General features: G+C 33.5%; 10 protein-coding genes across 11 annotated transcripts; 3 read left to right on the forward strand and 7 right to left on the reverse strand.

Moving 5' to 3' along the window:
* The first annotated feature begins 17,151 nt into the window (after positions 1 to 17,151).
* LOC134250411 (uncharacterized) lies at positions 17,152 to 19,466 on the forward strand. Its single transcript, XM_062732770.1, has 3 exons — positions 17,152 to 17,513; positions 17,641 to 17,814; positions 19,114 to 19,466. Exons 1-3 carry the CDS (start codon positions 17,213 to 17,215, stop codon positions 19,215 to 19,217), a joined length of 579 nt encoding a protein of 192 aa, XP_062588754.1. The 5' UTR covers positions 17,152 to 17,212; the 3' UTR covers positions 19,218 to 19,466.
* A 5,974-nt stretch (positions 19,467 to 25,440) lies between these two features.
* Positions 25,441 to 56,403, forward strand: LOC134250413 (protein SFI1 homolog). The gene is made up of 29 exons (XM_062732773.1): positions 25,441 to 25,777; positions 30,149 to 30,445; positions 31,782 to 31,853; positions 32,367 to 32,477; positions 35,591 to 35,685; positions 38,092 to 38,209; positions 38,756 to 38,858; positions 39,958 to 40,114; positions 40,349 to 40,510; positions 40,932 to 41,002; positions 41,396 to 41,488; positions 42,876 to 42,973; positions 43,509 to 43,575; positions 44,006 to 44,136; positions 44,526 to 44,607; positions 47,828 to 47,920; positions 48,700 to 48,785; positions 48,986 to 49,061; positions 49,146 to 49,318; positions 49,604 to 49,706; positions 49,935 to 50,031; positions 52,613 to 52,773; positions 52,883 to 53,032; positions 53,275 to 53,451; positions 53,831 to 54,099; positions 54,531 to 54,611; positions 54,953 to 55,591; positions 55,731 to 55,833; positions 56,217 to 56,403. Exons 1-29 carry the CDS (start codon positions 25,524 to 25,526, stop codon positions 56,343 to 56,345), a joined length of 4,248 nt encoding a protein of 1,415 aa, XP_062588757.1. The 5' UTR covers positions 25,441 to 25,523; the 3' UTR covers positions 56,346 to 56,403.
* A 5,088-nt stretch (positions 56,404 to 61,491) lies between these two features.
* On the reverse strand, positions 61,492 to 67,544 carry LOC134250414 (protein-tyrosine sulfotransferase 1-like). The gene is made up of 2 exons (XM_062732774.1): positions 66,532 to 67,544; positions 61,492 to 62,173 (listed from the first exon to the last, which is right to left on the reverse strand). Exons 1-2 carry the CDS (start codon positions 67,350 to 67,352, stop codon positions 61,912 to 61,914), a joined length of 1,083 nt encoding a protein of 360 aa, XP_062588758.1. The 5' UTR covers positions 67,353 to 67,544; the 3' UTR covers positions 61,492 to 61,911.
* Positions 67,545 to 68,616: 1,072 nt separating this feature from the next.
* On the reverse strand, positions 68,617 to 72,051 carry LOC134250415 (mannose-P-dolichol utilization defect 1 protein-like). Its single transcript, XM_062732775.1, has 5 exons — positions 71,700 to 72,051; positions 71,509 to 71,574; positions 71,204 to 71,336; positions 70,831 to 71,035; positions 68,617 to 69,186 (listed from the first exon to the last, which is right to left on the reverse strand). Exons 1-5 carry the CDS (start codon positions 71,887 to 71,889, stop codon positions 68,956 to 68,958), a joined length of 825 nt encoding a protein of 274 aa, XP_062588759.1. The 5' UTR covers positions 71,890 to 72,051; the 3' UTR covers positions 68,617 to 68,955.
* Positions 72,052 to 77,067: 5,016 nt separating this feature from the next.
* LOC134250404 (uncharacterized) lies at positions 77,068 to 81,828 on the reverse strand. Of its 2 annotated transcripts, none has more exons than XM_062732757.1 (5): positions 81,473 to 81,828; positions 80,905 to 81,053; positions 79,959 to 80,119; positions 79,229 to 79,416; positions 77,068 to 77,193 (listed from the first exon to the last, which is right to left on the reverse strand). In XM_062732757.1, the coding sequence occupies exons 1-5, from the start codon at positions 81,780 to 81,782 to the stop codon at positions 77,147 to 77,149; spliced, it is 855 nt and encodes a 284-aa protein (XP_062588741.1). In that variant the 5' UTR covers positions 81,783 to 81,828; the 3' UTR covers positions 77,068 to 77,146. The 2 variants fall into 2 exon arrangements, with proteins under 2 accessions (XP_062588741.1, XP_062588740.1); XM_062732756.1 differs by having other exon boundaries at positions 80,905 to 81,089.
* Positions 81,829 to 83,128: 1,300 nt separating this feature from the next.
* Positions 83,129 to 86,000, reverse strand: LOC134250389 (uncharacterized). Its single transcript, XM_062732741.1, has 4 exons — positions 85,806 to 86,000; positions 84,527 to 84,687; positions 83,973 to 84,160; positions 83,129 to 83,363 (listed from the first exon to the last, which is right to left on the reverse strand). The coding sequence occupies exons 1-4, from the start codon at positions 85,971 to 85,973 to the stop codon at positions 83,314 to 83,316; spliced, it is 567 nt and encodes a 188-aa protein (XP_062588725.1). The 5' UTR covers positions 85,974 to 86,000; the 3' UTR covers positions 83,129 to 83,313.
* Positions 86,001 to 90,096: 4,096 nt separating this feature from the next.
* LOC134250390 (uncharacterized) lies at positions 90,097 to 93,587 on the reverse strand. The gene is made up of 4 exons (XM_062732742.1): positions 93,269 to 93,587; positions 91,859 to 92,043; positions 91,459 to 91,619; positions 90,097 to 90,334 (listed from the first exon to the last, which is right to left on the reverse strand). Exons 1-4 carry the CDS (start codon positions 93,582 to 93,584, stop codon positions 90,097 to 90,099), a joined length of 900 nt encoding a protein of 299 aa, XP_062588726.1. The 5' UTR covers positions 93,585 to 93,587.
* A 2,462-nt stretch (positions 93,588 to 96,049) lies between these two features.
* LOC134250383 (uncharacterized) lies at positions 96,050 to 98,397 on the reverse strand. Its single transcript, XM_062732736.1, has 3 exons — positions 98,022 to 98,397; positions 97,224 to 97,602; positions 96,050 to 96,774 (listed from the first exon to the last, which is right to left on the reverse strand). The coding sequence occupies exons 1-3, from the start codon at positions 98,190 to 98,192 to the stop codon at positions 96,104 to 96,106; spliced, it is 1,221 nt and encodes a 406-aa protein (XP_062588720.1). The 5' UTR covers positions 98,193 to 98,397; the 3' UTR covers positions 96,050 to 96,103.
* Positions 98,398 to 99,183: 786 nt separating this feature from the next.
* Positions 99,184 to 107,122, forward strand: LOC134250416 (sperm axonemal maintenance protein CFAP97D1-like). Its single transcript, XM_062732776.1, has 6 exons — positions 99,184 to 99,258; positions 99,498 to 99,617; positions 100,055 to 100,135; positions 103,822 to 103,940; positions 105,881 to 106,067; positions 106,433 to 107,122. Exons 2-6 carry the CDS (start codon positions 99,525 to 99,527, stop codon positions 106,715 to 106,717), a joined length of 765 nt encoding a protein of 254 aa, XP_062588760.1. The 5' UTR covers positions 99,184 to 99,258; positions 99,498 to 99,524; the 3' UTR covers positions 106,718 to 107,122.
* A 2,271-nt stretch (positions 107,123 to 109,393) lies between these two features.
* Positions 109,394 to 114,907, reverse strand: LOC134250392 (A-kinase anchor protein 14-like). The gene is made up of 4 exons (XM_062732743.1): positions 114,638 to 114,907; positions 111,294 to 111,419; positions 110,506 to 110,558; positions 109,394 to 109,983 (listed from the first exon to the last, which is right to left on the reverse strand). The coding sequence occupies exons 1-4, from the start codon at positions 114,893 to 114,895 to the stop codon at positions 109,899 to 109,901; spliced, it is 522 nt and encodes a 173-aa protein (XP_062588727.1). The 5' UTR covers positions 114,896 to 114,907; the 3' UTR covers positions 109,394 to 109,898.
* Positions 114,908 to 116,862: the final 1,955 nt, after the last annotated feature.

Below are 116,862 nucleotides of genomic sequence, written 5' to 3' on the forward strand. Positions count from 1 at the left end.
AAATTACAAATTACAGGCGATATCGGTTACCAAATAGTATGGATTGCAGTTAAGTGTGATGTTTTACATTACGTCACGATCTAGTTTGACAGCTGCATCCAGCGTAAACAATTCACGCCCCCGCTGTGTGATTAGTCAACTCATATTATCAACATTGACACGGAAATAGTCTGTCGCACGAGCAACCAATCAGGGATTAGAAGAAACCTCCAGTCGTAAAACTTGCGATTAGGAGGCGTGTACTATTTACCTTGAATGCAGCTGTCATCATAGGTTGTGACGTAATGCAAAACTGCACACTTAGCTGAAATTGATAATATTTCTTGAAAATGCAAATACATGTAGTAAAAAAACCTCTGGAAAATACATGTAGTAAAACTCGAGTAGTTACACATCGTTCTGATGAAAACCGGATTCTTACTGGACGACCAAGCCTTCCTGCTGCATCAAACCAGTTAACATTATGTAAAATCACGATAGTATTTAATTCTTTTCATGCTCACGCATTGCTTTGATGCTATATATTTATCTAGGGTAGACAAATCTCTAAACTGTATTGTATATTAATATAATAGAAGTGATTTTATGTATCTTTCTTGTTAGCACTCAGGTTTTAAAATTCGATATAACGAATTGTCGAATTTGTTATAAGTAATTTGATTCATTATAACAATTTCTTCGAATTCATATAACGATTTTAATCTTTTATAAGAAATTTGTTGAATGCATTATTATAACGAATTCTATAATTTTTTATAACGCATTTAATTCGTTTAAACGAATTAAAATTTTATTACAACAAATAAAATTCTTTTAATTAAATACTAATGTTTTTTTATAACAAATAAACAAGTTCTTAAATTTGTTATAACGAATAAAATTGGTTTAATCAAATTCAACAATCAGGGCCTATAGAAAAATATATTTGAATTCGATATAACGCTTTGTCGAATTCGTTCAAACGAATTTAATTCGTTATAACAAATTATAGAATTCGTTTAAACGAATACAATTCGGTATAACAAGTTTTAGAATCGTTAAAACAAGTTTAATTCGTATTACCAAATTTTGAATTCGTTATAATGAAATCAACAAATGTGCTATAACAGATTAAATTCATTATTTTAAATTAAATTCGTTACATCGAATTCCAAATTATTTTTGATAGGTTTCAAATTATGTAATCATCCCAATCTTTGCTACATTATTTAAATACCAGAAGTCTTTATCGAGACTGTAGCTCTACTGGTTTGTACTTATAACAAAGGAAGAGAAAAGAAACCATTGCCATATTTAGGAGGAGTAGCAATTTAAAGGAATTTCATAGAAATTCTATTTTTAGTAACCATGGCAACACCGTTCATCGAAATCAAAAACCGATGCATAAAATTATGTATCTTAATATTGTCTATTTGTGTGCCAAGTTACATTGAAATATTTCCATTTCTATTTTTTTCTCTGTGATAACTCTTTGAAAGTTGACGGAGTTTATTTCTTGATAATTCTGCCGGAATGTAAATTAGGCAGGTCGATAGGTCAGGAGCTAAGGAGGCCTAATACGCATGCAATTTTCGTGCGCATCTGTCTCTGTGTCTGACGCTAATGAGGCCAAATATGCATGTAAATCTCGTGCGGCTGCCTTTGTGTTTGACGTCAGTGGGCGAGGACTATTGAAATTGGCATGGAAGTCCTTGTGTGATTTAAGTCTATGTCTACATTTTTAAAGTTTAAATCTATAATTTTATTTCACAATGAAATGAAAATATAAGGAATCACTGTCTAGTTTTGAGAGTATGCCAGGGACATCAACAATAGTGGGAAACATGGGATAATTTTAGCATAACGGGCTTCGCCTGTTATGCAAATTATCCCATGTTTCCCACTATTGTTGATGCCCTGGCATACTCTCAAAACTAGACAGTGATTCCTTAAATCAGATCAAAACTGTAGGAGTAGCGTTTTTAAGGAATTTCATAGAAATTCTATTTTTTTGTAACCATACCAACACCATTCATTGAAATCAAAAACCGTACACTAAATTATGTGTCATAGTGTAGTCTACTTGTGTGCCAAGTTATATTGAAATCATACCAAATTTATAGGAGGAGTAGCGTTTTAAAGAAATTTCAAGGACATTTCTGTTTTCAATAACCATGGCAACACCGTTCCTTGAAATCAAAAACTGATGCACTCTATTACGTATCTTAGTGTATTCTACTTGTGTGCCAAGTTATATTGAAATCAGACCATAACTGTAGAAGGAATAGCGATTTAAAGGAAGTTCACCGAAATTTCTATTTTTAGTAACCATGGCCATCGAAATCAAAAACCAATGCACTAAATTATGTATCTTAGTGTAATCTACTTGTGTGACAAATTTTATTGAAATCAGACCAAAACTGTGGGAGGAGTAGCGTTTTAAAGGAATTTTCATAGAAGTTTCTAATTTTAGTAACCATGGAAACACTGTTCATCGAAATCAAAAACCGATGCAATAAATTATGTATCTCAGTGTAGTCTACTTGTGTGCCAAGTTATATTGAAATCAGACCAAAACTATAGGAGGAATAGCGTTTTAAAGAAATTTCTATTTTTAGCAACCATGGCAACACCGTTCATTGAAATCAAAAACTGATGCACTACATTATGTATCTTAGTGTAGTTTACTTGTGTGCCAAGTTATATTCAAATTAGACCAAAACTGTAGGAGTAGCATTTCGAAAAATTGTTTACAGACAGACGGGCAGAAAGACAGCTAGACAGACCGACGGACTGACGACGGACACTTTACTATCGCATAAGCTTTTCTGGTCCCTGACCAGTAGAGCTAAAATCATTTGAATGAATTCAGTTTTTTTTATTAGCTCTACTGGTCAGAGACCAGAAGAGCTTTGCGATAGTAATGCGTCCGGAGTCCGTCCGTATATCTGTCTGTCTGAAATTCTGTCTGTAAACACTTTTTCAAAACGCTACTCCTCCTACAATTTTAGTCTGATTTCAGTATTACTTGGCACACAAGTAGACTACACTAAGATACATAGAATAGTGCATCGGTTATTAATTTCTATGAACGGTGTTGCCATAGTGACTAAAAATAGAAATTTCTGTGAAATTCCTTAAAAACGCTACTCCTTCTACAGTTTTGGTTTGATTTCAATATAACTTGGCACACAAGTAGACTACACTAAGATACAAAGAATAGTGCATCGGTTTTTGATTTCGATGAACGGTGTTGCCATGGTTACTAAAAATAGAATTTTCTGTGAAATTCCTGAAAAATGCTACTCTTTCTACAGTTTTGGTCTGATTTCAATATAACATAGTACACAAGTAGACTACACTAAGATACATAGAATAGTGCATCGGTTTTTGATTTCGATGAACGGTGTTGCCATGGTTACTAAAAATAGAATTTTCTGTGAAATTCCTTTAAAACGCTACTCCTTCTACAGTTTTGGTCTGATTACAATATAACTTGGCACACATGTAGACTACACTAAGATACATAGAATAGTGCATCGGTTTTTGATTTCGATCAACGGTGTTGCCATGGTTTCTAAAAATAGAATTTTCTGTGAAATTCTTTTAAATCGCTACTCCTTCTACAGTTTTAGTTTGATTTCAAAATAAGTTGGCACACAAGTAGACTACACAAAGATACATAAAATAGTGCAATGCTTTTTGATAAGTACAAACCAGTAGAGCTACAGTCTTGACAGAGACTTCTGGTTGTTAATCGGATTGCTATACAATAAACCCAAAAGTCAAAGACTTGTGGTATAACTAGAGGTACTGTGAGCAATGAGCTCACTAAATGATACCCCCGCCCCCCATATGAATATAATGGCAGTGTCCATGTTTTGCTCTGGAAAATCCAAAATATATGTCAGATCAAAAAGTAAAATAGGAGGTGCACAATGGCAATACGTAATGAAGATTCTGTGAAAGTTTCATTAAATTTCCTTCAGTGGTATGAGAAGAGTTGCGGATAAGAGATGGGTACCCCAAAGCGTAACAGGCGGACGGACGGAAATACCGATTACTATATACCCTCCCACTTTTCAAGCGGGGGTATAAAAATAGTATAGTTATATTCATTACTCCAGCAAATGCAAAATTCGCCGGAACAAGTAACAATCGTCTTTCAATAAAGATGAGTAGAGGAATAATGTCGAAAGAAATATACAAGTGAGTGATTTCCAATTTTGAGCCTGATAAGGGCATATGAGAACAACATCAAACATAAAAAGACTAGAGGTACTGTGAGCGATGAGCTCACTAAATGATACCCCCCGCCTCCCATATGGTTATAACTGGTGAAAAAGTCCATGTTTTCCTGTGGCCGGGAAACCCAAAATATGTGTCGAATCAAAAAGTAAAATAGGAGGTGCACAATGGCAATATGTAATGAAGATTCTGTGAAAGTTTCATCAAATTTCATTCAGTGGTATGAGAGGAGTTGCGGATAAGAGATGGGTACCCCAAAGCGTAACAGACGGACGGACGGACGGAAGGACGTACAGACGGACGGACGGAATTAACGATTACTATATACCCTCCCGCTTTTCAAGCGGGGGGTATAAAAATACAGTGTAAACAAATTATACATGTAGGACAAGAGATCTAAAAGATTGATGCATGTAACAAAGTTTGAGACATCAATCATAACTAGAGGTACTGTGAGCAATGAGCTCACTAAATGATACCCCCCGCCTCCCATAATGTCCATGTGTTGCTATATATTGTTTTATAAAGAGGAATAACTCATCCTATCAAATGTTATCCAGAAGCTTCTATATGTGACACATAGGTAAATATATAATAGCAATGTCCATGTTTTGCTATGGGAAACTTAAAATACGTGTCGAATAAAATCAAAAAGTAAAATAGGAGGTGCACAATGGCAATATGTAATGAAGATTCTGTGAAAGTTTCATCAAATTTCATTCAGTGGTATGAGAGGAGTTGCGGATAAGAGATGGGTACCCCAAAGCGTAACAGACGGACGGACGGACGGACGGAAGGACGTACAGACGGACGGACGGAATTAACGATTACTATATACCCTCCCGCTTTTCAAGCGGGGGGTATAAAAAAATACAGTGTAAACAGATTATACATGTAGGACAAGAGATCTAAAAGATTGATGCATGTAACAAAGTTTGAGACATCAATCATAACTAGAGGTACTGTGAGCAATGAGCTCACTAAATGATACCCCCCGCCTCCCATAATGTCCATGTGTTGCTATATATTGTTTTATAAAGAGGAATAACTCATCCTATCAAATGTTATCCAGAAGCTTCTATATGTGACACATAGGTAAATATATAATAGCAATGTCCATGTTTTGCTATGGGAAACTTAAAATACGTGTCGAATAAAAAAGTAAAATAGGAGGTGCACAATGGCAATATGTAATCAAGATTCTGTGTAAGTTTCATTAAATTTCACTCAGTAGTATAAGAGGAGTTGCGGATAAGAGATAAAGCGTAACAGACGGACGGACGGACGGAAATACCGATTACTATATACCCTCCCACTTTTCAAGCGGGGGGTATAATGATATATATATTCTGCAAAACAATTTACTATTTTTATATTTCATGAGCCACACAAATTTATTTTTATTTGATAATGAGGATTAATTTAATTTACATTTTGAATGTAATCTTTAGTTCTTTTCTGTGCGATGCCAAGAACAATCAAATTTGAAATAATTTTGGTCTTCTATTTATTTTGAGGCAGAGGTGCAATTTCTACATTTTAGATCTACAATAGGAATATTATACATTTATTGCATGTCATGATGATAGTGAGTGAGACATTAAGATTTCTTCGCCCATGAAAAATCACATTCTTCGAGTGCAACGACCGAGGGGAATATGATTTTTCATAGGCGAGGGTAAGAAATCTTAATGTTTCCCGAACATTCATGCAACAATTTTTAGCCAGGCTTATTGCTCAAAGAGCAATTGCCGGCTTATGTGATCTTGTTCAAGACAGGATGTTAACCCCATAGTCGCCATTTTAAAGTTACGTGTAAAAATATAGTTCTTACTCTCAACCGCTTTTGAGATAATACAAACGCTAAATAAAGCAACAAAAATAAAACGAAGTTTTATCTAAATAAATAAACATATTTAGTACCTTTGAAAAGTTCAGTCTTAAGTCAAAGAACATAGTTTATTGGTATAAGGAGTTTTGATAATCAGTGTTACATGTATCTTAGTTCTCTACACATACGAAGAAAAGCAGGAGAGGGAACCAGACTCGCCTGTTTGTTTATTTTCAGTTGCGGTACCAGATTAATTCTGATTCTGACAAAATCGGACCGTGGTATTAGGATAGAAACTCACTGTCAGTGTCTTATCATTTATTGATAGATTTAAAATGATTTTTTCATCAGAATTTTAAATCTGATATTCTTTTTTTTTTATCTGTTAATTCAATATGATTCATGTAAGAAATTCATAATGATTCTACTCTGTAAATGAGCCCGGCTCTCTGTACTTCTAAGTACTTTGATTCTATTATACCGGATCAAGCACAATGCACGAAATATAAAGAAAATCCAAAATCCAATAAATAAAGTAAACATTAAAAAAATTTTATTAATCACGACAATATTTTACAACAAATGACTTATAGCATGACAATATTTTAAACTAATACACAATAAATTTGGTAATAACAACGTGATATTTGTTTTCTTTTCCTTTTTACTGAATGCTCGTAAAAATAATTATATGATGACATGCAACATTTTAAAAGAAAAAGCAAGAACTTAGAAGCCCCCGGACAAGCTCGCCTAACCTACTTGTTCTTGTGGATAAAGTTAAAGAAACAGATTTAAGCAATCCTTGTCAAAGAAAACTTTTATCCGATTTGCTCAAAATTGGTTTTCTGATAAAAAAGTGTACAAAATAATTCATAAAAATATGGGCTTATAGACGATACAATAGACAACATATCAAACAAGGATACAATTGACAACATATCAAACAAGAGGCCCACAGGCCTTATAGGAGTAGGTCACTTAAATCAGGTGACCTAAAAAGCTAATCTGACCCTTTTGTTCCACTTTTCAAAGTATAAATGCAGACTATCCAAAGTGAAAAAAGACCGCTTGCCACCTGATCCCACCTCTGATGTTTAAGAGTTTCGTGTTTGCTCCTTGATTGAACGCGGGCTTTTGAGCTTGAATACTTTTAGTTATCCCCATGTAACGTATTTCTTTTCTGTAGTGACTGTCCAAATTGAAAAGGTGGAGATAACGAAAATGTAATGTTAAAAAAAAATCTACCAGCTAGAAAAATCTATGAATAGATGTAAACTTGAAGCCGAGGAAATCCCACTTCAATCTAATAATAATTAGCATAATATCCAAAAAATAAAATTTACGATGTCAAAGTTAAATTATTCGTGAATCTCTTTTAATTACGATGTCATGTTTAGGATTCAAAGTTGATCCTTTTAATTATGTCAAAGTTAAATCATGGGATCTCTTTTCATCACGATGTCAAAGTTGAATTAGTCGTGGGATCTCTTTTAATCACAATGTCAAAGTTGAATTAGTCGTGGGATCTCTTTTCATCACGATGTCAAAGTTGAATTAGTCGTGGGATCTCTTTTAATCACAATGTCAAAGTTGAATTAGTCGTGGGATCGATGTCAAAGTTGATTTAGTCATCTCTCTTAATCACGATGTCATCTCGATGTCAAAGTTGATTTCACGATGTCAAAGTTGAATTAGTTGTGGGATCTCTTTTAATTACGATGTCAAAGTTGAGTAAGTCGTGGGATCCTTTTAATTACGATGTCAAAGTTGAATTAGTCGTGTGATTTCTTAATTACGATGTTAAAATTTGAATGAGTGGTGGGATCTCTTTTAATTACGATGTCAAAGTAGAATTAGCCGTGGGATCTCTTTTAATCACGGTGTCAAAGTTGAACTAGTCGTGGGATCTCTTTTAATCACGATGTCAAAGTTGATTTAGTCGTGGGATCTCTTTTAATCACGATGTCAAAGTTGATTTAGTCGTGGGATCTCTCTTAATCAAGATATCAAAGTTGAATTAGCCGTGGGATCTCTTTTAATCACGGTGTCAAAGTTGAACTAGTCGTGGGATCTCTTTTAATTACGAAGTTAAAATTGAATTGGTCGTGGGATCTCTTTTAAGGTCAGACGAAACGTTCCTAAAAAATATATAATTTTTCCTATGAATTTGTCATTGAGGAATAGGTAATTAAACAAGATTCTTTACAAAAATACGGGTACCTTACCAGGCATTTGGACAAGATACCACAGGGGCATATTTCTTATATAACCCTCGTGGGTAATCAACTGAATGGCCTTTATCAACATTTTTGGAGGACTTAAATTTAAAAACATTTTAAAACCAATTTAGAAATCAGAAGAGAATGACAAAATAAATATGAATAATTGAGATAATACCAAGAGATACAAAACATATATTTGAGGAATGTGTCATCTGACCTTGATTACGATGTCAAAGTTGAATTAGTCGAGGGATATCTTTTAATGGACTTCCTGGAAATCAATCTCACTCCGAAGGCTAAGAATATAAATAAACCTTGTGAACCAGTGATTAGGATCTGCAAGTAAGAGAACAACTGAATCTGGAAAAACTGATGCAGAAAACCAAAAACCCACGCCCCTCCCGTTAAGGTGGACAATCTGCAGAAAATCAAAAGCATCTGTCTGTCAGTGCCCTGCTTTAAAACAGGCGTGACCCTTTTGAGATTGATCTCACGGACTGTTAGAATAAACATGAAGACATTCAGAGTTACCATAACGGCTAATGGAATGGCGAAGGTGTAGATTATCATATCTGTTCTTGAAATATAGCAAGTAAACATCGAATAACCGTAACTGGAATCCTGATATACAAAAACACATATCAGTATATTCGAAGAAACCATCAAAGTTGGAATAAGAAAACTGCAAAATATATTGAGCATTAATCGACGTCCAACGCTCTGAGATTCCGCCTTCTTTGCTGTCAAGTATGTCAACGCACGGAAGATTGGAAGAGAGGAGACCGTCATCCACACCATAACAGACAGCCACAGGAAGTGAGAGAGCGCCCCCACCGTCACACACAGTGTGGGATAGAGAGAAGCGACCCTGGATAAGGTATAGACGGTGTTAGCCAAAAATAACGTGATGGACAAGCCTACCATATTGAATCCATGCAGGTGTTTGATTTCATCAAATATGACAAAGGTGACCACGGAGCCCAGACACCCAACAGAGGACAAGGACAGGCAAACTACAGATAAAATCCTTTCCTCTGTCAACGATGCTGCAGATATACTTGCTCTCTCAAGGTACTGACTTAGACAGACCTCTACTTGACTTCTGTCCGAGGACTCCTTAAAATATCGAGATTCCAAACAAAATCCGAAGTCAGCAAAACAAAGAGAGAAATTAGATACAACAATATTTGTTTGACTTTTATGTATAACTATTCTCGGACAAATGGTGACTGGAGCAATCGTCGTAATGACAGGCGAACCATTGTCTGTGCACTTTAGCGTTTTATTTTTACCTTTTAATTTGAAAAGGCCATATAGAGCGTCTTGAGACATGGGGTCCCGAAAGTACTCCGGGACGCTCTCCCCGTGTGTGAAATGTCCAGGCACGGAGGGACTATACGTGGATTTAAAGGATTTACTGATCGTTTCAATTTCAAAGTTATTGTGCAAACTTTTTGTAACTGTAATTTTTTCAATCATTTTTTTCACAAATTTCTTTAAATCGTGAAACTCACTTACACTAAGCTTTAATGTAGACCATAAGAGAAGAGATGTCTGACGTATTAAGTGCAACCCTTGGGAAAGAAGTCATAGTCTGAGCAAAACATAAATGTTTCAAGATCTCCTGATCTATTATTAAATTTAAAAAAGTTATCTGATAATCAAACAGCCGTACATTATTTGGAATTTTTTTTGCTTTCAGTATTAGATTAACCTCGTACATTTGTTGATTAATTTGTTTGTGAATTGGAACACATTCAGAGTTTTCATATTTCAGCCTGTCTCCACATACCACTTGATGACAGGTTTTCTGAAAATAATAAATGGAAAATTGAAAAGATATGAGTAATAATAACAGTAAATATTCTCAAGATTCTATACAATGTAAATTTTGCTTTAGGCAGGTGATACAAACAAACTTTTGTCAAAAAAATTGAAAATAACAACTTAGGTCATGTTTTGTTGAGTAAAATGAATAGGTTTCACGCATAGTTTTTTTAATTCAAAATTTCACTTAAATGGGATTTGAAGTGAAAAATATTTGTATAGATTGATAAGGCTGGTTTCAGGGAGGCAGACTTTTTAACATCAAAGAAGGTTTAACATTTATTTATAATCTTAATTTTTCATTTGCATCCCTATCAATGAAATTAGGCCTAAAAATATATACCAATCCATGCATCCATTTTTTGTTTGTTTCATTTGTCCTTAAAGCATGAATTTTTACTAATTATAGGTAGATGCCCCGTTAAAGTAAATTGCAACTTGTATTAAGCTACCATCGACAGATTTACTGTGAATGTGTAATGAGTGGACAGGGTAAATGTATATTATGTAATTCCGTTTTTGAAAGAAAATTAGATAGGCTAATAAAAGATACCTACAGACAATTCAAAATGTCAACAAGTACAGTTAATTACGTAGTATTTTCCTCATTATTGTATAGAAAACAAGGAGCTATCAAAATTAAAATTTTAATGAAAGGTTACATATTTTCAAATTTGTTTTGGTTGTTAGACACAAATTAAGATCCATTGAAAAAAAAAATCACATTTCAATAGCTTGTCACCATGACGAAAACAATGAACAGTGATATCGGATGATAGTAGAAGGTAAAAAATATCGTGAAAAGACAGACCTAATTTTGAGGATTTTCATAGCAAATAAATATTCACCAACCACGAAATGGGCACGAATATCACTTAATCAAATATGACTGTGTTTCTTATACAGATCTTGCGGATCTTAGATTTTATCATACAAAAGATTCGTCATTGCTATACTTACCAATAACGGGTCGTACATTGCGCATCTCTGGTTAGCCCCTTCCTCCTTATAGACCCCCCTAAAATCCAGTAAAGCTGAGAACGAGGCCAGATGGTCGGAGTCCAAATAAAATTCCTCAATACATTCTGTTACCAGCTCTGAAGTCCAGTTCTTAACATTGCACATGGCACAGAATATGTTTTTATATATTTCATGAATTCTAACCCGAATTTCTTTGCAATGAGTATACGGATCGACGTAATCCATGCTGCAGCCTTTTTCGATGCTAGCATTGTAGACTCCCCATTCCCCCGTATAATTGCATTGCTTAATGTATGAGGCCTCTTTAATACAGAAGTTAGTGCTGTCTTCGTGTACGAAGGATGGTGGATTGAAATATATATTACACGTTGATAATGGGGCAAATATCAGTTTCTGTAATTCTTCGACGGAGTTAAGTTGAAAAACGTCGGCTGGCGACTTGCAGTTCACCTGTGTCTCCCAGACGACCAAAGACTCTGGAAGCTCTGAATTACAAAGGGCACAGTCCAGATTCTTAAAAGTTTCGTTTGAATGTAACGAAGTCACGGGTTGAAACGCGCGAAAATCGTTTTTATGATCAAGTCCTTGACATTTTTTGATAAGTTCTTCATTGGTAGACTCAGTTGGGCATTTGGAAATCATGAAATAACCGTGTGTATCCTTACCATAGGAATTTATCGTGGGTTTTACGCATTCTAGAGAAATGTTGTTATAACGAGAAGGTGTGAAAAAGTTATGATCTTTGTAAGTTATAAAAGAAGGGGTGTTCGTCAGATTTTGGAGATACTGTCGCCAAGGACAACAGTTATTCTTCCGATGACATTCATCATTACAGCTACAATAGGAGCAGCTGCGTACTTTCAGTTTGTACGTGTAGTTTCGTTTGAACTGGTCTCCAAAACACATATCCTGGTTTGGACAGAAAAGAAGGTGCGCGGAAACATACGTCTTTATTGTCTTATTTTGTATCCATGTAGTCATGTTATCAACCAGATTTACTTCTGTATAAGAAACTTTTCTAGCTCTAGTCCCTACCCCAACCATGGGGAAAACTATCGCTTCAACCAAAGGGAGAAAAGTGACACTTGTCCACACAATGAAACGCTGTAAAATTAATATTTATAGATGTAAATACTCAGTAAATTATATTCATCAAGATTAACACTTCAAATCATGAAAAAATGTGCCTCCCTAGAAATATACTCTTCAAAAAAAGAAACACATAGTAGAATTTTAGAGACACATTGAACATAAAGATTATTTAGTTAAATGATGTATTGATAAAACAGAAATGTGGTTAACAACAGGAATACTATTTAAATGCCATAATTACTCAAGAATTTTAAAATCATTGTCAGTTTAAGGTCATTTAAGATCAATATCTGGTATGCTTCCCGCAGACACAAATGATAGCCACCAACGGCATCTAATGGAAGCAAATGTGTGTAATAAAACTGTATAGGAATACTTTGCCACTCCAAATGTAGAGCTTTGGTCAGCTGTTGCAGAGTCTGGGGATGCAATTGTCTTTGGCAAATCATGTCAATCCATTTTGTCCAATGCTGCTTAATTTGGTTTAAATCTGGCGATTTAGATGACTGTGGCAGAAACAGGTTGCTGTTGCTTTGCAAGAATGGGAGTGGCAAACGAGTCGTATGTGACTGTGTATTGTGATATTGAAATAAGGCTCTAGGATGCTGCAAAATTGAATAGGCATGTGTAGGTAGAACATGGTTAGAGTACCTTCTTCCATCAAAGTCCTTTGAAATCGAATCAAATCATATACTACCATTTTCCATATCATTACACTACCACCATCAACTTTTTTAACGTCATGGAGGCAGTTATCTGTCTAACGTTCATTACAAAGCATAAGCTCTCTAAAACTTATAAGAGGATTTCCAGTAAACATTCTGGACTAGTAGCTGAACCAAAATGTTCAGCAGTGATGCTGTGGTCACACTCAATTGATCTGATATCTTTGAAGTCGATATTAGGGATGTTGTAGGGTCGGAACAATGGCATGAATAATCATCTTGCAATAACTCGTAGTCAATTGAAACTGTCTTGTTAGATGATCTGTGCATTTCAGGGATAACTAATGCTTTAGATGACGTCATTGTGTTACATTCATGCAATTAACGTAATCCTCTGAAGTGATGCTGTGCTGCTGATGTCACACGTAGTCTTCCATATTTTTTGCGAACATTGGATGTTCAATGTTAATGGTTTATGTTTTATGGATTAGATATGGCGCTGTACGTAACATTAAAACCTCTTGCAATTGTAGGCTGCGGTACCCCTGCTTCCAATCGCCCATTTCCTTTTTGTGCTATGCAGCATTCAGGTGTAGCATTTTTAGAAAGCGTCAATTTTCAGATAAAACCAGATTCAAAATATCAAGAACCCCCGCTTTTGATAGCCCCTTTGTACCTGAATGAATTGCATCCGAAACCAACAAATGAAAATTGAGATAAAAAATGTTGGGGGAATTTTGCAAAATCAGGTCTTTTGTCTGCGAGACTTGTAGAGTAGCTGTAAAGTTAACAATTGCATTAAAAAAAATCACGCATTTCACTCGAATGCACCATATCCATCTAAAAATAAGGTATGGCAAAACTATCATACATTTTTCAGGGTATTGTTCCTACTATGCGTTTCTTTTTTTTGAAGAGTTTATGATTTAACTGCTAGTATACAAAATTCTTAGGCTCATCAATTTAAAAAAAAATACACTCACTTGTTCAAGACAAAATGTACATACCATTTTTGACATTGCTAAGAATATGGTCCGTATCTTTCAGGATAAATAATAATTCTGGTACCAACTGCCAATTATTTAACCTTTTTTTCCAGGTGCCCGTGTTCACGGGGTATTGGATAACCTGTCACACTTGTGAAATTTTGGCTTATATAGTGTTGATTAAACACTTAAGTTATTCTTATTGTACCCGCATTAATGAGAAAAAGTCACCAAGAAGCACGACTACTCTGAAGAAATTAATTATAAGATGATCTTTTTAAATAATCGTGGCTATATCGTTTATATAAAAAGCAGGTAAAATCATATTTTTCTATTTAACGCTTCATATGTGGATTTAGTTACCCGTTCTGATGAAAAAATCACCAACAAGCCATGTCCTCTCACCGAAGAATAAATTATTCCAGTATGGTGAAAAAAAAAACAATTATTGTAGACATTTGTAATTATGTGAAATTTGACTACGGATCATTTTGTCTACTTGATCAATACATAAGCCTCACAGTGGTTGTGACCGGTCAATAGGGGATGTTCACTCCTCCTGGCCACCTGATCCCGCCGCTGGAATATTACCAGGGTCCATATTATATGCCCTGTTCACATGCCCTAATTGTTTCGTATACGGGGTACCCCCTACTTAAATTTTACCACGTTGTAAAAATAAGTAGGGAAGAATTTGTGTTTTTTCAATTATTGACAATTTGTATCTACACCTTTTACATGAGTATGACGTAGAGATATACCATTACATTATAATGTGTCATCCAGTTTTGGTAGTATGGAACTGTGAGAGGGTTTGGCTGTTTCTGCAATGTATATATTTTTTGTATTTCTAAGTGTCAATATATACAGCTTATTGAATAATATACATGTGGAATATTGACTGGCACTGATTAAACACTCTCCGTATTATTAAAGTTACCAACAATCCACAATCTCTCGCTAAGGGATAATTATTTCAGCGAGAAGAAAAACAGTTACACAAACAGACATTTCTGAAATGACACGTAAACTTATTGCTTCTTCTTCATGATTATGATCCCCAGAATAAGTATTTTCGTGATTCAGAGTTTTTAAGCTCATTTGGAGATCTTAAGGTTCTCTAGATGGTCATCTTGTTTTTTTTTTTAACCTTTATAAACGCAAGATTTTTATTTTTGGATGAGCTAATTATTTTTGATATAATTATATAGGGAAAAAATAATAATAATATGGGGTACCCTATGGCTTTCTATACGTATCATTTGGTTTGTATCCGATTTCCTCACTTAAAAGTATTAACAGCAGTGAAGGCATCGTCGCAAACCACGGCCAAAATGTACGATTCCCTCCCAGGAAAGGGCTATATATGCGGACTCCGGACCGTGATTTTAGACGATGCAGTGAAGGAGAAACTGTCCAACAAATGTTTGAGAAGTACTGAAAATCGGGTGTGGATACTTTAAAACTCCAAGGAAATTCTAAAATATTTATATATGACTCCATACCTTATTACCGTATGTATGGGGTTATTTTCTTTTTATATCAGAAAATAAGCAAGGTGCTTGTGACTAAATTGTCCAATTTTTGTTTTCCCGTAATGACAAGGAACACACGGCGAGTTTGACCAGTCGACAGGGGGATGCTCTCTCCTCCATGACACCTGATCCCACCTCGATTTAAGTCCCGTGGTATCCCAGGGGTCCGTGTTTTGTTGATCTTTTAAGATCGACTACTGTTCTTTATATTCACATTTCTCATTTGCAAATAAATAATTTTTATCTCCCACGGTATATCGAAACTGTGGCAGAAGTTTTACTAGTATTTTTTTTAAAAATTACTTCTTAAATAAAAATGATGTCAAAAAAATGTTAAGAGAAGGTATTTAAAAAATATATGTTTTTGTTCGTATTTAGTAAGGAAAAGTGTCTAAAACTATTTTTTTGATCTTCATGCACTATGCTCACTGGATGTGCAAACACGCACATTTAAAATACGTTTAAAAATACTAGTATTCGTTTTTCAAGTATATCAAGAAAAGACGAAAGAGTTACATTATTGATAACATATAGTGCATATTAGAACAGAACAAGCAAAGAATTGTGGTCCCCCGCTTTCGGTGTCTTTGTGGGTGGGATGTCATTTTTTTATAACGTATTGTGTCAAATCTTGTCAAAGGTAATGCACATGTCAGATATGAAAGCCCTTTCTCTTCTCAATCAAAAGTTATAAGGAAGTGAACCTGAAGGCCCCGTATGACAAAATAGATTAATATATATATTGGTAGTTTCTTAAGAAAAGTCTTGCCACAAGTATTACATACGTGAAGTATGAAAGCCCTGGCCCGAACTGTTCAAAAGTTATGGCCAAGATTAAAGTTTTTTTTTTTAAAAAGTAGGTCAAACTCCAAGGTCAAGGTCAAAGGGTCAAAGTTCTTGGTATCCAATGAAAGGTCTCCTCACAGTGATTACATATGTGAAGTATGAAAGCCCTAGCCCTTACCATTCAAAAGTTATGGCCAAGGTTAAAGTTTTTTCATAAGTATGGAAATCTCCAAGGTCAAGGTCAAAAGGTCAAAGTTGTTGGTATTCATTGAGAGGTCTTGCCACAAAGAATAGATATGCGAAATATGAAAGCCCTAGTATCTACCGTTCAAAAGTTATGGCCAAAGTAAAAGTTTGGAATTTTTGTGTAAAAGTAGGTCAAACTCCAAGGTCAAGTCAAAAGGTCAAATTTGGTGGTACCCAAAGAAAGGTCTTGTCACTAGGAATACACATGTGAAATATGAAAGTCATAGCTCCACTAAATCAAAAGTTATAAGCAAGGTTAAAGTTTTTGTGACGGACAGACAGACAGACTGACTGACAGACTGACAGACGAATGAGATTTAATGTCCCCTCGCTTTCGCGAAAGCGAGGGACAAAAATAGGAAAAAGGTGAGAAAAAAATGGAAAGGGGGGTCAATACCCCAAGTGCCCGTGCTCTATAGCTGCAAATACGAAAAAAAATCAATTTGATGTATTTCGCTTTTTAAGTAATCCAATATTTTTTTAACAGAAGAAGCATATGTTAACAGCTTGTACATCATCCTAAAGACCAAAAGTCAATTTAGAAATGTCAGACAATAGTCTGGGCTCTCTTCTCTTGTTTGCTGACAGACTGATTTAAGTGCTTTAATAAAGCACAGAAGGATTTAGCACCAAGGGATTTCTTCTGAAACTTTTGTCTCTTTTTTGCAAGGGTTATATAGCATTGATTTTAAATCGATCTTAAATCAAACGTTGTCTTTTCAGATATTTTTCTGATAAATGAAATTTAAAAGAACTTTAAATTGGTGAATTTAATCCATTCCTCATATAATTTTTAGCGTTACTCGTGAGGATGGTGTTGTCGAGACTTTTTACTTGTGTTGCTATTCTGCTGATAATGAATAATCCGAGTGTAAAGTCGTTACTTGTAGAGCAGGCGGTCATAAAAAAGAACATCCCGCCAGGCAATGCTTGCTCTAAGCTTCAAAATATGCCCGGGAATGCCGAATGCTTCATACTTTGCTTGACAGAAATGTCGAACTTGCACGCTTTCAGTCGCCGAGTGGACACCGGAGAATGCCGATTTTGTAAGACTCCTGAACAAACCTCATCTGCTCCCATAGATAACTCTACCTGGGAGACCTTTTATCCAGGTGTGTCAAAATATTAAAAAAAAACAAAACAGTTTTGATATGTTTTTCAAGATGTGGTACTTATGATTTCTGCTTTGTTTTTAAATATCAAATTTTATAATAACAATAGTTTTATGGATTTCCCAAGGTATGTGTGGAGATGGTTTTACTTATACGGTGTACAAGGACGAGCCACTTTGTCTCTCTTATATCGTAAGTAAAGTGGATAAAGTAGATGCAAAGCAACATTGTATGAGCCATTCCAGTGATTTAGTATCCATTGGGTCCACGGAGAAACAGAAGATGGTCGTGGGTTTTATTGGTTTGTAGTTTATTTCATTACATCTAAACAAGTCAACTGAGCTGAAAAATGAAGATGTGAATCAATGTTCAAATATTTTAATTGGTGTTTTGCAATCAATTAATTTTTCTCTTTCTTTTGATTTTGATGAACGGTGTTGTCATGTTACTAAAAATAGAAATTTCTGTGAAATTCCTTTAAAACGCTACTCCTCCAATAGTTTGGGTCTGATTTCAATATAACTTGGCACACAAGAAGCCTACACTAAGATGCATAATTTTATTTATTGCTGCCTGTTGCAAAGTTCAAATCCAAGTGCTACTATTCTTTGTTACAGACCAGTAGAGCTACAGTCTCATCATTCATCAGAGATTTCTGGTTGTTTAACTCGAATGTCAACTTCCTGCTTATCCGCGCGTCTGTCGATCTGTACCATTCATAAATTTTCGTTGCGGTTTTCTCAGCAACTACTCATTAAGGATATTTGAAATTTTACCATAGATCTGTCCTTAGCTGAGGCATGTCATGTGATATTCATTTTTGTTCAAATCCACTGTCAACTTCTATCTGTATGTCTGTCCGTACCATACATAACAATTTTTTCGCAGTTTTTTCAGCAATTTCTCATTGCAGATGCTTGAAATCTTAGCACATACTGTAGTAGTACTTTGTTGAAGCATGCCATATGGTTGGATTTTTTGAAATATGAATCTGAGGTCAACTTCCTATTTATCTGTGCATCTGCCCGTCACTAAACTTATGCATATTAACATGATAGTGTATATTCACATCAGAGTGGGGGCATTACTAGTGAGCATTGGCTTACACAGACTTCTTGTTATAAAATATACATGTATATTAATCACTGTTGGATCGTTATCTTCACCTTCTCATTGCGTACTGCTCCAGCTTTAATATGAAACCTGAAAAATGTACATTTAAAACAGATTTTATTTTTGAAGAATATTTAATACAATTTTTAATAGATTCAAGAATCTATGTAAATATGATTTTTAAAATTTTATCTGATCTTTAACCCCCCCCCCCCCCCCCCCCAATCGAGTGTCAAGTTCAACAAAGAAATCATTCAATTTATTGACCAGTATATTACTTTCAACAATAAAAATAAATTATTTTGAAAAATGTTGAAAATTTATTATTCAAGTTCTAATATAACATAGACTGAATTCAACAGCTGAAAGTGTCCGGTAAAATTCCAAGTATAACCCGTTTCAATTTTCTTTTAGCTTTTTGTGAACAGGGTAAATATACTAGTAAATGCATAAACGTACATTAACAAATCTCATTCTTTTCTTCTAGGAGGCACAAGTATTCTAGACATTTGGTTTGAGGGGAATACAGCTGCTGGGTTATTGCCCTTTGTCTGCGAAGCACCTCCAGTGTTCACAACATGGAGAAAATAAAATACGGTGTTCTTGGATTGTTGTTGATGCTGCTGAGTTTGAACTCGTCTTGGTGTTCGTATTCTGTGTTACTTGGAAGAATGATTTATCAATATATGTATTTATCATTGAATTTTGTAGTAAAAGGTAAAACAAGTAACTGTAGATGATAATGTCAGTCTCTGTTATAAGTTGTTTTATCATTTAGATGTCACACACACTGCAGATTGCTGTCATACAATAGACTGAATTTCAACATCCTTTAAAAGCAAAAACTACTTGTAAATAAAAAAAATTCTTGCCCGCATCGTAGCTTTTTGTATACTTTTAAGTTTAATCTAAGACAGACCTCCCTTAGTTCTTGGGGAAAAATGTGACAAGAAAAGGAAAAAATGTCCAGTTATGCAAATCCCAAGTTTTTTCATGCTTAGCTTCCGAGTGCGCCTTGGTTAGGGACACCCTATATCAGAAAAAAACTAAAATCAGGATACCTAAAATTAATTATGCTGGTCAAAATCTTTAAATTTTGTCAATTTCTTAAATAAGATGTCTACCTTATATGATATTATTTTGCTGAAGAGTATATCTTTCTACGAGAAAGAAAGATTAATGAAATTAATTCCTTTAAATGATGTCATTAATCTGAATAAATAAAAAGGCTCTGTGTGTGGGGTTTTTTTTTTAATTTATTACTTTTTTGCGAATAAGTAGGTAGGTTGTTTGAAAGATTAGTGCGATGTAGAGGGAATGTCAATGTAAGTGCCCCCTCTATAGGAGTACAGAAAACTCATTTTCATGCTTAAAATACATAAAAGAATAGGCAAGAGACGTTTTCCAGTGGAGGACTTTGTTATACAAACAAAATTAAACAAAGGATGACTGCACTTAACGCTGTGTTTTGGGTCTTTTTCGATCGCTTCTGTTGCTTTTAAATGTTAACTTCATTTCACTTTTATATATTTACTACAGAAGTATGTCCATTGACACCTAATTAAAATGTTAAAAATAATTTTAGACTGTAATACAATAATTAATTTCATGTTTTTGTCCTTTCGGTTTTTCGAATACAGAGAATTAACACTTATCTGCCCTTGATTAAACATTGTGTAAGTATAAGGGGAGGGGCTAACATCGTAAGAATGGATCTAAAATTAGACTGGATGCATAACAATGACGTTTTTTATGAAATACGAGATCTTTATTTTCCATCTTGCTATTTATTCTGTAATTACAAAGATTTAAAACGTATGAGCCCATCCATGTAAGTAAAAAATACTTTAAATCGATGGCTGACTATTCAACGTGTTCGAAAACAGTGTCTTAGTTATCACAGAACATGCTATCAATAAGTCACGTGACGATATCACGTGGTGAATTATAATATTCAACGTGTCACAGCCCTTGGTTACAACAGGGAGAGCTGGTATAAGAAGAAGCAGTTTTTTTCTCTTTTTAACCATGAGCGCATGTTTGTCTATTAATCTCCTTTTAATACAACATTACTTATGCAAATATACGAGGGCCGTTCAAAAATTACGCGGATTTGTTGCACAGAAAAAATATTTGACCACATATAATCGAGCAAAATGTCACACATAATAAAAAAGAATCTTTACTTATATGGTTTTCAAAATTTCATATCAAAATGTTGTAAATTAGTATCAATTTTAAGTGATTTTTCATGACATATCTTTAAGTCACGGAGCAGCAAAATCTTCGACGTCACGGGCATTATAAAAAAATATGTGATTAAGCTTTCATTTTCTCAACATTTTCCCAAGAGTATCTGTACAGTTTGAGTTGCCTTATCTACTCAACATCCAAACACCATTTCCTGTCAAGCTTAAAATCTATTAAACAAGTAAATAATATTCTTTTTTGTTTTAAAACCAAAAACTGCAGGTATTTATGAGATATAGTGTGGTATTGGTGACTCTCAATCACGTTCTTTACAGTCCGGATAAAGTTTTTCGTCGATAATCTTCTTCCCGTCCTCCCGTATAGCCTTTTTACAGAGGTCTAACGGTCTAAAATTTCAATTTGCTATTTGTGGACGAATGTCACAAATACCCTAGTTTACTACATGTTATATTATGCATATTTTGGATCTATGTTGGCCATATCTCGAGCATAACATAATTTAACAAAAGTGTGTTGCGCCATCAATTCAGGAGACGTCATTTTCACAGTCGTTTTCACGGGAATCGCATCAGAGAAAAATCACTATATTTCTGTTAGTACTTCAAATATCACGTCAGAAATCTAAATGCATAATAATAGAACAATTTAAAGATACATTTGAGAAAATTGTCGAAAAATATCGCGAATTATAGAAAATTAATGAGTCAAATTTTGGATTCCGCATGCTTTTGCTTCAATTTTTTTGTCTTGCTCCGTACCTCTCCATCAGCGATATCAATATACCGATAATTTTAGTAGAATTACTTTAAAATACAGAAATTTGGGCCAAAATTCATTGGAATTTTTAAGATACATATTTCTGTGAAGTTTCATAACTACATGACGCCCGTAAGAGTAAATAATAGCACAGTCCGCGTAATTTTTGAACGGCCCTCGTACAGCTACTGTTAAAAGGAGAACAAACATGCGCTGACTATGTATAAAGTCAGTAAAGAAAGTGGGCCTCCTCATTATCGTACGAAGATAAAAGAAATGGTGTTGACCCCAACCTCATGAAACAGATTCCTACATTGTAAATACATACTTCTATTTATTGTAATTAAGTAAAGTTATAGATTAGATGTTGATCATTTCTGCAATTGAAAGAAAAATGTCTGTTTTGAAAATTTATTTTGACCCAAATTTCGCATATCCTTAAAGGTACTTGGACACAGATTTGAAGTTATCACGAATTATATATTTTAAAAGCATTTCACACAAAAATTAATGAAAAATCTTTTTTCATTTAAAAGTTATTAAAACTTCAAAGTTTTTGGCGGGTTTGATTGACACATCCTTGCACTTTCACAAATTTTAACTTTATTCTTAACCCTTCGGAAAAGTGGCAATCTTTTTGTGTATTAATGAGAAATATTAAAATTTTAATCCAGAAAAACAATTTTATTCAGAGTAGAAATGTTACAAAGCAAAATTCCTTCACATGTACCGTCATTCCGAACTAAGTCTTGTGTGCAAATCGATCACACTCGTGTTATGTACACAGTTTTTGTAAACAGGGCAAGAGCTCTGTTATTGTTGATTGTTAACGATTCACCGGGTGCGTTCAAACGTCAAAGTCTGCTCACCACAACTGCACGGACTGACAATATCTTGTGTGTTTGTTTTGCTTTCGAACATGTCTACTCTGATTTTTCTGGATTATAGTATTAATATTTTTCATTTATACACAACAAGATTGCCACTTTTTAATATTAAGAGTAAACTTAAAAAAAGTGCAAGGATATCATTTGCAAACCCGAGAAAAATTTGAAGTTTTAATAACTTTTAAACGAAGTAAGATTTTTTTTATTAATTTTTGTGTAAAATGCTACTAAAATATACTAGAGGTACTGTGAGCAATGAGCTCACTAAATAAAACCCCCTGCACCTCATATAAATATAATGGCAGAATCCATGTTTTGTTCTGGAAAATCCAAAATATATGTCAGATCAAAAAATAAAATAGGAGGTGCACAATGACAATATGTAATAAAGATTCTGTGAAAGTTTCATTAAATTTCCTTCAGTGGTATGAGAGGAGTTGCGGATAAGAGATGGGTACCCTTAAAAGCGTAACAGACGGACGGACGGACAGACGGAAGGACGGTGGAGTTTTTGTATATACACGGATATTCCGATCTACATATATACCCTCCCGCTTTTCAAGCGGAAAATTCATAATAATGCTTTTAATATTATACAGAAAAAATTACCTTCAAATCTGTGTCCAAGTACCGTTAAGTGCAGTCATCCTTTTAAAACTTGTACCCACAACAATCCAGTCGAAACTGACACAAGTAGACGGACTTTTCAGAATATGTCCTTTATTTAATGAAATCTTTGGGTGATGTACTCCAAAGTTTAATAGAATATTTTTTTTCTTCTTCATTAATGTGAATAATGTGAACCATTATATTCATTTACGCAAGTAAAGACGAATACAATACAATGTTATGTTCTTATTTCTACTATTAATTACTTTTTTCTCAAGTACGCAAATCTACAAGGTCAAGGTCAAAGGGTCAAAGTTCTTGGTTTCCGATGAAAGGTCTTTCAACAAATAATATATATGTGAAGTATAAATGCCATAGTATCTACTGTTCAAAAGACATGGCCAAAGTAAAAGTTTAAAATTTTCATGTAAAAGTGGGTCAAACTCCAAGGTCAAGATCAAAAGGTCAAATTTGGTGGTACGGTACCCAAAGAAAGGTCTTGTCACAAGAAATACACGTGTGAAATATGAAAGTCATGGCTCCACTAAATCAAAAGTTATGGGCAAGGTTAAAGTTTTTGCGGACAAACAGACAAACAGAAAGACAAACGGACAGAGAGGCAGACAGACAGACAGACAGACAGACAATTTATCATTGAGTCAAATGCTGAAACTTGACGTTTACGGGGGCATAAAAATGTGTCAAGATCAAGACATTAAAATTATTCTGGATAGAATATTAATTTAGTTGAACAAGCAAATTCAAAGAATTGTGGTCTCCCGCTTTCGGTGCCTTTGTGGATGGGATGTTATTTTTTATGACATATTGTGTCAAATCTTGCAACAGGTAATGCACATGTCAAATACGAAAGCCCTATCTCTTCTCGATCAAAAGTTATAAGGAAGTGAAACACGGATGACCTCGTATGGCAAAATAGCGAAGATTAAACTTTTCTTAAATGCAAATTAAATATAAAATATTAAATATAAATTAAATTTGGTACCAAAAGTAGGGTAATCTCAGAGGAAATACGATTTTGAAATATGAAAACCCTAGCACCACTTGTTCAAAAGTTATGGTCAAGGATACGTTTTTGAAAGGTAGGTCAAAATCAAAGGTCAAAGGGTAAAGTTTTTAGTTTCTTTAGTTAAGAAAGTTCTTGCCACAAGTATTACATGTAAATAGGTGAAGTATGAGAGCCCTTACCCGAACCGTTCAAAAGTTATAGCCAAGGTTAAAGTTTATAAAACTAGGTCAGACTCCAAGGTCAAAGGATCAAATTTTTTATATCCAATAAAAGGTCTTGCTACAAGTATTACATTTGTGAAGTATGAAAGCCCTTGCCCGAACCGTTCAAATGTTATGGCCAGGGTTAAAGTTTTTTAAAAAGTAAGTCAAACTCCAAGTACAAGGTCAAAGTTGTTGGTATCCAATGAAAGGTTTTCTCACAAGGATTACATTTGTGAAGTATGAAAGCCCTAGCCTTTACCGTTTAAAAGCTATGGCTTAGGTTAATTTTTTTACATTAGTACGGAAATCTTCAAGGTCAAAAGGTCAAAGTTGTTGGTATCTAATGAGAGCTTTTGTTACAAGGATTACATATTTGAAATATGAAAACCCTAGTTTTCATCGTTCAAAAGTTATGGCCGAAGTAAAAGTTTGGATTTTTTTAGTAAAAGTGGGTCAAACTCGAAAGACAAGGTCAAAAGGTCAAATTTGGTGGTACCCAATGAAAGGTCTTGTCACAAGGAATACACATGTGAAATATGAAAATCATAGCTCCACTAAATCAAAAGTTGTGAGCAAGGTTTTTCTGTGACGGACAGACTGACAGACGGACAAACGAATGAGATTTATATTGTCCCCTAGATTTCGCGAAAGCGGGGGACAAAAAGTTATATCTTTATGAGAAACTTTAAATTTTCAGAATATGAAAAATACTGGAAAGTATTTTGATATCATGATATAATTTATTTATTTTCCCAAGTTTATTTGCCCGGTTTCATACTCTTTTTCTTTTCTTTTTATTTTCCTTCACGATGGAGATTCCTTTTAATGAACAACATAAATAAGGTCGGAGCATTGTGTAAATAATCAGTTTGAAATCTTTGAAATGCAACGATTTACATGTATTTACTATAGAAAGAAAATGAATTGTAATAAGAACAAGTTGACTGAAATGAAATTAATAGGCCTATATTGAATATTAATTAAATATATTATACAGTCTGTATATGTGAAAACACATGTATCTATGAATAAAAGAAAAACATTTGTGAGAAAACGTGTACAGTTTTTTCGGAATAAAGCTAGGATTGCATTGTCTAAAACCTCACGAAACACTTTGCAGTCGAGTTAACAATTTAATTTGTTTACAAACATGGCGGGCAAAATTTGTACCGTCGAAACTTGTTCAACAGAGATAATTTAAGAAATGGATGAAAGAAAGCAATATTTCCCCCTTACAATATCATCCCTACAGAGAAAAACCGTATCTGTCGATGTTCATAAACCAGATGTTTCTCAAAAGTCACCATCGAAAGCAGAAATTTTACAAGACTTAAACGAACACTTGGCCGTTCATGCTGAGCGAATGCGGTTACTCAATCGTGCCGAAGAGGGGCTTGTCAGTGACAGCTTTAGTCCGTACTCAGGTCGTAATTCTAGTCCTGGAGAAAACAAGGAAGTGTATGTAATTTTAGTATTTTTCCCTGCAACAGTATTTCAGAAAATGTGTAGTTTTAGCTGGCAATGGCATGTGCCAGTTTATTTACACTGTGTAATGCCGGCATATTGTAGTAATCTAACTAATGAATGTCAGACACATCAGCCCAACAACTCCTAGGCCTATTGATGTCTACGCCCAATGACACATTGGCACAAAAAGGTCAGCCCAAGATTTAAGCTTGGTTGGCCCAGTTTATAAGACACCGCCGCGGCTCTGCCCAAGCAAAATGTAACACAATGAGTGTTTAAATTATAAGTTTAATTGATAAATTAATTTGTACAGTACATTTATCTATGTTTAGATATTGTGTTATGAATCATAATTGATACTATCAATGTGTAGACCGACGGTCAATAATATCTTTAGGGGGAGTGACCTGGGACCTATGTCCGAAAAGTCTTTGTGTGAAATTTTCAAAACTTTGATATTTCTCTCCTGGCCACTTGCTTTAAATTTTAAGGCATTAAAATAAATACCTTTATATGCTTATTTTACACAAGAGCACGTGCAAAAACAGTGTGAAATGCTAAAAAATAGATTATTTACAGACATTATTTTTCTACAGAATAATCATGATAATGCGCAAAAAAAAAAAAAAAATGTCAAATCACATTCAAAATAACCTGAATTTAAAATAGCTGACTTGTATCTTTGAAATGAAGGCAAATTCATTGCAATTCATTCATATTGCATGAAAAATTATAATGGAGCACAATTTAAGTATCACCCCATTTTTCTACCGTATTTTTGACAATGCCTTCATGCATAATAGGCAATATCTTAGAAAGTCTTTGTGTGAAAATAGTGTAATTCATAAGTTTTATAGAAATAGATTAACTTTTTATTTTAGTAAAGAAAAAAGTATAGTATACCTTCGTGATAAAATAAACAAGAAATTTGAAGTTTTCTTTAATTTTCATACTCTTTTGTCATAAATATTGACCTTTCTGCACTAAGACAGAGGTATGTAAGCACTGACGAACATCTGAATATTAAACTATTTTGCGGAAAACAAGTATTCTACTTTGATTAGTAACAATTTACACTGATATAATCTTTTATTCTTGATTCCGATTGTTCTGTACATGCCCCCTTTCCCCGTCAACAACTAATACTTATCTATTAGTACAATTAAATCTGCTGATAAATATTAAAGCAGTATAGGTACACATACATTTTTAAAAAAATCTTATTTCAATTTTCAAAAACAGTTAATGTAATGATTAAATTACTTATAAACATATTTTCCTGTTTTAAACCGCTTTCTTTGCTGAATTTTATATTTTCTTTTTGCGCTTATATCAGCATATTATTGATGTATCTTTTCAAAACTTAAATAGCTATATGAACTATCAACCAACGGAAGAGAATTCTAATATTAACAAACTCATTAATATTATCATTAACTAGGGCTGTCACGGTTCCAAAATTTTTCGGGTCGGGTCGGTTCTGGTTTTTTTAGGTTCGGGTTTCTCGGGTCGGGTAGGTAATGGAAGAAAAGCTCATATTTTCAACCATAAAAAGAATATTTTCATTTAATCTTAGAAATAGCAACATTATAACTAGTTTAAAGTAGCCTTCTGACTAGACAACAATTGTACCAAATTATTTAAATCACCTTATAATTACAATGTACTAACAAGTCTCTCGTTTTTGACGCCATTTTTGTAGTAAAATCTACTCTATTTTACAAATCGGATAGTCAAAGAATTGAAAAAAAATTCTAATGCGTACCCGACCCAAATTAATTGTTCCGGGTCATTTCGGGTACCCGTGACAGCCCTATCATTAACAATTATTAGTAATGAATAAATTTTCTTTTTGAAACTTGTGTATGTTATTGACTATTTACAATGTTAGGCCTAAATCACAGAACTTAGCGAAAGTCAACAGGTATAAAAAGAAACATTGCTATTGTGACATCAAATAACGCTGTTATGAGTTTGACGTAGAACGACATAGGTCCCCCCTTAATTAAGAAACTCTGGGAGATTGGATACAATAAGAGAGCATCTTCAATCATTTGACGGACAATTAGTTTTTACAATGTGCTGTTCTCGAATATTGACACTTTCCAATCAGACTTTGTGCAAAGCTGCAGCCATCTAATTAACTGAAGAATGTGCAAGGTACACACTGTAAACAGTGGACATTGTTGTATCCTATAAGGAGATGTGAGACAGAGCCTCAGTGAGGGGCGGACTATACATGTATTAATATAAAATGAAGTGACTCTCTAACTAACTAATTGCTACATGTTTCACCATATACATGATCCCTATGATGCAGCATCTTGTACAAAAGATGTGCGCACTGAGTATCAATAGTTTTTAACATCCTAGCTCTTAGACGAACTATGAGAGCTTTTTACCATCTTAGCTCCGAGACGAACTATGAGAGTGTTTACAAACTTAGCTCTGAGACCTTTGTGAAGCAATGACTATGTGAGATTTCACCATCCTGGCTCCGAGATCTTTGTAATTGAACTTTTCATGTACTATTGTTTTTGCTGCGACTTTTACAATAAAACCATAAACTTAACAGAAGTCCTCTTAATCCAAACACATTGGCTAATTGTGTTATAAAAATTTCATTGCGAAAATATATTACATTTCCTTTTTCAGAATTTGCGAATTAAGTGAAATATTTATTGAAAAAAGTAAACGAATAAACTTGTTTTTCTTACTTATATAAAAATAATCTCCCAAGGGCTTATAAATTTATAAATTGAAATTTATGATAGTCAAAGAATGAGAAGACGTAATTAAGGTGCTAAATGCCATGTGCAAAACTATGAAAGAAGAATGAAATAGCCCATTGGAAAATCTCATTTTAAAGTGCCCAAGTGGGAAAGACCATAGACAAATTGGGACTGTCCAAAGCAAAACACAAAAAAAGTACCGGTAAACACGAAAAAAAAATGCACCTGTTTTTATTCATATTTATTTATTTGTTCGTATATATATATAAGTATATGTATCTGTTACATTTTCATTATTACCTCGTGAAAATAAAGTATAAATTCAGTGTCCCTGCTTAATGCTTTTCACAAAAATCTGTACCCTGTTTATATTCAGATACTTTGTATACGTAAACTTCATTCTGCAGACCAGTTTATGTCAGTCTGTGAAGGACACAAACTCAAAAATCATCTTTGTAGCTTTTCAGTTATATATTATACAATTATAGACTCTTTTGGTGTTGAATATGGTTTGTTATTCACCAGAAAAATATTCATATTGACCGAGGCAAATGCTGACACCCTTTTCATTAACAAATTTCCATTGCTGAAAGAAATGTCCAGATAACAGTTTGTCACCTCTGTGTTTTCCTCTCCGAGTTTCGCTGTATAAGACGTCCAAATGTTTAAAAATAATCCTGCAATAGGTTTGTATAATATTTTTGCTGCTGACAGATACATAGCTCGCTGTGGTCATTGCAACCATTGATTACAAAGTTGTTTGAGGTATTGATTATGTCATCACAATGCTGCTGTACGCGCATTGACCCTCCGGTAAATACGACCTCAAATCCTGTGAATATGTAGTGTTATGTTTGCGCTTATATAGGGAATATAAATAGACTATATAATAATTTATTCAGTTCTGCTGTATTAAGAATTTGAATCTGTATAATACACAAGTACTTATGTTAATTGCAAAATTAATCTTCTGCATTTTATATATTTAGTGCCTATTTTATACAAATTGTTACCGATTCGATTATTATCCATTGATTAGAGTAAACTGATGCTGCCAAGTAATCAATTATGATTTTCAACCAATTTGACAACACTACGGCGGCATTAATCCCTCAAGCCAAAAATAAAAGAAAAAGAAAAGTTCAAATGTAGTCCATTAAATTCCTCTCCATCGATAATTGACCTACATATGTATATGTATCTCTGATGTATTTATGAAGAGAAAATTTCTACTATGTTAAAATATAGTATTACTTAGCATTATATCTCACATTTCCACAAGAGAAAGATGCAAAGGACTATATGGCTAACTTTTATTAAGTTATAGAAAGCCGAGGTGTTGTTGGGCTGAGATGTTGTCTACAGTAGTACCGTAAATCTGGAAATTTTTGCTGTAGATAAATTTTTAGCAAATTTGCGAGTTTATTGCATTCGCAAAAATATTTTTCTTAAAAATAAATTACCAATAAGAAAATGTAAACAAAGCAGTGGTCATTCGCAAAATTTTGAAACGTAAAAATTAATCAACAGCATTTTGACCCGAATTCGCAAAATAAAATTGACGTAAAAATTTCCAGATTGACGGTAATAGATTCCATTGTTATACATAACTTTACTTTTAAACTTACAGATCTTCCAAGAATGTAAATGATGATAAAGAAACAAATATATCTAAAATCCCAGTGCTTTCCAAAAGACAGAAAAGAAGGGAAAAAGAAAATCTCTCAAAGACATCAATGAAACCTGACCTGATGAAAACTACCACACTGGAGATTCACTGTGTGCCTGAGAGAGCTGCTCAGAAAACTGACAAGCAACAGAGGAGGAAAGGGGTTCCACGGGGAAAGAAGAGCGGGGTCCAGATAAAGAATTACAGGGCAGACTACACATGGAATAGAGGAGGAAGGTTAAAGGAACTCAGGATTAGGTAAAGTCCTACACCTAACATTTAACCCAGGATTAGGTAAAGACCTACACCTAACATTTAACCCAGGATTAGGTAAAGACCTACTCCTAACATTTAACTCAGGATTAGGTAAAGTCCTACTCCTAACATTTAACTCAGGATTAGGTAAAGTCCTAACCTAACATTTAACTCAGGATAAGGTAAAAACCTACACCTAATATTTAACTCAGGATAAGGTAAAATCCTACACCTAACATTTAACTCAGGATAAGGTAAAAACCTACACCTAACATTTAACTCAGGATAAGGTGAAGACCTACGTCTAACATTTAACTCAGGATTGGGTAAAGACCTACACCTAACATTTACCTCAGAATTAGGTAAAGTCCTACACCTAACATATAACTCGGGATAAGGTAAAATCCTACACCTAACATTTAACTCAGGATAAGATAAAAGACCTACACCTAACATTTAACTCAGGATGAGGTAAAGTCCTACTCCTAACATTTAACTAAGGTTAAGGTAAAGACTTACACTTAACATTTAATCAGGATAAGATAAAAGACCTACACCTAACATTTAACTCAGGATAAGGTAAAGACTTACACCTAACATTTACCTCAGAATTAGGGAAAGTCCTACTCCTAACATTTAACTCAGGATGAGGTAAAGTCCTACTCCTAACATTTAACTAAGGTTAAGGTAAAGACTTACACTTAACATTTAATCAGGATAAGATAAAAGACCTACACCTAACATTTTAGTCAGAATTAAATAAAGATGCCCTACACCTAATATTTTGCTCCGGATTAAGCAAAAACCTATACCTAACATTTTCACTTAGGATAGAGTAAATTCCTAGACCTAGCATTTAGCCCAGGTTTAAGTAAAGATGCCCGACACCTAATATTTCACTCAGAATTAGGTAAAGACTTACACCTATAATTTCACTCAGGATTAAGTAAAGACCAAAACCTAACATTTCACTAAGGATTAGGTAAGAGCTACAACATTTTACTCAGGATTAAGTAGAGAATTACAACATTTAACTCAGTATAAGTAATGACCTACACATAATATTTCACTCAGGATTAAGGTAAGTGTTACAACATATGACTCAGGATTAAGTAAAGGCAACAGGGGTGGAAATACCAGTTCATTAAAATATTTACATTACACATGTTTTTTTTGCATTTAAAGTGATTAGTGAATGGAAATCTATGGCATTAAAAAACATAAAACAGAGAGGGGTCAAAAGGTTACCGGTAAAGCATGCACTCTTTATTTTGTTTTATTAGGATCATATTATAAAGATTAACATTTATGAAACATATTATTTACAAAATATTTACAGGCATTTAGCAAGGAAATTTTCCAACATTTGGAAAACTAAAGCTTTTGGGAGAGTGCTTCCATCTGTAGCAAGGTCAGTATTTCATACACGGTATAAGATTCAGCTCTTGCTTTTTATATGTTTTTATTTATAATTTTAAATTTCATTTTCTAAGATAAAGCTACAAATATTGAAATTTTTTTATTTCTACATAAAGCTACTGGTTGATTGATTGGTTACGTAAAAAAAAAAATCACATGTGGGGCAGGACAGCAAGAGATGGAAGTGGGCTTGGTTTGTAGCACCTGAATTTAGGATATCAGGAAAATGTAAAGAATAACTGTCTGATATTTTGTAATGATGATCAAGCAATTGGCTTGCATAATAATTATGGTGGAAGCCAATTGCTGGATCTCATCTTTAAACCAAATATTAGACAGTTTAATTTTTAGGAATTTGTTTGCCACTTTTGATTTCTCTCTTGCTGTATCTGAGGATCCCTATATAAATCTGCTAACTTGGTCACTGTTCAGTGCAATCAATCATCACTGGTGTAGATGGACAACACTGAGACAGGTGTACAACTAATGTGTTTTGAATTAACAGGCGACATTATGAGACACACTTGGTCAGACAAGTATACAGGGAGTGGCATGCCATGTGGTGGGAAGTCAGAAAAGAATGGAGGTTGATGGTGCGAGCAGAATGTCATCACAGGTAAATATAGCACAAGGCCAGAGGTCATATCATCCAAAAAAAAAAAAAACAGATTACAGGCTGGACTAGTAGGCCTCTCAACTAATTTTTCAAGTTACACATATGGTAAAAACCATTTGATACATAAATCTGTAGGTACATGAAATTCTCAATAAAGATTATAAACTATACAAAAATTTAATTAAATCCTAAAAAAGTAAACTGTTATACTCCCCTCAAACGAACTTAAGGGGGGGTATATCGGAATCACCATGTCCATCTGTCTGTAGACGAGATTTTGTGCGGACATTTTCTCAGAAACTATTGGAAGGATTTGTCTGTAAATTTGTACACATATTATTCACCATATGAAGGTGTTCACATGGTATTATCATCTTGATTGGATGATTATTTTGTATTTTTCAGGTGTTTTTTTTATTTTTATTTTGTTTTGTGCAGACCATTTCTCGGAAACTATTGCAAGGATTTATCTTAAAATTTGTACACTTATTATTCACCATATGAAGGTGTGCACCTGAAATTTTCAACTTTATTTTTTTATTTTTCTGCATTTTACTGGTTTTATTTTTTATTTTAATTGACTCATTCATTTTGGGTTCACGTGTAAAGATTCAGACATAGTATCTAGAATATCTGTACAAAAATGTGAACTACAGCTAAAAACTACTCATTAAAACTAATAAGTAGAAACATCATCAAGTGTTAAAAACAGTTTTTACATTACACAGAAGATAATGTACATTCATTTGTCTCTTGGGAGTAATGTCTGGATTTTGTTTAATATAATTTTTTTCTCAGCAATCAGTTTGCAGAGTGTCATGACACATAGTTGCAATTTATTTTTTTTATTGCCTGACGTCACGGCATCAGGCTGTATAAGGATTGATATTTCCAAGATCCGAAACTGTGCGATCATATCTAGAGAGCTAGATTTTGTGCAAGCTGATTTACACTGGAATTCTTTACCTGCATTTTAAAAGAAAAAAGTTTTCAGAAAAAAGAATGATATAACTGATGCAAAAAAATGCAGTGTTTACTTCCTTTACTCTTTTTGCATGGAACAGATTATTCCATGTGATTCGCCGTTTGAAAAATGTCTAAAATGTGTATCCTTTTTTCTGACATTTTATGGCTTTACTGGATCAGTCCATTTATATTCTACATCAAACTTTGGGGTGAAATGCATCTTTTCGCGCCAAATGTCACTAGAAAGCTATCTTCGCGCCTTTTCCTTGGATTGTTCTATTGTATGCAACTTTGGGTGTGCTAACTTCCATGGAATTAAATAAAGTTTGTCCTTTTAACATTTTATGGCTATAATTAATAATCTCAGAAATTCTGGAATCTACAAAGTTTTATATCATTCTTTAAAACAACATATCGTATACATCAGTATATGGACATGCAACACTAAGAAATGATTTTTCGACGTTTTTTTCTAAACGTTTACAGTTTGAGTAAACGTTTATTCCATAAATGGACTAGTCTAATAATAATAAAAACAAATTTGTTTTAGTGCATGATCTATTATATGTCTCTGTTCAGATGCACACAATTAAATAAGAAACAGAATGAAAACTCACGGGCTAACTTTTCTTTCCACAAAGGACCTAAATATAAAATTTACATATTTTGATTAAATAATATATAATACATTTTTTTACAAGTCCCCCCCCCTTTGAAAAAAAAAATAATGAACAGGTCTTGTTTTACTTTTACTTCAGAGGAGAAATTACATCTTTACAAAATTTCTTTAATTATAAACAAACCAATCTTTAGGTAAAATGTGTACAATGCATGATTTGATAACAGATTTTAAATAATAATGACCAACAAACATTTGTAATAACAACTCATACTTATATTAAATGAAAGAATTGAAATCAATTTAGATCCAAGGGCAGAGCCATCACTCCACTTGAATATCCCCCTCCTCAGAATAACAACTCTTTAAACGTTTACAAAATTCGTAAACGTTTCACCCTTATCTCACATACTTATTGGCTTAGAATCTTCAATCTTTGTCATTACCTTTACTATTGAAAATTTCCACTGAAAGGTAGGTCATTGTGACCCCCTTATGTTTTTTTCCTACTTTATTAAAATGATATTCAGTTATAATTGGCTAGTATTCATCAAACTTTGGAAGTTGATGGAAGTTGGCCTTGGGAAAAGGGTTAGAGGCTTCAAATAGAAGTGATAGGTTGTACAATTTATCGAAATAGGCGATTCAAGGCCCTTGGGCCTCTTGTTTATTTTTCTGCATTTTATTTTTTATTTTTATTGACTCATTCATTTTGGGTTCATGTGTAAAGTTTCAGACATAGAATCCAGCTTAAAACTACTCATTAAAACTAACAAAAAGAAACATCATCAAGTGTTAAAAACAGTTTTTACATTACACAGAAGATAATGTACATTCATTTTTTTTTTCTCATGGGACTAATGTCTGGACATGCATCCAGTTAAAGATAAATTAATGAGTTTGGTGTACAAGTTAAATAAAATCAAAGTTTTAATTATACAAGGTTCTCAAAATAAAAAGTTAGGATATGTTTCAAACCCACAAAAGTACCTTCCTCTCAAAAATTTATCAAAGCACTTAATTCTGGATGCAGATAAATTGATTGATTATCAAAATTAATTTGATTTTGTTTAATATGATTTTTTTTTTAAAAAGCTGTTGCACTTTATTTTTTTGTGAAATAAAAATGTTACAATGGAATTTACAATGTGTTAGTATTGGTGTTTTATCTGGTTGCACCTTTGTTTCATTCATTAAAAGATATAATGAGCAATTATTTTCACTGTTAATTTTTGTTAGAAAATTGAACACCTCTTAGATCCATAAAATATTTGTGAATTGGCACCTTCTCTGAAAAACCTGGTGGGGTTATTTGTCCCTTTTGGACAGCTGTAGTTAATATTTGATCTGTAAAAAGTAACTCAAGAGTAAAAACGATCAACAAAGTGCCAATTTATGAGTTATTGTTTATAGAAAAGACATATAGGCTGCTTCTTTGTTAGATAAATTAAATTTTTGGCTAATTTCTTGCAATATATTTTTAAACATAATGTTTTCAATTTCAATTTTCTCTTTTAACATGTTTAAGATATGTGGTTTGGAGTAAAGTGTTTGAAGCTTGGAGGCTCTATGTACTCTATCAGAAGGCTACTGCAGAAAAAATGGAGCTTGCTACAACCATTAGTAAGTGGTGAACTATCTATTACAATTACAATATTTTAAAATCATGAATCTCTCCACCCCCTAACAATTAGATTCAGTTGACTTATACGGTGAAGTGTAGATTACAATGTGTGCTGTAGAGTACATTTACAATGTGTTTGAATTTCTGCAACTTCTCCCTCTAAAATTATAAAGAATTTTGCTTTGAGTTGATAAATTATGTTGTAGTGTAAATTAAAATACATTAAAACACACTTATAGTGAAGTGCCAAGGAGAGGCAATTTTGCTTTTATATAAATGTAATTTGTTATATCTGTCAGTAAGTTCATAATATATTTTGAAGCCACGGGGAAATAAAAATCACTTCGATTAAAGCATCAATTTGTTATAAGTATGTATGCTACAAGCATGTTTTACTATATGTGATAAAGGGTAGATTTAAGAGGGCATGGTGGTTGTGGCTATTTTTAGAAGTTGTTTTTGATCTCTTTGAGAAGAAGTGCTCCATATAAAGATAAACAAAAGTAATTAAATTGTAAAACTATTATGTACATGTATAAAATTTTTCTTTGCCAAGTGATGGTTGACAGGCAGAAGATTTTTTTTACATAGAAATATAAAAAAATAAGTTATATCAAATTGGTTATTTGTTAAGAATAACAAAGTCATAAGTGATCATATTTATATGGAAGCATCCTCAGCCGAAGGCTCAAGTCAAGCTTTTCTGATCAAAATTTGTCCGTTGTCTGTCGTCGTTGTAGTCGTTGTCGTTGTCGTCGTCGTAAACTTTTCACATTTTCAATGGCCAACCAAAGTGGGCCAATTTAATCAAAATATGGCACAAATTCTTGGGTGAAAAAATTTGTTCAAAAAAGGGCAAGCCCTTTTTAACTGGAGATAAGGTTTACTTTTGAGAAAAATTAATGGCATTTTTTAAAAATTTCTTTTTATCCTAGCCACTGGGCCAGGAAAGATGGAACTCATATGGAATCATGGGCCTCTTGTAGTATAAATGTAAGTTTGTTATATCATGTCAGTAAGTTCATAATATATTTTGGCCACCCCAAGTAAAAACATAGGAATATATAGCAAAAATTTTTAAAAATCTTCTGCAAGCATGTTTTACCACTGTGATAAAGGAAAGATGAAACTCATGTGGTTGTGGCTATTTTTAGAAGTTTGTTTTTGATCTCTTTGAGAAGAAGTGCTCCATATAAAGATAAACAAAAGTAATTAAATTGTAAAACTATTATGTACATGTATAAAATTTTTCTTTGCCAACCACAGGGCCAGGAAAGATGAAACTAAAAAATGTAAGTTATATCTGATGGTTAGTGTAGATTCAATTTTGTTCATAATTTTACATTATTTCCTTGTCTAGGGTGGGGCCACAAATGGCAAATCTCAAGTTTTACATAGGAATATATAGGAAAAATCTTTAAAAGTCTTCTTAACAGAACCACTGGGCCAGGAAAGATGAAACTCATGTGGAATCATCCTCAGGTAGTGTAGATTCAATTTTGTTCAAATCATGACTTTTGGGCTAGGGTGGGGATAATGGCCGCACCCAAGTTTTACATAGGAATAAATAGGAAAAATCTTTAAAAATCTTCTTCTCCAGAACCACAGGGCCAGGAAAGATGAAACTCATGTTGAATCATGCTCAGGTAGTGTAGATTCAAGTTTGTTCAAATCATGACCCCCGGGGCTAGGGTGGGGCCAAAATGGCCAACCGAAGTTTAACATAGGAATATATAGGAAAAATATTTAAAAATCTTTTTCTCCAGAACCACTGGGCCAGGAAAGATGAAACTCATGTGGAATCATGCTCAGGTAGTGTAGATTCAAGTTTGTTTAAATCATGACCCCCCGGGGCTAGGGTGGGGCCAAAATGGCCGACCCAAGTTTTACATAGGGATATATAGGGAAACCTTTAAAAAAATTTCAAGTACTTCAAAACTATGATTAGTGATATTTATACGGAATCATCCTCAGGCAGTGTAGATTCTAGTTTGTTCAAATGATGAATGCCTGGAGGGGGGGGGGGGGGTAAATTCAAGCCCGATGTGCTCAGGTGAGCGCTGTGGCCCCTAGGCCTCTTGTTCATAATTTTACATTATTTCCTTGTCATGAACACTAGGGCCACAGTTTGTCAAATGTCAAAGATTCTTGTTTAAAAATTCTTTCATTGAAAGTGGCTATGCATAACATGATTTTCTGGGATGAGAAAAAATTGTAAGTTGTCATGCATTGATTATAATTACGGTCAAACCTCATAATCTTGAATTGATGGGGCAAAGGAAATACTTTTGGGATATGGAATTTTAGATATTGGTTTTCATGACACTGAAGTTCAACTGTATATTGTATAAATTCCCTTGACAGTTTGTTTTTTTCTTTTTACCATTCATTTCCTTTCTTTGCAGGTAACAAAGCAATTCTAGGCAGGAGTCTTAAACACTGGAAGGATTTTGTTAATATCCAGAGAGGAAAGAAGAAAATTAAAGCAGAGGCAGACAGCCATTATCACCACGTGTTAACTAGGTAAAATATCTGCTAATTTAAATTTGTAAACTAGGTAAAAAAAAAACTGCCAAAGTGTTAGCTAGGAAAAAAAATCTGCTAAAATGTTAATTGGTTAATATTTTAATGAAGTACAAAATATTCTCTTCTCATTCAACTATGGCCTGAATGGGAGAGGATCGTACGTACCTTGTTTGTAAATTTCATACCTGGCATGGCTTCACCTAGCCAGGTCCAAAATTTACTATCCAAGTATCATCCCATACCCTGTCACTACAAAATTATATAATTTATAATACCAAATTCAATCCAGATTCATAAAATTTTATCCCACTCTTTGCGATATGGTGGGATTCATTTTTGTACAAATCTGATTTCAACTTCCTATTTATCTTGGCATTTGTCCATACCAAATTTCTTTCGAAACTTAATTAGTGTTTATTCATATGAGAGTGTTTATTCACATTAGAGCGATGGTATAACAAGTGAGCATAACCGCACAGCCTTCTTATGATAATTTTGTTGGTGTACTTATGATATTTAATTAATGTTTATTTCTGTTGATAGGTTAGTGTGGATTAAATGGAAGGAGCAGTACAGTCTTCAGCAAGAGAGACATGAAATGGAAGTAGTGGCTTTACAGTTCTGGGCCTACAGAATTCAGGCACAGGTAATTACAGGCATACAGAATTCAGGCACAGGTGAGTACAGGCATACAGAATTCAGGCAAAGGTAAGTACAGGTATACAGAATTCAGGCAAAGGTAAGTACAGGTATACAGAATTCAGGCAAAGGTTTATACAGGCATACAGAATTCAGGCACAGGTAAATACAGGCCTACAGAATTCAGGCACAGGTTGGTACAGGCCTACAGAATTCAGGCACAGATTGGTACAGGCCTACAGAATTCAGGCATAGGTAAGTACATGCATACAGAATTCAGGCACAGGTAAGTACAGCCATACAGAATTCAGGCACAGGTAAGTACAGGCATACAGAATTCAGGCACAGGTAAGTACAGGCATACAGAATTCAGGCACAGGTTAATACAGGCATACAGAATTCAGACACAGGTAAGTACAGGCATACAGAATTCAGGCACAGGTAAGTACAGGCATACAGAATTCAGACACAGGTAAGTACAGGCATACAGAATTCAGGCACAGGTATTAGTACAGGCCTACAGAATTCAGACACAGGTAAGTACAGGCCTACAGAATTCAGGCACAGGTATTAGTACAGGCATACAGAATTCAGGCACAGGTAAGTACAGGCATACAGAATTCAGGCACAGGTAAATACAGGCATACAGAATTCAGGCACAGATTGGTACAGGCATACAGAATTCAGGCACAGGTAAGTACAGCCATACAGAATTCAGGCACAGATTGGTACAGGCCTACAGAATTCAGGCACAGGTATTAGTACAGGCATACAGAATTCAGGCACAGATTGGTACAGGCCTACAGAATTCAGGCACAGTATTAGTACAGGCCTACAGAATTCAGGCACAGATTGGTACAGGCCTACAGAATTCAGGCACAAGTATTAGTACAGGCCTACAGAATTCAGGCACAGATTGGTACAGGCCTACAGAATTCAGGCACAAGTTAATACAGGCATACAGAATTCAAACTTAGGTAATGATATCATCTGACAGGTACAAGTAATTATTCTTACGGTCAGATTTTACTTACTTTATGTGATTATGTTTAGAAAAAATTATCCTAATGCAATAAACAAATTCAGAAGTAATTTTTTTTTATCAGCACTGGTTGATTTGGTCAGACAGACTTAAAAAGAAGCGCCAGATTTACCACAGACATGCTCTGTCTCTCAGACACTACCAACAAACCGTTAAGAGGAGGTGTTTTATTGCTTGGACTCAGTATTGGCTGCAGAAACGAGACAGGAAAAGACAGAAAGGTATTGATACTGAAGAAACAAGTCAGAAAAATATGGAATCTTACTTAAATAAAAAAAGCTTTTTGTTCATTCAAAGATTTGAGTTTTTATACAGAATCTATGTTTTATAGATTATGCAGATAAAGACTATGCCCAGAGCTTGAGATATCAGATAGTATATCCTGTTTTATAGATTATGCAGATAAATACTATGCCCAGAGCTTGAGATATCGGATATTTTATCCTGTTTTATAGATTATGCAGATAAATACTATGGCCAGAGCCTGAGATATCAGACGTTTTATACCTGGCGGAGGCAGTATGAGCTCCATCAGTCCATTAAATCCCACCAGCACCACATTGAAGTCCTGGCCGCGCGGTTCCAGAGGAGGCGGTACTTCCAGATCTGGAAACTTTGTATCCTTGTCTGTCTGTATCAGAAATGATGTCCTTGTGCTCATAATTTCTCTTGTGTTATGTGTTGTGTGGTATATGTGTGTTTAATAAATTGTATGATAAGGTTTACATTACGAACACTAATTTCATCCAAATGTTAGGTTATTATGACAGAGTTTACAGTGTGATTACCTTAAACCTGCTGTTTGGTACATTTTGATTTTCTGATAAGACTCGGTGCAAATGAAGGTCTCCTTTTTATTGAAGTACAGTAATGTTTGATGAAGTTAAGGCTCTCTTGTAAATATTTATATCTACAAAGATATTTAAGCCATCATAATCAGATTTTTTTTTTAATCTTAAAGTTTGAAATCTCTACATGGAAATGAAATTAAAATTTTCTACAAAGTATGAAAATTTTCCTTGACCAAGTGGTTTCTAGACATGTTGATACAAGAACAAGAGAAAGAGAAGATGCTTAAAGCAGAGGTGCATTACAGGAAAAAATTGATGGTATGTTTTTTTTAAAATTAGTACTTAATTATCAGTGCAAGCTATAATAGTTTTAATATAATAAAGATTTAGTGGACAGATTATTTCTCTGGTCTTTCGATTAGAGGGAAAATGGAAATATACAATTGCTAGCTTTAAGTATGTACACATAATCTCAGGATATTCTCAAAAACGTGTCACTTGTTTAGACATTATTACATATAAAATCAGAATTATTTTATCTTTAAGTTTGTAATCTTTACATGCAAGCAAAATCAAAATTTTGTATAAAGTTTGGAACTTACTTGTCCCTGACAAAACTGTTGTTATCTATCTTCTATAATTTTAAAGTAAAGAATCTATTCAATAATGTTTTATCATGCTGTCTTCAAATTTTTTAACATTTTCTCGCAGCTGATGGGATTTAATGCCTTTCGACTCAATGTGGTGCAGCTGAGGGTGAAAGAGATGAGAAATGAGTTAGCTGTTCAACATTACTTTAAAACAGTATGTCAGTTTTATAGTGTATATGTCTATCATTATACCCCCCGCAAACGAAGTTTAGGGGGGGGTATATTGGAATCACCATGTCCGTCTGTCTGTCTGTAGACGAGATTTTGTCCGGATCATTACTCAGAAACTATTGGAAGGATTTGTCTGAAAATTTGTACACATATTATTCACCATATAAAGTTGTGCACCTGATATTTTCATCTTGATTCGAATATTATTTTGAATTTTACAGGTGTTTTTTCATTTTTATTTTGTGGTTTTGTCCGGACCGTTTCTCAGAAACTATTGCAAGGATTAATCTGAAAATTTGTACACTTATTATTCACCATATGAAGGTGTGCACCTGGAATTTTCAACTCTTTTTGTTTATTTTTTTGCATTTTACAGGTTTTATTTTTTATTTTAATTGACTAGTTCATTTTGGGCTCATGTATAAGGTTTGAGATATAGAATCTAGAATATCTGTTCAAAAATACTACAGCTTAAAACTACTCATAAAAATTTAAAAAAAAGAAACATCATCAAGTGTTTAAAACAGTTTTTACATTGCACAGAAGATAATGTAATTTCATTTGTCTCTTGGGAATAATGACTGGACATGCATCCAGTTAAAGATAAATTAATGAGTTTGGTGTTGGAAGTTGTTAAGGCATATCTCTTATGAAGCATGTGTGTGTTATCTAATCTCCAGGGAATAAGGCACAAGAATTAAAGATCTCTCTTCTCTTATTCTCTTAATTGTAATTTATTGTCTGTCAAAGCACTTCATTACTGGATGACCAGCTCTTTATTTTCAAAATGCATTTCAAATTGATATATCAAGATTAATTTGATTTTGTATAATGGTTTTTTTTTAACAATCAGTTTGCAGAATGACATAACACATAATTGCAATTTATTTTTTTAATGCAGAAATAAAAAAAAATAAAATGAAAAAATAAAAAAAATTGTTACAATGGAATTACAATGTATTAGTATTGATGTTTCATTTGGTTGCACCTTTGTTTCATTCATTAAGAAACATGATGAGCAATTATATTTCACTGCAAATTTTTGTAAGTAAATTGTGAACACCTCTAGATCCATAAAGTATTTTTGAATTGGCACCTTCTCTGAAAAACCCAGCGGGGGGGGGGGGGGGGGGGGGGGGGTAGTATTTTATTTGTAACTATTGGACAGTTCTAGTTTAGTTTCATTCTGCTAAGTTTATTACTAGGTGTGGTCTTTGATTTAGGAAAAATGTGTTTATCAGTTTCTAAATGCTATATTCTACTTTTAATTTCATATCAAAATAAATATGCACCTTTTTTCCTGTTATAAAGTTTAGTAAGTTAAACTGCAGAGTCATGTACTTTTATATTAGTTCTTCTTCTCTTTACAGCTTTTGAGCCGACACTGGCAGATTTGGTTACAGAAATGTGAGAACAATGAAGAGCTACAGATAAGTCATCTTACCAAGCAAGCACATGCTCATTATCAGTAAGTTTTCAGTAAATCTTCTTACCAAGCAAGCAGATGCTCATTATCAGTAAGTTATCAGTAAATCTTACCAAGCAAGCACAATCTCATTATCAGTAAGTTATCAGTAAATCTTACCAAGCAAGCACATGCTCATTATCAGTAAGTTATCAGTTAATCTTCTTACCAAGCAGGTACATGCTCATTATTAGTAGGTCATCTTACTAAACAGGCACACATTAACAGTAAGTTATCAGTAAATTACATGTATCTTACCATGCAGGCACTCACATGTAATCTATAAATTATCTCTAAATCATCTTACCAAACATTATCAGTGAATCATCTTACCAAACATTATCAGTGAATAATACTCGTTATCAGTTTGTTGCCTTACCAAGTATACACACACGAATGGTATGTGATCTTACCAAGTGGACATAAGTTTATTGTCAGGCAGTTGTCAAATCAAATTATGATTCTAATAAAGAGAGAAAACAGGTGAAGTTTTCATTTTTGTTTTATTTCACAACAAAACTTATTAACTTTCCTTCAGGAGTGTCCTCAAAAGAAAGTGCTTGGATGCTCTGATGTTGTATACCAGATACAGAGAACAGAGAAAAGTAAGTACCAGATGACAGAACCAAATATTTATCAGCTTTAGCATCATTATATGTTGTGTAAACGTCATTATTCTCTGAAAACCACCAAAGAATCTTTTTTTCCATTTGTTTTGTATATCAAAGTAGAAATTGATTATAGACTACCTCTCCCAACATGCTTTTAACCGTAGATCGTGTATATAGCAACAATATGTACATGATTGTATAATTTGGTAGCATATGGCAAGATGTAAAAAATGACCATCATATTTAACACCAAATTGTAATCACTAGGACATGGCCTACCAAATTCTTTTCTTAATCTTTTCACCTCCTTTTTTTAAAACACAAATATCCTGAGGACAGACAGACATACAGACACTGATGAAATATAATCCCTAACCAACAGCTTATTATTGTTTTATATATCAGTATGTGATGTGTTTTGTAGATGTTGAAGGTTCAGGCAGATGCTTTCTTTTTCGTTCACTCCATGCCCAGGATTATCTTCCAGTGGAGGATTTATGTTGAAATGGAGAAAATTAAGAGAGAAAATCTGGAAAAATACACAAGTTTTAGAAGGTACTGCTTATTGTAGTAAAATGTTAAAAATTACAGAAATATGATGAAATCTCAGTTTATAGATATACACTAAAAGAATGTAATTAATCAGAATTATAAACAAATGTTACTTTTGAAGCACATGGGTACTATACATGTACAAGATTTTACCTTTCACCTTTATATACAAACATACAGTGTATAGTGATCACACAAAATCAGTTACAGGCCCCTGTGTTTAAACAAGTGTAAGTTTTTTTCCTCCTTTTTATTCAGAGAGAATTTGCTTGCCCGTTTCTTCTACCAGTGGTTTAATTCCTTCTACTTTTACTTTCTTTTTCAGAGAGAATTTGCTTGCCCGGTTCTTCTACCAGTGGTTTAATTCCGTCTACTTTTACTTTCTTTTTCAGAGAGAATTTGCTTGCCCGGTTCTTCTACCAGTGGTTTAATTCCTATGAAGAACACAGAGATTTCAGAATGAACTGGAGAATGGTAATTTTAATATTTTAGTTCTAATTTAATTCTATAATAGATTTTCTCACTGCCTAATAAACTTACTTACTTAATCCTCTTCGTGCTGGATAGCACATAAGGCCGTCACCAGAGACTTCCATGCTGGCCTGTCCTGTGTCCATTTCTGTATCTGTCCCCATGTCCAGCGGTTCTTTCCCATCTCTTTCTCTACAGATCTTCTCCATGTTTCTTTTGGTCTTCCTCTCTTTCTCTTGCCAGGTGGTGTCCATTTCAAAGCAACCCTTGGGATGGAAGTTGGGTGCATTCTACATACATGCCCTATCCACAGCCATTTTCTTCTCTTTATAACTTGAGATAGAGGGGTGGTGTTGGTCTTTTTGTATAGCTCCTCATTTGAGATGGTATTTGGCCAGAAGATGCGAAGTATTCTGCGAAGGCAGCGTGTCTGGAAGGTATCTAGCTTGTTTGAGATGGTTTTAGTAACTTTCCATGCTTCAGCACCATATAGGAGGACCCCAAGCACGTTGCTCTTGAAGATCCTTATTTTGGTGTTTGTGCTGATCTTTGCTGACCTCCAGATGTTTCTTAGTGCAACATACGCTCCTGTGGCTTTTGAAATTCGAGCTAGTACATCTACCTCTGAGTTCCCATCTGTGGTGATCTTGCTTCCTAGATAGCCAAATTCTGAGACTTCTTCTATTTCTTCGTTATTTAAGGTGATGGGCTCCTCTGATTTAGTATTGACCTTCATGATCTTGGTCTTGGTGTTGTTGATATTAAGGCCAATCTTCCTTGCTGTTTCTGCTAGTTGTTTTGTTTTTTCTTGCATGTCACGATGGCGGTGTGATAGCAGTGCTATGTCGTCTGCAAAATCCAGGTCTTCTAACATCTCTGTCATGGCCCAAGTAATTCCCGTCCGCTTATTCTTGATGGTTTCTTGCATAATCCAGTCAATGCAGAATGTAAAGAGAAGAGGGGAGAGCAGACATCCTTGTTTTACTCCAGTCTGTAATTCGAACTCCTCTGATAAGCTTGATCCACAGATAACTCTGGCATTTAGGTCTGTATACAACATCTTAATGCTGGAGATAATTTTATCTGGGATCCCATAATGACTGAGAATTTTTTCTAAGGCTAGGCGATTAACACTGTCAAAAGCTTTTGTAAAGTCGATGAAGTTGATGTAAAGCGGAGAGTTCCATTCATTGCTCTGCTCTAGTATTTGTCTTAGAGTGAATATCTGGTCAGCACATGATCTCCCCTTTCTAAATCCTGCCTGTTCTTTCCGCAGTAGAGGGTCTGCTATGTCTGTGATTCTGTTCAATATCACTCTGCTTAGCACTTTCATCGATACTGAGAGCAGCATTATCCCTCTATAGTTATTGCAGTTGGAAAGGTCTCCTTTTTTTGGAAGTTTTACAATAAGGCCTGTTCTCCAGAAGGTTGGTGTCTCTTCTGATTCCCAGATGTTCTGTAGAATATTTGTCAAGATGGTAGGTGTCCAGTACTCTTCGGCCTTGAGGAGCTCTGCATTTATCTGGTCAATGCCAGCAGCCTTTCCATTTTTTAATCTCTTTATTGCCTTTTTTACCTCTTCTATACTGGGTGGATCTGTATTAATGTCCAGTATGTTAATGGCTGGTGTTATCAGGACCTCATTTCCTGTATCATTTATATTGAACACTTCCTCAAAATGTTCTTTCCATCGTTTCTGTATATCTTCTTCTTTGGATAAGACATTCCCTCTTTTATCTTTTACTGGTAAATCTGCTGTCTGAAGTTCCATGTTGTCTTATGGATATCTTTGTGCATAAATATAGTTCCACCAATTATCAAGTTGTTTTCTTGGCAGAAAGTGCACAGTCTCTCTCCATTGCTGTTACATTCTCCTAAGCCTTGCTTACCCATGATGCTTTCTCTTCCTTGATTGCTTTTCCCAACTTTTGCATTTAAGTCTCCCAAGATAAGTAGGACATCGTGAGATGGTGTATTGTCTACTATTTCTTGTAAGCTGTCGTAAAAGGAGACTTTTTCGTCGTCTTCTGCATCATCTGTTGGTGCATAGCATACCACTACTGTAAGTTTGGCAAAGGCTGAGTTGAATCTTGCTGTTATGATTCGTTCATTCACTGGCTTCCATTCTAACAGACTTCTATAAACTTCTTTTGTTGTGATTATTGCTACTCCTCTGCTATGATGTTCATCAGTTCTTCCAGAGTAGAGTATTTGATGTCCTGACACTAGTTGTTTTGATCCCTTGCCTGTCCATCTAGTTTCACTTACTCCAAGAAGCTCGATCTTGTAATGCTCCATTTCTCTCACCACTTGTGCTAGTTTTCCTGTTTGGTAGAGGGTCCGCACGTTCCAGCAGCCCACTCTACGTGTTATTTTTGGTCGAAGGACATCTCCTATCAGGGTGGGGGATTCACCCGTCATACTATCAGTATCCTGAGTGGTTTCAATCCTTCTTCCATCATTTTGTTCTCTGGTTAAGGTTTCTGTAGCTGCATTGTTTGACATGTTAGGGTTGCTGGCCCTAAGCATAACCCCCTGGACTCGGAGGGCCAGTGGTTTTTCTTTCAGGGTTGTCCTTCCCTTAGATGATTGCGTTCCCTTGCTTTCGTGCTCATCTACACGGATTTTCTGTCTGGATTATCTTCCATAGCCTTTGACTTTCCCAAGCCTTCTCACAAGGCAGTGATGTTATTTGACCCATAGCTGGGGACTAGGATTGCAGGCATCAGGGCATATCCACACGCCGGTGGGCCATGCATGCCGTGCATTTAGGGGCCTAGTCTCCTCCAAGACCCTGTGGTTCTGCTTGGGGCCGCAAGGTACCCAATTTCCATCTGCTACCTCGAGGAGGATCCCATATCTGGGCCACATAGGTCTAACTGCGGAGAGGCTATACCTGGCAGAGAAGACTTACATATTTTGCTAACTCTTTTGCAGCGAACTGCTAGCCAGGGGTGGAGCTGAAAGCGAGAGTGACAAGCACAGACACAGACAGACACACACACTGTACGCATCACACAGCCATTAAGCAGACACTGCCTAATAAAATTATATTATTATTGGCTATTTATCCATTACTGAAACTCTTACCTATTATATGAATTTTTCATAACTATATATTTGACTGTTATGAATAGTCACGGTTGTAATGGGTAATAAGACGATGAATGTAATGGTTTCTGGTGAGAATACTGCTGACACATGTCTCTTTATTAATACACAGGCTGTTCTACATCACGAGGATAGTACAAGAAAACATTTCCTGGCCAGATGGAGAAATAGACTACAGTCATGTCTGCAAGAACGGGACCAACAGGTTAGATAGTACTGAATAAAGGGACAAACAGGTTAGCTAATCCTATATAAAGGGACAAACAGGTTAGCTAATCCTATATAAAGGGACAAACAGGTTAGATAATACTGAATAAAGGGACAAACAGGTTAGCTAATCCTATATAAAGGGACAAACAGGTTAGCTAATCCTATATAAAGGAACAAACAGGTTAGCTAATCCTATATAAAGGGACAAACAGGTTAGATAATACTGAATAAAGGGACAAACAGGTTAGCTAATCCTATATAAAGGGACAAACAGGGTAGCTAATCCTATATAAAGGGACAAACAGGTTAGCTAATCCTATATAAAGGGACAAACAGGTTAGCTAATCCTATATAAAGGGACAAACAGGTTAGATTATACTGAATAAAGGGACAAACAGATTAGCTAATCCTATATAAAGGGACAAACAGGTTAGCTAATCCTATATAAAGGGACAAACAGGTTAGCTAATCCTATATAAAGGGACAAACAGGTTAGCTAATCCTATATAAAGGGACAAACAGGTTAGCTAATCCTATATAAAAACATGCTCTTAGTTATGATTTCTCATGACTTCCAAATATGAAGTAAGTAATTGATACATGCCAGGAAGTCATCCACTGTTTATGCTGCTCAAACTAATTTTGTGACATTGGAGTGAATGACTGAATGTCTTATTAGATGTACAATGTTGAACTCGCTTAACATTTGTTTGTGAGATATTTTGTAAGGATAATGATAGTCAGTGTGTTTTGACAATTTTGATTGACTTTCAGAGTCTGGCAGAGAACCATTACCACTCCTCTATATGTAGGAAGCACCTGCTAGCGTGGCTACAGTATGTCAGGGATCTTAGAAAAATGTAAGCAATATGTCCTTAATTAAAATACATGTGATTTGATTATTTCTGAATCAATAAAGGCATGATGAGTAGAGAAAGCATTAAGACTTCACATGATGAAAGTAAGTATTTTTTACAATCTGTACAATTGCAGTTCTGTTGTTCCCTTGTTATTCATTTGCTTAAATAATGTCTTTTTATATAAAATCCTTACATCATAGGGAGAGTTTAGAAACAAAAGCAATGGCTCATCATTACAAATCCTCACTGAAGAGGGCCCTACAAACATGGAGAGAGGTGAGGGAATTTTTTGTTACTTTTTTTTTGGTAAAACAATGTTTTAAGATAAAATTCTACAATTCTCTTTCTATCCACTTTCAGTACACAAAAGAAATTAAACAGGAGAAGTCACAGTGGCTAAGAGCCACAAAACTTTATCAAATGAATTTGTGTAGAAAAGTTCTGAGGGTTTGGATTGCTCAGAGAATTCAAGGAAGACAATTCCAGATGCTGGGAGAGGAGCGATACAGACAGAAGTGTAAAGACTGTAAAAGGTATAATATTTCGCATCATTGAAAACATTAAAGGTATAAAATGTCATATCATTAAAAGCATTAAAGGTATAGAATATCACATCATTGAAAATATCACATCATTGAAAGCATTAAAGGTATAAAATATCACATCATTGAAAGCATTAAAGGTATAAAATGTCATATCATTAGAAGCATACTATAAAGCGGGTTTTTAAATTTTACAAGTTTTTGATATCATTTCTAAAACCACTATAAAATACCTCACTATTATTTTGTTGATATGGCTTTACCTGTACAATTAAGGTGGGCATTTCACACATGGAGAGACAATGTTCTGGAGAATGTTAGAGAGAGGCAGGAAGACAGAGCTGCCATAATCCACTACAACAGACAACTTCTACACAAGGTAACTCACAATCTGTCTGTCTCTTATTAGATTGTACTCAGACTGAATATTCCACTGCATCAAAAGTGTAAGTTGAAAAGGATATTTTTATGGATTTTGTCAGAGACTGATCTTACAAAGAATAAAAATGTAGATATTTTGAACCCCCAAAGAGTCCTAAGATCACTGCACCTCAAGACTGTGTGGCTAAAATACATACCTGTATACTCATATTGTTGATATTGACAGCTGCTGCTGACTTGGCATAGATATGCTGCTATTCACGCCTACAAGAAGTCAGAGACCAGGCAATGGGTGGAGTCTACAAAACAGGCCCTAGATAGAAGTAAGACAAATAGTTATATAGACCTAAAAAGTTATCACAAAACAGGCCCTAGACAGAAGTAAGACAAATAATTATATAGACCTAAAAAGTTATCACAAAACAGGCCCTAGATAGAAGTGTGTCAAATACTGTTGTACTGAAATTCCTTTGATCGAGTTAATAATTATAAAATCAGGGTTTAAATTAGTCTTAGCAATCAAAAGTTATCTCTTATGTCCAGTCAATGTTTCAAACATTCAGAAGAAAGATCTACTCAGCAGATCTTGGAAAAGTAATAACGGGCTCATTCAAGATTGAGAAGCCGTAGAAGAGGAAGGACGTCAGGTATTTGTGTTATCTCATTTGTGGTGTCTCAAAGTTCTGCAGACGGACCATTTGATTAACATAAATCCTTACAGGTTAATAAAATACTATTATATAAACGGGTGTTTGAAACCCGGTGTTGAAACTTAGGTCTGGGAGCTAGTGCTCAAACATAGGGTCGCAGGGGCTTAGTACTTTGACTGGGAGATAACAATAAGGAAAATTATAATTATATAGAAGATCATTTTAAATCACTGTGTTGTTGATTTATTTTTGATTTTGTTTGTTCTTATATTTAACCCAATCAGCTAAATACGTCAAGTAACGTAAAGGAAAATTCTTTATCTATACTTCAGCGAACCCACAAAACACATTTGCGAGAAAATTTGTTGTCATATTTTTGCAAACACAAGTGGGAATATATAAATGTAAAATATATAAATGTGATATTTTGTTGTTTTTTTAAATCCACACCTGTATTTGACTTTTTGGTTAGTCAAACACGGAAACACAACAGCACTCCTGTATATAAGTAAACATTCATCAACTTTACCGTGGTGTTCCTATCACATGGACATGGTACAATGTTAAATTTTATTTTTTTTCTATTTTCAATAAAAAGAAATGGAGTATTTATGCATTTAATTCATTTTAAAACAATGCATGCATCGAAAGAAAGTTACTTAGATAAATGGTAATTATAATCAGGTATTGTCTGCAAGCTCAATCACCATGCCTGATTGCATTGTTTACCTTGAGGCGATAGATGATTGAAATGCCAAGAAGCCAAACTTTGAAGGTGCTAGTGATAATAATTGGGAAACAACTACAGGGGTAACAATAGTTTAATAAAATTATAATTTGGCAGAATTTTGTGTCTTCCGAACATATGCAGTGCTAGTGTGTATATAAAATCCAATGACCCTTCGACATTACGGACATTATGTAATCGCACGTTCCGGCTTACATGTTCTTATGTAAAAGCTTTGAACACACACAAAAAACGATATTTAGAAATCTGTTAGCGCACAATAAATTTTAGCGTTCAGGGGCTCTTGTGCCAAAGGCGCTAAAATTAGTAGTGTGCCAAATATTCTCGTTTTACAGTATATAGACTTGAAAGTTATCACAAAACAGACACTAGAAAGAAGTAAGACAAATATAAAGACCTAGAAAGTTATTTTATCCCAACTTTTATTTTCCAAAACCACAGAAATTGTAAAAATTAGGGATGTCAATTTTGTCGTAAAGCATGTAAAGGCAGACAAGGTACATGCTTTAGTCGAACGATAGTCGAATATTCATTTAATTTTAATTATTTTTTCATCATTTTCACTGTTTGACTTTTAAGACTAGTTTACAATATTTAACCTACGCTATCACCATTATAAAACGAACTTCTGAATTGTAAACATGTACGTAGTACAATAAAAACTGTACATCAATGTGTATCCTATGCATTTAATTTTAAAAATAATATATTAGGTGCACATTTTATCTAAATGCAGGATAACAAATGCTCGAAATTGTCCTTTCTTTACTTTACGGTAGAACATGTACCCCAGAATTGAAGCCAATTTCTACGTTTCCGTCAATGCATGATCTTTGACAGGTAAACAATTAAAGCGTATTTATATAAAAACATAAAGAGAATGAGACTTGAATAAATTTCAATTATGAAATTTTGTGCAAACAATCAATGATTGCTTGAAATTAATAACAGAAAAGAAAACAGGATTTAATTACCTACTCTCATAACTGACCCCAACTTACGTGTATTTACAGTTTTGTAATAGCTGTTTAATTAGTATTCTTAAGTTTCTGAATAGTTTGAATCTACAAAACTTAACAATTGCCCTCTCCATTTAAAACAGTAAGAGGATACAATCATTAATAAACATGTTTGAACACACACAAAAAATGATGTTTTTGAAGACATGTTTGCACACATACATCGACGTTCAAATAATTTCCTTTGAACAGTTATACCATACCCTTAATTTTACATACCCAGTATGAAAATTTTGATCTGTAAATAATGAAATGGGCAAATCTAAGTTAATTACCTTAAAAACATTACTTTGAGAAAAAGTTTTTAAGAATAATACAAAGAAATTTTAGTCAAATTGGTATTATCCAACGATGTTATTTCTCAAAACGTTGACATCCCTAGTAAAAATCCTTATTTTGGCATGCTAAAATTGCATACAGTGTAGAACTCTAAAGAAAACTTGAAGTGATGGGTTTCTTACCAAACTAAAATTCTTTTTTTAAACAGACAAGTTGCAAAGATATTTCTGGCAATGGCAGAAAGCAAGAGATGACAGAATCTTACAGAAGTTCAAACGAGAACAGGCTGTTAATCATCATGATACTGTGATCCAGCAGAGGGCGCTACAGCAATGGAAAGAGTTCACAGTCCTAGCAGTCAAGAAAAATGCAAGAACAATATATTGATTTTTTTATATAAAAAACATACTGGTATCCAGTGCTCATTTAGCCACATTTTATTTTTTCCAACATTCATTGCTTGTCTTGATTTTTTCAGCTTCTAATGAAACAGTGTGTGTGGTTTAACAATATCAGATTGATGAGTAATTTTCTGTCCGTGTGGAAGTGGAGGTACCAGTTAAAACAAGAGGAGAACCAGAAAACTGACATCGCTTTGTGGCATTGGAGTCTGGTTCTCCAGAAGAAGGTATAAAAGATAGACACAGAACATAAAGAAAGAGAGAGGCTGTAGAAATGTCTGTAGTTTTACCTCCATTATCATTGTAGCTTAACTTTATTTACACTAAATTAGAGTTTTTAGACATGAACATGCATTCTGTATGATTTAGTTTCAAAATTTCAGATAAATGTTGGAAAACATTGGGTGGGCACTAAATTAGTTTTACTGAGCACAGTAAGATATTGAGGACAGTATTGACATATTCACAGATTTTGGTGGCCTGGTTTGGCTTCACTGCAGACAGGAAGAGAAAGAAGGATCGAATCACTCAGGCCTTGGAGAGACGACGCACGCGACAGATACGTCAGGGCATCACCCAGTGGATCGCTGTGGCAACAGACCTGTCAAATATGAGGGCTAAAATTGCAGCCCAGCAAAATGCTAAGGTTAGTATTGTAACAGTAGTCACAAAGACTAGCAAGGGTTCATTGAAAACAAATAAGAGTGGCACATCTTTCTCTCTTTTGATGTCCTGTACACAATGCTAATACATGTATGTGCGCACTAGACATAGACTTTTATATTTACTGTAAAATTGCATTTGTCTGCATGATTTGCTTCAGATGCAATCATTTGCTAAATGTGGGACTAAGCCTTTGCCTCAATTGTATATGTAAAATATATTTTTTGAAGTGATTTTTTTTAAAGTTTGATTTCTTGTATTGATGTAAAGTTTGGTAACTTTGGTTACTTGTACTGTTGATATTTCTCAGGATGCCTTATTAAGTTTGATTACTTGTATTGATGTCTGATGATATTTTTCAGGATGCCTTTGCCAAACATCAATTAGTTCAGCGTTGTGCGTTACACTGGCGATACATAGCAGCTAAGAGGAAATCAAGGGGAGATCACTCTAACAGAAAAAATCAGGACTTGCTTCAATTTGAGAAGAAAAATGTAGACTATGTTCCAAAATTAAAACCTAAGGACTTCCATAGAGAGGAAATTCTCTGTAAACCCTTCCCATACAACCCAGTGGAGTCTGTGTCTCCTCAGAGACTTCCAGACAAGGGACAGAACCTCTCCTCTCTACAGTAGGTTTCTTATTACTGGAGGTTAGGCTCCACAAAAAAGCTGGAGTTGTTGCCCCCTGATTTACAGCTGATGCAGATTTTCATCTGTTTAGATAATTTTTCACACCAGTTCAGACTGTCAGGAAGCTTTTTTTGCAACATCTATTTGTTAAATTTTTACTTGTAAAGTAAGCTTAGAATTTGTTTTGACAGTTGTTTGTATTTTTTTACATCTCTAAAATTGATTTACCGTGTACAACTGTAGGTACATGTGGGTCTCTCTTTCTGTAAGGAGAATATTACATTCTGTTAAAAGAGGTTTTCACCTCAGTTGTTGGGTTTTGCTTATCTAAGACAGATTTTTACATTTGATAGGAAGGGTCGGTACATTCTGATTATGTTCTATTTGTCTTTGTGTCCTGAATATTTTCTAAAAATGTTCTACTTATCAGATTGCCTGGAAGAAGAAAGCCCAGGCATCCTTCATTCCTGGAAGAATCTCTAAAGAGAGCTGGCCTGTTTTCTGGGGAAAGGTAATAAAGATGGGGCTTTGTTTACTGGAAATGTATAAAATTAAAATGTTTTAATTTTTTTTTGTGTTAAGTGTTTTGCAAAATCCTCTATATTGGAATCATTTGAATTCATTGTGGTCAATGTTTGTGGGCAGTCAAAATTTTATTGAATTCATGAGTCTCTTTATACCACAAATGCAATGAAATTAACCTCCAACATAAATTAGTGCTTTCTCAGTAATCAAGATACTAAAATCTCAGATTTAATATCATTGATATAAAAGATATTCATTTTGCATATGTGTTTAAACAAATAGTAAAGTACTTTTTTTAAAAATACTATTGATTAAATTTTTTTACAGGCCAGTTTCTGATGGAAATCAAAATATACAGAGCAAACCTAGTCATCCTCCTTCTAGAATGTTAGAGGAAAGAAAACCTATCCAGTCTGTGCCTGTGATGTCAGAGGAGGAAGTTCCCAGTCCCCCCGTCCCTCCCCATATACCTACCTCAGACCTGCCCGGACCTGGAGATTGTCCTGTCATTCCTCAGGGTGAGAACAGCCGGGTTCCTCCACTTGACATACATGGAGTGGACAATATACCCTACCTTCAGGAAAACATTGAGGTTTATCAGGGACAAATATCAGTGCTGCCTTCAGCTGCTGCAGTAACTCAGCACCATGTTCACTTGGATCACATTCAGTCCATACAACCCACAACTGGAGAAGAATTCCAGCTCTTAACTCCAGATCATTTTCTCTCTCATCCAGATTACACGATTCCAACTTTTCAAAGTGACATTTCCCCTCTAAGTACCCCAAGAACAGTTGACTCTACATCATTAGCTGTCAGATCAATGATACGAACTATAGATAGTACTGCAGGGATTCCAGAGGCCCCAGGCAGGGTTAATGATCAAGAAACCCTCCCTTTGACTGAACAAATAGTGAGGATAAGAAATCAGCTGAAAAGTTTTGAACAACAAAAGAAAAAACTCAGGTGAGTCCAAACAAATATTTAATATGGGATACTGACTGAAAATTGAAATGATAAACGTGAAAAAAATTTTGAAAACAGAAGTTCAAAGGTCATAGGTTTAAGTGTTCTTATTGTTAAATTTCATTTTTTAAAAAAACAGGAAGTTACAAAAACAGCACAAACAGCTGACTTCCTGGCTTGATGATGAAGAGGGGACTGTCTCAGAATCTGAAATTAAGGAGGTGAAAGAAGAAGTAAGGGAGGTAAGGGGCATGTCCCTTTGAAAAATTATTTTTAATCAAATTTAATTTTATTAATCAGGTTTACTCTTTTTGTGTGTGTAATGGGAAATAAAGGAAAGTTTCATGATTGAATGTGGCAAAAAAAACAGACTTAGTTTTAAAAAAAACTGCTTTACTCAAAATAAGCACATAAAGCAGTCAAATCACCATTACTGGCATGATTATAATAGGCAATAGGTCCTTTACAAAAATTGTTAAATACACGACCCCTATGTCCAGATAAAGCCAATTTGATCTCAACAAGAAAAAGACATGATGCTCGTATAACTGTCAAGGCCTAAGGGCTGAGAATTTTAATGTATTATAGGAAGATGGTATTAATTGTTGATACTTTTATATTTTAGATGGAGAAGGAAATTAAAACATACCAAGCTGAGATAGAGAGGCAAAAACCAGAATGTGCCCAGTTAGTAGAAAAGGTCAATCAGCTCATTCAAATGATGTCAGAAAGGTCAATCAGCTCATTCAGATGATGTCAGAAAGGTCAATCAGCTCATTCAGATGATGTCAGAAAGGTCAATCAGCTCATTCAAATGAATGAAAGGTCAATCAGAAAGGTCAGAAATCAGCTCATTCAAATGATGTCATCCAGCTCATTCAAATGGTCATCCAGCTCATTTAAATGATGTCAGAGAGGTCATCCAGCTCATTTAAATGATGTCAGAGAGGTCATCCAGCTCATTTAAATGATGTCAGAGAGGTCATCCAGCTCATTTAAATGATGTCCTAGCAGAATTATATATCTACGATAGAACCAAGCCATGAATAAACTGCCAGAAAAAGTAGATTCAGAGATTAGATTTTCTTGTACATAATGATATTAAAGATTTAGTTCTAGAGAAACTTTCCCTGAGCAGGTAGATTTATTGTTTGGTCAGTTTGAATTTTCATAAACATTTTGAAATCATGAAAGAAAAAAGAATAATTTACATATCTGGATAAAATGTTTGAAAAAAAAATGTTATTGCCACAGGATTACTTTTTTGCTCTTGATGTCATATATTTTCCTGTGTTGTTCTTAACATCTAAGCTTATGTCAGTTTTGTTGTAATTTTTAAAAGTAAGCACATACACATGTATTATTGAACATTAACTCATCAAGTAATTAAAAATAGTTCTTGCTTAGTTAGGATATTTTCATGTTAGAAAGGTGGTATGGTAAATGGGTGGCATGTCTACAAAAAATATAATGCAACTTATCTAATCCAGATGTGTATTCCAAGATCTTGCCAAATACAATGTCAACTCCATTTCAGTAAATTCAATTTTTAAAAATATATATCTGGTCAACTTCTATGGAGGCAATGGTGTTCAAATTTACACAAGTTTGAATGTATGTTGAATGTAAGTTAAAACTTGATGTTCAATCTTTTAAGTCACTCAGTACATGTTAAGAATTAAGTTTCCAGTTCATAAAACAATCTTCAAAGCTGGAATGACCCTACGAAATGATCGAGTGCATGTACTACACAGGGAAAAGTGACTCACATGATATTCATGTAATTATTTTTTTTTTATTTCAAAATTATATGAGAATCATGTAAATATTATATAATATTTTTCCATGCGAATTTTATCTGAAAAAAATTATATGATGTTCACATAACATTTTTTTAGAACTTTATGTGAATTTTTTTTGCATGATATTCAGGCGATATGCTCTTCATGTAAAAGTTTTCATATAGATTTCAAATATCTCATTTTCTGTCTCTTTTTCATGCAAAGAATTCATATGAAATTCATGAGAATTTCAAAATAATTTTATATGAGCCACTTTTGCCTGTGTAGTTTCAAAGAATTTATCAATTTTTTATATAAAAAATGAAAGTTTGTTATCTACATTTCTTTTATCTTAATGGTAGTTTTGAATTTATGAAATGAATGTTGTATCAAAGAATCTTATATAAAAATAGTGCCAAATTAAAAATCTTTCAAAGTAAGCAGTTCTTATTTATTTGTTCTCAGAAAATGGGAATTCAGTAAAGTTTTATGTCAGTTTGAATATTTCTGTTATATTCCTACATTAGTATATATGAAATTGTCCACAGTTATACCGAATTCATGAATTTCATAAAATCCTTACAAAGATGCATAGCTAGCTGGTTCCAGTAAATATATATACCATGGCTACTTTATTCAAAATCTTATAAACAAGAAGGGGGGGCTAAGTCTTGCTGTTGAATTTGACAAGGTTATTAAATTTATATACACAACACATGAAACAAATCTTTATGTTAAAAGTGCAAAACGTCATGATGACTTTAACTTTTTAATCACCAACTTCTCTAATTTGTGTAACAAATTACCCTTATCACTCGCATGTAGGATTTATATCTCAGTTGATTCGATATGCAAGAGCATGCTCTACGAACAAACAACTTCTAAAACGAGGTAAATTATTGACAAACAAGTTGATGAACAGGAATATCAATATACTCGTTTAAAGTTATAATTTTACAGTTCAATGGTTGGAACAACGACTTCGTTAGTAAATACAGTATACATGAATTATCAAATCACCTGCTGACAGGAGTTTTCTTATCAATTGTTAGGCCATTTTTCACACACTGGATTTTCTACGGTCCTTTTGGTAACCCGTTTATGGCCAGATCTTGGTCTATCATATATGTTCCTAGCTGCTAGAGACGTATGTTTAACCGCTGCAAAACCGATTGATGTACACCAAATGAAATTTAATAGGCCCATGTGGGCTCTGCTCCCATTTAATTTGGTATTGTTTAAATGGATTTTTTAGTTTGATTAATGTTCGTTATCTCTTTTTTTATGTCAAACTTTACTTCCAATAAAAATGGAACACGAAATTTTACTTACATTGTCATTGGTCATTTGTAAATTATTTTAATTGATAAAACTTCGTTAATATATCAAAAATAAAATAAAAGTTCACAAAGAGAGATTTCTTGTTTCCTGTAGAATTTTTTTTGTATTCAACTAATAATTTCCAACAAGCCTGTGGGATATTCCATCGGTTTTTAGCAAATTTGTTTTAAATTTTAAAAAAAAAAACTTCTAGATGAAATAAAGAATTCTTTGCTATGGCCTTTACTCCAACAAGAATAAAACTTAAGAAAAATCAACTCTCTGCAATCGACAATATTTAGAAAAAGCCTTGTAAAAGACTTTTATTTCAAAAATGTTTCAAATCTGGATAATTTGGTAAAAAACTTGACATTAATGGGTGATAATTAGTTTGATGAAACAAAAGATTCATGGTGGCTTTAGCTTTTCATAAATGTTTCGGACTTATAGTGTTTGTGTGGCAAAAATATATTGTCAAATTTTAAAGTATGTGTAATCGGTTATTCAATGTGCATACATTGTTTTAAACGAGGCATGTTTCAGAGAAACAAGTTGATCACAAATGGATATCCGGTACAAACTTTGCCAAGTTATTTTCTTAAAAATGAAAGTGGTGAAAACAGAGAAAATCATGCTTTTTAAATAATTGAAATTCAATGCAGAAATATCATACAAATTATTTTTCTCACATGTGTTTTTAAATCTGTATACAAACTAATGAAGGATATAGAGATAAAGAGCAGTATTCAATATCAAAGTCCAAACACATACAAAATAGGAGCAGAATTTAAAACATAAGAGATAACATTGTCCATGAACAGTGCATCGCCCACAAAGATCCAGATATGTGATTTGTTATTGAATTTTGCACAAAATATCAAAAAATTAACGTGGTCAATTCAGTGTGTAAATAACAGACTAAAACTAGGAAAAACATCTGTCAGCATTTGACTCAAATGTGAACTGTATTTGAAGGTCATTATATCTGTTGGAAATAGAGAAATGCATCACATTAATGACGCATATTCCCACAAATGTTACCTTAATGCCATATTCTTTCTTGATTTATCAGAGTCATTTATTTAACTAATTTGAAAGCCAGTTTCAAAACTTTTTGATGTCATTACATTTTTAGGGCGGAATAAAGCTAAAACCATACCTTCTTCGTTGATGGTCCAGATTAGTTCAAGATATGTGAACACAAGTTTTATTATGCTCTAAGCAGTGTTCATTGGAATATAAGGCTTCTGAAATAGGTTCAAAGAGTTTCATTTGAAAATTACATGCCATCTACAAATAAGAATCAATCTGAGCAGTGTCTTTGAGAGATCCGAATAATGGTTTGCCAAACCATAAAAAAAATGTAGTGTATGTAAGGCCAATCAAGATTCAGATAAAGCATGAGACCTACATTTCAAAACTGGGGTTAAAGTTATGAATTATATTTGCTGTTTTTAACCATCTTAAATCTTCTTGTCAGAAATATGATAATGTAATAAGAATAAACTTTTCAAAAAGAATACACCATAAGCTCTTACCTATCAATTACTTGCTAATATCTTGTCAAAGAAGTGCTCACATTGCTGTATGTATTATCAATGGTCTTAATGAATTTCATGTAATAACAAAATGCATTTAACAGGTTTGCATAACAATTTAAGTGCAAGTCACAAGGAAAGTGGACTTGAATTAGACAAGATAAGAAATTTCTACACATAGCTTTTTCCAACTTAATTTAATTAGCGTACTTATACAACCATAAATTAAAGAAAGAAAAAACGCGTGATGTGACAATGTTTTATTATCTAATAATGATAATAATAATAAAGTCACAGTTCATATATACATGTATAAATATATTTCAGTATGAAATAAATATGTTTTCATCCTTTTATTTTCAATACAATTGATCTTTTAAACAACATTTATGTTTTAGATATGAAAAATGTACATGTACGTTAATTCATGCTTTTATTTCACAATAATTGACATCTGCATAAAAGGGAAAAAGGTTAACAAAAAGTACCTTTTCAATATGAAAAGCTTGTATACCATATTATCATCATGTCAGCACAAGACATAAAAAAGAAAATGAATCAAAATAAAAATGTTCAAAACATATAGTATGTTGCAATGATAGTTGTAGAACCTACTATAGTATTTTCCCCATTTGCAATTTTTTTTTTGGGGGGGGGGGAGATTATATTGATTAATGGGCTTCAAATTATGGAGCCATTAAAACAAAGATAAAATATACTGTCAAGTCTAAACCATTATCCTATAAAAGAGAAAGAAAAAAAAATTAACAACAATTATACAAAAATAAACTCAATATGTTTCCCCCTTATTTGAAAGGTACCATACTTCGTTGTTCACAAAACAAATATATCATAAAATGAAACTCATTATTTATTCGGCTTTCTTTTACGTTTCACATAAATTAGCTTTTCACTACTATGTTAACTGAGAATTAACATTGTTTTCAAAATTAATCTAAAGATATTTACATTTTTTGTATAAGTGGAATGAAGCAAGGAATCTAAATTATAATCTATGGAATGAAGCAAAAAACGCTTAGATGCACCATAGCAGATTGATAGCCTATTTTTGGTGACCTTCATTTCATTGATTGTCTATATATAAATTAGATCAGTGTTTGACAATGCTCCCTGTCATCTTTTATAACATACATCATAATACATAATATAGAACGTACGTAGTACATAATATTGGACTGTACCAATGATTCAGATACTAAATCTTGAAAGTAAAAAACCCTAATGATATTAACAATATAATTATAAATTACATCAGGAAAGCTTGTTAGTATACCTCCGTTAAAAATTATAACGTGAATGTGTATCTTCAGTTCATTCAATATTATCCTGAGAAATTGTAAACGTGTTGTCCTTAGGGCAAGAAGCTCATCAGAATTCATAATCAGCGCATTAATTATTAAATAGCTTCCAAGTCTTCCTTAACCCTTTTCCTTGTTTTAATGGTTTTATGTGGTTAATATGAACAAAGGTTGCGTAGAGTTTGACAAAAATACTTTTTTGCCATTTTAAAATTGATACCGCAACGTTATTCAAACAAACAATTACGTCTAAAAATTTGCATTTCTAAACGACTCTTTCTCAGACTTGAATATGGACGTTCTTATTGATACTTTTACAGATGATCTATCTAACCTTTGACCTGACCCTTGTTCCTGTTAACCTATAACCTTTGATCTGTGACCTCTACCCCTTTATTCCTCCAGTATTTCTTGTGCTGTTGTAGATGTAGAGTGTTGTCGGCAATCCTCGGGTCCGGATGGTCGTACTGAGGGGGGTTGAGTTCCGGATCGTACCCCAGCCGCCGTAACATCGGGGCGATCTTCCCCATGTTCCTGACTACGCTGGTAGGGTACGTCCCCACCCATTTACTGAGGGCTTCAAGGTTGACTGGTTTTACCACCTGGTCTGTCGATCTCTCTGACCTGTACAAAAACAAAAACTTAAGACATATACCGAGTACCGAAAGAGTCTTCCTACTTCTATGCCGAGCAGATCATGAAACAGCTGCTATGGTACTGAATCATGGCTCAGAGGGTCCCTCACTTTATTCTTTGCAATCTTATGAATAGAAACGAATGTTACATTGACATATTTTGGAGTACAGATAAAGCTATAGTATATCTTTTTATAGAATCTGGGTAAGGTAATTCTATTATACAATTTCAATCAATATTACAGTTGTATACATGAAGAAAAAACCATGTAATCGAATGAAAAATATAGAGATAACGAAAAGTATTGAAGCTCAAAAATAAAGTCCATTCAAACAAAATTACAAATCAGGAGCAGAGCAATCCAGGACCTTTAAAGCGTCAGAGGTGGGATCAGGTGCCATGGAGGAATGTGCATTCCCTGCCGAGCGGTCACACCCGTCGTGTGCTCATTGTCATGATCGGGAAATAGCGGTAAACAATACAATTAATGGTGTTACATGTACGAGGGCCGTTCAAAAATTACGCGGACTTGTTGCACAGAAAAAATATTTGACGGCATAATCGGAAAAAATGTCACACATAATATAAAAGAATCTTTACTTATATGGTCTTCAACATTTCATAACAAAATGTTGTAAATTGGTATCAATTTTGAGTGATTTATCAGGACATATCATTAAGTCACGGAGCAGCAAAATTTTCGACGTCACAGGCATTATAAAAAAATATGTGATTGAGCTTTCATTTTCTCAACATTTTCCTAAGAGTACCTGTAAAGTTTGAGTTGCCTTATCTACTCAACATCAAAACACCATTTCTTGTCAAGCTTAAAATATATTAAACAAGTAAAGAATATTATTTTTTATTTTAAAAACAAAAACTGCAGGTATTTATGAGATATAGGGTGACATTGGTCACTCTAAATAACGTTCTTTACAGTCCGAATACACGTACAGTTTTCGCCGATAATCTTCCCGTCCACCCATATTGGCTTTTTACAGAGGTCTAAAATTTCATTTTGCTATTTGTGGACGAATGTCACGAATACCCTAGTTTACTACATCTTTTATTATGCATATTTTGGATCTATGTTGGCGAAGCATTACACGTAATTTAACAAAAGTGTATTGCGCCGTCAATTCAGGAGACGTCATTTTCACAGTCGTTTTCACGGGAATCGCATCGGAGAAAAATCAACATATTTCCGTAAGTACTTCAAATATCATGTCAGAAATCTAAATACATAATAATAGAACAATTTACAGATATATTTGAGAAAATCGTCAAAAAATATCGCGAATTATAGAAAATAAATGAGTTAACATGCTTTTGCTTCAAATTTTTTGTGGTGCTCCGTACCTCTCCATCAGCGATATCAACATACCGGTAATTTTAGTAGAACTTCATTAAAATATATAAATTTTGCCCCAAATTTATTGGAATCTTTAAGATACATGTTTCTATGAAATTTCATAACGATATGACGTCTGTAAGAGTAAACAAGCTAATTCAGAGAATTCGTGTCCCCCGCTTAGGGAAAAAGTCGGCTCCCCCTGACTGAATTTGTAGAGTTATTAAATGTATACATGTATACTGAAGGAAATAAAATACATGTATGTCAATATACATATAAAGATTTGATTGCTTATTCTTTATTATGTGTATAGAAGATTTTTTTTATATGGAATATTTATCACACTGAATGATGATTTTATAACCTCATAAATTTTTCATTTCACATGCTGAATACTATCATTAAGTAAAAAAAAAGTATTAAAAAAAAAAAAAAAATGGTTCGACCGAGATTCGATCCCGGGACTTCTCACATTTGAAGCGAGAGACATAACCACTAGACCACGGAGTCGCTTTACATGCTGTCAAGTATATGCAGAACTGAAGTCACATACATGTATATATTCATGTTTTCATGTTTGGTATTCTCAAAATTTTACACAATCCATGGTGTTTGATTTATTTAGCCTTTATTAAACAGTTCTAATAGATGTAATAAGAACATAAAGTCCGCCGAGAACCTGTTTTATACGCAATAACTCTCCTCATGCCCCTGCGCTAAAAATAGCGACATGTAATATTATAAATATTAATAAAACAAACGGGGCAGGGCACTTTGAGAGGGGCGAGAGACGTCCTAGGGAGTTTTGGTATAAAATTACATTGCATAAGCTCAAAATCTTCTTGAAATATCGCCCGGAAATGATAGTGTTACACACAGACAGAATGTATAAATTTACGACCTTGAACTTTGACCTTTTGACCTCAAAATCAATAGGGGTCTTCTTTAGGCTACAGGGAGTTGTTATGTAAAATTTCATTGCAATAGCTCAAATGGTTCTAGAGATATCGTGTGGAAACGAAAGTGTTTTAACAGACAGAATTTGCTTATTTATGACCTTGACCTTTGACCTTTTGACCTCAAAATCAATAGGGGTCTTCTTTAGTCCATAGGGAGTTGCTATACTAAATTTCATTGCAAAAGCTCAAAGGGTTCTCGAGATATCGTGTGGAAACGAAAGCGTTACAGACAGACAGAAAGACGGACGGACGGACGGACGGACGGACAGCTAGACGGACGGACGGACGGACGGACAAACCCAAATTAATATCCCCCACTTTTCAAGCGGGGGACAATAATAGCACAGTCCGCGTAATTTTTGAACGGCCCTCGTAGTATGAAAAACGTCAATCAGCAGTTGACTTTATGAAAGATTGTATTTCCTGACAATGTCATTCATTTTTTAATCGACCGTAGAACTTTCGAAATGATGACATGAAACGAGAATATTAATATTCTTTTTTAATCAAATTGTTGGTCAATACCTTACTTACAGAGATATTATATATGACTTTTAAACATTACTACATTGTTACTTTTTGTAAATTATAATTGTGCTCTTTTTGCCTATCTACATTAGACATGAGGAGGAATGCAACCTTTATTCATCTAGAATTCATACATTTCCTGAAGCACCGTCCCTTGATGTCTTTTGTAGACTGGCAACCATTAATAGACCTTCATCTTATAATATATTTACAATATATGCACACCACCATGGTAAAATTGGTTTAATCTTTTTATTATGTAGTACATTGTCTCTATTTTATGTGAGATTATACTTGTATCTGCGTTATGCCCTCAGTGGGACCATGATTGGAAATAAATTCTATTCTATTCTATAAAACCCCATAAGCAGGTGATGAGGGTATATTGCTAAATAAGTAAGGGAAATTGACGATAGAAAAAGTTAAAGTCATCACGTTTATCATAGAGCTTTGTAACAAAATTACCAGTACCATCTATTTCCAATACCCAAATATGAAACAGAAGAGTCATAAAATTTGAAAATGCTTATATATAATTTTCAAAATATAGCATAATGATTTGAAAAAAGTCAGCCATGGAATATTCATAAAAAACATGAGGTCTGACATTTCTGTTTCATATTTGGATGTTTTGCTCGAAAAAGACGTTAATGGCAACCTAACAACTAAACGTGACGACTTTAACGTCTCTTTCTATATAACTTCTCTTACTGATGTCACAATAAAACACTTATCACATGCATTAGGTGTTCAGGTCTTCTAACTGTTTCGATACGCACGAGCTTTCTAAAACAATTTCTAAAACGAAGCAAACTATCAACAATTACGTTGATAAAAAAAAATGTCGACAGTCTCGTTTAAAAGTCATCAATTCGTAAGTTCTATGGTCGATACAATGACCTTGTTAGCATAATACAACGTAATATTGAGCTGAATGCTGACTGAAGTACGGCATATACTTCATGTACCTTTGAAAATTAAAGACCATTATTTACACATCTATGTCTCCAAATGTTTTCGTTTTCCAGATCACCTCAAGGAACACAAGGGACAGGGGATGCTTACTCCACCATTGCACCTGATCCCATCTCTATAATGTTCTTTTTAGAGTTTTTGGTTGCTGATCTGCTCCCAGTATGTATTGTTTCAATATATCCATCTTTCATATGACTGATTGTACTTTGTTTAACGTCCTGTTCAAAAAATTTTCACTCATATAAAGACGTCACTGTATGAGCGTATGGCTTGAAATTTAGACCTTTACTCGGCACTTAGGGCCATTGAGCAGTGAGCACTTCTGATACCATGTTATGCCTACTGTGACAAGGGGCCTCTGTTTTTTAGGTTTTATCCGAAAGACCCACAACTTTCAGTTCAAAGTTTCGAGCGTTTGGTGAAGAAACAATTGCTACCTTTCTTACCGACTTTGGTATGTCGAAAAAATGATTCGAACACACGACCTCTCCATCGTATTTAGGTGTTGTATTTATATATTGGTTACTTACTGTGACAAAGAAGCACCTCCTTTTTTTCCTATGAAGTCCTGGTGATGCAGCACATTGTTACTCCAAGGAATCTCCAGGAATTTTAATATTCGCCGCATCCAGAGTTCCGGATGGAGGCTGAGCTGTTCGTAATACACCGGCATACATCGACGAGGTCCGATGTGAAGACACTGACTATACATGTTCTCTATAATTGCATTCCATTTTTCCAGACAATTCTTAGGATCTTTTAGATCGAAATTGGATACTGTAACCTTTCTGGAAATTATTGAATGAACACTTGCTCGTCCATCTCTAACCATTAATAGGAACTTGGCTTTGGGGAATAATTTACTGAGATAAATACTGTGTTTCAATGTAAAGGGATCTTTGTTACACAGCCACGGAGCCGGGTCGCCGTGGTTCTGAATGATGTCCATAATAAAGGCCCCGACTGCTGAGTCTAACACACGATTGTTAAGCCCGGCCTCGGCCAGCCTCTTTCTCTCCCGCTCTGACTTGGTCCAGTCAGTCCTGGCTCTCAATATCCTCGGAATAACACGTGTTTCCTCGCCACATCTCACGTCCTGATGGGCATCTAACATCACGCGCATCAACGTCGTCCCACTGCGAGGGACTCCCCCAATAAAAATCAGCGGGGCACTATACTGTCCCTGTATTCCACCTTCCAGTATTTTCGGCCTGTCGTTTTCATTTTGCTGAAAACTGATGTATACCGTCAGTGCTCCAATCCAGAAAAGAATGAGAAGAGTGGAATATTTTGTCAGACCTCGCATTCGGACAATAAAGCTTGTTGTCAGAGGTTCACGAACTTCCTTCATCTGATCTGTACATGTAACATCAAAATCCTCGAATGAAAAAACAAAACAAATCCTTTAAAGATTTAACATTAATGATTGATCCGTCATAAGTTTCTATATTTTAAATCCTTGGATGTTTTAACCACTCTTGTAGACTATTTCGTTCTTTCATAAATTCATATAATACTAATCCAGGAAATTTTGAATTATTAATCGATGCGTAAACGGCCTAAGAGTCGTGTTAATTTTTAATTACGAGACCGACATTATGAATTATTTACAAAATCTCTGCCCAGGTATCTGTCAGGTAGAGTTATGAATAAACGGCGATTAATTTTTATATTTTATATTTTAAGAATACAATTTCAGTGAAAAGAAAACGTCATCGGGAACGTTAAAACAAACGAAACAGGTGAATATAACAAACAGTGACCGATCGATCTCATAAAAATTAAAGACAACACAAATCTGTGTACAGGGAACAGAAGGCGGATCTCCGGAAATTCCAGAGGTGGGATCAGGTGCCTAGGAGGAGTGTATGTGCATAAAGTGTGCTCATTTTAAAATCTTTGAATTTTCTTTTTAGCCATTGAAGTCGTTGGCAATATATCCAACATTTCTTATATATATCATACTGAACTTTTTTAGTTCTTTATAAAAAAAAAGTCAGTATTAAATATTTTTTACTGGTTCTCTATATACCTGGTGCTCTGCACACGGGGTTTACATCTCTCAGTTGATTGAACGCAAGAGCAAGCTCTAGGTATGAACAATTTTAAAACGAGGTAAATTATTGAAAAACAAGTTGCTGAAATAAGAATATCAGCAGTCTCGTTTAAAGTCATTTCGTAGGTTCTTTGGTCGATGCAATGACCTTGTCAGTTAATACAATTTATCATTTAGTCGAATGCTGTCGTTTTTCATACTTTTTGTTAAGCCATTATTTACACTGATTTGTCGACGGATTTTCCCGTTACTTCCCAATCATGACTGACAAGGAACACACAGTGGACGTGACCGTTCGGCAGGGGATGCTCACTCCTCCATGACACCTGATTCCACTTCTGATCTTTAGGAGGTTCGTGTTTGCTCTGCTCCTATTTCGTATTATTTAATGGATTTTTTAACTTAAATATTGTTCGTTATCTCCATATATTTCATACAGTAATCCTAATATATTTAACTGCCTACTGATCTTTTTTTCATAAATTTGAGAGATTAATGACTAAGACAATATTTGCTTTTCCTAGTTCTTTTTAATAAAACCAACTTAAACAACAATTAGTCAGGTTGCATGAAAGCATCCAATTTTATTTTACACATCGTTGTATGCAGTTAAAAAGAGAGACAAACAGACATAAGTCAAAGTCATAAACAATTCTTGAATTTGGTCTTTGAGATTTTTTCCTGCATATGGGCGGATTCAATTCCCCTTAAAACAACATAGCCTCTTTTCTTTTTTAAATTCTCATAGATTTTTCAGTTCTGTTCACATATCTATGGACTTTGTCATGCTCTATACTTGGGGAGGATTATGCAGTGCTCACATTTGGCACACGGAGGGTCTTAACCCTGATCTGTTCTGTTACTGTCGGGACACGGTAATTCCTGTCGTGTTCCCTCATCACGTCACTCTCTTCGCTTTCTTCTCCTTCCTCCTATAATACACGATCTGCCCGGTGATTATGATATTCAGCAGACTAGCCTGGACGAAGGTGAAGATCATGATTTTGTCCATGGTCAGAAGGAGGGAGGATGTGAACCTCCCAAAACTCTGGAAGGTGCTGAGGAAGGCGGAGGCCGCGGACAGCTGACCAGTTCCGTGGTTCTTATAGTTCGTGTAGATCTGTATCACCTAGACAAGAGGAAATACCAGATAATGAAGATACGAGTACAAGTGATTTAATGATTTTATCTATATTTTCTTATATCAATAACTCAGTATTTTTATACCATTTACAAATATTTTGATATAAAAACCCTGTAGTAATATGAGAAAATATCTTTTAACAATACACTATTATGGCGACCCATTTGCATTGGCATGCTGTATAAAATTTAAGATAATCATAATTCGACAAGGTGTCAGCATATCTGTAAACTGATAAATTGATAAATTTAAAAGTTCATTTAGTGTAACACCTGGCCGAATAAATGGACATCCATAACAACTGACCACGGAGTAAAGCATCATCTGTGTATTACACACGTGATACTACATGTACTGTTTACTATTATCATTCATCATTATCAAGTGACAATTATTATGTGTGTGTCGTAATTGTGCTTTCATTTATATCTCCGGTAGATAACAGAAATATCTAACAATAGTGCCAGCATGAAATGTTTTTATTTATTTGTCACTGTATAAAATATGCTTACCTAATTTGCATTTTAGCTGAATAATTAGGGATTCTGAATATATAACTAATTTATGCTATATGTAATTTAAAATTATTCTCTGTAATTCTCCCCGAAAAGTTTTGTACTGGGGCGTATATTAAAAAAGAAGGTATGACAGTCTTCATTTTAATCATCAGTGAGTGTTGTATCTTTAAACGTATTTAAGGATTTAATAACTATTTTTACCTATCTAAGTGTTTTTTTTTATTATTTCCATGATGATTCATAGTAAAATCTGACAAGGTTTTTATATCTTTTCTTTCAGTCGAAGAGGTAGCCATGAAGTTATGATCAATCGGGAACTATTGACTTCATATTCTTTTTTAATAAAAAATAGAAATTTTATATTCAGTTTCGTAGCCTGATTTTGAAAGATATATATATTTTGTAGTAGGAAAAAAATAGCAGTTTATTGCTAAAATTCCTTCAGGAAAAGATATTAATAAGATTTCCTACGAAAAGTAGACGCAAAAAAAATATAAAATGTTTAATACAAGAATTATTTATTTTAATAAATATGAAATCATGGGGGTTGGGGAGAGTGTGCCATTGCGGTGTACTCTGAATTGTAAATACATAAGGTATATAATGATAGGAATTAAGTACGTCAATATTTGTCAAACAGTGATATTTCAGCATCAGAGGAAGGTGTTAGCCGGTTACCACAATATTACAGAACAGGGTAACCAATGGAGACTCACCGAAATAACACAGAATGTCAAAACCTATAAGAGAAGACAAAGGCTTGCATAGCCTGTGTCAACTACAAAGAGAAGACAAAGGCTTGCATTGTCCGTGTCAACATCAAAGAGAAGACAAAGGCTTGCATAACCTGTGTCAACTACAAAGAGAAGACAAAGGCTTGTTTTGCCTGCGTCACCATCAAAGAGATGACAAAGGCTTGTTTTGCCTGCGTCACCATCAAAGAGATGACAAAGGTTTGCATTGCCCGTGTCACATCAAAGAGATAACAAAGGTTTGCATTGCCTCGTGTCAACATAAAAAAAAGATTTACCCGGCTAACAATGAGAATGTCTGTATCAAATCGAAGACAAAGGCTTGCATTGCCCGTGTCAACATCAAAGGGAAGACTTACCCGACTAACACTTAGAGCAGGCATGCTTAGGATGTTGAGTGATATGAGGAAAGTGGTAGGCAGCAGAGGAAGCAGGAGCGCCAGCATAACTACAGTATAGAGCAGCATGAACAGCAGAGCCGACAGAGGGCGTCTGTTGTACTGTAGTAACAGGCAAACCAGGATAACATTCTCCACCATAAACACGAGATTCTCGCCCCAAGTACTGAAAAATATAGAAAAAATATAGAAAGTTTCATAATGGATGGTTTTAAACAGTGACATAGAAGTTGGAACACAATGATTCTATGCATATTGACAGGTTGAAAAATACACTTTATCATGGATGTATTACATAAATTTCTACAAGTATTAGGTATTTTTAATGACCTACTTTATTGGAAACTGCTTCCAAACGGAGTATGCTACTATTGACGATGAAGCTTCCAACATGAGAAGAGTGCTCATGACATTGATTCCAGACCCATTCCGTCTTTTGAGAACTTTGAAAATTTGAGGAATTTGGCCTACAATAGGAATATTATTGGATTAAACATATGTGCTTTTCTGGTACCTGTTCTTGGTCAATGACTCTAAGTGAATACTTCCGAATAATTAAGTGACACTAATCACGAGGAACTGTCTGAAGTGAAAGTACGGATCGGAAAAGTTATTTTTAGATGAACAGAGTGTTCGTACCAAGAATCATGGATCCAATCAACACGTAGCCGTAGATCTTCACCACAAAAGTTAGCAGACATTGTCCTGTCAACAGAAAATGGTAGAGGTAAAATCTAACTTCAACATTTAAAATGAAGGTACAGGTATGCCATTAAAATTGAGAAATCTACACGCCGGTGAAGGATGGTACATGTATTTGTATTTCATACCGTAAAAGAGGTACCGCCTCTGAAATAGCTCCGTGTAGCAGACGTCGGGGATGCCGACACCACCGATAGCTTTAGCCGTGGTTGTAGAGTCAAACATATTCCAAGCACTGAGTAGGAGTTCAAACAATTCATATACACCGAGTACCACGCTGTCAAAGGGCTTATATAGCCAGCTCTGGGTATCATTCATAGTCCACCCCGTCTGACTCCGCGATAACAAATAACACAAGGCGAAATAACAAGCTGATAACTGAAAATATCATACGATATAATATCCTACATATAAGATGGCCTTAGTCTGTCCAGACATACTATAAACACTACTTAACAGTTTATCGGCGAGCGACGGTGGTGCGTTTTGAAAGATGAAGAGTACCAAAGTCCACATCTCTTGTGTATACAACAACAACAATGCTGACTAATACGTGGTATTTGTAAGCTACTTTATTACAACGCAGCTGATGATGTGATGTTTTTGTTGTGTAACAAAATGTACGAATTTTAGATTTGGTCGAATAACTGTCTCTATTTAGGATTTTTATGTTGGTGTGAATTTTGAGACATGTAACAAAGCAAAATGAGCTACACTTTTGAAAATTTTATTTTTATATATAATGATTATTATTATAATATATTAATATTATATATAAAATATATTATAAATTATTATATTATTTTTGTAAAAATGTGTTATTATGATAAAGTATGTATCTTAATCCTTTACGATCAATTAGACTAAAATAAAGAAGAAGAAAGACTTCTACATGCATCCACAATCCAATATACAATTTTTATAAGAAATCATTATTGTACAGGAAGACAGTAATGCAATGTTGCAACCATTATTGAAATAACGACCACTATTGAAATAATTATTTCAACAGTGGTTGAAAGTGCATTTCAATAATATATATTAAGGACAGATGATACAAACAAAAAATGGATGCCTGGATTGGTATATATATTTTTTTGCCTAATTTCATTGCAAATGATGCAAATAATAAATTTCTAGAAAATAAAGAAATTGTAAACCTCTTTTGAAACCATCCTTATTAATCTATACAAATATTTTTCACTTCAAATTCCATTTTTGTGCAAATTTGAATAAAAAATTAAAAACTACGCGGTGAAAGTTATTCATTTTACTCATTTAAACATGACCCAACTTGTTATTTTCAAATTCTTTGACAAAAGTTTATTTGTATCATCTGTCCTTAATTGCAACCACAATTGAAATACGTCCACTATTGAAATAATTATTGAGAGTGCATTACAATAACACACATTGGCTACAACCACTATTGAAATAATGTTCTCTTTTGAAATAAAGATTTCAGTAGTGATTAAAATATAGATTTCAAAAGTGATTGAAATATTGATTTCAATAGTGCTTTAAACAATGATTCCAATAGATATTAAATTATTCTAATAGTTGCTGACAATACCAAAACCACATTGCAAGCTTTCTAGGTGTATCCCAACTATTAAAACAAATAGAAGGATGAATTACACATTCTGTTTTCTTACACAAGAAACTAATTTATTGAGTTAAAATATGATGACTTCAGTTGTTTTATGTTTTCTTTTTAGTAGAAATTTCAATTAATACACAGACACTTTTTTAAACTGACCTACATGTACCTATAATGCAAAATTGTATGCAAAAGTTATAAGCAAGCTCTCGCTGAATCTGGTCAAATCGGCGAAAACCAAAAGAAATCAATTAATATCTGCAATTCTGAAATAATTTGTTATATAAAGTTCATTTTTTTTCATTGATTTGGAAAAGAAAGGATCATAAATACATCTGGGTGTAGAAATTAGAATATCTAGCCCAAAATGAAAAACAAGAAGGAAGACTGATAATTTTTTTACTAACTTTCTGATGAAAATATGCTTATTTTCAATAAAAAGAATACAGAAGAGAACGAAATTGTCGCTCATATTCATGGGATTACCTGCACCACAAATATGAATAGTAAAGTCAAAGTCTACTCGTCAAGATATTAAAAAGCAAAATTTCTAGGGAAGTTAGTATTCGGTTTATAAAAATGTTAGGTGTTATTTCAATAGTAATTAAAATGTGGTGGTGTTTTGAAATGTATTTTCAACTTCTTTTGATATAATAATTTGCAAGTAGTCGTAATTTTAATAGTTAACTCAATTAATGAATTAAAAATGTTTGAAAACATAATGAACAATTAATCCTTATATTTTTTATTAGTTAAGTTGTTTCAATAAGCCTTGCAATGTGGTTTTTGTACTGGATTAATTATCAGCAACTATAAAATCATTATTTGAAACACTTTTGAAATCATTATTTCAATTATTATTTAAAAAAAAGTTTATTTCAAAAGTGAACATTATTTCAATAGTGGTTGCAGCCAATGTTTGTTATTGAAATGCACTCTCAAACACTACTGAAATAATTATTTCAATAGTGGTCGTATTTCAATACTGGTTGCAATCAATGTTTTGTTTTGAAATGCACTCTCAACCACTATTGAAATAATTATAATAATGGTCGTTATTTCAATGGTGATTCAGTCGCAGCTTATATATAGTTCTTCCATCGCAAATATGAACAACAGGAAGTTTATTGACGCTATTTTTTCTGTCATTGAAATAGCTGTTTACTCTTTTGCAACAAAATATTCCGACATCATAGTTGCAGCTCATACTAGTATTTGTTTTAGCAAACTACAAAGGTGGTATGGAGGTATGGAACCATTCAATACACTAAACACTACACATTTAACATTAGAATATAGGGATACCAAACGTAATGAAGCTCAAAATCAACTGTAAACAATACAAATCAGGAGCAAGGCAAACGAGGACCGTGAAAACATGAGGTGGGATCAGGTGCCATGGAAGAGTAAGCATTCCCTGGTGGCGGGACCTACCCGCCGTGTCTTCCTTGTCATGACTGGTCAAACAGAAAAATCCTTGGACAATTCAGCACATGTAAAAATGGCCTGATGATTCGTGTGCCCAAAAAACGTCAGTCAGTGTTCGACTTAATGATAAATTGTATTTGCTGATAAGACATTGCTTACCACAATACTTTCAAATTTAAAAGCATTTGACCGAAAACAAATAATAAAAATATTAAATTAAATTTAAACAATATTTCATTATGTATAACAGATGATAGCTTGAAGATCTTCTTTTAACTGATAATAATTAGAACATTTTCCACAAGGACATCTTTTGACTGATGATAGCTAGAAGGCCTTCTACCTGTTAAAAGCTAGGTATTCTAACTGATGATGGATAGAACGTCTTCTGACTGTTATAGCTAGAAAATCTTCTAACTGATGATTGTTAGATCATCTTCTAATTGATAAAAGCTAGTTCTTCAAAGTGAAACCAGCAAGAACAACTTCTGACTGATAATAACGGCAGCATCTGACTGACGATTGCTAAAACGTCTTTTAGCTCAGCTTACACCAAACAATGACTTGATTTGTAGATATAGGTACACATACACGTAAAATGCTGTTATGTCTCTTTATCTGATTTACAAAATAACACAACACAAAAATACTGATAACTTAGATAAAATGAATTTTGATGTGTTTTAGTGAATAATCGGATATTGACATTACATTACTGCGCCTGATTATTTTCTCAACATGTCATCTCGAACAAAGACGAGTGGCACAATTACACTATTAGTATTTATCCTGATCAGCATCGTTTGTTTGTTTGTCTGTCTGTTGTCTAACGTCTCTTTCGATAACATTTCACTCATATTGAGACGCCACCACTTGCCAGTGAAGAGCTGGTGTAGAGCTGCAAATTTTGTCTTAAATAATCGACACTCATGGCCATTGCATTGAACAGTGAGGGATCTTTTTCGTGCCAACTGCGACACGGGTGCTTGGTTTAACCGGTCTCATCCGAAAGACCGGTCTCCACGTTCAACAGTGGTATAACCGGCAACGTTAAGGATCAAGTCCTGCTCCCTTTAATTTGCAAGTTCTTCTTAAATCTAAAAGCAAATTTAATCTTAACAATCCTGGTGGGATCAGCTGCCTTTGAGGAGAAAACATGCGTTCGATTGTCCTTATCAAGGCTACCATCCCACCCGCCAAGGTCAGACAAAGAGTACATTTTGATAACATGTGGTACATGTATATATAACACAGTCCTTTGATGAAGAACACTAAACTCGTTCATATACAAGATAAAGTGAACAATATGCAAATAAAACTGATAACTGCGATTTATTATATTTGAGGTACTCTTGCAAAACCAGGTGAATATTTACAATACGCTACAATGTTATTTCAAATGTACAATATATGTGAATTCATTTTTTGTTTTGGTATACTATAAATCAAAAACAGTTTCCTTTATTTTTATGATAACCTTATAAAAGCATTTTAAATTTGAACATATAAGATTCGGCAATGAACGACCTCGAAAAAAAAGAGTGATCTAAGAATTAATAAACAGATGAAATGTAGGGAGATAAAATAGTTTTGTAAAGAGTGCATAAAATAGGGACCCGTGGAAACTCCAGTGACGATATAAAGTGCCTAGGAGGAGTAAGCAGCCGTGTAGATCATACGCATTATCAAATAACAGAACAATTTATAATAGTCAAATTCAGTATGAAAACAAAGGTTTTTACAATTCGTATGAAACAAGTCAGCAAAAATACGACCTGATGAAAAGCTAAAGTTTGCTAACATGGTCATTATATCGACCATAGAATCAACTATATGCCGATTTTATTTTTTTTTTCAATCCATGTATTATCAATTCTTTTGTCAGTAGCCTGCCTCTGTTTAAATTGATTGTACTCGGAGCATGCGCTTTAGTCATGAATAAGATGGAAGATTTAAACACCATATGCAGCGGGATATTTCAACATAAATGTGAAAAGTTAACGATGAAAAATGTAAAAATGTTTCACATCTGAAATTCACAATGTTTTACCAAATCAACACAAAAACTTTCCAAAAATTCAACTTTATACAAAACCATTCCCTGCGATGAATTTATGTCCAGACGTTTTTGTTATCATTGACAGCTGCTTTTTCAATAAAATTGGAATTCGTATTTAATTACTTTGTCATTGGTCGTTTGCAAAATTATTTTGTAAAAAAAAATAATTGTACACACAACTAATTTGAAGTTAATATTGTTTCTCATTGACAATGTGTAATCATCTATGTGATGTTTGGAGACCAGGTCTTCCACATTCTATTGGAAATCCCAATGGTACCATTTGCGCCCCTTTATAAACATACCTATTTTTGTATTTATAAGAAAAAAATCACGAAGCACAAGTTCTTCTCAAATGAAACTTTAATCCAAGATGATTTTTAACATTGCATGTTCATAAAAGAGGTGTTATAGCCAATCAGATGCCCTCTGACAAAAGAAAAACTAGTCATTGTGTTCTGTTTTTAATAGTAGCAACCATATATCCTTTAACTGTATTTCACGAATATGGCCATTACATCAGCAATACCAACACCTAAAAAAAAATGCAAGACATATTATGGATATTATCGAATCAGCGAATCCAAGAGTAGCAACATGTGTTGTTATGCTTTAATCTATACGAAAAAGGTCATAACATTTCTAATGTTTTTTCTGATCGGGCATAAAAAAATCGATGTTGGACCGCTGAGTGAGATGTTGAGTCGATCAATGAGATGTTGGACCGCTTTCGTCACAGAATGGGCGGAGCTTAATAAACTCGTTTTTATCCGTTGAAGTTCAACAGTGAGGGGCTCCGTTAATGTAGCCCTTTCCTTTGGGGGGGGGGGGGCTAAACAAAACATCAGATTAAAAAATCGGACAGGGCTACATTATTGCAGCTAGTGAGGGGCCTGAGTTTACATCGCGGAAGGAAGTACAAAATACACGTATGTCAAAAAACAATAATAATATGAAAAGTATAACAAAAATTTTATTGACAATGTTCGTGCGTTTTGTAGACCCTCGAACCAAACTGTCTCCCTTTGGCCTAACGGCCTTAGGCAAACGGTTTGGTTCTTGGGTTCGACAAGACGCATGTTCCCCTCGAACTCAGTCAATAAATGTATAATGAAGATTAGTTAATGTCAACCAATTAGCGAAATAAATGTCAGCTTATTTTAAAAGTTAAATAATTAAGATGTAAACGGCATTGGTCAAACTAATACCAAAGGTATAAATCAACTATGTGTAAATGCCATCATATCATGAAGAGTTACCCCTAGCGGTTGTGATACAGGTGTTTACTTGTTCACGACACCTAATCCTTAATTGGACGACTTCAGAAACCATGAGGTTTCTCTGCTTCTCTTGAAATACGAGTATTTAATTGACTCGTAACATTTCATCACTTAATGAAATACCTGCACAAATAATTGCTAATAGAACACATCAAAAAAACACATTTCTGAAGATTTTAACAGTAGTACTGTCGCGTAATTGTATTGGCATTGATAAAAATATTCAAGTTATAAAGTAAACCACATCATTCATAACAGTATCTCTAGTAGATGTTTATTAAAATCTAATGCCTGTAAAGTAGCAGACAAAATACGATATACTAGAATTTTTAGTAATAACACATCAGCATAACAATACCAGAGTATTACATTTATTTAGTAAATGTATTGATATACATGTATTAATTATTATTAAAACAATATTTTTAGAGGAGACCCTTTTTATTTCATCAAAATATAAGGCTAAATGTTTAATGCTTCATTGTACTTATTTGACAATTTACAAAACTTTTTTACCCCTTGCAAAAATTATTAATAAAAGAAAAACATTATCAGTATCATTACATCATCAAAATCATTTAAATAGTGTAATACATGTACATGTAAATCATCATGTCAATTGATAAAATATTTCTTTTTTCTTATTTACTAGTATTGTTCAGGTATTTCCATCCTCCTATGATGCAAAAACTGTTATTAATTTAAATTCCTACCCAGTAGAACAATTTTTTTGAAAGAATGCTTTTCAACAGGTGTAATAATAAATAATGTTAAGTAAAAGAACATAAAAATGTATATTTTCATTATTTAATCAATTATTCAATCTTTGAAAAATTGTGACAAGGGCAATAACTCCCTCTCTTATATCTTCATTCAGACCTTTTCTTTATTGTCCTTTTAATGTAAAATAGTTTCCTTGATACAGTATATTCACATTTCTAAATCATCTTATAAGTAGCAAGTATTTTGGAACTCTTAGTATCAGTATTATGCATTTGAACCAGTTTTTACATAATATTTACAATACTATTTTAAAATAATCTACGATTTTTTCATGTTGACATACTTTTCTGTTTATTTATGTCTCCCATCTTAAATAATAAGGCAATCTATAATTTTTGCGATAGTTGGTAAATTTAAACTATAATAAATGAAAATAAATGCAGTTTTTGTACTTTGAGCGATTAAAATTGTGACGATGGAAAAACCTTAAATTCCAAAGTCACAAAATATGCTACTTTTTGGATGACTGATTTGTAATGTATTTTTAAAGAGTTTTAAACAACTCACCTGATCCATTTTGATAGACAACAGCATCATTTACAGTAGAGTACATAAAAGTAGGTTTGTTTGAGAGGTCATCCCATGATCCAGCACAGCAGACACCAGGTGGGTCAAGGGTCACAAACCACCCGGCGTCATTTTCGCATCCGCCATAATTCCTCTGAATAAAAAAATTCCGCGCGCATGAGCCATGCCTGAAATGCACGCAACAAGATCAATCAGAAGCATACTTCGTAATAACAGAAGGGATAATTACCTAAGACTTTTCAAAAAGTAGTATTATAGCTTTTAACGAACAGAGAAATTTGAGTAATCGAGTAAGGAGTCGTGGGGGGAGGGGGGGGGGTCAACAAATAAACCATCAGTTATAACTTTATTTTTTAAAGATATGATATCTTAACGACAACGGTCTTCCATACATACCTATATACGTCTCATTGGAAAAATAGCACTATCAGACAAACCCATACCGACCATACCATGCCAGATATACCTATACTAGCCTAAGAGGACATTGTACTACCAAACATTACACTGCCAATCTCTTGAGACAAAGATATACCAAATAAATTCATTCCAAACATCCCATACTGACCATACCCATACCAAAAATACCTGTATTTATACCGATGTCAGGGGACATAGCACTATAAAACATCTATCAAACAAACCCGTACCGACCTAGGGGGGACATAATTCCTACTGGCTTAGGTAGACAAAGTTCTACTACACATACCCGTCCACTGAGAAGTAGAAGTACGTCATAGAGGAGTTCAATGTCGTCCAGGAACTGGACAGTAGACGCTCGGGTGACATCCAGCTTTTTATGTTTGATCCTTTCCCACTGAATGTTACAAAGGCCACTCTAGATCCGCCAGTGTACAATTCTAAATGTACCTTCAATAAAAATGACATTTCACAGGCTATACCACATCGTGGGTATTTTCAGAAACTATAGGTACTGGTGCAATATAATCTTGGAAAGAATATCATTACCGTCTTCCTTGGAAGACGGTATTATATAGTTGAAGTTTTTTACAGTTCTTCGGACTATGCACTTCCTCTTTTGTGATTGGTAGAAATTGCATGATGTGAAAATTTTCAATTATTTCATTGGTTGAAATGCTGTTCAGGGCAAGGGAGATAACTTTCTGATGATCTAATTTTCGTACGACTTAACAATTTTGCAAGATTTTCAATCTTAAAAAAATGACAAAACGAAGAACAAAATCAGCAGCAATTAATTCTAAATGACATGCTATTTTTTTAATAGCAATAATCAAAAAGGTCTCATATTTCATTATAAGTAAAATATGATTTTTATTGCTTGCAGGGTTTACAATTTGTTATTATTCTTTTTCCCTTTCTTGTTTGAAGAAGGTAACGGAATCAGCCGAGGTGAACCGAAAGCTCTCGGCCAGTCAAAGTTTACGGAGATGACCGAGCGACAACCGCGGTAGGGCAAATGCCAGTAAAAAGCTAATTTAGAAATACAAAATCAAGAAAAAAATGACAAGGCCTGATAGGTAGATCAGTTTACTGTTTAAGATTGTTGCTAAAGACGGTAAGCTTTTTTTTAAAAAGCTCTACTTGTACAGTGTAGACCATTTGACACGATACCAAGGTAGAGCATAAACACCAAATAAAATACACATGATTAAAGGTTATGTATTACACCTCACTTCTAAAATGGACAATCTCTCCCAGAAGTCCACCTTTGGGTTCCGGTAGTGTGTTGCACATGCTCTAGATGTCATGGAGTTACAGGTATCTTGGGAGGGTGTTGAGGTGTTTGTTCCTAACCACGTGTCTTTGACGCCCACTCCGTTCCCTGCTGTACCACGAAGCATTAACTCTCTGTCCAAGACTTAAAAAAAGTTAATGATTGATGTCATCTTAATTAAGTGTTGGTCGAATTCAAGTTTCTTGGTAAAAAATTAGTTGATAAATGAAACAAAACTATTCAATAATTCTTTCAGACTATTTGAGGTGTTCATAGAAATTTCTAGGAGGTGACTTTAACTTACTAACATTCTATACGCCAAAAAGTGATTTGACTTTTATTGATTTAAAGATGTAATAAGTGTAAACCCTTTCATTTTAAAGGAGATTTTATTGTGTGTAATGTACTTAAAATCAAATCAGGTGAACAAAAACTTTCTGAGCTTAGTTGAATACTTCGTTAATTAAAAGCAAATGAAATTTCTAAATAAAATGTCTAAATTCACCCAATCATTTCCAAGCACATACCATTTGGTCTGAAGTAAAGTGTCCATGTTTCGTTCCGATCTATAATCTGACCGATTCCTTGTGGTCCAGGGGTATTTATCTCACAAACTCGGTCATTCTCGTGATAATTCGCGCCGTAACAATCCTCATACGCTACACAACTGATACAACACTCAGTACTATCAGTGCTTTGATCCTGGGACAAAATCACGGTGGGATTTCGTATCCTAAGTCCGTGAAATGTCTTAAATAGACCGGCGTTTTGTGGGATACTGATAGGTATAAGTATAAATATGCATACTGTAAACACCCCCAAGTGATCCTTTCTCATTATATCCAATATAAACCTTTCATAACAGGTTTAAAAGAATACGCTCTCAGGGAACACTCAATGACATTCGCCTGGATTTGTTTTCCAGTGGAATTATGTCATAACCTATAACTGTTAATTCTTACTGTGTGTTTCCAAACTAAAAATTTACTCGAATATCTGTACAAAAGGCTGGTAATTCCTATATTTGTCTGAGTCTGAAACCAAATGTAAGATAAATATTGACTCTGGGACATTCAACGCCTCATCATAGAGAATATTAACCATACAATCTACTTTGGTTTATTGTCTTCACATCAAAGATTTTCGATTTATTGATATTATTATCATGCATTCTGGGTTCTATTTGAAAGCTGTTTAAAATGAGAGATAAATTTTCATAGTTTTGACATTACTGTACTGGATTAAACCGAACTTAGATACAGTTGAATTTTGGTATGTCGAACGCTGACATCTCGAATACCATGGATATATATGTCAAAATAATCTAGAAGTCCCAAACACTTATTCTTCAAGTATTTTAATCTTGAGAATTATATCCTGAATTATCGGATAATTCTATCTATGTATTTATAATAATATAATTTTTTTTCTCGAACCCCATCGAAACAAATTTCTATTTTACATGATTTTTAGTCACTGTCTCGGTTTACAAATTGGCTTTTTATATAAAAATCTTACGTCAAGACACAGGCACCTAACGTTACTTATTTTTCTTTTAAGGTAATTCCACCCTCCTATGATGTCATAGGTTTTTGCAAAAACTGTAATTAGTTACTTATTTTTCTTTTAATAAAAAAATATACACCTAACTCATAATAAACATTAGATAGATGTATATTTTTATTAAAAGAAAAATAAGTAACGTCAGGTGCCTGTGGGTCAAGATTATATTTCAGAGTTCAATGTCAATAGAGGAAGAGAAGACTAAAGTGAATCAAGCTAGAAATTTCCGTACATTCGACTTGGATGAATTTGAACCAAAGCAATCTATATCTCAGTCTGATAGTTCTAATATGTGTGATGATCTTATAAATACATAATACAAGGCTGATGTCAAAGCTTACTGACATTTTAAAATCATGTGGTGGAATGTTTTTTATTAACATTTTAGTTGTTAGATAAATTTGCCAGGCCTTTTGTTAGCTCATCTGATATAAAAATTATTTTATATTTGTGCTATGTCACTTAGTTAAATAAATCAGCCTGGTCGAGGAATGAAAATTACAAAGTGAGGAATATTCCCCTTTTTGGTAAACAAAGAAAACCATTTTAATATGACAAATCAATTGATTTTTTTTTAAATTTCAGTGATACTTGGATGAGGCAATGACATGCTATATAGACCGGTCACCAACAATAACACTTACTGTCTTTTACAGTTAATCAATACCCACCAAAGCAAATCAGGAAATGTATACTTTTACATTGGTAAATATGTTTAACGAATCTGTACATGTTTCCGTTCAATCTTCTCTTTCATTCAAAATCTTGATGGATATCCATTGCGATGACGTCCCAGACTCTAGGTTTATGAATTCTTTTTAATGAAGATTGCCATAACATCAGCAAAATCAACGTCTGTAGAACAAACAAAAAAAAAGTGGAAATAGGTAAATGCAAAATAAAAGAAAAGCAAAGGTCAACAATATATTATATAGATATCGGTATTTTTAATTAATTTATTGACAGTCTCGGTGCTTTTAAGGATATAAAATGCTACGAAATTACTTTTTTTTTTACAGCTTTTTTTTCGTGGAATGAAGAGACAGATAAATTCGTGTTCTTGTCAAAATATTTTACACACTTCGACTACGAGACCATATTTTCTACGAAACATCCTTTATCCTTTACTTTGTCCTTTATACTTTATCCGAAAAAAAAAATTCCAGAGATTAAGGGTCTCTTTTCAGGATTTTGCATTTATATAGAGACAATACCCCGATCAAGGGTTAAATCTAGTCCTGAACTCCTTATTGAGGGTCATTGAGCAGGGAGGGATCTCTATATGCCAATTCCTGCCGTGACACTTCAAATTCCCGAGCGCTTGGCGAAAGAACAGTTGCTACCAATTTTTCGACCAATGTTTCTTTAACCAACACGGAGTGAGCACTCTACCGACCTAGCTATCGTGTCGGTCTATGAAAAGGAGGAAAAGTTACATTATAAGTACGAAGAATATCATTGTACCTGAGCTCTGAAATGTGGCTAGGTCATCCAGTGTGGAATACAGGAATCGAGGTTTGTTTATGAGGTCATCCCATGAGGCTGGGCAGCATCCAGAGCTTCTGGGGTCTAGTACTGTAAACCACCCTGCATCAGAAGGGCACCCTCCCAAGTTATTCAGAATAAAAAAAACCCTCGAACATGGCGCTTCCCTAGATGAGGAATTAAATGTTCAAGATTTCAGTCTTAATTAAAATTTATTAAAATGAATTAGCATTGATTCTAGAATTTAGAAGCGGAAAATGGCCTTAGCTCTTGGCAACTCTTGGTGAACATCAAATAATCAAAGTTGCAATTTATTTTATAGTGATATAATTAACTTAATCCTTATAACATTGCATTGTAAAATATTGAAAAATGGGATGCTTTTGCTTCAATTGTTAATACATTTGTATGAGCATGTATATAAATTTATTGTTGCAGACAAAAAATAAAGATAAGATTTGTCATATTTTAATCCTCTCATTTTTCTTCTTGTGCGAAACTTGGTTTTAATGAGCACGTGACATTTTACCCACCCCTCTAATGAGAATATCAGATATTGTCTGTCTGGGGTGAGAGACTTCCATATGCTGGACAGAACCCGAGAGGGCGACATCCAACTCTCACGATCCGAATGTGTCCCGTTGAATGTGACAAATGCCACCCTAGATCCACTTTTGTATAGTTCTATTGTCACCTTTTCAGATAAAAAAAAAAAAGTGTGTAAGTGTTTTTAACATTTCTCCCTAATTCAGCATCTTTTTAGTGATTGCGAGGGGCTTGAAATAGATTATAGTTTACACAGCTGCAGACGTTTAGAAATGTACAGGTTCACCTCTAGAAACACCCCAAAAGCATGAAATATATAGAGAGAGTATTCAAAATCAAAAGTCCATTGAACAATACAAGTTATTGAGCAGAGCAAACACCGACCTCTGAAACATCAGAGGTGAGATCAGGTGCCATGGAGGAGTGAGCATCCCCTGCCGATCGGTCACACCTGCCTTGTGCTTCCTGTCGTAAGCTGAAATTAACTTGAAGGGAAAAATCCGTCGAAAATTCTGTGTGTACAAAATTGGCTTATCAATAAACTTAAGTATAAAAATGTGTTTTTAACTATGCAGCAACATCGAAAAATTGCATATAGGTCACAGTCAAGGACAAGGTCATGACCTTGGTGAAATTTGAAAGAACTTAATTAGTTAGCCGAGTCTCTCTCATAAAAGATGGTGAAGGTTAAAGACAACAGACAATGCAGTGACAGGACAAAAACAATATCGATCTACAGGGCGCATAAAAATGTCAGTCACTTTTTGCTGACAAGGTCTCTTCTTGATCAGACAATGGTGTGACAAATAGTTTTGATTTGATTAAATGGTTCGTTTGGATATGCTTACAGTTTGGATTATTCAAATGGACTTTGAGCATAATCATTTTTTTCTTCAAATTACATTTCAGACAAAATGATATTTTTCTTCTACTTTGTCTGAACTCAGTCTTCTTTGAACAAGCATACATGTAAACACTAAAAGATACATGTTTAAAAGGCATTGCAAACACAATCGATTCAGACAGAAAACCATTCAGTCAATGTTTACTTTAAAAAGAAATTATTTTTTATAACGACCAAATCAAAGTTGTTTTTATCATTATGAAATTCTATTGTTTGAATTTTTTCCAATAACTATGGTCCTAAATTGGCAAAAATTTACTCTGTGAGTGGATCGAACATACATTCAGTTCTATATAGAAAGCAAATTATTTTCAAAATCACTGAATATCAATATCCTTGCTTTGTGATATCCTCTTGTTTACCTCTGATATTGAGAGTGCACTCCAAACATCGATTCTAGAATTGCGGTAGTGAGTGCTGCATACTCCGGTTGCCATGGAGATACATGTGTCCTGTACCGGTGCAGGGGGGACTGTTCCCAGCCATGTATCTCTGACACTTACTCCAATCCCGGAAGTCGCCCGGAGCATCAATTCACGATCCTCAGCTAGGGATGGCATGTAATGGCAAAATCATATATTTCATTTTTATATATATATTTTCAATATTTTTATTTCTGTCTGTACAATTATTCAAAACGCTTGGATTTAAGTTTTAATATTTTTAATAAATTTAATGCAATATAAATGTGATATTATACAGAAAATTTGAGGAAAATGTTAACATCAAGTTTGATAATGTATGCTGTTGCAAGTTACGATATTTAATCCAAATTTTGTCAAACTGATAATTTTTCAATTTGAATATCCATTTCATCATTTATTATAAAAACACCCATAAAAGACATATCTTTGCATATTAATTTTCTACAACATGTGTTTTCGCACATACCTCTAAAATATCAACAGCCAAAATTGAACATAAAAAAGTGTGATATCATATTTCTCTTAGTTATGCACCAAATCACATCAAATTTATGTTAAAACTTATGAAGATCAAAAATATTCATTTGCCAGGAGAATATTTGAAATCTTTACTGCAAAACATTAACAAATTGGTGTTGAATCTGTCCATGTCTTTCAGAAAAAAATCTCAAAATATCTTTATTCTTTATAATTCTGGAAAATCTAAAATGTATAAGATGGAAATTTTGTTCTTTAATTATATCGATGTTAACAAAAACAGCTACTTTATTATGGTTGACCAGAGAATTTTAACAAAACAGTCTTTTGAAAAGAAATTTTTACACAGGCAATAGCCAATATGATTCTCATACAATTAATTTTTAGAATCGAAAAATATTGTGAAATTGAAGCAAATCATATGATTCACATATGATCCACATATGTGAATCATATGAAAATAATTACATATGATTTGCATATGAATGATTTAAGTGTGTTTCAAGCCATTTACATATGAGAATCATATGAAAAGGGCATCATATGTAAATCATATGAAACACTTATGTGTGTTTCAAGCCATTTACATATGAGAATCATATGAAAGGGGCATCATATGTAAATCATATGAAACATTTATGTGTATATTATTTCAATATTTTTCACATTATTGCACACATTTAAAAATCAGATATTTCTGCTTTAGATGAAAATTCATTACATTACAATGATCTTTCTTCATTGGTTAAATATTTTAAAATATCTTATAATGCTTACACAACTTTTTTGATAAATTAATCATAAAATTATTTTCATCAAGAGAAATAGAGAAATAACTTATTTTTCACAGTGTACATTCTTAACAAGAAAATACTGAGTATACAAACAAGTCAGTAGCATTTGTCAATACATGTATTTAACATATTCTAAAATGAGTACAAATTCTAAGATTTCAGCAAAATGATTAAGTAGTTAAACATGTATACATTTACAAATGAATAAAATAATTAGGTCATGTACTTGTATAAAAATACCAAATGACATGAAAGTGTCCACAGCAAAATTGAAATATCAGCAATAACATTTGTCGTGTATTCTATATTGTAAATTTATGGAAAAATCAAGTTATTTGATATTTTAGCATACAGATAAGAATGGGAAATCTTTACAAGTCAAATTCAGACAAGATTATGTACATCCTCCACATTTCATAATTATTCCACATATTTCCAGGTTCTTTTTCCTTCTGTATCTTTTCAATATTTTCAGTTGTCCTCCCTCTGATCTGACCATTTTGAAAATCTCTTTGAACTGTACCAAAAATGCATATCCACCAGTTCTCCCCTTCCTGAACAATTTCTTTGTGGCACAGAACTTGCATGAACTTGATTTTATTTTTAATCAGTATTTCACACAGTTCAAAGATTTACTAGTAGTTTCTATTGAATTCATTATCTTCTACCTTTAATATTCAAATTTATATTCTGGTCTTTTTCATCCTAGTGGACAAGAACCTGTTATAACCCTTATTACAGAAAGGCGAGAGAACCCAAATAATTTCATAGGAATAAGCTGTTGTGTTTTTTTTTTTATTACAAGTTAAGTTGTTTACATGAGATAACGAACAGCAATGAAAAGTCCATTCAAGAGTAAACAAGGATCTACAAGGCGACAAAGAAGGAATCATTTACAGAAATATACAAGTATAAATAATGGTAAAAACAAGATGTGTTTGTGAAACACTATGCACCCGGCGGCAACAAAGTTCGAAAAAAGCTATTTTTAGCATATAGGTCAATGTCAATGTCACAAGGTCATTGACATTGGTTTCATTTGAAAGAACATGATTAGTGGAGTATGCATGCCAGATACGAAGTCTTTATCTCCTATGGTTCAAAAGTTATGGTGAAAGTTCAAACAAGCTATTTTTAGCATAAACACTGTAGGTCACAGTCAAGGTCACAAGGTAATTGACCTTGGTGTCATTTGAAAGGGCTTAATGAGTGAAGTAGGAATGGCACATATGAAGTCTCTATCTTTCATGGTTCAAAAGTTATGGCGAAGGTTAAAGTTTGAAGAAAAAAATGCTTTTTTAGCTTATTAGTCACAGTCAAGGTCACAAAGTCATTCACATTGGTATCATTGGAAAGAGCTTAATTAGTAGAGTTTGCATACCAAATATGAAGTCTCTATCTTTCATGGTTCAAAAGTTATGGCAAAGGTTAAAGTTGATAGAAAAAGCTATTTTTAGCATATATGTCGCAATCAAGGTCACAAGGTCATTGACCTTGGTGTCATTTGGAAGAGCTTCATTAGTGAAGTATGCATACAAATATGAAGTCTCTATCTTTCATGGCTCAAATGTTATGACGAAGGTTTAAGTTTGCACACAAACAGACAGACAGACAGGACAAAAACAATATATGCCCCGGATCTATCGATCCAGGCGCATAAAAAATGCATCTAAAAGTCATTATTCAACTTAGAGATACATGTACTGTGAATCACAAGTTTTCGTGTGGGTTAATTTTCGTTGTTTTCGAGGTATGAATTTAAGGGACCCACGAATTCATGTACACCATGAAATGTAAAATGTTGCATTATAATTATTCAAATTCTATGAAAGCAAATCCCCAAAAATCAAGAGTTTTTTTTCTTAAACTAAGAAAATTTGACCCCAAGAAAAAAAGTGATTTGACAGTAGTTTGTATTTGTCATAACTGCAACCGGCTATGTACGATATCAGGGAAATTTCCGCACCCGTTTTATTTTCACCCCTTTCGCTCTTGTCACAAGGAGGCTAATTTAAAACGAGGCGAATTCAAAGAACACAATATATAAATTCTTTAACAGAACTGTGACTGGGCGAATTTAAAACGGGGCAGATTTGTATGCAAGTGTATAGGGCGAAACTTGGCGATAGAAAATTCAACACAGTTTTTACTTGTTTTTTAATACAGTAGTACTTTGAATTTAATTACATTAATATCGCTTATATTTTTTAACATTTTGTTTAATTCTCATTTCAATCGTATTCTTCTCCAGTGAGTGGGTTATGAGAATCTTATTTCGTATTTCTATGGTAATATAAATAAAAAAAAAACAAGGTTGAGCTAATTTTAGGAAACTTCAGCATGCTTTATTTTCTCGAGATATGAGATTCTGGTTGTCATGAAACAGACAGGGCTCACTACGTGTACTTGACGAACACCGCCATCACATCAGCAAAGTCCACATCTACCAAAGACAACAGTGCAAGAAATAATAAAACATAAAAATTACTTTTTTATTTACCTAAAACTTCAGCGAAGGCATGGAAGCCTTATATCCTGATTGTTTTAAAAGATTTGGATTTTTTTTATTGAAATGAACTAATCCTGCACCACTGTATAGTCTTGCTTTTTTGTAATGTTTCAGGCATTTTCATCTTAGAATTGTTTTAAAACTTTTCATTGGAATTTGAATTTTATTTTATTTTTATTTTGATTTGTTTTATTATTAATATGATTAATAGGCATTTGTCCTCTCCCGGTGCAATGGTACCTGTTTGTACACAAATTTTAGAATATTTAATAGCCATCATATTCTATTGTAAAACAAATGACTTTATATCATTAAACACAGTTTTTGGAAAAATTGACTTGATGTGGAATTTACTTTGAAATTATTTACATTAATATCTCTTTCTTAAATTTTCCTGTAGTCTAATGTTCATTTCAAAGTATTCTTCTAGTGAGTGGGTTACAGAATCTTACTCCACAACACCGGCAGTACCATAAATTAAAAAAAATAAAAACAAGGTGGGGCTCTGGTACCTGGCCACATTGTCCAGTGCGGAGTAGACAAACTTAGGTTTCTTTGGGTGGTCACTCCACTGACCCGGACAACAGTCAGACGAGGTGGGGTCCAGAACCACGAACCACCCAGCGTCTTGAGGGCAACCACCATAATTCTGTAGAATTAAGAAAACACGGGAGCATGGCTGATCCCTGAAAGAAATTTATTTTTCAATGCAGGATTGAAAGAAATTTCTACATGTAGTGATTCTGTAGTGACTCGAACAAGTATAATTTTTTAATACACCTATGAGGCGCCATCTTGTTATTTACTGCCAAAAAAGTAATATTGCCTATTCGAATAGGTGATATATCACCTATTCAATTGTGATAAAACTTTTCATCAGAATATGTATTTTATTTTTTAAATTTTATTTTATTTGAATTGGTGTATTACTATTGGAAAAGAATGATATACTTATTCGAATAGGTGATATTTCTAATTTGAAATTATATCGTATATTGAATAGGTGATATCACTTATTTGAATAAGTGATATCACCTATTCAAAGTAAATAGGTGATATCACCTATTCGAATAGGTGATATTACCATATCATTTTGAATAGGTGATACCATTAATTCGAATTGGTGATGTCACCTTTTCAAATTATTTATGAAATAACAACGGCTCGCAATACTATAGGTCCCTGAATCTTATTTACTTTCACTTTCGTTTTATAATAACTCATCATTTTAGAAGACAATAAATTACAATTTTGCATTTAATTTTAAGCAACCCCAATAGAAGTTGTAGGTTGTTTTGCTCACAAATTTATTTATTTCACTTATCTATCAAGTATACTATAAGAAAAATTGTGAAAAACTCACGAAAACTGGGTAGTCCGAATTTTCTTGGTTCTAGAGAGCATTCATTATTTATTGTTGTAAGAAATTCAAATAGGTGATGTCACCTATTCGAATAACACTGTAAAAAAATAACTAGTTAACGTCACGAAGAAAACTATTAGATTCACTGTCCATACAATCACTATTTTAATAGTAGTTTTACCAGATATTGGTATATTTACTAGATAAGATTAGTAAATTTAGAATTGATGAGTAACTTTCACTAGGTATCTAAGTATCACAAACCACCCCCGCTCCACAACTCACTATCTTAACCAGTAAACTGAAAGTTTACTAATCACGACCAACGCTTTACGAAACACACTAGTTAAATTCAATAGGTTTTTCTTTCAGTGAAGGGATATCACCTATTCAAATAGGTGATATCACTTTTTGCTAGTAAATACCAAAATGGCGCCTCAAACACACCCCTTGACGGAAAAGTAAATAAAATTTCTGGTCGGAGAGAGCGTTGTCCAGCTACTGGTCAGGAGCCTGGACGAGGACATCCAGCTCTCAAGGTCAGACCCAGTCCCGTTGAAGGTCATGTACATAACTCTGGATCCGTTCTTGTAGAGTTCTATGATTACCTTAAAGCATAGTGATTTTTAAGACAATTAAAGTGTGTTTTCCTGTTAAAAATATCAATATATCCAATCCTGATAACTTGTAAATCATTCCTATATTGTGTCATTTAACTCAATAGTAGCTGATGCCCAAAAATGAATTGTTCAAAAACGTTAACAATGGATTATGCCAAGATGTTGAAGATAGATTAGCCACAGATGTTCAAAATGAACAATACTTCGATGTCCACACAATAACTGACCTCAGATATAGATAAAGTCTTCCAGACATCGACCTTGGGATTCCTGTAGTGTGTAGTACACGCTCCTGACGCCATTGTTTTACACCCGTCCTGGGGAGGGGGTGGGTGAAGTGTCCCTAACCAAGTGTCTCTGACGCTAAACCCGACACCAGATGTCGCCCGAAGCATTAGTTCTCTGTCCTCCACTGTACAAACAAAAAACCAAACTATAGCCTCCTTTCTCTTAGCATGCTTAGTATACATGTGTATAATGTAGTTTTATTCACAAATCTCTTTTTGATATTGTCTTCAAACCACTTTTGTTCCGTTTTAGCAAAATTTAAAGATTTATTTCTGTTTTTGAAATGTTCGAAGCATGATTTGAACATCTTTTTGTCACATGGTCTTTCAGAATATATTTCAACATTACGACATATTCAAGGTTTTAGGCCTATCCCATGCAATCAACAGTTATAGACCAAAAAAAACTACAAAGTCTGTTATTGCAAGCAATAGCGTATGTCGCCCAAAACTAGACAAGACTTTCATTTTTTTCATCACTAAAACAATACCCATTAGCTAAGCTTGGACAACCACCAACTCGTATCAGTCCTTTCGGTACTTTGATTTAAAAATCAAAGTTGAAGAATTCACTTTCCCCCTGTTTCTATGGTAACTATTGACAATTTGCAATTTTTAATGCAACACGCACAATTACAGATACTAATCATTATATCAATAAAGTTTCATGAGGAATGTTCAACTACCAGAGAGAACACGCTCGGACAAAATTCGTCGCTTTTTGCAGGTTTCCATGGCAACTGTGGCCATTTTGAAACTGAATGACCACACAATACAACTACAACCAGTGATCGTCCTTTCAGGAAAGTTTCAGGAAAATTGTCCCAGCCATCTTCGAGAAACAGCCCGTAGAACAAAAACATGCGTACATTTGATTGTAATAAAATTGGTTAAATTCCGACTGCTTCGGGGCGACATAAATAAATAAACACAATCTAAACACCTCATTCCGGAGTTTAAGTATCTTTGGAAAATAAAACTTTGGATAAGATCAAGGTTATCACAGGGGTTTTTACTATAGTCAATCAAAGCCAAAGAATTCGTTACACTAAACGAAATATAAGATGCATACTTATATAAAAGCCAAAGATTAGCATGTAGTTATTGTAAATTCAAATTGTATTAATTTTTACTTTTCACTCTTCATCTCCATTTTCTTTATATTAAGATTGAAATATGTTGCATACTTATGTTACTTCCAAGGATGTCATCAAGATAATCCATTTACTTGTATACTGGTTTTAAATCTCAAAACTTTTTACAGTAAAGTTTCAGAGCTGATTGTTTACAATCTAAAGAATGTTGTAAGGATATTTCAAGCATTACAAATGCTTAAGATATGTTGCTTACCATTTGATTTGTAGTACAAAGACCAAAATTGGTTAAATTCCGTAACTGCTTCTGAATCTCGAGGTCCAAGCTTACTAGTATTCAGTTCACAAAGTCCTTCTCTCGTGTGGACATTGGCGCTGTGACAGTCGCCATGTTGTAAACATTTTAAACAGCACTGAATGTTTGGAACATGGGAAAACTGCACCGATAGGACATGATTCTTTATGCGGATTCCATGCAATATCCCGAAATGTCCGTCTTGTAAGGCAGCAACATGCGACAACATTAAAGTTAGAACTGCGTGCAGTAAGGCAATTCGACCTTTTTCTTGCATACTTATCCACTGGCCAAACAATGCTCTGATCTAAAGGCTTTCTTCAAATATATTTCAATTAGACCTGTTATTTCTGCAATGAATTCTTTTGGGGAAGAATCCAGATTTCGTAGTTTTGATTGAATATGTTTGCTAATTGGAATTTTAATAATTCATTTTGTAAATAAAAACCAATGCAAAAACAATAGAATTTGTCGATGACAGATTTCGACGCTTTCATTTTAGTAATAGATAATTTGCTTAGGCGGTGCACACGTTCCAAATCAGAGACTACCGGTAATTAAAAAATTAACAGTTATAAATTAATCAATATTACACAAGGTTTGGAAAAGAAAGGATTTTTCCATCTTTGGAGAAATGGCTATAAAAACCAAGGAATTCTTAATATTGCATTAGGCCTTAAGGTAATATTGCATTGAGGTAAATTATTGACAAGGAAGTTGATGAGACAAGAATATCACTAGTTTCGTTTAAAGTCATCATTTCGTCAGTTCTAATGTCGATACAATGACCTTGTCAGCAAATACAATTTATCATTGAGTGAAATGCTGACTGACGTTTTTCATACTCATTGTTAGTCCATTATTTTTATACACTGAATTGACGATGGATTTTTCCGTTATTTTCCGATCATGACAAGGAGCACACGGCGGGTGTGACAGGTAAGCAAGGGGATGCACATACCTCCATGGCACCTGATCCCACCTCTGATATTTCGGAGGTCTGTGTTTGCTCTGCTCCTATTTTGTATTGTTTTATGGACTTTGATGTTTAATACTACACTCGTTATTTCCATATTCTTCTCCATGCAGATAGTGCGATATAACACTTGGTTTTTTTTTTTGTCTTGGTTTATGTAAAAATTTTATAAAAATTAATATTTGACGTGTTAGCAAAACATTCCATCATCTGTTTGCATATTTGCATGATTTTAATAGATTCCTTGTCTGTCCGATGGCTTTACTCTCTCAAGACATTGTGATAGCTGTCAAAAATGGATTGGACTTGTACTCGAGAGTTTAAAAACTTTCCCCGCCTTAGTTACAATCATGAAAAAGCGAAAAAAGTCCACTTCTGCTCCCTTTTGCAATGTTGGACTAGCGAGCGATTTTTAGAATCAAATACTGTAAACCAACTTTTAGCAGCGACGACTTTATTTCGCGATTTTATAAAGGTAAACTAGTTCGCGACGATTAATTTTTGCGATAAAGCCTTTTTGGATCTGTTGTTAAACCAAAAGAGATAAATAAGCGAAATGTGATGATTGCAATATCAAGGCCAGGAGAAATATTAACAACAATTATGAGGAATGTTTTGTTGCGAAAATTTATAGCAAGCGAATAAAAGTTGGTTTTATAGTACATATTTCTTAATGTCATATGTGGAAACTTGTCATTTTCTTGCTTACAAGTAAAAGATCATTCTTATAAATCCAGTAAACAAAACAAATCATCAACAGGGCAAAAGTACAAACCCCTGGAAACAAGAACACTCTGTCGAGAGTTTAAACGCAATTATCTAAGAAATTGTATAAAACATTTCAGACAAAATACGATTCAACGATGCTTTGTATTCGTAACAAAGCTTATCATAACAACAGTAGAATTGGTGCCAAAAGTTGGCTCTGAAGAAAGTTGTAAAAACCTGTTTAACATCAACTTATTTGTTTGTAGGTTGATCGACTCAGTGTAAGAATTGATCGTATGCAATGATTTTAAGGCCATAACACCAAACGCAGATGATAACGAAGTATTACTACATGGATAGGGATGTTGACGATGTAAAAACTGAAGGCATCTTATTTATCAAACAATAGAGTTGTTACCAGGTCTTTATCATCTATAGTCAGTACAGTATAAAACAGATATGGCGGACTATGTGGTATCTTTTATTTAAAGTTCTCTGGGAAATATCGAACCGACATATGAAGGGATTTAAGTATTGTTTGATACATGTATATCTAAATGTTGAATTGAAGGTCACGGTAATTGTTTTCTTTTTCTCATGTAAAATTTGGAATAAAGTCTGTTTCATAGAAATAAAAAAAAGAAACAGGTCGGTTAATAAAGAAGTACAATGGATGCCCATGGGAATTCCAACTATTTATTGGAAGCCCTGGTCTCCGAAGAATACTTACATATTGTCAATGAAGAACTACAATTTATTAATATCAACTTCACGGTATATGTACTGTAGAATATTCAGAGTGATTAAAAACAATAAAAAAATGAAACTTTTTATTGTCATTGAATTATATACGCACAGCGCACAAACATTCAAAGAAATTATATCTAATTTAAATGAAATGTCACAAAAAATCAAAGCATTCAGAAATCATGGTTCAATTTTTTCCTTTTTTAAAGAAATTATGAAAACTGTTTTTTAAGTGTCAGAATGCATGCTTTGAAATCTACAGATTATTAAATTAATCTACGTAATATTAGAATTCTGAAACACATCAAACACAACATTTTCTATAAATTGATGTTATCTATGCTCATTGCCTCCGTCTTTAACCATCAGCTTCCTAGGTTGTGTTCTATCATCTTAGATAAAGTTATACTTCCACACCTACACATGGAGGGGTAACATAGTCCCATAGGACAGTTGTGTTCACACCACAGATCCCAACCCGTGTTTGGGCGGAGGGATACACATGTTTTACCGGAATTCATGATTCCGTTGTCAACACTAAGTTGGTCTTCCCGACCACACATACAGTGGGTTGGAGGGCAGTAATTGCGCGCGCAATTAACGCGGCACCAGTTGTCCATTGGTAGGAAGTTTTTCCAAGGTCCTACAGCCTTACATACAATCTGTACAGTTGGAGTAGGATCAGTGGTGGTTATGGGACTTTGGGTTGTAGATGATGTAGGTACGGGACTAGATGACGTCATGGGACTTATTGCTGACATGGTGGTGGATCTAACAGTCTCAGGTTCAGAAGACGTTGTGGGACTTGTTGGGGATGTAACAGGACTTGAAGATGACGTCACATTAGTTGTCATGGTGAATTTGTTGGTGGAGTGGGATACAGAAGTAGATCTTGAAGAAAGTGTTGTTGTTTGAGATGAAGTCCCGTTTCCGACAATTTGGATGTCGGAGCATGCGTAAAACTCTTCCTGGGGTCCAAATCCGAGTCCACATGGACCTTTCGTGAAGTCGTTATTGAAACAACCCCAACGGTTTCCTGCAATCATATTGTAAGTGAAAGTTGAATAAGACATTATGTATTCAGTTTTATTTTAATTTTTATTCAGTGTATGTGATTTGCTGCACACATTTTCCCTAGCTACTATTTTTCATGCTGATTCCTGTGACGTCTTATTAAAAAAAAGACCTCCCTTGTTTTCTGATTGTCTATAACTCTTGACCTGAGTAACACTCAAAACTTTAATTAAGGTAGTTCTTACCCTAAATCAAACCCTAAGCCTAGTATAGACCTTACCCTAATTCAAACCCTAAACCTAGTATAGCTCTAACCCTAACTCAAATCCTTACCAAAGTCAGTATAGCTCTATGACTAGAGAGGACCAAAATTCTGTTTTATGTAAGCTTACATTCGTAAAACTGGGGGTATCCTCTGAGTCCTATATATTTATTGATACCCCTGCAGGTAAGCATGGATATAATTCTTACCTGTTCTATATCGCCACTGCAGCACGCATGCGTCACATATGATTCCTGGTGGAAGCTGAAGTTCTATGAAGTATATACCCACACTCTTGTCGTCCACGAAAAATTTGGTTCCCATGGTTACCGGATCCTTCAGTAAGTTCTGGTCCAGGCAATCCTGAAAGACCGTAACCTTCCGGTCATTGTGTGGACAGAGCCGGAACTCGAAATAGCCCTTATGACTGGCAGTGACGTGAACAGTTGCCTGCATGATGGACCCGGAGACGTACGATTTGGTGATGATTCCCCGGGCGTATTTGCCGTTCGGTGGCTCGTTTTCCCGCGGAGCGTCATAAGGATCGCCGCACACGCCACATTTTCCATTATTGATCCACCAATGGGTCTGGAACAAGAAATTCTTTGCATTGATAAATGAAAACATTAGTAGCTTTATTTTTTTCCACTTTTTAAAAATATGTACAACAGTTTTGAAATGTAAATATTCTTTTGAATAAAGTTTCGACTCCAGTTGTATAATACCGAATTCTATATATAAACGGAAGCTTTCAGCAGAATTAGAAAATATACATGTATAGTTGAAATTATTTCCATTTACATGTATTTTAAAAGTTTGTCAAATAGAATTGAAATCGAGGTGTACCTTCCAAAAGGAAAAACCTGCGGCATTAAATACGAATAACTATATAGTGGTCGAATAATTTGTAACAACTAACAAACTAATTTCTGCTGATTTCCCATCTTTGAATGAGAGTACGACTACCTGGACAATGTACTTCCAAATAAACAAACTTTTGAACTTACGGGAAAACCGCCGCAGAACAGTTCCATGTGTTGATAGTTGGGAGGCGAATCGTATCCAAAGAGCCACATTGAGGACCGTCCCGGGGGGTCCCTCAAAAATCCGTGCCCAGCTACACCTAGCGGGCGATCAAGTAATAGCAAACAGGACAACATCAACCAGGTCCTCCACATTGTTTCTGGATGTGCGGGGTGGTTCCTTACTAGCTGTGTCCAAAAAGTCACGGACAAAAGACTTGACAATGATTACATCATGATAAAACTTCCGTTTTCTAATTAACTGTCTAGATTGTTACATTTTCTTTGTCGATGTTATCCAAATCTGTCTGCCCGTTGGAGAAAAATATTTTAGTTAAATTTCTCACGCGTTGTGGACCTGAATTTGGAAAGTGTGTTCGAGAATGACCGGAGGCGGATCAAGGTCAATGGAGCGGCGCTATCGATGAGGGCTGGGGTCTGGTGACCAAGTACACCCGGATTTTATACAGTGTCATCTGTACTAGATCGAACTCTGGTAAAAACCAGTCAAAAGGGGCCCACTGACACCGTTACTGGGTATTTATGCCCATTTTAAGGTTATGGTGTTACTTTTTATTGCACAAAAATGCGGATTATCAATTTCCAATCTTAAAAGCAAGTGAATTAACTGTAGGTCAATGACTGACAACTGTTCAGATTCTGCTTTAATTTGCATCTTCAGGAATGATAACAATCTAGCCTAATTATTTATTTTACCTAATTTTAAATAAATTGCGCTCACTGAGTTGAATTTGCAATAGGCCTAGATACTTCATTTTTCCAAGAGGAAGCAGGCTCTCTATGTCAGGGAGTTTAAAAATTCTGTCAAAAACTAGTGTCTTTGAATGATGAATATTGCAAAAATGCACAATTCACTGTACTTGCATGCTTGCGGAACTCCGATAATTTTTTTTAAGGTGACATAACATGTATGTATATATCCTCTCTCTATATATTTTTTTTTTATTTTACGACGAATAATCCAATACTGATGTTTTATCGATAGAATATTTTCTGTTTAGATATGTTAAAATATTTATTACAGACTTGTAAATGAATAAATCACTTAAATGTAATGGGAAGTCACAACCGTGAATAAATTTAAGGATGATCTAAGGGGAAATACTCTGTGTTGCCTATTCCGGGAAATTTTGACTATTATTTATCTTCCAAGCGTTTTTGTGATATTGACGGGCACATGTTTTCGGATTTTGACATTTTAGTAAGTAATTGATGTAAAGCAAGATTATTTTAATATATAAATTACATCGTTGATACATTTCCACTTGATTGATCTTAATAAGTTTACAGACTGGGAGATCCCAGTTGTTTTTTGCTTATTTTTAGTTAAGGTCTTGTCGTTATGGAGATTGTGCGTGATCACGTGACCAAGCAACTGAATAGTGTATAGACAGCATTGAATGCGTGTACAAAAATACATTTATTTACGTTTTTGTAGAGGAGGGGTACTAGTTGTAGATAGTAAAGATGCACAAAAGTTATCAGTCGATATTGCCGACCCACAATAAGCTCCTCCAGAAGCGATGGGACACAACATATTACGATGAACACAGGAGAAAGGTAATTAATCATTAGATCTCGTTATGTTTGAAGAAGGGGTCATTGTTTGTTTTATCAGTGTTTGGTGTAATCAGATGTAAATCTACTACTGATAATCGCCTCCTTCCATGACATCTCAAATATTTACTTGGAAAATTTTACAGCTTTTGAAGTTTTTTTTTGGAGATTTTAAAAAATTCTTTGAAAAAATAGGTTTTTAAAAAAAAAAATCGTTTTCACATTGTTTATTTCATTCATTCATATCAGGGACATAGATACAAACTATCCCTATTGCCATATACTTTTACTTTTGTTTGTAACTACTTTACTAGTAAATTAATTGTAGAAATAATTTTGTTATGTTGTAATATCTCTTCATAAATATTTTCCAGAAATCAACCTTTTTTTAACGATATAAATTTTTCGTTGTAAGTCACCATACATTAATTATTTTACAGGTGCGGACTGCAGCTCCAATGGTTGACACAAAGGCACCTCCCACGTACATGCACCTTCACCTGAAACTCAAAAAACTACAAGTACGTTATTCTTAATTTATTTTCACAGAATTCTTAAACCTGCGACAGTCATTTTTATAAAAACATTTTGGATTCCACTTACTACTGTAAATATATAAACTTTTTATTTGCAAGGACTTCATTTTCTTGTAATATGAGACTGTTTGCTTGATAAGAATGTTATTCTATAATACTTATAACTGTTAATTATTCTAGGTTACATTCAACAAAAACCTTGACTTCAAAAAAAATTTCTCATACACTTATATATCCAAATAAGAGGAAATTAACCTGTTGTAACAATTTGGTAATTTACACTATGAAAGAAATAAAGTGGTAAACACTTTTTTTGGGCTTTATAAATGGTTTTGAAAATTTGAGAACACTATTATAAACAGGTATCCAGACTTGATTTTATTATTAGATTTCAGGTTACTTGTATTTTATTGTAAGTTTGAAGTTTACTTGTATTTTATTCATGTAAATTTAAATGTAATCCTAATGTTGACCAATTACTTTTGAAATAAAACATCAATAAGTGTCAGATTCAAAACATAAAATAGACAATCCAATAGATTAAATCGTAAGTTTCCCCAGACTTATTTTATATGTCATTGTTGACTCAAAATCTTTCAATTTAGACTCATAAAAGTATATCTGTATTTGAGAATTATGAGATCATGAAGTCCTGGGGGTTTAAATTTCTGCCTGCTCAACATACAGACAAAAAGGGAAAACTGTCATAGAAATCCCAACCAAAGCCTATTTATCTGTGCAAATACAAAATGGAAACTACATTGAGTTGTTCATTTTATGTGTGAATTCAGAAGAAACAAACTTTATGAAAAATTATTATACAGCCCTGCCTCGCTTCTCATGGTATTTCTTAAATGCTAGATTATGTATTGTGCGTTTAAGAATGAACATTAATTTGATATTTCAATTAATATTTTGTATCTGTGTTGAAAATCATGTATATTTGTATTTGAACCTCCTATTTCTTACGTTGAGCTGCCTAGGTTAAATATTTTAATTGCAATTATTTTACAATCTGCTCACTAGAGTGGGAGAGCCTGTTATAAGCATTTCTTAGTAATTTAGTGATTCTTTAGTAGAAAACTGTGGTTTTAATGTTTGAAAATTTAATTGAGACATGGAACTAACCTGCCGATTTATGACACAAGCAATTTCCATTTTTTAGAATGTTACTGTTAACCGGGAGAGAGCCCCTTTATCAGATTTCAATACCTTAGTATTAAAGTGTCACATACATCAAGTTTATGAAAAAATCAAAATCTTAAATCTATAATGAATAATGTTAAAATTAAAAGAGGGATCAATGGGCCCTCTGACCATTTTTTATAGTGACTATTTTATTTTCATTGTTTTACCTGCATAAGCGTTTTTTAAATAAAGAGCTTGATTTTTTTAATTAAAGCCCTTTAAGGTCATTGAAGCAATCTGGGATTTATACATGGAACATTGCATATCAGCAATCAATTAAACTAAAGTGGCAGGCATCCATATCACATATAGCACCCCCTGTACATTCTGATGTAATTGAATGATTTACAGAATTAAATGGAGCACCCAGTCACTTTGATATAATCAGACTCTTCATCCCTGCTGGTTCTCACTCTGTAGGGGGGAAATTTTAATGGGGCTATGGAGATTTATGCATTTAAATCAATAAGAAGTCAATAACCCACATAAACATTTTACTATTTTCCTGAGGAGAATTAATCAATGACAACATTCATTGTCTAAAGAATTCCCCTCCTGATCAATTCATTCATTGTAGATTAACATGCTTTAATTGTAATCAGTTAGAGGTACATATGTATTACTAGTTTTAAACACCAGATGTCCTGTAACTAGTATATCATGCAATATTTATCCATCTAAGAACAGATAAGTACACCAAAGTGAGACCTTAAGTTCTATTTGTATAAAGAATGTGGTCCTTGTATAATGTGGTTTTATCAACCTGTTGGATATATCTTGTAAATTTCCAAGTCTTAGGGAAACATGAAAAGTATCTGCCAATAGTCTATCAATATTTCATTTACAATATGAAGTTAATAAAGAATTAACTACAAGTTTCTTCTGTGTTAGGTGTGTTTGTTTGTTGCTAATGCAGAGAACTGAACAAAAAGTTCATAATACAGAAAATGACACTCGACACCTAACTGCAGTGTTTCCCTGATATAGAAATATAAAAAGCTTTTTGAACCATTACATGCCTGCATTCTTAGATTTGGATTAAATGCCTGCTTTATTCAAAGCCTAAATGGCATACACTTATATACAATAGTCCCTTTTATAATCCACATTCACCTAACCTAAAGTAAACGCACTAATCGTGAAGGGCCGCTGAGATATATAATGGTTTAAATATTCGACTCCCCCTCAGCCCTCCTGGCTGATAATGGTCGCACTATTAACAAAATAACACCATAGTCTAGTGCCTGCTCTACCCTCATAAAACAGCCCCGGTTATATTATCTATAATACATGTATATATAGTTCCATTCGTCAAACAACATTAATTCTCACTTAGCAGTTAAATCTTCAGAGTTTAAGAGGTTTGTTCATCTATTTAAATAGCTGGACAGGCAAATGTTGGTTTTTAATTAGTGAGATTTGAGTTCCTCTTACTTTTTAGTCTAGATATGCCAAACTTAAGGGCTCTGCCAGAAAGAACTTGTAGTAAGACTTGGATTTGAACCTCGTTACATGTTCCGGTCTTGATTTTTCATGAAAAAAATTTCTGTACATTCTGTACCTGTCCATGTTAGCAAGTAACATTTATGTTACGCATGCGTGTTTTTACCTTTTTATTATCAGCTTTTTTAAAAATATACCAAAGGCATGTAAAGAATATGTTTATGTAATTTCAGATTAATTACATTGTAGTAATATCCATATGTGTCATGATATATCCAGCTTTCTATGATAGATTGATTGTATATTGTTTAATATTCCTCTCGAGAATTTTTCACTCAATCATATGGAGATGCCACCACTTGCTGATGACGAGAGCTGCAAATTTTGTCCTGTACTCAGCACTCAGGGCCTTTGAGCTATGAGGGATCTTTTTTGTGCCAGCACCTACTGCAACATGGGACCTCGGTTTATATGATCTCATCCTAAGGACCTGTCTCCATGTCCCACAGTGGGATTTGAACCCGCGATGTAAGGATCAACTCCTTATGCCGCAACTCTAGAGCAGATGCTCTGACCACTGTGCCACTTGGGCGACCATAATATTAAAGGATAAAGGAGAAAAATGACTTATCTATCCTCATATATAAAGCAATAGACAAATTTAACTAAAACAAGACCTGTTAACTTCATAAAACAATGTGTATGTAAATCGAAGGAGATAGAATCTTGATTTTATTTAAGGTTCCTTCTCCAACTTCTCACTTAAAAAAATATTTCATTAATGCTTATTACAGCATTATACAAAAACTCCTTCATATACATATACAATTAAAATTCACCAATCTTCAGCAGTCCTTTCAGGGCAAAATTTGACTCAAACTTAAAAATTTAATTAAGGAATAATTTTAATTTTAACTAGTTAGAGTTATCTCTCTTATCAATGTATCAGTGAGCCTTAAGTAACATTGATGAAGAACCAATGAAATATAAATTTATTTAAATTGTTTGTAATTAAAATAGCTTTTTTGTTGGTATTACAGTTAGAAGAAGAACGACTAGCGACGATAGAAAGAGACAACCGAATCTTACTAGAAAAAATGTCTTACATAATGAGGACTAGAGGTCGGGTAGACAATAGGAATATGTACGAATATAAAAGGTGAGTGTGTGTTATCTATGGATTAATTATTCACTTCATGGAAATCGGCAGAATATTTCTGATTTTTAGATAATCATAGCTATGCAAAGGACTCTGCATCCAATAAATTTGATAATAAATATCTGTGATAAAGTTATTAGTTTAGTGAAAAAGTTGGTTCATTGAACTGTATGATAGGAGCTTCCTCATAAGTAGATACCAGGGGGGGTATATCATCTCAGTACACTTGGTCCTTTGATCCTCAGCAGGTATTGCCATTGGAGATCCTTCATTTGATTAAAAGAACGTCTTTTATTCACCTCTTCCTGGGGAAATTAGGTAGGGAATCTCTTTGAGGACATGGTACCTTATCCTTGACAGGGGCTTTGTAATCACATATACTCTATGTCATACTCTCTTCTCTTTACAAGAAAACACAAAATTGGGGGGATAATGCAAATTAAGTGCCTATTTATTTATATAATCTTTTCATGCATGGAGAGAGTTTTTCAATCATTTTAGGTTCATTGTTAATTTAAAGGAATTAGATTTAAAAAAATATATGTGGAATAGATCGATAGCCTACGAAAAACCCATCAAGTGTGAATATTTAATGTTCGGCTGATTGGGGCATCATGAAACTTTGATGATGTATATACAGAAGATAAAGCTATTGATGAATACTTTATAAGCATTGTTCTACGAGTGTGAAGAAAGTCTGAGCCTCATAAAGATTACCCAGAAGCCCTCTGTTAAGTGAAACTGAAAAAGATCAATTCTTCATCAAGGCTTTTAAAATGTATGATCTTCCTGAACAATACACATCATTGATTTGTCAGACAGTAATTTCTTCTTGTCTATTAAAATTGAATAATATTCATAAAAGAATTCTCACATCATTGTTAGAGAGGGACCAGAAAGGGAATCGATTATAAACTCAGAAAAATAGACTCACACAAAGGGAGATAAATTAGGCACAAACACACTCCAAGGGAGATAAATCAGACACAAACACACTTCAGGAGAGATAACCAGACACCAAGAGGGAATCTATAGATAAATCATTAACACAATGATTTTTTTGGATGGTTGATTTATGTCATGTGACCAGTAATTTGTTGTTTTCCAGAGACTGTCCTTAAACATGTTAAAAAGATTTTTAAAAATCTGGGTTAATTGATGTAAATATGTCACACAGAATCTATTTTCTGAACTTTCTGAAGTGACAGCCATCAAAAGCCACTTGAAGGCAGTCAACATCAAGTCCAGAGTTTGATCCTTCCCACAACACTGGCATTTAAATGTTGTAGTTTTCCTTAACTTTATGGTTTAGAGTGCTATATTATTGTAATTTAAATAGGTTTGAAATTCAAGAGAAAGTTAAGTTTAAAGTAACTTTAAGAGTTGTCTAAATTCTCTATTAGATTTAAATATCTTAGTTCTGAAATCATTTCAATTTAACTTTTATGTATCATTTGCAGAAACATTTTACAAATGACTTGATGGTTTGAATTTGCAAATAAAAGCCATTGTACACCACTAAACATGCAAATATTTTACAATGAGGTAGATCATTTGTACCTTTAATGGAGAATGAAATCAAAATTAAATATTAGACCTACATGCAGAGTAGTTTCATCTGATTTGTCACAACACATTTAGTACATAGCAAAATAAAGTTTATAGCTGATCCCAGATACATAATTGCTCTCTCTTTGCAAGTCAATTAGGATTTCTACTCAAGTTTTGCCTTTGAGAGACTCGGGCCTAAGCTTCCGAGAAAAATATTGTTTTGAGAAAGAAAGTGACATAAAAAAACTTATTTATACTGACTCATATTGCTTAGAAATTCCTAGATCATTTTATGACTGTTATTCAAATTACCCATTATGTTTCAAAGTTTTCATTTCATTTACTTTTAAACAGTGATTTATTAACTTTTGATTTTTTAACCCCTATAGTTTAAACAAGGAGAAGCGACAACGTGAGTTATTACGCGTCACTAAGGAGAACCAGGCTATTCTACAGCGAGTCACCATGAGACAGCCGGAATACAGTGCCAAACGGTGGGCAGATATCTGGGACGAGGAACAGAAATTCATTGATAACATCAGCCACTACCCCAAAAACTGGTGGCTCATGAAGAAGGTACCAGTCAATACCGTCATCAGGGAAAATTAATGTACTGTAAAATCACATATTTTCGTGGGGGTCAAATTTTCGAGGTTTAAGGAAAAAATCTTGGTTTGTGGGAACTTGATTTCATGGATGGAGAAGGTTTTAGTAGTAATGTATATTAACTTTTACATTTCATGGTGGTCATAAATTGGGTCTATTTGCCTTGAAAACAACAAAAATTAGTGATTTCACAGTATTGCAACAAAAAATTCAAGGCTTGATGACCATAACAAATAACAGTTATTCTTTAAAAACTTTGCATGCATAGTTGAGAGAAAAATAAAAATTCTGTATGCTTTAATCATTGGTCAGTGGATTTTTAATGAATATTTCAGGAGAGGACCAAGTCGAAACTTGAAAGTCGATCTCAGAAAACACGATCTAGTAAAGACCAAGACAGGCTGGATGAGACAGAGGAGGAGAAAAAAGAGGAGGAGAAAACTGAACTGAAAGAGAAGAAGCAGGAAAAGCCAGTCGAGAAAAAAGAGGAGAAGACAGAGTTAAAGGAGAAGAAGACTCAGGAGAAGAAGGAGGAGCCTAAGAAATCGACGTCCCCCGCGGAGCAGGCCGAATCACCAACAAAATCCAATGAGGAAAATCAAGACAAAATCGCTGAATAAGTATTCAACACAGACTAGAAATAAATCAACTTGTTCAGAGGAAACCAAATAACTTGTTCATCTGACACCTGTAATTGAAAATATTGAATTTGAAAACGAGGTACCATAAAAAAGATTAAATGTCGAATTTGGAAAGTATGTTTTTGTTCAAAGACTGTCAGAAGCTGCCAAACTGGTGTCTTAAATCTAAGTATTATTCATCTATTGAGTTTTTTGTATTTGATCACTGGAAAATATTTATATAAATAGACTAATGTAAATGGATTATATCCCCTTGTTTTTAACAAAACAGCTGACTTTTACTAGCTAGAGTACATATTACCTCATTGACAAGATATATTGTGAGTTCTATTATGAATACAAAAGGGTACTTAATTAGTGTTTCTGATCAACGTTTATTACGAATCTGTAGCAAGTATTTACTGTTTTTCTCAGATTAAATGTTTGTTATGAATCTGTAGGAAGTATTATTGTTTTATTTTCCGTCCAAATGTTGTTATAAACTGATCATGACAATGAATTCTCTATGAGATGTACAATCACAACATCCTGTGATATGCTGTGAATTTGATTCACGTTTTTTTAATGCCGAATCTGATTTTTATAATGATTTTGTTGTTGTTGCTTTGTTTGCTATTGTCCCTGTGATAACTCGACATTTCTACTGCCTCATGTGGAGCTGTTTTACTTGTGTGTTTAACTTTTCCTGGAAGAATCTTAATATGCGAGCAGTTGTACAGAAATTAATCAAACTAAACTATTTAACAACAGCAAGGTCAGAATAGAGTTAGGAGTTGCTCATTTATTAATGTCTGTTACTTTAGTTATAAATAGGATAATAAATTGGTCAAGAATTTAAACTTTTGAAAGAAAAATATGGTCATATGATTACACATATGTATTTTCATGTGAAATTTTACAATGATAATATACCTTTATCAAATTTAACTGTATGGTTGATGAACACTTAGGGGAAGTAACTCTTGCAGGGAAAGTAACTTTATTGTATCATTCTACTATTTTCCATTACATATCTGTAATCCTATTATTGTATGAATCAGTATTTCATGTATGTTACATGTAAAAAGCTAGATAGAACTTTATGTATCTTGTCTATGTTTATTTGAAATCTTTTTTTTTACCGATTGAATAAACTTAAGTTCATAACTTTCCGTGTTTTCCTGTGTTTGTTTTAAACAAATTTATATAAAATGTTCCATAAAGATAGACTTGTGGATATGTCAGACTTTTAAGTCTTATACAAACTTGTCCTTTAAGAGGTTGGTTCACTTTATGCATTAAATGGCCCTGTAGATATACCAATTGATTGATCAACACTTGATTTTCCATTTGAAGCATTAAAATAAAATAAAGAATTAGTGCTTTCATATCCTATGAAAAAATTTTCTCCTAAAAGTCCAAGTCTTGGAGAACTGGCTTTATGAAACTGCAGTGTTCTTAAATTTTTAGAAACAGGTACATGTATAATTAAGTACATGTACTTTCAGTGAAGAAAATATGAGTGCACTCTCTGATCTAAAAAAATAAAACATGCCTTTTAATCCTCAGAAATAGTTCTATCATTTACTTGTTGCATATTTTAGATTAGAATTTGCACTCTCTATTAAATATTGAAAGATAGCTTTAAAAATTGGCCGTTTTTGTAGACTTTTTCAGAATATGAGGAAATTGACACATTTCGTGACGTCAGAATCCATTGACTAGCCTGAATATTACATCATTTTTAATAGATACGCAGTCACCAAAGACCTAAGTGATATTCAATGCATTGTTAACTAAAACTATGCAGTTTCAGTTTTTCAGAAAATCACAGGGCCAAATAATTAAGGCAAAAGTGAACCTTGTTCTTTGTTTTGATATCTGCCAGGGGTTTGTTTTACAAAAGAACTTAACACAATTAGAAAGATGATTTAGATATTTAATGCAAGTAATATTCAAATGAACCATGAACTTTACAAAACTTTATGATCAACTATAGTTTTTGATTTTAGTCATAAGTTGTATTGTAAATCAGGTCCCAGAATTAAGCCTAATTGTTAGACATAAAAACATATCAATAAATATAAAATAAATATTTTAAAGTTTGAAGGATATTTTTTTAATTGTTTTATGTACCATATATACTCAAAAACAAAAATCTAAAGCAGATTTCAGTCAAAAACTCCAGTGTGCAGGTACAAAAAATAAATAAATTCTGAGGCAAACTCGAGAAGATAAGATTCTGGCATTACTTCCAGATTTAGGTGTTATAACAGCCAGGGCTTAATCAGAAACAAAGACTTATAATAGTTAGTGTACTGAAGTTGACATCTTGTTTGAAGCACATTTTATTATGATGGATATTAGATGCTCAATGTTTGTAAGCCCTAAAAGTAAAAGCAACAATTTTAAATACACAGACTAAAATTCTACATATATATAAATACATGTAGTCTGTTTAAAGGGGAATAACTCTTAAATTTGTTTTTCAAGTACTGTTCAGAAATGGATAAATACTGTGTACATGTACATTGATAATTCAATAATGTTAAATTTCTTATCTGATATTATGAATTCGATCAACTTTTATTTGAGTGTCATAACATCTTTGAAGATGCATTCACATTTTGTTAAAATGGGCACATTACTCAAAGAAAATAAAAAAAAAACACTGTATATTAAAAGTCCTTGAATGCAAAATATAAGGTATTTATTATGGACCAGTCAGTATTCACAATGGTTTAAGCAAAACATCTTAGTCATTAACTAGATGACATTTTGAATAGACATGATTGCAATACAACATTTTGTCAAATTATCCTAATAAAAACCTTTACTCTAAGTAATTCAAACATCATATTCATAACTTAAGATTTATCGCTCACTTTTCCATAAATTTCGAAAAAGATGCACATCATGATTTTTAGAAGATTTACAAATAAATACAATTTAAAAGAAATATTCTTTATAAAAAAAATCACAAACATAATTCCAGCTTCAGTTCATAGATTAATATAACAAATTATCAAAGTTTATACTAAAAAAAAATTTTCAAATGGATTATTCTTGCCTTTTCTCACAGATTTACAGTGATTTAATTGATTTAGCAACAGTAAAAAATATCACATCTTATAAATGGTAACATTGATTACTTGAATTTAATTCACTAATTTGTTGCCAATTAAAACTCGATGACCTGCATCATCATCACTTTGTTCTCTATAATGTCTTTTAACCACTTCTCACGGAACCTAGACTCTCCTGGTCTGCAAATTAAACAATTTTTTTTTTTTATGAATAAACAATTATATGCTTCTTATGTGTACATGTATATTGAAAGGAAATAAGCATAAAGTCTTCAATCTTTATGTATTTAATAACAACTTTGATTCCCTAAGACTGTAGGCTGGCCTTTATTGGTACATTGGACATGAATAAAAAATTACATTTACTATACTGAAGATCACTTATTTTTCGCAACACCTTATTTTTGCAAGATAGATATTTATTCTTTATTAGCATTAAGACAAAATTTTCATAAATTGCTTGATTTACAATAGCAGATGAATGATTTAAAATTCCCCACCCCCATCCCATTCCATCCTTGAAAATACACATAAAAAAGAATGTATAAATCTGATCATTGTTATTGAATAAGAAAACAGAAAAAGAAAGAGGTATGAACTTCTTGTTTTTCTGTAGAAAACACTTTCTAGTTTGTTAACATAGTGCATACTTAACACAGCACAGACGAAATGTTTTGTTTTAATTATTGAATTAGTACTTACTTGTGGACTAATCTGTGGGTTTCAAACACGTAGAATACATCAACAGGAAAAGTCTGAAACATAATTACACAATCATATCTTTAGAAACCATGGTTTTATCAAGAGTGGTAAACAAAAATTATATCATTTTTGAAATAAATCAGATTTCTATATATCTTGTAGTTTACTTGAGTATCAAGTTTATTGTAATTGATGTAAAATATAGGAGAAATAGCAATTTTAAAGCAAGAATGAGTGCACTTTTAATGTATGTCATTTGGAACCTTTTTCGGATTTTCATTTTAAGTTTAGAATTACAATATATCGCTAAATTAATCTATAATTATTGTGCATGCACATGTTTTTGATATTTATATACCTTGAATTTTTTTATCATACATATTTCTATAATTAAAGACAACATCACTGAAAAGAACAAGTACTGTATAAGCCTTCAATTCCGGAAATTTGAACTAGACCACTTTCGAATTTAAGGTATTCGCAAATAGGTGGAGACATATATCACATGGAAGTGGATTGTAAACATTAATTAGCACATGACTTTTCCATACTCAGATTCTACATTATGAATTTAATTGGAGAAGAGAGTTCACTCTGATACAGAAAGTTAAGAAATTTATTTTTTGGAATGCTGCACCAGGTACTAACTCTAATCTTAAGTTCACTGATCCTTTATAGAAATTTCTTTATCTAGTAACCATGGCTACACAAAGCAATTCATGCAATTTATAACATTTTGTATTTATAAAATCTATGTGGGTTGGTAACATATTAACAAAATGACATACCCCGGGTTTAATTGAAGAAACAACAAAGGAGAAATAAACACATGCCGTGGCACGAGGAATGGGCTTCCTGCGGGTGGGGATGCTCCATCGCACACGGAATCTGTATCTGGTCAAACCAGTGGTCCTCTGAGAAGAAATTTTTTACAGTACAACCAGCTGTCCTATTTTGTAGGCAGAATTATGTGTGTAAGGCACATTACTGAGTTAAAATGTTTAGGTGAAATGGACAAAACTTTAAGAATGAAGTCATTACATGTTTAAATGCTTTTCTTTATCACAAACTTAGTGTGAAATTTCATTAACACTCATAACAGTTATTATATACAGTGTTTTAAGTAGTTCCGGATTGCAACCAGGATAACGCTCGCTGCATTGTTTGCGTAGGACTTAAACTTGATTTCTAAACTGAATCAAATAGTCCTTTACCTACCTTTTCAACCCCAATGGTTAAAAATGGTACACTATATTATAAAACTTTCGTACATTAAATATGCTCTTTTGAGCCGAAAATTTCAAGTAGTTCAGGTTATAGCCACTTAAAAAGACTTTTAAATTAAAATCATCAAAATTCATTATAAATGATCAATTTGAATCTACACTATCTACAATGAGATGCTTTACATGTAATTTATATATGTATTATATAAATAAAAATATAAAGGAGAAAACATGATGTTTGAGCAAATTTATTGAAAATGAAAACATGAATTAATCTCAACATGAAGTGAACTTGCGCTTCTATGTATACACTTTCTCAGCCCTTTTGAAATCAATTTAAGGATGTACAACACACCTACCCTAAAAAATTCCTGTCGTTTAATTTTCGTTATTTTTATATATTTAGTACATGACTATATCTCTTGCATGTATGCACATTTTGGACAAAATCGTTCGAGTGGTTTTTGGACAGGAACTTCCAAAAGTTACCCCCCATTAGTTGTTTACAAGGAGAGAAAATTTTTAATTATATACACAATAAACCTTGATTTTCAAAAAAGCCAGATTGATATAAATGTTTTTAAGCCATTTAAACAAAAACATTAGTCATCTTTATGATATACATATCATCAAAACAATTTTTAAAGACCTTTAAACTGAAAAACTATGAATTATCAAGTTTATTGTAATTTTTGTCAAAATATTGGAAGAAATAGCAATTTTAAAAAAATTAGGTAGCTTTTGTATGTCATCTTGTAAATTTTTGATAATTTTTTAAGTTTTGATTTATTACGGAAAATATATTGCTAAAATAAATCACGTTTCCGCGCGGTTTTGTGCACTTTGTTATATGAATTTACAAATACACATTAAAAAAATTAAATTGGAATTTTTTTGCTTCAAAAATATATTAACTTACAAATTTAAAAGTTCTCATATGTAAAGCATATTTAAATGTAGATTTTTGGGCAATTTTTAAGTACCCCTATCACCCCCACCCCTTCCTTTTTTGCGTCGCAGACCATTAGCGTTTGACGAAACGTCGTTTACAGTGCAAATATACTAGTATTTCGTCATTTGAATCCCGGAGTTATGCACTAGTTTTTAAATTCATGAATGCAGAATAAATATTGACTACTCTTTTTATATGTATCAGGAAAAAATTACTGAAGGATTTTAGTGTGTAGTCCATATATGTATGCGTTATGCACTCCATATCACATGAAAGTGGATTGTAAACAGTTTTGTTAAACATGACTTTTGATTTTTAATTTTATTTCTTTAATCTTATATTTAAAAAAATGGTGTATGTTCAACTCTCCTGTGATATAAATGGAATAATTGTAGTTTCTTTCATGTCATTATTTCAAACAAGACAGTATGTGGACAGTGGACATGGGGATACATCGACATTTGCATAGATGAAGGCCTAGTACACCCCTCATGATATTGTAACAGTGTTACGCATTCTTTCAATCAGAATGTCGTCGCAAAAAGTTAAAATGAAAATTCCCATGCACATTAACTTCAAAATATCAAACATTAAACTCTTCATCTATTTCAATTTATATGAAATCGCACATTTATATTTTTAAAAATCTTGTTTTGATTCGAGGAAATGCGATTCGACATTGTTGACAGAAAGTCAAACGATTTGCTGCAATAGGATATTCATAAATGCTGATAATTTCAGTACAAGTGAACAATTCTTTTCAATTCTATACTTACATTGTGTATATGAGGTCTATAGTATTCAATTCTCGGATTTATCAGGTCTTGCTGTAAATGTATCTGCTTCTGTGGAAAACCGTGAATAAAGGGAGAAAAATAAACATTTACATTTTAATCTTTTAATCAGTAAGGGTTTGAGAACAACATCGATTTTACAGTGTAAAAAGTTTTTTGTTTATTAATCTATTGTTGTTTTATTTAATTATATGAAAAACAATATTTATATCGTAGAGAAATTGTAATGAAGACCATTAATCGGAATGTTATATAGCAAATTGTACATAAGAGTTTCGGCAATGTAAAATAAAATTTTAAATAAAGAAAATGCACGCTCTTTCAAAAATACAATTATGAAATGAAATAAACATTAAAGGATGTTATTTTATGTTTTGCTTTTTACGGAGTTTAATCGGGTTAATTAAAAAAAATACTTATTGATTGAGTATGGTACGCACAATCACAGCCAAGCCCCATATCCCAATTTCTTTTGTGATTGATATACATCGGGATTGTTTTACTCGTCGTTTTGACGCTTTATTTTTGACGTTAAATTTGACTACGTCAAACGTTCAATTGAAATGAAATTTATAACAGTGTGTTGTACGTCTTTAATTATTTACAAATATTTCAATGAAAAATTAAATTATATTTTTGTCCTTTTTATTTATTTTTTTTAATCTTGTATGGTGTACAACTCCTTTGAGAAAACACCGTCCTTAGTAAATCCAGAACTACTTAAATTGGGATGTTGTGAAGATTGCTCATTATTTTGGAGATGCTTCATAGTATTAGGAAACCCAAAACTGGTGAGGGTCCTATCCACACTTCACCAATTAAAAAGGTACCCTTAAAAAGTTTCAAAAAACTCCTACAACTTTAGAAACAGCATGTAATATTTCTACTCAACGTAAATAAAGCGCTTCTGGTAGTAAACATTAAGCTGTTAACATGGAAAGAGAGACAGATTTTATGGTCTCGCTTTATCGTCTAGATTTTAGTCAATAAATTAAGCTTCGTTTATACAAAAGTTCACAAAAAACAGAAACCATTTTGTGTTTAATTTTCATTTTTAAACGAAAATTATCCGGAACTGCTTAAAATCCGAAACTACTTAAAGCACTGTATTCCTGCCAAAAAATATGACATTAGCCTCACTGACTTAAAATGATACAAACTTTGATGAATTCATGAATCTTTTGTTCAGCCTTTTCTGCAGAAAATTCAGATATAGTCAGCCATTTGATATTTTTGACTTCAAAGTTATCATCTCTGACAAATGTAGATTGTCTGGAGAACTCTTCTGCCTTAAGAGATTCGAATGTTTTCTCTCTTTCTGTTAGAGACAGGTTTGTCTCCAGTCGCTTTATGGCGATGTCAATCACCTCATCCACGAGTCTCTTGGCCTGGTCTGCATAAACATCATCTGTTGACATACTGAACCCTGTGAAAATAATAAAATCAAGATATAAATGAACTTCAGCATGGATTTATGATATCTCTGAAACATGCAGATTTAAAATAGGCGCTTGTTTTTAAACAATACACTAGTTTTTCAGTAGAAAACTAGTGCTAATTTATACAGTACGCTTGTTTTCCTTTTGGTGCCATATTCCCTGTAAGCTTCATTAAATAAGACAACCTCTATGCATTGAGATTTTAACAACATAAACAAAGAAGTGTCACAAAAATCATTTAAACTTTAGCATTGCACACGTGCACATGTGTAATGCATTTGTTCTCATGACCATATCGTCTTGTCTACACAATCTATATTTTTAACATACTGAATATTAAAGCATTTAATCCAAAATTATAAAAAAAAAAAATACGCTCATTCAAGTGTACATGTTTGATTTTACATCGATTTCACGTGCACGCACGTGCATACATGAGCATGGTGACCATACCTGCGTTTACAAAAATCCATTACATCTATAATTTTCAAAGCCCACCCCGGTTAACTTTAAAAATAAGGGAATAGCTGTTTAAAGTTTCAAGGCAATCAGATTGCAGCACATATCAATTTTCATGAAATTGCTTTATTTCATAAAAAAGGATATCATAATGCATGGCTATGTTCAAAATTTCAAAGGATTTCGGTCAAAAAACAAGAAAGATATTGAGACTATAATAATTGCAGCCAATCTGTGTTATTATTATGGTATAACGTATTTTTTTTAAATTTACTGAAAATTTCGGTAAAATTGATAGGTACGCGAACTACTGTGGTCAAGGTTTAAACAAAATAATTATTTTTAAAAATTTTATGCCAAAACGTATACGCTCCGATAAGCAAGTGCGCGCAAAATGATTTGCTTCCGCGTGTACATAACATGTCTTAACCCTAAAAAGGTTTTATAGACAAACTGTTTACAAGATCAGGACAAAAAAGTTTCAGGAAGAAGAAGAAGAAAAATAATAATAATAATTTCAGAAAGGGTTATAAAATTCTCCCCAACTTGATTTGCTTATATTTTTTAGTTGTTCATATATTTTGTTTTAGTAAGGCTCTTGTAATCTGTTTTTCAAGGTTGTGTGAGATATATCCAAAGAAGTGATAGTTATTTTTTGTAAATGAAGACAGTTTTTCTTGCCAATATACTTTTTAAGCCTTATTTACAGATTTTTGATTTTTTAGTCTACATTGCCGCCATATTTATTTACATCGACGTTTCTAAGCGCAATGCAAGTAATTGACCAATGAGCGATGCGTTTACAAAATGTCTGAATGTTAAAAATAAATTCAGAGCCCATGGTTAACGTTAATAATCCGGAAAACATCAAGTGATCAACAAAATAATTATTTTAAAGAAGTTTGTGCTTGTGAATAATCGAAGTGAAGGACGGATTTGCTTCTTCGTGTTCATTTTCTTCTTCACCCTATATATTAGCTGCAATAATGTAACCCTCTCCGTTTTTTTTTTACTGATCTGATATTTTCTGGAAAAAATGGAGAGGGCTATTGCAGCTACCTATAGATATATACTAGTACCTTTATTATCTGCTGCACATGCGCTTGTTTCTGTATAGCCGCAGAAATGTAGCATTATGATTTTATATTCAGTCTTTGAATAGTCAAAGATTAAATATAAAACTATAACGCTACAGTTCTGCAGCTAAATAATAACACAAGGGATATAAAAAGCTACCTTTTCTGAATTTGTTATTTGTTATTAACTTTTCAGTTGTTCATATTTTGTTTTGATAATGTTCTTTAATTTTTTTTTCAAGGTTGTGTGAGATATATTCAAAGAAGTGATATTTTAATTTGTGTAGTAATGAAGACATTTTTCTTTGCCAAGATATTCTATACAAGTTTTGTTGTCATGGTAACTAAAGATCTCTGTTAAAATACTTTCAAAATGCCACTCTTTCTTCAGGTTTTATAATTAGCCTGATT

This window comes from Saccostrea cucullata, unplaced genomic scaffold, assembly GCF_032062105.1.
Source record: "Saccostrea cucullata isolate Sc308-1 unplaced genomic scaffold, CSIRO_AGI_Scuc_v1 ctg102, whole genome shotgun sequence".
Classification (NCBI taxonomy): domain Eukaryota; kingdom Metazoa; phylum Mollusca; class Bivalvia; order Ostreida; family Ostreidae; genus Saccostrea; species Saccostrea cuccullata.

What these genes read in the sequence shown, in the direction of transcription:
- LOC134250383 (XM_062732736.1), bottom strand. Translation starts at nt 98,192, where the DNA reads ATGTGGAGGACCTGGTTGATGTTGTCCTGTTTGCTATTACTTGATCGC. An exon ending in TGTTCTGCGGCGGTTTTCCC is followed by an intron (nt 97,603 to 98,021) that starts GTAAGTTCAAAA and finishes TTCTTGTTCCAG; the next exon opens with ACCCATTGGTGGATCAATAA. An exon ending in GCAGTGGCGATATAGAACAG is followed by an intron (nt 96,775 to 97,223) that starts GTAAGAATTATA and finishes ATATGATTGCAG; the next exon opens with GAAACCGTTGGGGTTGTTTC.
- LOC134250414 (XM_062732774.1), bottom strand. Translation starts at nt 67,352, where the DNA reads ATGAAGGAAGTTCGTGAACCTCTGACAACAAGCTTTATTGTCCGAATG. An exon ending in GGAGGTGCTTCTTTGTCACA is followed by an intron (nt 62,174 to 66,531) that starts GTAAGTAACCAA and finishes GTTTTTGTACAG; the next exon opens with GTCAGAGAGATCGACAGACC.
- LOC134250390 (XM_062732742.1), bottom strand. Translation starts at nt 93,584, where the DNA reads ATGCAAGAAAAAGGTCGAATTGCCTTACTGCACGCAGTTCTAACTTTA. An exon ending in TTTGTACTACAAATCAAATG is followed by an intron (nt 92,044 to 93,268) that starts GTAAGCAACATA and finishes TTGTTTGTACAG; the next exon opens with TGGAGGACAGAGAACTAATG. An exon ending in AGACTTTATCTATATCTGAG is followed by an intron (nt 91,620 to 91,858) that starts GTCAGTTATTGT and finishes CTATGCTTTAAG; the next exon opens with GTAATCATAGAACTCTACAA.
- LOC134250416 (XM_062732776.1), top strand. Translation starts at nt 99,525, where the DNA reads ATGCACAAAAGTTATCAGTCGATATTGCCGACCCACAATAAGCTCCTC. An exon ending in ACGATGAACACAGGAGAAAG is followed by an intron (nt 99,618 to 100,054) that starts GTAATTAATCAT and finishes ATTATTTTACAG; the next exon opens with GTGCGGACTGCAGCTCCAAT. An exon ending in TGAAACTCAAAAAACTACAA is followed by an intron (nt 100,136 to 103,821) that starts GTACGTTATTCT and finishes TTGGTATTACAG; the next exon opens with TTAGAAGAAGAACGACTAGC.
- LOC134250411 (XM_062732770.1), top strand. Translation starts at nt 17,213, where the DNA reads ATGGTGTTGTCGAGACTTTTTACTTGTGTTGCTATTCTGCTGATAATG. An exon ending in CTGGGAGACCTTTTATCCAG is followed by an intron (nt 17,514 to 17,640) that starts GTGTGTCAAAAT and finishes GGATTTCCCAAG; the next exon opens with GTATGTGTGGAGATGGTTTT. An exon ending in GATGGTCGTGGGTTTTATTG is followed by an intron (nt 17,815 to 19,113) that starts GTTTGTAGTTTA and finishes CTTTTCTTCTAG; the next exon opens with GAGGCACAAGTATTCTAGAC.
- LOC134250404 (XM_062732756.1), bottom strand. Translation starts at nt 81,782, where the DNA reads ATGAGAAAGGATCACTTGGGGGTGTTTACAGTATGCATATTTATACTT. An exon ending in TTCTACTTCTCAGTGGACGG is followed by an intron (nt 79,417 to 79,958) that starts GTATGTGTAGTA and finishes CGTGCATTTCAG; the next exon opens with GCATGGCTCATGCGCGCGGA. An exon ending in TGTCTATCAAAATGGATCAG is followed by an intron (nt 77,194 to 79,228) that starts GTGAGTTGTTTA and finishes ATTTTTTTTTAG; the next exon opens with GTGTTGGTATTGCTGATGTA.
- LOC134250389 (XM_062732741.1), bottom strand. Translation starts at nt 85,973, where the DNA reads ATGCTCCGGGCGACTTCCGGGATTGGAGTAAGTGTCAGAGATACATGG. An exon ending in CTGATATTCTCATTAGAGGG is followed by an intron (nt 84,161 to 84,526) that starts GTGGGTAAAATG and finishes TTCCTCATCTAG; the next exon opens with GGAAGCGCCATGTTCGAGGG. An exon ending in AGCCACATTTCAGAGCTCAG is followed by an intron (nt 83,364 to 83,972) that starts GTACAATGATAT and finishes TTTGTTCTACAG; the next exon opens with ACGTTGATTTTGCTGATGTT.
- LOC134250413 (XM_062732773.1), top strand. Translation starts at nt 25,524, where the DNA reads ATGGATGAAAGAAAGCAATATTTCCCCCTTACAATATCATCCCTACAG. An exon ending in CCTACAGAATTCAGGCACAG is followed by an intron (nt 38,859 to 39,957) that starts GTAATTACAGGC and finishes TTTTTTTATCAG; the next exon opens with CACTGGTTGATTTGGTCAGA. An exon ending in GTCTGGTTCTCCAGAAGAAG is followed by an intron (nt 53,033 to 53,274) that starts GTATAAAAGATA and finishes ACATATTCACAG; the next exon opens with ATTTTGGTGGCCTGGTTTGG.
- LOC134250392 (XM_062732743.1), bottom strand. Translation starts at nt 114,895, where the DNA reads ATGTCAACAGATGATGTTTATGCAGACCAGGCCAAGAGACTCGTGGAT. An exon ending in AGATTCATGAATTCATCAAA is followed by an intron (nt 111,420 to 114,637) that starts GTTTGTATCATT and finishes ATTTCTTCTCAG; the next exon opens with AGGACCACTGGTTTGACCAG. An exon ending in ACCCACAGATTAGTCCACAA is followed by an intron (nt 109,984 to 110,505) that starts GTAAGTACTAAT and finishes TTTAATTTGCAG; the next exon opens with ACCAGGAGAGTCTAGGTTCC.
- LOC134250415 (XM_062732775.1), bottom strand. Translation starts at nt 71,889, where the DNA reads ATGAATGATACCCAGAGCTGGCTATATAAGCCCTTTGACAGCGTGGTA. An exon ending in GAGGCGGTACCTCTTTTACG is followed by an intron (nt 71,575 to 71,699) that starts GTATGAAATACA and finishes TTCTGTTGACAG; the next exon opens with GACAATGTCTGCTAACTTTT. An exon ending in TGGAAGCAGTTTCCAATAAA is followed by an intron (nt 71,036 to 71,203) that starts GTAGGTCATTAA and finishes TATATTTTTCAG; the next exon opens with TACTTGGGGCGAGAATCTCG.